Source organism: Dipodomys spectabilis, unplaced genomic scaffold, assembly GCF_019054845.1.
Source record: "Dipodomys spectabilis isolate Male_0828 unplaced genomic scaffold, ASM1905484v1 ptg000018l, whole genome shotgun sequence".
In the NCBI taxonomy this organism is placed as follows: domain Eukaryota; kingdom Metazoa; phylum Chordata; class Mammalia; order Rodentia; family Heteromyidae; genus Dipodomys; species Dipodomys spectabilis.
The window spans coordinates 15920771-16041144 of NW_024870695.1; the positions used below are offsets into that span (position 1 = coordinate 15920771).

Here is a 120374-nt window from a genome sequence, read left to right on the forward strand (position 1 = left end):
GGAGGGGGGGGGGAGGGGGCGCACTTCAATTCTTGGGGTATCTTCTCCCCCTTACAGCTTCTAAGGAGTGCTAGGACTTGACCTTTTGTATTTCTAGAAGCTTGAAAAGGCCTGGAAGGCCAGGAAGGAGAGGTGAAGATGAGGAAAGGGGTGGCTTCTTACCCTGAGGGTTTGCAGAGACCAGAGATGGTCCGGGACACACCCAGGGGGTAGTTTGGGGGGGAGCCCCTTCCAGCCTAGGAGCCCCTGCATCACCAGGAATGTAAGTAGTGAAGAGAGCTGGAGGGAGGCCTTCCCTGCCTTCTCAAGAGGCTCACCCCAGCCCTCACCCAGAATCCAGCCTGGTGCCTAGTGGCGATTTCAGCCCAGGGCCCTGGCCAAACGCTCCATAGGGACTGGGTTAAGATCTGAGGATTATTCCCGCGGAGGAGGAAGGAGACAGAGGTGGTCACAAAAGTAGTGCAGGCCAGACACTTAGAAGAACTTCCTTTAGCACAGAAGCAAGTGTTCCAGAGTGGCGTTGTGGTCGGCTCCAGCAAATTAAGTGTCTCTCTGTTCTCAGAATGGGCTGGGGGCGGGGGGATCTTTCCAAGATGCTTGGGGTTGGAGGTCGGGAAACAGAGTGCCAATGCCCACTAACGGAAAAATCCCGCGCCCGGCCGGAGGGATGGAAAAGGCGGGGCCCCCACCCCTGGCTCCCACCGCTCCTCTTCTCTGGAGAGCCAGTGTCCTGGTGCCCGGGCTGTGGGCCGGCAGGGGAGGAGTTAACTCCGGAGGTACCGGCTGGGCTCACGGTACCTGCCGCCGCCGCCGCCGCCGCCGCCAGTGGGAGGGACGAGGAAGCGGGAGCCGCCAGGGCGCCGGGAGCGCTCCAGTCTGGCGGGGCGCAGCGCGGGGAGCGGGCGTCCGCGGCTCGGCGCGGCCCGGGGCGTCCGCCAGGGGGCGCGCCGCGACGGGGCGGGAGGGGCCGTCTGGTCTGGGGAATTAGCACCGGGGACGGGCGGGCGCGCGCGCAGGTCCCCGGCACATCTGGGCGAGAGCCGAGCCGCGGGCACCGCGAGGGGCGCCGAGCGCCTGTCTGGAAGCGGCCGAGCGACCGCGCCACGGGGGCCCCGCGAGGCGCTCGGGGCGCACCTCCGGGACCGCCCGCCGGGGCCGAGCGGCGGCGCAGCTGGATTCGGGGAAGGGGGCGGCGGCTGCACAGCTGGACCGAAGGGGGCGGGGTCGGTCCTGGACGTCGGGCTGAAGGGAGGGCCGCGAGCCGCCGGGGACCGGAGCATGGGACCGCGCGCCTGAAGGCACCCTAGAAGGAAGGGGCCTGGGACCCCGAAAGGAACAGAGAGGAGGGGCGCCAGCGCCGAGGAGGAGGATGCAACTGACCCGCTGCTGCTTCGTGTTCCTAGTGCAGGGCAGCCTGTATCTGGTGAGTGGCCCGCGGGGAACGGCGGAGGGGCGGGGGCCCCGGGGATGGGGGAGAGCGCGGGAAGCGGCGGAGCCCTGAAACTTTCTCCCTCCCCCCCACCCCCACCCCCCCGGCAGCCCGGGGGTGCAGGCGAAGACCGGAGGCTGGGGGAGAGGGCGGGTCCGAGGCCGGAGACTGGACAAAAAGGGTTAATAGGGGCGGGGAGAGGATGCTTGGCTGACCCACCCACTCCGCCGCCGCTGGTGGCCAGAGGTGCCACCAGCACCGGGGAGAAGAATCGGAGCGAGGGAGCGCAGTGACCTGACCCCGGCACGGCAACCCGGGACGCGCGGAGCGGGGATGGGTAAGGCTGGGGCGGGGGGTGTGGAGCAGATGACCGGCCAGGTCAGGGGACCTAGGCTTCACCCCCTGACCCCTGGGACCCAGGAACCCCAGGCTGCGGGTGCCCCAGCGCGCGGAGCTGGTCCAGCGCAGGGCGGCCCCTGCGTCCCAGCCTCCCGCCTTCCCTCCCGCTCCCGCCCTCCTCGCCTGTTGTTTTCCTCGCCTCTCCCGGCTGCGCGCAGCCCGGGCCCCACAGGACCTGGGCAGGCGGCTCCCGCCCCGGGCGCTCACGGCAGCTCAGCTGAGCGCCCTGATCCTGCTCCCCACGGTGCTGGGTGGAGGCTTTCTAGCGGCCCAAGACCGTGGGGAACCCCACCACCGACCCCTGCGACCTAGCGTCTGCCCAGCTCCACGGCCCGCTCTCGGGCCCCAATCTTGTCCTGGAGATTGCCTCTGGTCCACACCTGGATCTACCTTTTCGCTCCAAACAAGAATCATCTTTCCGGCACCCCCATTCCACTATTGGAACAGCCCTTCCCTGCTCGGCCCCTACCTGTGGCCCTGTCCTTCTCTCTCAGATTTCAACGATGACCCTCCGGGCTTAAGTACACACAAGCTGGCAGTCTTGAGTCCAGCTCCAAGAGGCTTACTTTTTTGGGTGTTTAGTACCCTCTCCTCCCCCCAACTCCCCCAGACCTGGCAGGCAGGGTCAACCTTAACCACGGGGGACCAAGATGGCCTTGGCCAGAGCTCACAGCCACAGGCGTGGTTACAGGCCAGAAAGAGGAGCTAGAAGCCCCCAAGCCCTTTTAGGCTCCTCAGGCTTGCCCCCAGCCCCACCCCAGCAGCACTACCAGGAGCAGTTGCTGCCCATGGAGTTGGTGATCATAGGCATACAGGCGACAGAGACACAGGACTTGAGAACTCTCTGTCTAAAGCTGAGCAAACACCCAATCTTCCTGAGGGCCACTGTCCCCCCCCATCCCCCAGACCTCAGTCAGCCCTGGAACTTGTCCTCACCCTCCTCCAGGAAGCCTCCTCAAGGTGTGGCCTGTCACCTCAGCCGAACCCATATACAAGCAGAGCCAGCCCTGGCAGTGTTCTCGGACATTCTGGGTGGGGCCAGGGCTTGGATAAAAGTCTTTTAAAAAGATGTATCTGGTCGGAGACTGGGAGCGTCGGTAAAGTGGAAACGCTGACCTTAAGGGACCGCAGGCTTGTAGTGATGTAACATCTCGGACCTGGTGTCCTCATCTGTGAAAGGGGAATCTTCACAACTTTCATTTCATAGAGCAACTAGCGCCTTGACATGACATCATTATTGTCCCCTGGAGACAGTGTGTGGCTTTCCACACTCTTGGCCATCTTGGGCATAATTCATGCCTGGTTTTCCCCCCTCATCCTGGCAAAACCTCACCTGCATTTATAGTTGACAGTTTCACTGGGATCTGCGTTGCTTCACAGTTTGCAGGTTCTGCGTGCATCTAAGAGTAACCATTATCTTAGGGTAGGGATAGTGTCTCACCCATGCTCCTGGAAGTCCCAAGAGGCAACAGATCTACCCTTCCTGTCAGTGGGAGCTCCCAGGACAGGGAAGGAGCCCCCTAAGATGACCTGCTGCTCTTTGAAGACCCAGATTGTGACTCCTCATCAGACTCGGTATTCCACAGACACAGAGACCTTGTCTCTCCCATCAGATTGGGGACTTTAGCCCTCAGATGAGTGTCTCCAAGGTTTGCAGTTGAACTTCCCCCATGAGACTAAGGGCCTGCCTAGTGGGGTGGGGGCTGTGTGTCTTTTGTGCCCCAGCCCACTCGAGCCAATTCCTAACCATCCTTCCAGATTCTGAATAGTGGCCAGGAACAGGACAGTAAGGGAGAGGACATGGGGTGACTCACATGTCAGGAGGTGAGATGAGACCATGAAACAAGGCAGTGCGTACCTGACTCCAGTATAAGTAAGCAACATGCAGGAGCCCCTTAGCTTGAGTCAGAGTGGAAGGGACAGGGGCAGAGATAATGCTAGTGGCGAGGAGCTGTGGGCCAAAACTCTGGGTCCTCTGGAAACAAAGATGTTGCTCTTTTCCAATCCCTCCACAGGTCATCTGTGGTCAGGACGACGGTCCCCCTGGCTCAGAGGACCCTGAGCATGATGACCACGAGGGCCAGCCCCGGCCCCGGGTGCCTCGGAAAAGGAGTCACATCTCACCCAAGTCCCGCCCCATGGCCAATTCCACTCTCCTAGGGCTGCTTGCCCCACCTGGGGAGGGTTGGGGTATCCTTGGGCAGCCCCCCAACCGTCCAAAACACAGCTCTCCACCCTCAGCCAAAGTGAAGAAAATATTTGGCTGGGGTGACTTCTACTCCAACATCAAGACGGTGGCCCTGAACCTGCTTGTCACGGGGAAGATCGTGGATCACGGCAACGGGACCTTCAGTGTCCACTTCCGCCACAATGCCACAGGCCAGGGCAACATCTCCATCAGCCTCGTGCCCCCCAGCAAAGCTGTAGAGTTCCACCAGGAACAGCAGATCTTCATTGAAGCCAAGGCCTCCAAAATCTTCAATTGCCGCATGGAGTGGGAGAAAGTAGAACGGGGTCGCCGGACCTCGCTTTGCACCCACGACCCAGCCAAGATCTGCTCCCGAGACCACGCTCAGAGCTCGGCCACCTGGAGCTGCTCCCAGCCCTTCAAAGTCGTCTGCGTCTACATTGCCTTCTACAGCACGGACTACCGGCTGGTCCAGAAGGTGTGCCCCGATTACAACTACCACAGTGATACCCCCTATTATCCCTCTGGGTGACCCTGGGCAAGTCAGAGAGGCCAGGCCAGGGCTGGAAGGCCAGGCCTGCCTGGGCAGGAGGCTGTCTGTCTGGACACTGGGCAGGGGAGGGAGGGTGGAAAGAAGGCAAGATCAAATGAGGCCAGGACCAAATCTCAAGTGGTGGGTCCCCAGGGCTGGCCCTGACCTGAGGCTAGAACACAGGAGTGCTGGAGGAGGAGTGGGCTCTGGGCAGTGGATGCTGTGCCCTAAGTTACTGGGCAGGCAGATCAGTGTGGCACCAGATCAAGTCATAGAGAAGTCCCTAAGCGCCTGGCCTTCTCCCTGCCATCCTAAGGACAGCAACAGGCAGAGGGGACCTCATCATCTGGATCCCAAATAGGCAATTTAGGATGATGGCTAACATAGGGCTTCCAAGGGACTATAGAGGGTCATCACTGGCCTTCCTGTCCTGCACTGTGTCCAGTACAGCATGAGGTTTAAGCAGTGGCCCCTGAGGTCTTTAATGTCTTGACATCTGTCACCAGCCAGGCTACCCCTTTCCAAGATTTCTTCTCCATCCAGCACTCCTCACTCCTGCCTGCCCCTCTTGCTGATGGCACAACATCCTTAAGCTGAGACAGGATGATTGGTAGTCCTTCTAGCACCAAGGCCACAGGTGGGAGCCCACTTGTGTGCAGTGTGTCCCTCATCCACCCTTCCCCCTGCTGAGAGCAGTCCCTCTAGAGTCAGCCCTACCAGTTAGACTGGGGCTCTCCTGGATTGGGGTTGTACCCCGCTGGGCCATGGAGGCCTCCCCCCCCCCCACCCAGTGAGAGGCTGGGAAGCTGTGTGGAATCTATTCCATAGTGTTGTCTGTGGGCGGGAGGGAGGGGCGGGAAGTCTTGTGAAATCACCTGACTGTCGACTTTCTGTGTGCAGAATCTTGTTCTTGGAACAGGGAATAAAGCTTTCCCCAGGGTACTGCATTCTGAGTGGTCCAGGGGAGAGGGCCCTAGCTACCCCTTACCCTCCCCATCCAGCCACCATTTTTCAGATGCTGCAGGTACATTGTTGGAGACCAGAGCTGAAGACGCCGTCAGCTATTGGAGTGGATGCTCACTGAGGCTTCAAGGGTGTCCTCTTTAGACTCCTTTTCAGGTGATCAGATCTAAGAGCAGAAACTGGAGCAAACACCTGTGCTTAGTGCTTGTGGGGCAGAGGTGCCATCTGCAAGAACAGCTCCAAGAGAAAGAGTCAGTCCTTTGGCTGGTCCAGATTAACATGCTCCTGCTAGAATTGCCATCCGTGTCGGCTCTGTAGGTAATACCCCACTGACGAGGCCAGTGTTTAGGGTAAAGGGCTTCTAAGCTCTGCTATTCGTTTTCATTGTCACTGGCTTCTTCCAGTGTTTTCCTCTATAGCACGAGGGTCTTGCCCAGCTCTGGGGGTCCTCAAATGTGAGTGGCCATTAGGATCATCACAAGGGTTTGTGACAACACAGGTTTTAGGTCCTACTTAATTTAGTAGTTCTAGGTGGGACCTGAGGACTTGTATCATAACAAATGCCCAGGATCCACGCTGGAGAACTTCCTAAACCCCTTCAGCTCTGGGTGTAGGGGACAAGAAGATCCACACCCTGCACCCTCACCAGGGCTCTCTCCCAGCAGAAATTCTCATCTCCCTTGCATGGAGTGGGGTCCTTCCAGTGGATGATGTCACATGCTGGTGAAGAACAGACCAGGGTGGTAGGGTATGTGGAGGACAGAGTGCTGCCGTTCCCTTCCTCGGTTGATCAGAAGGCTGCCTGCGGCTCCTCACCAGAAAAGATGGTTGGATATTTTGGGACTCAGTGAGGGGAAGGCTAGAGCCCCTCAGAAGGTCATTCTAGATCTGTTGTCTTAGGAGGTTATTGGGTCCCTTCTGACAGTGTAGTTACAGTAGGGACAGTCTTTTTTTTTTTTTTTTTTTGGTCAGTTGTGGGGCTTGAACTCAGGGCCATGGTGCTGTCTCTGAGCTCTTTTGCTCAAGGCTAGAGCACTGCCACTTTGAGCCATAGTACCACTTCTGGTTTTCTGGTCGTTAATAGGAGATAAGTGTCTCATGTACTTTCCTGCCCAGGACTGACTTCAAAGCATGATCCTCAGCCTCCTGAGTAGCTAGAATTACAGACATGAGCCACCAGTGCCCAGCTGCAGGGACAGTCTATGCATGAGGGCAAGATGGTCTTGCCTGTTCCAGCCTTTGCCTTTGCCCATCAGCACTTAGGCCCAGATCCTCCTCCACATATGGCAGCCCAGAGTGAGGCAGGGCTTAGGAACAGCCCTGTTGCAGCCCCACCTTTTGCAAAGTGACCCAGAAAGGGAGAGTGGCTGGAGCTCATGTACCCATCCCAGTTTCCCCGCCCCTCCCCAAAACTATATTCTGCAGTCATCTCTTCTGAACAGATGAGATGCACCTGCTTACTCCCTCTCTCCCCCTCCCTCCCCCTGTAGACAAGTGCCTGGGGATAGAGAGGTACAGGGTTTGAGCCTGCCAGGAGAAGGTTGAAGTTGCTGGAATCTGGAAAGTTTGCCTCTCTGCGATGCCCACAGATACCACCTACAACACTGTAGGGTCTGGATGAAGAAGGCACTGTGGGGCTCCCCCCTCCCACTTCCCTGTATGGCCGGCTGAACTCTCAGCAGGACCTGGGGGCACTGTGACCCACCCCCTCCTACTTCTCTCCTCCTGCGGAGAGCCAGCTGCTGCCGACAGCTGGAGGGCCAGGCCTTCCTGGCACACAGTGCTGCCTGCACAGGGGGTGGGTTCATTTTAATAACTTCATTTCACCCTCATGCACACTCTGCTGCCTCTTTCCTCATTTTCTGCCTTCCCCAGGAACCAGGCTATTCTTCTCAGCTCAGATTTTGCTAACAGAGTTTCTTCCAAGTCTTAATTCTTGGAATAGCCCTCTGTGGTCCCTCCTATTCTTACATCCATTCTTACCCTTGGTCCACACAAAAGTAATGGGTCCATCCAACTTCCTATAGCTAAGAAGGCATCCACCTCTGCCCCCAGTGAGCAGTGTCTACAGAAATCCCTGTACAGATGGGCCCCAGGTCCTGGCCTGCAATCCTTCCCATTTCTCCTACCTGTCTCCCAGGGAGAAGGTCCAGAGCTTGCCTTTCCTCCAACCCTTTGGCTTCCCCCATCACCCTTCAGGGCAGTCCCCCTAGGACTGTTTAGGGACCCTACTGCTGGTCCTGACCTTTTCCAACCAGGATGGGGGTTTTTGTTGTTGTTTGGTTGGTTTTTGTTGGTGGTGGTGGTAGTGGTGGTGGTAGTAAGGGTGTGTGTGTGTGGGGGGGGGGGGAAGCCTGAACTCTGGGCCTGGGCGCTGTCCCTGAGCTCTTCAGCTCAAGGCTAGTGCTCTACCACTTGAGCCACAGCACCACTTCCAGCTTTTTCTGGTTATGTGGTGCTGAGGAATTGAGCCCAGGGCCTCATGCATGCAAAGTATGCAAAGCACTCTACCACTGAGCCACCTTACCAGCCCTGGTTGTTGTTTTTTGTTTGTTTGTTTTTGTTTTTGGTCATTGGGCTTGAACTCAGGGTCTGGGCACTGTCCCTGAGCTCTTTTTGCTCAAGACTAGTACTCTACCACTTTGCACCACAGCACTACTTCTGGTTTTCTGGTGGTTAATTGGAGACAAGAGTCTCACGAACTTTCCTGCCTGGGTTTGGCTTTGAACCATGATCCTCAGATCTCAGCCTCCTGAGTAGTCAGGATGACAGGTGTGAGCCACCAGCACCCAGCTCTAGGACAGACATCTTATCTCCCCTGTTATATTGGCACAAGCCTTCCAGACCTGTGTGTGTGTGTGTGTGCATGTGTTTGACATGGCTTACATCTCTCCCTCAGACTGGGGAGCACTTTGGGACCAGGGGTAGTGCCTCCCTTATTGCCAAGGGCAGGACGTGTATTGGGGCTGAAACGGAAGGCATTTTCCCTTTTCTAAGCACCCAGACACCTGGAGGTGGTCTTCAGCCTTCAGCTCTCCACAGAGGAACCCCTGGCCTCCGTTCCTAGCTAAAGGGGCAACCTCCTCAGAGCCTGCGGAGCTAGCTAGGGGTCCTTGGGTAGCGAAGCTCCATCATGCTCTTGATGACAATTAAGCAAAAGGGAACAGGTTACTGGTCCCTCCCTCCTTCACCCACCCTCTCTGCACTCTCCTTCCCTAGATGAGCAAGCGGGAACTGAGTCACCCTGTTTCCCATCCTTGGCAGGAATGCTGATGACCTTGCATGTGGCAGATTCCCATAGTGAGGACCATTGCTCAGAGACGCATGAGGTGGGTGGGTGGACTGGAAAGCTGAGGGAAGGGTATTATGGGGGTGGAGGCAGCTGAAGGGCATAGGATGACCAGGGATCTAGATCATCAAGTGGGTTTTTGGAGGGGGTTGAGGGAGACACAAGGAACCAGGTGCTCTGAGTTGGGAAATGATCCAGTGTCGTGGCTGAGAAGAGGAGAGAGAACTGTTACTTCCAAAGACTTGAAGTTCTGTGGTGTTTCCAGCCTTCTGGGATGATGGGTGGCAAGAGGTACCATCAGCCCCACAAGACAGAGGCAAGATGGGGTGGGGGTGGCACCTGCTGATGATGCTAAGGTGCTGGAGTGGCAGCTGACACCATTTCCAAGGCAGAAATTCCAGAGGGCTGCTACTTGACTACTGGGGGCTGGGCTGTGGTTCCTATAGAGGTCCTTCTTTCCCATTGGCCTGCCTAGCTCAAAGGCTAACCTGGTAATAAGTCAAGCCAAGAATGACCAGTTCAAGGCCTCCTGGTTTATCATTACCTGCTAGCTGGTCTCCAGGAACAAAGCAGCTTCAGAACCAAAGAGACTGTAAGTAAAATGACAGCACAGTTTGCAAAAATCTCTGAGTCCCTGTCCTTGTCCTGGAATTTATTAGTTGGGTGGTCTTGGATAAGGACACAATCTCCCAGAGCCTCCTTATATTAAAAACTAAGGTCTTCTTCCTAACTTGGAGTATGGCTGGGAAAATTAAATGTTATTCATCTTCGCTTTGGAGATGTGTCTCAGTTACCTTCAGCTTTGATCCTAAGAGTCCCAGGCTGGAATTAGGAGGCCTGAGTTCCTGTCCTGGTTCTGCTCCATGGTATATGTTGCAGAAACAGCTAATTGTCCCTTATCTATTTCCCCTGTCTCTGTAGTAGTGGAACACTCAGTTATTAGCTGGTCATGTGGTTGCTTGAAATACATTCTATGCTTTTTCCACCTCCCGTCACCTAGACATGGTCATATGACTGACATTTGACCAGTGACGCTTAAGCTACATGGTTACATAGCAAGTTCCACATGTGTGTGTGTTTGAACAACCAAAAGCAAACAAAGCACCTTGAACTGGGGCTTGAACTCAGCCCTGAGTTATTTTGCTCAAAGCTGGCTAGCACTTTACCACTTGAGCCACAGCTCCACTTCCAGCTTTTTGGTGATTAATTGGAGATGAGAATCTCATGCACTTTTCTTCCCCAGGGTGCCTTTAAACTATGCTCCTCAGATCTCAGCCTCCTGAGTAGCTAGGATTACAGGCATGAGCCACTGATGCCTAGAATGCTTCAGAAACCTTACTATACTTGGTGTGCTCTCTTTTCTTGTCCATCACTACTCTGCTGCCTGGAAAATGTAGGTGATCACTAGCTCTAGCTGACATCCTAGACTCTGAGGGTAAAAGCCACCCCTTACAGGTGATAGAATGGTAAGCCGGAAGAAGTCTTGGTCCTTGACAACTTTGTGGAATAAACATGACGTATCAGCGTTAGGCTGCCTACCTTTGGTAAAAGAAAAAACAAACTTGTACCTTATTTAAGCCACAGTGCTTTGGAGCTACTTCTAGCTTCAGCAGATTCCATGGGTGTGTTAGAGCCCTTTGCTCCTCTTACCTGTACAGAGATAATGTCCCCACATATTGTGCCACACAGAAGAGGCTTACTAAACACACATGAAAGCTCTGGCATCAAGGGCATGTAGCTTCCATTTTGGAACGTGGAAAAGTTGCTGCTATATTTCAATGAGGTCCTGAGGGGCTCAGGATTCTCTACTGCTGTTTGAAGGGCTTCTGGTCCCCCAAACCAGTCCCTACATGTCTGAGTCCCATCTACATTCTGACTTTGGTGACACACAATCCTCATTAAGGGCCTGTCTGATCCCAGCCAGATGGGATTCTAATTTAATTAAACCTCTTTAATTACCTGCAACAACACAACTTTGGAAGTTCAAGGCAGAGGAAGTGCATGACAGGAGAGGCCTCATAGACAAGGCGGAGGAGAGGCTGCCCTGTCAGGGAGCCCTGGACCACCTTGGTGGCTACAAAGTTCATGTGACAGCCATCATGGCCAGGCTTGTAGCCCTAGAAATGTTCAAAGTCTACAGGGGGTGGGCTGGGAAGGTGGCTTAGTGGTAGAGTGCTTGCCTAGCATGCATGAAGCCCTGGGTTCAATTCCTCAGTACCACATAAACAGAAAAAGCCAGAAGTGGCACTGTAGCTCAAGTGGTAGAGTGCTAGCCTTGAGCCAAAGAAGCTCAGGAACAGTGCCCAGGCCCTGAGTTCAAATCTCAGGACTGGCAAAAAAAAATCTACAGGGGTACAGCTGGAAGTGGAGTAAACCACGCCCTTGGGAGCAGAGCACCAAACTCAGCTGGAGGCTCAGTATTGGGTTTAAGCCGGGAATAGGACCAACACGTCCCTGTTTAAGGTCAAGCCTGACATCCTCACCCTGCCCACTTCTGTACAGGTGCAGACATCGCTCTGACTTCTTAATGGCCTAGCTTGGGAAACAGAGGGATCATTTCTCCCATCAAAGCAAAGCTGTGTCACTAGAACAGTGTTTCTTCAAGGTGTCCTCCTCCTGGGGACAGGAAATGACAGGGGCACTTAGGTAAGCTGCAGAAGGGTCATGTGGTTTCTGGAGGATGAGTAAGGCCCCTCCATGGTGCTGGGCCTCCATCCGCTTCTCCCTGTGAAGGCAGAAGGAGCCCTGGCCAGGGCAGAGCCTGCCAAGCCCTGGCAAGGACAGACTCAGAAACCCAGACTCGTGAGCTTGGCTATTTTTAGGTCCATGGACATCATCCGTTAATACCCCTTCTGTTCTCCCTTAGTACTTATTCACTCAACAAATATTGTTTAATAAAGCCTCTCAAAGTTCCAGCTGGTCTCTACAGGGTCAGAAGATCCAAGGAAGAGGTGTTTGTTCACACTGGAGCCATTGGCTTGGAGTAAATACTCAATTGGGGTCAGTGTAACATCAGGGGCCAGGACTGAAGCAGGAGACTCAAGAGGAAGGAGAAACTCCAGGGAGAGTAAGGACCGTTAGGCCCAGCCCTGACATTCTTCAGAGTCCCCTTCCTATGCTAGGACCAGAAGCTTCTGGATTTTGCTTCATGAAAGGAACCCTCCATCATGTAGGCCTTTGTGTATTCTCCTGCTTTCCTCTCCAGATATTCCCAAACCTATATCCTCTGTCACACCCATGTTCCCCCATTCTCAGCCCTCCAAAAGGCCTACTTCTACTCTGACCTGGGTGTCTGCAATGCTATGCACCTGCCAACTAGGGGACTGTCAAACAGGAAATGGAGGTGTCTTCTCCCCACCACCAGCCTGGAGGCTACTTGAGGGCAGGGTCATGTGCTTCTTGTCTGGACGGTACTTCCCCTGAGGTGTAGCCAAGGAGCTACTTGAACCCAGATGTTTTGGCGCATGGGAGGTTACACCTGCAGTGCCTCATTGTATGGCACTCGCCAGGTACCCACAGCTTTCATCTCTCCAGTAGGAAAGGAAGCAGCAGCAGGAAGACTGCTGCCATACCACACCAGTGGCACACCATGCTGAGGGCCTCAGGAAGGGTGGAGGCAAGAGAGGAGATACAGTGTCCATGTTGGTGTATGCTGCCCAACCTCCATTCGATGTGCTGCTTTTTCTACAAAGGTCTTCAGAAATCCATTGAGCTTTTGGCTGAGAACCACTTAATCACAGGGACAGTAATGGAACTCTGGATTCCCATTTGTACTGCAGATTCTCTACATATCTTGGGAAGAAGCTGCCCCCCAGCCAGCATGCATTTGGAGCTGGGTTTGAGTCTTACTTGCTGTGTGATCATGACCTAGTCCTCTGGCCTCTCTAGGCTGTGGGTGGCAATTCTTCCTTCATGTTCACCTGCTACATAGTGACCAGGAAAAATAGAATGATGCTGTTGATGGTGAGCACTGTGGCAGGGTTGTTGCCATGTAGCCCTTAGCCCTCTCCAGCTGGCCTCATGGGCATCCTTGGAAGGGGAGGGGATGAGGCTGGTTGCTTTTCTTCAGGGCAAGCTGTGTAAATGGAGTGTGGAGCCAGGATACCTGCATCCAAATCCTCACCCTGCCACTGCCTCATCATAGATCTTGTCAAGTAAAGCATCTGGAACTGTGTGTGGCCCAGCTGCTCAGCGCGCAGCCCCATACCACAGGCCTCCCCAATCCTGGCCAGGCTGTATGCCGTCAGGAAAGGATGGCTGTGTGCTCTATCACTCCTTGCTCCAGGAAGAATGTGCAGAGAAAATGAAACAAGCACTCCAGGCAAAGTCACAAATCTGTCATGTCTAAAAAGCATGACAGATCAAGAACCAACTTGGTTTTTCTAGATTCTGGATAAGGGACAGGGTCCTCTTTTGTACCTGCTGCTGCATGGGTCTGGATCCCACTATTGCCAGGGTTCCATAAGGCCCTTCCAATGGATGCAGGGATTTCATCGGTGTCAGCCTTCCAGAACTTCTATCCATGAACATGCACAGAGATTACAGCTCAGAGGATACAGGTGGCCAAAGGATCTTTATTTATAAGTCTAGAGTAAGACACTCAGAACAGTTAGCCCAGTGCTCTCTCCTCACTGCCCTAACTCATCCTGAGTCCCACTGCCCAATCCTCAGCCATATCCAGGTCCAACCCAGTTCCCTCCCTCTCCTTACCCAGTCAGCACTCCACCCACTGTCCAGTGCTTCATCAGCCTCTTTAGTCCCATAGTCCCCGGCTGGTAGCCCTTGTGAGTGGGAAAGTGAAGCCTACCTAGCCTCAGCCTGTGTTTGCCATGACAGGATCGTATCTGTTGTGCCACGTAGTGAGTCCCCTGAGGACAGTTCTTAAGAGAGCTCTTCCTCTCACATCCTGGGAAGGGCAGAGGGGATGAGGTGCACATAGCGTCTGGTCAGGGAGTCTCAAGGCTTTGTGGAAGGAACAGCATCATACTGCTAGAGGCAACTACACTCTTCCAGGCTGCTTCTCCAGGACATGAGAGCAATTCTGGTTTGGGGGATCTCAGGTAAGAGGTACCAAGGGTATACACAATGTGAAAAAGACATATAACTGCCCCATTTACCAGCTCTGGCACTCCCTGGCCTGATATGGGGGGCCGCTGCCGCTCAGTCAGGCGCTGCCATCTGCCACATCTCCACGGAGATCAGAACTGGAGGGCTTATTGGAGGCAGGATTTTTTTTTTTTAATGCAGCAGGATCAGGCTCAAGATGTTACTCTAGTGAAGGGACCGGAGATGGGAAAGAAATGTCTAGGAAAACAGGGTTGAAATAAATGGAAGCTTCCACATTCCAGAAGGAGATGGAACAGGGAGCAGAAAAAGAAGGAAAGGAGAAGCCAAAGGAGAAAGATGTTGTAGAGAAGATGGGCTTGATGTAACAGATGCAGCATCTCTCCCTGGAGGGCAGGCAGCGATGGCCCAAGAAACAACTTTCTTTTTCTTTGGTCATTGGTGGGGCTTAAACTTAGGGCCTGGGCACTGTCCCTGAGCTTTTTCACCCAAGGTTAGTGTGCTACCACTTTGAGCCACAGCTCTATTTCCAGTTTTAGGGTAGTTAATTAGAGATAAGAATTTTACAGTCTTTCCTGCCTGGGCTGGCTTTGAACTCCCATCTTGAGAGCTCAGCATCCTAAGTAGCTAGGATTATAGGTGTGAGCCACCAGCACCCAGCAAAACCACCTTTATTCTCTCCAACCTTACCTTTATAGCTACAGTTCAAGTGCTCCTTCCTCTCTGCAGCGCCTAATCTTCTGGCCTCTGGAGATTACCCCAGTGATGGCAGTGAGGCTCATAAATGAAGAATGAAAGTGATTTGGGGTGACTGAAAGATTTGGTGTAGGCTCTTTCCTGGGACTCTTTTCCTTTATTACCGATTACCATAGACACACCTGGAGCCTGCAGGACAGCAGATGAGCCCATCTCTTCAGGCTGCTTTCTCCAGAGCAAATCCTGAAAACTCCCACATGGGCTTCATCACAGATTTATGTTTCAACCCAAAAATCCTAAATAAAAGAAATTAGACTCAAAAGGCGACAAATAATTTAGAGCAGCAATAGTTTCATAGTCGCATTGGTCATCTTACACCAGGTGCCCCATCAAAGATGTGGAAGGTTTTCTTATGAACATACCCATTCTACAGATGAAAAAGTGGAATACCCAGGCCAGTCCTCTGGCAAGTGTCATGAAAGAAAGCCACACTCCTGGACTGCAGACGCTGAGCCAAACGTTCTGAATGCCACCTTTGCCACTGCCGTTAAGCAGAGACTCCGCCCCCTCTATGGTTAGATCTGATCACACTTCAGACCTCTCCCTTTCCGAGTTCTCACCATGACCTACTTAATATTGGAGAACATACGAGCTACCAGGTGCATACTCCCTCACCTTCCCACTATGGATGAGTCTGCTTGTTTCTGCAGAAAGTCAAGTCAGGCCTCCTTCCTGCCTGAGCCCACCTTCTGTACAGTCCCACAGGAGATTGGACCATACAGCTTCAATAGCTTCCTTTAATGGGTCACCTCCCTCCACCCAGCTTTAAATATGCCTACCCTCCTCTTTTTGTGCTGATCCTGGGGCTTAAACTCAGGGTCTGGGTGCTTATGCTTGAGCTTCTTTGACTCAAGGCTAGCACTGTACCACACTTGAGCTAAAGCTCCACTTCGAGCTTTTTGGCAGTTATAGATAAGAGTCTCACGGACTTTCCTGCCCAGGCTGGCTTTGAACTATGATCCTCAGATCTCAGCCTCCTATGTATCTAGGAATATAGGATGAACCACCACTGACTGGCTTCTCTCATCTCTTTTATTCTGTAGAAACCACCAAAACACATCTACTCACTTTCTTCTCCAGTATTGTCCTCAGTTGGTCCTGCCGTTCACAGCCACATCTCAAAGTCTTGCCTATACTGTCTCTGGAAATTGTCTCCCCTTCCTACCTTCCCACTCTGTACCTCGTCCCAGCTGCAGTCGTTGGTCTGATATGGCCCTGGCTAAGGTCATCAGTACCTCCATGTTGCTAATCCAAATGAGCATTTAACTTTTTTCTTGCTAGCACTTTTTGGCATTTTTTTCCCCTTGGTTCTTCTGATTTTATATTTTCTTTTCTTTTCTGTCAGTCATGGGACTTGAACTCTGGGGCCTGGGAGCTGTCCCTCAGCTCTTCAGCTCAAGGCTAATGCTCTACCACTTGAGCCACAGTGCCACTTCTGGTTTTCTGGCAGTTTATTGGAGATAAGAGTTTCATGGACTTTCCTGCCGGGCTGGCTTTGAACTGTGATCCTCAGATCTCAGCCTCCTGAGCAACTAGGATTACAGGCATGAGCCACCAGTGCCCAGCTGACCTTATATACTTTTCTTTTGGGTGAATCTGTCTTAATTTACATATCCCTCTCTCTCTCTCTCTCTCTCTCTCTCTCTCTAGATAGATAGACGGGGGGCGGGGGCTTAAAAGGATATAGACTCCCCATGAGACCCTAAGCTCCCCTGCAGGCAAACAGAAGTTAAGTTTCACTCACTCACAATTGTATACCTAGAAACTAGCCTGGTCCTTAGCAGATTGTATATCAGATGTATAAACAAACTATTAGTAAAATATAGAAACACTGTAACACACTTCATCCCTAAGTGTCAAAATCTAGGCAGACTCACTTCTTGTGGATACCAAGGACCCACTTACAACTGACCACTTTTTTTTTGGTGTAGAATACTGAGGTTTGAATTCAGGGCCTCTCCTCACTAGGAGGCGTTTGAGTACAGCTGTGCCTCCAGCCCATGCCTTTCCCTTTTGTCAAAAACTTCAGCACAGAGTTAATGGGGGCAAGCAGCACAAAATATGGAGGCCATAGCCCTGGAAACAACCAATGTTTGTCAGGTCACTGGCTGGTGTTGATAACTGTTTTTCATTCGTGTTCCAACAAACACTTCTACACTGGTGAGAGATAGACATAAAATTATGATAATTTGCCTAGAGAGATTAATATGTGTAAACATGAGTCAATGTCAACGTATCTATAGATGAACAAAAAGATAGTATTTCATCTTTCCATTAAACTATATAAGCATACCTTAAAGTGCTGTGGGACAGAAATAACTGGATGCAGAGATGCCAAAGGACAAATGCAAAACCACACCCGTGGTGTGCTAGAGTTGGTCCACAACTGCATCTCTAGAGATAAGTACTAAATTGCAGGGAATTTTGAGATGTGGCTATTAAACAGCCATTATTAAGAATTAAATTGTATTATAATAAAATCAGTGAAGGCAATACTCAAAATTAATATCTTCCTAATTATTTCACTTTACTATTAGCTCATGAGATTATTTGTGTTGATGGTATCTGTATGGTAGAGATGTTAGATGATGGTTACTGCACACCCCTCCCCAGGTCCTCATCAGTGAGTCCACTGAGGCCTGAAATCAGCCATGTGGGGAGTATTTACATCATGGGGCTGATAAAGGGTTACCAATAAAGGGTTCCATGTTTTGGAGATGAACACACATGTACCTCTAGCAGCACACCAGTGAGCAAACCACTAGCCTATGTAAACACTTCAAATATGAAAATATTTCAAAGATGAATAATGAATGAAGTATTGAAACCTCTCTTTAGGAAATCATTTTTTTTTTCTTTCTTTTGGTTGATCATGGGGCTCAAACTTAGGGCCTCGGCACTGTCCCTGAACTTTTTTGCTCAAGGCTAGCTAGTGCTCTACTACTTTGAGTCACAGCACCATTTCTGGTTTTCTGGTGCTTAATTGGAAATAAGAGTCTCATGGGCTTTCCTGCCTGGACTAGCTTTGAACCATGATCCTCAGATCTCAGCCTCCTGAGTAGCTTATAGGCATGAGCCACTAGTACCCAGCCTCCTTTCAGTTTTGTTCATCTTGTTTTGTTTTGGTAGTATTAACTCAGGGTCTTGTGCTTGCTAGACAGGTGCTCTACCACTTGAGCCACTTAAAGAGTCTTTAGGGGTTAGACCTCCCCTCATGTCACTGCATGGAATTTCACCTCCTGTTTGATCCTTGGGCTTAAACCCTAAATATTTCTTTGCCTGTTTCTTCTTGGCTCTGGGCCAAGCTGTGTAACCTTGAGAAAGTCACATCCCTACCTTTCCAAGCTAGGTACGCATCGGAGTGAATGGGAGCACAAGACAAGCCGGCAAGTGTTCAGAACACTGACATCTGTCAGCTGCAGGTACTGGTGCTACATTCCCACAGTAGAATGATGCCTATTTTATCTTCATAAGGTTTTTCCCCTAGAGTTGATTCCCTTAACACCGCCATCATTTCGGCTGCTTTTATTAAATTCCCTCAAGTCTACATTTTTTTTTTCCTTAGAGCCGTGGAAATCAACACCAAATAGTATTCCAGATGCTACTTTCGATTCTAGCATTATAGGATTTACAGAGGGGGAGCAATCATCTTGCTAATGGCATATCGGCATAAAGATCCCATCAGTCAACAACATTCAAGTTTCTGTTCTCATCTGTAGGTCAAAGCTTCTGGTTCTCCCAGCTCATTATCCCAAAGACTCATCGTCCTACATCTGCTTTCTTGCCCCAGTGTGTCCATGAAGCACCCACCTATTGGGTCAAAGGACTCACCACCGTGCAGTCACCTCCAAAAAGGAAAGCACATCTACCTTTCACATACACATACCTAAAGAGCAGCCCAGTGATACTCACCTGAATGATTAGTCAGCAAACCATCAGAAATGAATCTAAGTGATGGAGGGCAGAGTTCAGTGAAGCCATGAGACAAAGGAAACACAGGAGGCCCAGGCTGATTAAAAAGCTAATTAGTTGTGGAAAATAAGGTTGGGCTGCAACCAAGAGTTTGTTTTTGACAAAGACAAACGAAAAGATCTAATAGTCATACTGGAGAACTTGGTTATTCTTTTATAGGAGTTGAAAGGCCAGAACAAAGCAACATTCAGTTTCAAAGTGCAGCTCTACTCCCCCTCTGTTTGTTGTTCTGCTCAAAAACATACAAGCTGCTTCCTTTCATCTGCACAGGCTCACACAATATGGAGATCCCACAATAGGCCGAAGCCAGATTTTAAAAAGAATGTACAAAGCGGGGGTCTACCCAGAGATCTTCCTGGCCTAGGAAAGGATCCTCTATGTCCCTGGCTGGAATGAAATAAATGAAAAGCAGCAGCAGCATCTTTGAGAGCGAAAGGCCAGCAGCCTTACCAGGAAAAAGGAAAAAAGAGACATCTCCTCCCCAAATGGTCCAAATTTATAAAGGTGTCTAAGCTGCTTAATAATTACAACAAGAAGGTCAATCTCTGTGTAGGAAATATGATGGGAGATGTGGGGGGCTGGCCACTGGGGAGGACCAGAGATGAGGATGATGCCAAATAATCTATGTGGACCTGAAACTGCAACTCCAGAGGTTCTGTAAAACTACTGGCCTCAAATATTGTTTTGATAAATAAGCAATATCCTTGTGGAATTGCAATCTCCAACTGTTCCACTGGCACGGACATCTCTGTAGTGACAGCACATGCCCCAGATTGTGGAGTTAACTTGAATTAAATTTCAGATGTAGGGGAGCTAAGGGAAGGGGTGGTGGCAGTGGGAGGTTTATAAACAGTATGCTGAGGCTCTGATGTTGTCAGAACCAGATGGCTTCAACTGTATCATTTAAAACAAAAACAAACATGTCCAGAAATCATGCAATGACAGAAGAAGCATTTGTGTCACCTATACCTGAAATTCCAACAACAGCTGTGTTGTATCCAGAGTGAAGTCCACTTTGGAAATCCCATAAATCCCACAAGAGACCCTCATCCTGCTAGAAGCTAGTACCAGACTGCAGCCCTCCCGAGGGTACATTCCCGGCGCCCATTGTCTCCAACCTAGAGTATCCTGTGACAGAAGAGGAGAGCAAATCTGGTTGGACCTGCAGGAACCCTGGAGGTCAATGAAGGCCCCTTTCCAGAGTTTGTTCTTCCTATTCCCAGAAGACGCAAGCTTTACTTCCAATTTTGTGCCTAAGCATTCCAGAAATGGAACTTCCTGCTCCATTCATTATGTAAGCTTCAGGATCCAATATGAGAAGATCTGGTGCTTGACAGTTGTGTGTGAACTTAGGCATGTTTCTTCCCTGGGTTTCAGCTTCTCCCAGCTATAGACTGGGAAGAGGCTATCTACCCCCTATCCAACCAACCAAACTCATCAAGGGTTAGAAGTTCAAATGAGACATGAAGATGGAGGTCAGCTAAGAGCTGAGAGCTGCTAAACAAATGCAATTATCCATGAGACAATATAGGTAGAGGAGACGTGGGGTCTGTTTGGAATACTTAAGTCTGTGTGCTAACGGGGAAACTGAGAGCTGAGATAGCATAGGCCAGCAGTCAGCACGTGGAGAACTGGGCACTTCCTTCCACAGAGGAAACCAGGACAAGCAATGGATGGAATGCTTTCTAATAAAGAGATTCTGACTTTGGTTAGTAATAAGCCCATCTATCTAATCAGTGTTGGTGTGGTGAGATAAATAAAAACCAGAAATTTTGTGAAGCTAATAAATGAGGGCCCACTGAAAAGAAATAGAAGGGGAAATAGGTTGAGGTTCGACCGAAGGTCTAATACTGCGCCCCCTTCAAACGGTGACTGCCCTTTGCAGCGCTTCCCGCTGCTCCAACACTGTGAACAGGCTGACAGGCGCCCACAGCAGTCTTGGGAGCTCAGTGGGAGTTAAGACCTTAACTTTCCTAGAAACACATCAAGTCAGTAACAGGACCAATCAGCAACAGTACTTTTCCTTTATTTAATCTCCACATCCATGTTTCCTGGATCCTTTTATATTTAGTTAGGAGGAAGGGGATTGAAGATTAGGTCTTCAAACATATAGCGTGCAGAAAAGCCCATTATAATTACTTGCCTTGGCAGAGGTAGGGGCCTGGTCCCTCATCGGGATGTGGACTATCAGATACTAAAGGAAGACAAGACTGGCAGATGCTGAGAGCTCACAAAGGAAACAAGATTATGGAGAATAAATAAATCCCTACTGCTTATTAGACATTTCAAACATAATCTCCCCAAGATGAAGGATCAAACAAGGGCTTCGAAATCCCTTATGCAAGAAACTCAGACTCAAGAGACAAGCCAGGTGAGTGAAACAAAAGACCAGAGATACCACACGGTACAAAATAGTAATTATTTATATTTTCAAAAAGAAAAAACTTAACATTTGGAAGTTCTCCCCGGTAGGAAGAGGAGCTAATCAGAAGGAACAGGACTGGCTCCTATGCAGGCGGCAAGTCAGGTATGAACAGCTGAGCAATCTGGGCTAGGATTTGTTTTTCACACAGTATTAATAATAAAATTTCCTTTTCTCTTTGCTTTTTTGTGTGTTTCCTAGTTTTGTTTGTTTGTTTGTTTTTTTGCCTGTATTTTTTTTTCTTAGAAAAAAGGGAGGGGAGGGAAGAGAAATAAAATCAGAGAAAAATGCCAAAAAACATTTTCCACAATATCTAAAAACAGAGAACCATTGTTCTTATCAAGACAGTATAAATTCTGGATGAATTATTTTTTCCAGTTTTCAACACCAATAAAGATTTTTGCAAAAGCTACTACCATCAAAACACTCATCTTCCAGATCAAATGACCTCCTTTCCCCTTCTGCTTTCATTTGTCACTTTTCATAAGAGGATACAAAGATAGACTCCGTTCTTGCAAACAATAAGTGCTAACAATGAGATGTCTTCTCATACTTGTATGATAGTGAGGAATGTTCACAAACATCCAAGTTTTAGCACAACTGGAAGGACTAAAATTTGCTTCTTTTAACATAAATACTATTGGAATCCACAAACTGATTTTTGAAAAATTTTGCAAAAATTCTTCTTTCCTTTTCCCTTCTCTTAAAACTAAATGTCCTCTTTCTTTTTTCTTTTTCCTTTTTGCTCCAGGCACCTGACGATTTGTTCTGCTCAGTCAGATGCAGGTAGGTTTCTCCGAAGTACCACCGCTGGGATGTGCTTGGGGCCAGTGCCTAAACTGAATCCCAGTGTCAGACTTGGCCAGGCCAAAGGGAACACGGTGACACGGCAACAGGGTTTTCATTAGGTTGAGTAGCCCCCAGTCCTGGGCCCGTCCCTCCCCCCGTTCCCCTAAGTTATTTAGTGCTGTTTTAAAAGTCTGGGGCCATGATGCAGTCTTTTCCCACAACAGAGTAAAAGCTCCAGATTGCGCTGTCCTGTCTACCTGGTGGTCAATGGCAGCAGCAGTGGCTTCTGCTTCTGGAAAATAAACGGAGTCTCACAACTGGCAGGATTTAGGACTGCTTCAGGCGTTTGCGTGGGGGCCCCAGGAAAGGGCACTGTGCTGAAGCCAGAGAGCGGTATGCTTCAGCCACCAAGTGGGGGTGCGACACCACCATTGACTTCCACCCAGAGGTCTCCAAAACGTCCGAAGCATGACTAGGAAAAACATGGAAAGAAGGTTACCTGAGGGATGTGCAAAAGATGGATAGGACAGCACCCGGGACAGTGTGCTTCCCAGTGTCTGGTATAGAGGGCGTTAATGAAGGCTGTGCCCAGAAACCTTAATATGCACAAGAATCTGTTAAGACTGGTGATTGGACTGTGGCTGTCCTAATTCTCAAAATGGGGACATTGAGCCATTGCACCCGTGCACTTCGTGTTCACTAACGATACTAATAAGGAGAAAGAGCAAGGGTTCCTTCTTTAACTCTGAGCTACCACCTAGCTTTGTCATTTAACCAGATCATAGCTGGGGTCTATTTGTCAAAAAGGAGGGAAAAGAATCTGGTGTGGTAGTGTATACCTGTAAGATGAGCGACTCAAAGGCAGAGGCAGAAGCATCAAGAGTTTAAAGTCATTTGGACAAAATTTGGGAGACCTTATCTCAAAAATAAGAATTAAGAGCTGGGCTGGGTGGTAGAGTGGCTCAGTGGTAGAGTGCTTGCCTCACATGCATGAGGCCCTGGGTTCGATTCCTCAGCATCACATAAGCAGAAAAAAGCTAAGTGGCTCTGTGGCTCAAGTGGTAGGGAGCTAGCCTTGAGCTGAAGAGCTGAGGGACAGCACCCAAGCCCAGAGTTCAGGCTCCACGACAAAAAAAAAAAAAAAAAAAAAGAATTAAGAGGTGTGGGTGTAATTCAAGTGATAGAGCATCTGTCTAACAAAAGCATGATGCCCTGGACGAAATTCCTGGTACTATACCAAAGGTGGGGGTGGGGAAGGGGGTTGAGAACAGAGGGGATCACCATACTTCTTTCAATGGTAAAGTTCTAACAGGTTCCAAGCATGCATCAAGTACACAGTGAGCACTCAGTGGAACTTCATATTTGGTGGTCTCTTCTCCCTCTTCTGTCTCAATTGATAACTCCTTAGAAACAATCTTACAACGAGATCTAGAGAAAATAATCTCCTGGGTTTGTTTTTTTTTAACCATTTTCTATGTTAATTTATTGTTCATTTACCTATCTAGAATGTCTCAGATTTGTTTTACCCCAGAGCTTGCTTCTATATCAACTTTTAATCCACATCAGCAAGGGAAGAGAATGTGTACCAATGAGAAGATGAACTGTAGTAACAACTCATCTTGGTACCTTCAAAGGATTTCAGAATTCTTTCACTTGAAGAAACAGGAATAGTGTAATGTTTCTTTCTCAAAACAACATTTAACAATTTCAGTTACTGATTATTTCCTTTCTTTTCCCTATCCCTGCATAAACTATCAGATACACTTTACTAACTCATTAAAAAAAAAAGTACTTCTATGTCTTTTATTAAGTTAGTGAAGTAAAAATGCTGTCACTAGGGGCACACAGCCTTTTCAGGCCAGTACATTACATTACCATTTTCATCAATTCTGATCATATTTGGAAGCAAACACTTCACTCACAACTAGGATTTGATCTATGAAAGCAAAACTACTTTCCATACTGTCAAGCTGAAGAAAAAGATGAAAACTCTATCCTTACTACCAAAAGGTTAATGAAGCTACTTGCCTGCTTTACCTACAAATTCAAAGTCTTTCTCCTTTCTTTATCCAATTATTCTGAAAGAGGAACTTTGAAAATGCCAACTCACTAGTTGATGAAATCCACTGCCTGAGTTTTCAACTGATCTGCACTGTGGAGGTCAGCCAGGATGAGAATTTCTGCGGCATTCTCCACAGAGAGGTTACTGCAGAGGGCGTCCTCACACATGACCTTCAAACGCTCCAGGGCATACTGTAAAACACAAGCAATGCTGTCGTCAGAGCAGCTATCATTCTGGGCTGATCGCTACAGATTTTCTTTGGCTGTAGCACAGTATAACTGGATACCAAAACAACATTGCACAGGGCATGAAAAGCTACTATTGTAATGAGAAAACATAAACACACTCTTGAAGGTTAGTTGATTAAGCTTGAACTAAAGTCAGCTAAAGTTAAGGTCCATCTATTTGTGAAAAACGGCAATTATATAGTAGAGCTACATCCTAAAGTTTACTCTATCAACTGTCTTTCTTAAATCATCACCACCCACCTACATGAGGCATAAGTATGCTTCAGGCCAACAGGAGCATTACATTTAAACTTTCTGCTATCCTTTTATCTAGAGCCAACTTGGGTGAAGCACAGGCCTTTCTTTCTACTTAAGCATTGTCACTAGCCCAGCAAGATATCCCAAATGGCCCACCAGGCTGGAAAAGGAATCCTGTGGTGACTTTCACCAGCATCTCTACTGCTAGGTGTTTCTGAATAGGGTGAACTAAGGGCCTCCTTTTAAAGAGAAAGAGATCAATAAAGTCCTGTTTTATTGAGGTTGAAGTTAACATTCTCAAGGGTGAAATATAAAGCAGAGACCATGGATCCAATTTCAGTTTAAAAACTCCCATTTTCTAAAGAAAAGGCACATACTATCTGGAAATGGAATGTCTAGGTTAACCTGGGCCTATCTGATCTAGTTGACTGGGTCTGATGCAGCTCTACTACTTGCTCGCTCATATGACATGAGCTTACAAAGGAAATTCAAGACAGAAAAAGTAACGAAATTAAAAAAAAAAGCACACACTAAAATGTCAATTCACAGGAGAACAGTTTGCTGAGCCTGCCCACAGTTCTTAGAGGTCCCATCCTGAGGGCCTCAGAACTCAATGGCATAACATCTCTCCAGGCTGAATCATAGCAATCAAATCAGGACATCTTCTGTTGTTATGAATTTGGGGTGAGGAGGCATGTCTGCAAGCCCTGTGAGCTCCTGCAGCTAAAAGGGAGTTTTATTGGTTTTGGTGCAACTTTAATTTTTTTTTATATTTGAGTAACTGGAAAATAGATTCCCAAGAAAAACAGGAATGACACTAGACAAGCAAGAAATAAGGTTGCAGTTTTTACTTAAAAAAAAAAAAAAAACCAGAAAAAGTGAGTAACTGTTCAGTCTTTTTTCAGTACTCGCATACTATTTCTCTTATCCTAATATTCTTTTAAAAGGACTTTTACTGTGAATAGCTCTGATCCCTACTGCATAATTAGACAAAAGTAGCCACTCTTGTCCCTTAGAGGATAAAATTTTTTTTCCCTTTAATTATGCTTCTGAAAAACCTGCCTAATGGCAGTACTTACCCCGGAGATTGAAATTATGTCTCCTAGGCCTGGCGACGTGTTTTGTTTTGTTTTTGGTCTAATTACACATGTCCCCAGGAGACTGGAAAAGCTCAGAAGAAGCTGTTTTAGCCTCTTGGGTACATTTTGATGTTTAGATCCTTCCATGAAATATTTCTTATTCTGCTTTCTTTAAAATTCACGGGGAAGAGTAAAGGTAAAAAATGTTTTTAAATAGTCTTGGAGCAAAGATTAATGGGAAACTCTGAATGGAAGTCGAAAAGGAACTCATTCATAATTTTAAAGCACTGCTATGGTTCAACTGCTTAATCTTAAAAATAGACAACAAACACACTGTATTGAAAATATTATCCTTAGAATGAAAAAAATTTAGGTTAACATCTTCACACTCTGTGTATAGAATTACTGTACGGTCTTTATGGTCTCTGGCTAAAAAGCAGTAATAAAACCTTAGGGACAAGAAGTTTAACTTCAGCCCTAAAGATGTACAAATTTAGGCCTTAGTATTTCTGTCTAAAAAGTAGGCCTTAGTTGGGTACTAGTGCTCACATCTGTAATACACTAAATACTTAGGAGGCTGAGATTTGAGGATCATGGTTCAAAGCCAACACCAGACAGGAAAGCCCCTGAGACTTTTTTTTTGCCAGTCCTGGGGCTTGAACTCAGGGCCTGAGTACTGTCCCTGAGATGCTTTTGCTAGCACTCTACCACTTGAGCCACAGTGCCACTTCCGGTTTTTTCTGTTTATGTGGTACTGAGGAATCAAACCCAGGGCCTCAAGCATGCGAGGCAAACACTCTACCACTACCTTCCCAGCCCATCCCGAGACTTTTTTTTGGGGGGGGGGGGGGCTCCCAGTCGTGGGGCCTGAACTCTGGGCCTGGGCACTGTCCCTCAGCTCTTCAGCTCAAGGCTAGTGCTCTACTACTTGAGCCACAGCGCCACTTCCGGCTTTTTTCTTTTTGCTTATGTAGTGCTGAGGAATCGAACCCAGGGCAAGGCAAGCGCTCTATCACTGAGCCACCTTCCCAGCCCCTCCCTGAGACTTTTATCTCCATTAATTGGAGATAAAAAAGCTGGAAATAGAGCCATAGCTTAAATGGTAGAGAGCTAAGCCTTCAGCACAAAAGCTCAGGGACAGTGCCCAAGCACTGAATTCAAGCCCCAGGACCAGCATGAATGCATACACACACACACACACACACACACACACACACACACACACTCTCTCTCTCTCTCTCTCCCTCACACACTCTCCCCCCCCCCCCAAAAAAAAAAAAAAAAAAAAAAAGTAAGCTCAGGGACAGTGCCTAAGCACTGAATTCAAGCCCCAGGACCAGCATCAATGCATGTGTATACACACACACACACACACACACACACTCTCTCTCTCTCTCTCTCTCTCTCTCTCTCTCTCTCTCTCTCTCCAAAAAAGAAAAAAAAAAAAAAAAGGTGGGCCTTGAGGTACTACTAGTCCTTCCAAGATCTAGAAGATGAGGAACTAAATACCTGATGTAGACAAGAACAAGTGACTACTCACTGAAATCCACAGCAGTTCAGGCAGAATCACCTAAACTATGCTCTAGCTTCTATTCTCCAGAGTTTGCAGCAAATGTTTGCTTTCATTTTGGGGGGGGGGGGAGGGGAGAGTCCTGGGCTTGAACAGCACCACTTCCAGTTTTCTGTTAGTTACTTGGAGAAAGAGTCTCACGGACTTTTCTGCCTGGGCTGGCTTTGAACTTCTATACTTAGATCTCAGCCTCCTGAGTAACTAGGATTACAGGTGTGAGCCATGGGCACCCATGTCTTACTGAAACCAAGTTTCTACTGATCGGTAAGCTTAGAGTAGAAGGATACAATCATTATTCCCATCTTCATCAGCTTTACTGATAGGATCTATGTATCTCATCCTCTAGGCACATTCCAAAACGCTGATCAGTAAGGTAAAACCTCCACTGTAAATCCAGGCACCTTTCTGTGCCCACAGATGCAAAGAGAAGTGGAAGGAGACCATAACCAGTCCCACCCACCCGCCCCCTCCCACCACGAATACTCTCCTTCCAGATGATGTAGGAGCACCAAGACAAGAAAAGCTAGCATTCCAGCAGACAATCTTTTCCCATGAGGTCTACTATTGCAAGTTAAGTCCTTTTTAACATCTTCACACCCATCACTCCTGTTCTTACACAAGAAAGCTTCTCTACAGTGAGCCTCTGGGATGTTTTCATAGGCCCAAGGCCTGGACAAGCAGGTCTCTGGACTCCATCTAATTTGTCTATACAATCAAAGTCAGTTTCCCAATATGTGTTTTGGGTCCACTAATCCTCAGAAGTGATTCTTGAGAAGGAACTCAAGGTTAACTAAACTGTAGATGCTGTCCATCATATTCCCTTTTGGAAAACTCCCAGTGTACCTCATGCTTCATGTCTGAGAAATTCTGCAGTAAAATGGCAATTCTTTGACTTAGATAAATTCAGTATCTTCTTCCTTTCAAAGAGCCATTGATTGTTCTATAATTTTGAAGAGCTAGTATATCTTTCAGTAACTACTTAGCAGAGCTGAAAATGCTAACCACAATACAATGTATTCTGTTATAACAAAAATTTTTAAAAGATGGAAAATTATAAAGCACAATCCAAATGTTAGTGTTACTTGAATCTTTTCTCTTACTGTGGTTTAATTTGAATTGGGACAAGAAGAGAGGTGAACACCAACCCCATCTTTCTTTTCCATGATTAGGAGTGACCCCACAGTTTACCATTCATAGAAGAACACATTTGAGAACAAAAAGGTTACTATTAATTGTGTCGGAATGACATGTATAAATAAGTTTGTCTAGACCATACTAAGATATATGTATGCTTGTTTTACCCACAATGAAACAGATAAGTCCATTTTCAGAATTGAAGTAGTCACAATAACACCTGGACCTACAATTAATTTCCTATTCTTATCTTACCTTGTCAGCAGCTGCCAGCAAATCGTCAGCCATTTTGTCAAGGTTTGGAGCCTTTCCCGTGTAAATGAAGCACATCATTTCCTTAAAAACTTCAGGCTCCACATCGTTGATTTCAACCCGATTCTATGCCAGAAAAACTGAAAATGAGAAAACCTTCCAACAGAACAAAATCCTAACTATGTTCATGATTTTAAGCTCTGGTGAAGAGAGAAGCTTTTTATCACTTAAAATCACTTAAATGAATAGAAAATGTCTCCTTACCCTACTTGATATTATACCCTTCTCATCCTATTCAGCCTGTTTGCTTTCTCAAATATAAGAGCAAAACAACTATATCTGTAATTTTTTATTTTTCTGAACTTTCTAAGCAGAAACACGTATCTAATACCCTCACTGGCAACTGTTTAGAGGATCTCCTGGGGGATAAAGTGAGTCCACTTTCCCTGGAATACTTCCACACTGGTACCTCTTTCTCTGCTTTCAGAAGGTATCTATTCAGGGAATTGTACTCCATTTTAATAACACAGTAAGAAAAAAAATAATTAGGAAAATAAATCTGCTACCAAACTGGGAAATGATCTGATTCTAATCACCTGGCTAAAGACACGTATCCTTTCTGTTGTTACATACCTTTTTGCTCTCCTCCATTTCATGTTCAAACATGGCACTAAAAACTGGAGAACGAGCTACAAAGTGAAAGGGTAATAAACAGGTTAGATTTTCACATGTAATATCTTTGTTATCCTCTATCACCGTGAATAGATCATTTTCCTTCCTTCTCCCATCTCATTGAGGAAAGGGTTTCAAGTCACACTGGAATTACAGAATTTTCTTTCATATATACCAATGAGTAAATAATTATACAATATTTTTTCTTTTTCTGTGTGTGGGGAAGGGCAGTACTAAGGTTTGAACTCAAGCAAAACCTTGTGCTTGCTAGGGGGGGCACTAAGCCATGCCTCCAGATTCCAAACCACTTATTGCTCCCATTCCAAGCAATTTTAAATTCCAAGTAAGCCCAAGACATCAGTGGCTTATGCCTATAATCCTAGCTACTCAGGAAGCTGAGATCTAAGGTCATAGTTCAAAGCCAGCACAGGTAAGAAAGTCCATGAGACTCTTATCTCCAATTAACCACGTGGTACTGTAGCTTAAGTTGGTAGAATGCTAGCCTTGAGCAACAGAGCTCAGAGACAGCACCCAGGCCCTGAGTTCAAGCCCCATGATTGACCACCCCCACATCGCCCCCAAAAATAAATAGAGAAGGGCCCACAGCAGTATATATGTCTTAGAGGGTCACCAGGAGTACATTTTCCTTTGGTGTAGATAACCTAACACCTGCATTTTTGGCTGAAACAATGATACCAACTTTACTCTAGGAAAACCACATCCAGAGATGGCAACAGAGCAAGAAGGTCAAGAACTGAGATTGAGGGCTGGGAATGTAGCTTAGTGGTAGAGTGCTTGCCTAGCATGCATGAAGCCCTGGGTTTACTTCCTAAGTACCACATAAACAGAAAAAGCCAAAAGCGGCACTGTGGTTCAAGTGGTAGAGTGCTAACCTTGAGCAAAAGAAGCTCAGGGACAGTGTCCGGAGCCTGAAATTCAAGCCCCAAGACTAGAGAGAATAAAAACAAAACAAAAAGAACTGAAATTGACAGCACATACTAGCCAATGACAATGATTGATAGGCATTTATAGTGAATTGTCTATTCTTATAAGTTACACTTTTTTTTTTTTGTCAGTCGTGGGACTGGGCGCTGTCCCTCAGCTCTTCAGCTCAAGGCTAGTGCTCTATCACTTGAGCCACAGCACCACTTCTGGCCTTTTCTGCTTCTGTGGTGCTGAGGAATTGAACCCAGGGCCAAAGTTATACATTCTTTTTTTTTTTTTTGGGTCCGGTTGTGGAGCCTGAACTCTGGGTCTGGGCGCTGTCCCTCAGCTCTTCAGCTGAAGGCTAGCGCTCTACCACTTGAGCCACAGCGCCACTTCTGGCTTTTTTCTTTTTGCTTATGTGGTACTGAGGAATCGAACCCAGGGCCTCATGCATGCAAGGCAACCGCTCTATCACTGAGCCACCTTCCCAGCCCCTCAAAGTTATACATTCTTAATGGAGATGTTATCACTCTAGAGTTGGAAAAGGCCTTAGATAATACAATAATTTATGGCCCTTCAAAGTTCACTCTACCTGATAAAATCATCTTCCTTAGTACTTTTCTTATTAGGGAGAATTTAGTCTTTGTTCTTAGGGGTAGGAAGACTGAAATGGTTGGGAAAGTGTTCTAATCTATGCATATTCTAGTCTAATAAATACCATGAAAAAGAAGTAAACTTAATTTTAGCCATAAACAGTAATAAAATGACTAAGAACTCAAGTTTTTACATGTTGTTAATTAAATCAGAGGTCTTGGCCAAGGTTGAGACCAGCAACCATTACCAAACAGTGGAGGAACAGATGGAACATGTAGGAGGGTTTTGACCTAGCAGGCGGGAACTGGAACTTTTAGCCTATAGTTTATATCAGAAAGGATTAATTTTAGTTCTGTCATTTTATAACTTTTTTGTTCGTGGCAAATCACTTAACTGCCTAAGCCTCAATATTTTAATCTATACCAAAAGGGTTATTCTCACTGTCCTTATATCAGAAAAATTACAGACCACAGGATAACTATAAGGCACTGAAGCACTGGTGCTTTTTTATAAATAGGGAAGGGCCCACAACAGAGGGTCACCAGGCATAAACAGTAGCCGACATGATTGGAGTACACAGAATCCCCAGGGAAAATAAATATGAAAATAGAACTGAAGCAAACCTTTAGAGGGCTGACCAAAATGAATGTTCAAAGGGATGAGTGAGGAAGAGGGAGAGAGGCCACACGTTAGAGGTAGCCAATGATCCAGAAGAAAACTGGAGACAGGAGTAAAGTAATATATGAACTGAAGTCTCTCAAATTTAGAACTAGCAGGTCATGCATGTAACCTTGGCAAATTGCTTTCCTAGCATGAAGGTGAGCTGAGGATAAGTGGGAGGAAAAGAAGTAGAGAGTGAATGTGCTTACTCAAGAAATTTAGCTCTGGGAGGAAATGGAGAGAGAGAAGGAAGGGAGAGGGGAAGAAAGAGGGGGAGAGAATAACTGGTAGAGTAAGATTTCTGGGAGGACAAAATGGGATACAGAGAAGAGAAATGAAAAACAGACTGCTCTGAACATGGAGAAGATATCTACTGAGAACACAGGTAAGATGAAGGCCTTCCTACAAAAGGCCCCAATGTTCTCTTGGAGAAGTTGGCAATGATATCTTTTAGGAATTAGAGGAGACTAAAGGAGAATCTAAAATATTTCTTGTTGCTCAGCCTCCCCTGTGCTGGGATTACAAGTACGCACGACCATGCCCAGAATAGGTATGTAAGTCAGCATGATGAAGCTGAGGTCTTAGGAAGAAGTATGTTGCTTGGAGGTTCATATAATCTCTTCATAGGTTTTATGCTCTACAGAGCAGTGTGTGGCTGTCTGCTCTCCTTTCCTGTGAGGTGAAGTCAGTCCTCTGGGCAGTTCTACCTCTGGGTCAGTCTTTCTGGGCTTAAAATCCAAGGGCCTATTAGAGCAGGACCTGATCTTCCTTGTCCATGGCTACAGTCTGGTCCTCCTAATGTGTTTATACTGAAGAGAAAGCTGACTGCTTAAGGCTGGGGACCCATTCAGCTAAAGGTTATTTAGCTTGCAGGCAAGAATACTCTCAATTGCCTCCTAAGACCCTGCCTGGCAGCTGATACCCATTCTTTTTTTTTCAGATACTCATTCTTAACAAATGTTCTGACAGCTACTCCCCGGGTGCAAGAGCATTCAATACCTTTGCCCACCATCATCCACACATTGAAGACATTGGCCCAAGTCCAGTATATAAGGAAAAGCCACAGTGTGTGTGTGTGTGTGTGTGTGTGTGTGTGTGTGTGTGTGTGTGTGTGTGTGTGTGTGTGTGTGTGTGTGTGTGTGTGTGTGTGTGTGTGTGTGTGTGTGTGTGTGTGTGTGTGTGTGTGTGTGTGTGTGTGTGTGTGTGTGTGTGTGTGTGTGTGTGTGTGTGTGTGTGTGTGTGTGTGTGTGTGTGTGTGTGTGTGTGTATCCCGGGGCTTGCATTCTGGGCCTGGGTGCTGTTTCTGAGTGCTCAAGGCTAGTACTTTACTACTTGAGCCATACTCCACTTCTGGGTTTTTGGTGGTTAATGGGATTAAAGAGTCTCATGGACTTTACTGCCCAGACTGACTTCCAACTGTGATTCTGAGATCTCAGCCTCCTGAATGCCTAAAATTAGAGGCGTGAGCCACTGGCACCTAGCCACTCTACCCTTTTAATGGAGAACCCCTTTTTGGTTATGAGAACTAATGCCTTCATAACATGAAAATATATTTAGGTATAGAGTTTAAAAGGTTATTATGAATCTATCATTTTCCCTTATTTCACCAAAACTATAAAGTGAGCTGGAAGTGGTGCTGTGGCTCAATGGTAGAGCGCTAGCCTTGAGCTGAAGAGCCAAGGGACAGCTCCCAGGCCCAGAGTTCAAGCCTCACAACCGACAAAAAAACCAAAAAAACCAAAACAAAAAAACCCCAAAACTATAAAGTGACGCACAATTAAATACCAACCTGCTAAGATAGCTTTGTGAGCCTGAAATTCCTGGCCAGCAACACACAAGCAGCAGTCTGTGAACCGGGAATTCTCCCACAGCCCTCCTAACTCATCTGCCAACCGGCACTCAGGAACCTTCACCATGTTCATGGTATTCTGGCCAGAAATATTGACGGAATCTTGTACCACACTAACCTGTGAAATATAAGGAGACATCATCCAAAGCTTTTTTTTAACCAGCAAGTGGGGAGGTGACTTTTGCCTTAATGCTATAGAACAGTCACACACCAGTGTTAGTCGTATTCTCTCTTTTTCTTTTTCTTTTTTTTGGGGGGGTCCGGTTGTGGGGCCTGAACTCTGGGCCTGGGCGCTGTCCCTCAGCTCTTCAGCTCAAGTCTAGCGCTCTACCACTTGAGCCACAGTGCCACTTCCGGCTTTTTTCTTTTTCTGCTTATGTGGTGCTGAGGAATTTGAACCCTTCCCAGCCCAGTCGTATTCTCTCAAAGCCAGCTCCACAATCAAGGCTTTATCCTGAATCAAGTAATTTCCTATTAATCAGGACCACAGTTATTTTATACTACTTCAGGACAATGGTAAGAGCCCAACAGAGCAATTTCTCCAATTTCTAATAAGCTCTACCTCCCTGTACCATAAACCTGGGTAGAGCCAACAGGGGGAAACTGACAAGACAATCGTTAAACCTCACGGGCTGGGAAGGTGGCTCAGTGGTAGAATGCTTGCCTTGCATGCATGAGGCCCTGGGTTCACGATTCCTCAGCACCACATAAGCAGAAAAAGAAAAAAGCCAGAAGTGGCACTATGGCTTAAGTGGTAGAGCGCTAGCCTTGAGCTGAAGAGCTGAGGGACAGCGCCCAGGCCCAGAGTTCAGGCCCCATGACCGGACCCAAAAACAAAACAACAACAACAACAACAACAACAAAACAACCTCATGTGTTCATCTTCTCCTGCTTTAAACAAAAGGCTAAATATAAAGAATGCCTATATAAACTACCACTTGAACTCTGGAGGGTTCTCTCAAGCATAAAAGCACTTCACTTCATTTTAGTTGGGTTTGTAATATGTAAATAAAGCACAGCCAGGTAAGCGAACTGGCACTTCCTTAAAGTGTCAGCTTAATGAGCATAACATTACTGACCAGTATACAAGTAAGGGCTGAGCATGGAAGATCTTCCGGGCACGAATAACTGAGTGGATATAACACCACAATTGGTATACCTGTACTCAGTTAACTGTGACAGTGACATTTGAGATGGCTGGCTGCAGCCACACATGCACCTACAGCTTTGAAACAGAATGTCAATGGCATTTTCTTTCCACTGTGGTTCAGCAGCCTGTTTTAACCAGTAGAATAAATTGCTCTGCTTAATATAAACCAAACTAACTTCTAGATGGGTCTGTGAGACTCAGATAAATTTGTTGTTAAGGTACTAACTACAAGGATTTATAAATCACATAACTTTCTAAAATAAATGTCCATGAGCAAATGAATGCTAAGACCCCTTAGAGCAATCATCTGCCTAACTACCATTGCCATGCTCATCTCCTACAACATATTAGGTAAGAAAAGTTAAATCCATGCAGAATTCACAAGCCTTGAGAATTAACTCCCCATTCTTCCGAAGAGTCAGATGAGACATTTAGGAACATCTGTGATGACCCAGATTTCTTTTGACCTTCAAGATGCAAGTCATCTTTTAGCTGCAGTCACATGCCCAGAGGCAAAGTTGGCGCCCAATCTAGAGGAGCTATAGTTCCTTCTGTGTTACTATCAGGTCAAGAAACTTACTTATTTGTTTAAAAGTAGCTGTTATGGTCTTGAGTAGTGAAGCAGCCACGTTAATCAAGTATGAATGTGTTTAGCATTAGTAGCACATTTATCAGAGGCAGATTATAACACTTTTTAATAGCCTAGGAACAAACCACTCCACAGCAATTTTCTCTTGTCTTCTGTAAGCTTTCTAATTTGGTTCAGGCATTTTCTCATATTAATACTTCTTTGATTTAGCATTAATGTCAAAAGTATCTACTCTTAGATACAACTCTAAATTCTGATTTTTTTTAATGGAAAAGGAAAAGACTAATTAAATCCAACTTCTTCATTGGGAAAGGCAGAAATCTCTGGGGATGGCCAATGAAGGGAATGGAGAACACTTTTGGCACTGTGTTCCTAGCTTGAATTAAACCAGGTTGACAGGAGCCCAAAGTCATTAACACTTGATGGCAATTTAGTAGTCTGGGTAAAATGAATTGGCAAAAGCTAAGCTGAATTTTGCATAAACTATGGTTACTGGTGTACCTTCTGCTGGTTAGATACATATTTGGTAATGAGTGGGCACAAAGACTATGACACCTCTCACTGGGGCAATTCTTCTCTCTGGACACAGACAGGAACATAGCAGGAAAGAGAATGTTCCTTTACTGTCTGCACCAGGCTTGTTCTGTAGATATATGGATGCCTAGAGTCTCCAGAGCTCTGAATGTCTGGCACCTCTTACCAACATTAAATACGCTTAATTAAAAATAAATTTTAAATGGCATTCACAAATGAGTCTTTAGAGCCCAAACTTTTAGCTTAGAGAGGGATTGTTTTCCTCTGTAAATGATAATGCTAAAAATGAGACCATTTTGAGAAAAACTAAAGATATTTTTTTAATGCCTATAAAGTTGACTATGGAGACTCATTGAGAACTGCAGCTGTGAAGATGACGTGACTGTGACATTTATGTCGTCTTATAAATGAATGCAGGAAAATGTCTCAGGAAGACTGTATAATCCCCTAAGTTTCAAGTTGTAAAAGGGTCTCACTTTTAAAATCAATTTCTTTTCTTAAAAAAGATATTTCATAAAAGACTAAGGGTTGTGCCAATTCTGGTACATTCCATCTATAAAAAAGTCAAAGTAAAAATCCATGAAAATACACTAAAACAATAAAAAAATTAAATAGGCAGTACATACCAATTGTTTATAGTAGCAACAGTATTACTCATAGCAAAACACTAGCAACAACATAAATGTCGGTCAGCGAGAAGGAAAAAATAAATTGTACATTCACACAAAACATTATACTGCACTAAAAATGAGCTATGGTCACATGCAAAATACAAATATTAGATACATGATGTGAAAAAAGCAAATCCTAGCTGAGAACATATAGTCTGACATAGTTTTTAAAAAACTCAAAAGCAAGCAAATCTAAATAATTGATCAGACACAGAAGTAATAAACCAGGAGATGTTAACAAAATAGCCGTTTCTCATCTCTGAGTAGAGAATGGAGGAGTAGCAAATACAGGTTAGTTCTGATAATTATACTCAGGATACAGGAGGAGCGACTTAATTCCTAGTCACTGATGATCTTGGTTTGGGGGGTGGGCTGACTACATTTTCATGTTATAACCTATGATAATGTTATACATTAAATCAACATTTTTTTTTGGGGGGGGGGTCAGTTGTGGGTCTTGAACTCTGGGCCTGTGTGCTATCCCTGAGCTCTTCAGCTCAAGGCAAATACTCTACCACTTAAGCCACAGCACCATTTCCAATTTTCTGGAGATAAGAGTCTTATGAACCTTCCTGCCCAGGCTGGTTTTGAACCGTGATCCTCAGATCTCAATCTCCTGAGTAGCTAGGATTACCTAGGATTACAGACACGAGCCACCAAGCGCCCAGCTAAATCAACATTTTTATAGGACAAAACAATCAAATATTGGCACTTTCAAACAGTACAACTAATATATACAAATAATTCATTAGTGAAAACAAAACATCAATAGACTCATTTATAAAAATTGGCAAGGGCTGGGAAGGTGGCTCAGTGGTAGAGCGCTTGCCTTGCATGCATAAGGCCCTGGGTTCGATTCTTCAGCACCACATAAGCAGAAAAAAAAAGCCGGAAGTGGCACTGTGGCTCAAGTGGTAGTGTGCTAGCCTTGAGCTGAAGAGCTGAGGGACAGCGCCCAGGCCCAGAGTTCAGGCCCCACGACCAGACCCAAAAAAAAAAAAAAAAAAAAAAAAATTGGCAAAAACCATTTCAGGCTATGTAGGGACAGACTATGTTTGAGAATGGAAGGGAAGTAAACATATGTCTAGATATTTTATATTTCGTGTTTTACATGGCATTTCCTATTTCATCTTTAACTGTACCATTACAAAGAGACACAAGAATCTTTTACAGCTGTCAAAGGCATATACAATGAGGGGAAAATAAAGGTATCTTTATTGCTGTTACTTGTTAAATATAAATAACTGGAGAAAGGGTTAATAGAGTTTTCCTAAATATTTTCTGTGGTCCAAATTATTAAGAAGAAAATTAAAAGTATAATTTAAACATGTTTTCAGGTCTCTCTCTTCCATTTTTAAAGTCAATACTTTCTAAGAAAACTTGAGAGCCCTTGTTTTCTTGGGTGAATGGCATTTGGGTCCACTAAGTGTACCGCAGAAGTGTAGAGATGGGAAATGGAGGGCTGACATGGCCCTGACATTAATCTGCTGCACAATGTTAGGAAAAATTACCTGACCTCTTGAGGCACTGCTTCTCTCCCTGTAACATAAAATGAAGGAAGACAACTAACCTTGCTTACAGGATTGTGATAAGAGACAATTCAGAAGCTTTGAAAAAGCTTCCAAAAAAGTTAATTAAGCAAAATCAACATGAAAGAATTGCTACATTTCCTAATAGACAAAAATATCACTGAGAACTCAAAATGAAGCCAGAGTGGCATATTATAAAGAGCGTCCATTTGGCATTTTCAGTTTACAATCTAATTTCCTTTAACACTCAATAACAGTAATACCACTGAAATAAAGGCCAAAAGAAACACATATGTGATTCTCCATCTTTCACCTTAGGATTCCTCTTGTGGCCTCTGGGAATACCAAAAAGTCCTGGAAAATACCGTACTTAATGCATCAGGACAGCACACAAAGTGCCTAGGCCACCTACGGATGTAGGGAGAACAGTGGGACCTCATAACCTAATTTCCATGTGAACATCACTTTCATAAAGGCCTCTAAATAACAAAAACTAGCATAAATTAAAATAAGCTTGTTTATAAATATTTCATTGTAGAGGAGAAACAACAGGTCAAAAGGATGGAAGTTGCATCAAAAATGGTCTAGCTATGAAAAGTGCTAAGAACTTAGATGAGCTGTAGACAGTTCTTAAACCCACACATCCAATACACACCCCCGCGCAAACGTCTTGCAATGCTGAATGCTACTAAGTCCACAGAGAGTCTTGGAACAGAAATGAGTCTCACTAGGCACAATCCCAAGTATGAGAAGCAACACTCAGCACCTGTGCCCAACCGAGAAGTGTGAGAGGAACAGATGGCACACCTGGTTTGATGGTAAGAAACCGATGGCATCAGCAGAACCCAGCAGACGTTTCCCTGTTCAACATCTCCTCGTTTCCAACGTGTCATCTCACTTCCCTTCTAAGTCAGTAAGGCAAATCTAAACTTAACCACAGGATTTCTCCAAAGAGAATTTCGTGTGGGGAAGTGCAGATAGAGTGCTGGAACTCAGCCTCAGACTTAACCACAGGATAAAAGATTGCCAAGTGAGGGCAGGCTAACTAGTTTCCAAAATCAAGACTGTCAATACAGGGGTTGGAGCAGCTGGAGTGGACTAAGAAAGACAAGGACACACAGGAGAAAAACAGCAATCCACTATGGGCTTGGAGATGCTACAATAAAGGTTATGGCTCTGCCTAAAACACCAGATGCAATATTCAAAGAAGCTATCTTCAGAGAAGGTTGAAGATTGGCTTTTATTTCTGACAAAATTAGAACTTTCTACTATTTTAAAGTTTTGATTTGTTAAAAATGCAAGTCTCTAAGATAGATGAAGGCTAAAACTAATGCTATTTATATAACACATAACTTCACAAAAACCATTTAATTGTTCTCTTCAGTCAGCCAACTGAGTATCATCTGTGACTAGTAGAACTTTCATTCAAATGTCAAGTTCATCAGACATTAAAAAAAACTGCCACATTTTATATGTGTATATAGATAATAGTCCAGTAGTTTGTTTTTTTAGTTAGCAATTAAAATGGAGAGGGAATAGCTATTATGCAAACCATATTTATTCAGTGTATATGCCTGAATAAGTTTTCTAATAATTAGCAACTATTCTGTTAAAATACAGAAGAATGCTAGTGCTGGCCAGGTTTCTTTTGCAAAAGGACAGATTCCTCAGGGACTACCACCCCTGCTACACCAGTGGTGATATGTGTTTGGAACTGTCATTAACTCACAGTGTGAGCCTATTATTTGACAGAACAATCTGGCAGTTGGGAAACCTGCCTGCACTCTCCCCATGAAAGTGCAGTGGTAACCTCATCAAGTATGCTGCTCATGGAGTGGTTCCCTGGCCATATGGTATATAGTGTCACTAATGCCCCAGCTGACTAGGGGTTTTATTCATTTATTACAATGTGAGTTTAAGAGAATATTTCTAAATATATGGAAAACAACATGAAATGACTCAATGCTTTCCAATTGCATCTTGGTCTGGAAATTTTACTTCTAGGTTTTTCCTGTAAAGCTGGGAAGGCTCTACAGCCCTTGGTAAGAAACAGACCTTTCTACCTGACTATAGCTAACTCTCCCAGCGAACTCTGAGTTAGAAGTTTTACACAGATTTTGCCTAGAAAAAGTGTTTTCCACTCTCCTATTTCATAATACTCCAGCAAGACAAATCACAACTCAACTCCTAATGGGATTCATTGTGTTAAAGGGCAGAAAAGGAAAGTGATCTGATCCATTGTCAAACATACCTGGACTTCCACTCAAGAAGGAATAGCTGCTGGTCACTCTGCAGCTTGAAGTGACAGTCCTTCCAAATAGTATTTGAAAGGACCCAGCCAAAAATGCTAGAAACCTGATCCAAGCAACTCAGAACTGATAGATACTAAGACAACGCACAATCTTTATTTTGTGAACAATAACAAGTGGGAAGCTGACATGCCCAATAACCTTGAAATCATGAGGCAGTTCAAGAAGCCATATAAATAGTATCTGTACAGCACACTCCACTTGGGGATTTTTCTTATTCCACATCCCTAGTACAATACAATTAAGTCTACCAATACCATCACGTCTGGGAATTGTCAGTCTCAGAGTAGGGTGAAGGGACTCACCTCACAGAAGAGGGTAAGCTTGTCATCAGGGAGAAGTCCATTGGCTTCATCCAAGAGAAAATCTCTACGGATGAATTTTTTGAATCCCCAGTCTTTGCCTTGCACGAACCTATAAGCTCGCTGACTCTCTGGGATTGAAAGAAAAAAGTTATGTTTATAGTTACTAAAAAATCAGGTCAAATTCACGATTCATTAATGCATGTGTGTGAAAGTATAGTCAAACAGAAAGAACATTTACCCATAGCTTTGGTTTCTTCTCCCTTAGCATTCAGGATGGAGAATTTGAATTTTGCTCGAACTTCACTCTTTGGACAACTGACCAATAATAGGTAAAGTGACAGGTAATCTTTACTTTCTTCATCTAGCCCTTTTGGGTTTACTCGCAAACACCTGACCAAAAGGGAGAAGAAAAAAATGTAAACAAGAGTAAAGGGGAAAAGAAAAAAGAGAGTAGCCTGATAAGGCAGTGAAGTAACAGTATGAAACTGGAATATGATAATCAACAGAAGTTGTCTAAAAATCCAGGCCACATACAAGGAAATTACCCTTTACCAGAATAACTACTGGGGAATCATTCCTCTACAGCAATGTGGGTGGCCTTTTAAGTAGTAAACAAAAACAAGGGAGCAGTCTAGAATCTGACAATATATCCTTTTTCTCTCTTCCTTTTCACTTATAATCTCCCAAGTCATTCACTTTTTTCCTCTAAAATATTTTTAAATTCAGTTAGTCTTGTTTTAATCTAATCTTTGGAAAGCTTGCCCTTAATTTTGTTAGAACTATGGAGAGACTATAAAAAAAAAGTCAATGAGTCCTTTAATACTACTGTAGGAGAGAATAAGTATTCTGGAGAAATATGTACATAACATATAATCTTTTACGACATACTGGTAATCTGGCAATAATGTGTTAAGATTAAAATAACAGAAGCACTATGGAGAAGACAAAAGTAAAACCTCTGTTATACAGAACAATGTTTCAGATAGCTTCTAAATAGAGATGCCCATCTTTAACTATTGGGTGAATCAAAACAAAAATTCAGACAGAATTTAATAGGTTCAATTGAGTTTAAGTTGTAAATGTCATGAGCTGAATTGCATGTGGTTCAGATACTGCTTCTGTCACATAGAATACACAGGCCATATGTATCCATAGGCCTTGCCAGTATTACGGCACCTCTCTCAAACAGGTGGCCTAACCCAGTACCTCTCTAGGGAGTGCAGATGTCACATTTATCAACATGTAATATGCTAAAGATGTGGACCTAAAGACAATACCTAAGAATAAACACTTCTCTCCACATCTAGTGTTACACTGCTTAATGTATATAGTTGACAAATATCAAATAAATGAATAAATTCTTCAGTAAGTTATCAGAGGTTAAAACTGGTGATAAGATTTATTTGGGCTTTTGCAGTGGATCTATGGTTGTATCCTTAATTGCCTGCTCCTGTTCCTCAAGATGAATGGTTTAGACAAACTCCATTCCCAGGAAGCCTTCTCCATATTACTAGAGCTAAACCTTCAGTGTATGTATGACATATTCTTGGCTATGCAGTCAGTTCAGCAAAAGCTCAGACTCACTGGCATGTACTGGGTTATGTCCAGGCTACTGCTAGCCATCCTTTAAGCATAGGAAAGCTAGACCTGAGCTGTCCAACAGCACAGACAGTGGGCAAGGGAGAGAATCTGATCATGTCCCTGCTGGACAAAATCCATCCTACATCTAGTAAGTCCAGTTACAAAGATAAATTCCCTATATAGAAGGCAATTTAGAAGTTAAGGTTTATGTTAAAATCTAGGTTTCTTGGGCGGGGCAGGAGAGAATGACAAACAGAAAATCTGATTGTCAGACCTTTTTCACAGACTGCTTTTGGTTGGCTAAAGCTGAGTCAGTATATCTTTCCTTCTATCGATGGATCTGAGTGAGCATCAAACCAGGGCCTCACTCTTGCTAGGCAAATGCTCTGTCAGTGAGCCACAACTAGCCCTTTATCACTCCCTTTTAGATAAAAGGATACTTGTTAGTGTGCTGAGCAGATATATGGATATCATTTCTAAAACTAACCCTCTTTTCTTTTTTTTCTTTTTGGTTTGTCATGGGGCTTGAACTCAGGGCCTGGGAGCTATCCCTAAGCCTCTTTGTGCTCAAGGCTAGTGCTCTACCACTTGAATCACAGCACCACTTCTGATTTTTGAATGGTTATTTGAAGGTAAGAATCTCATGGGGACTTTTCTGCCTGGGCTAGCTTCGAACCACGGTCCTCAGATCTCAGCCTCTGGAGTAGCTAGGATTACAGGTGTGAGCTAGTGCCATCTGACTCTCTTTTTTCATTTATTCTGTAGCTTGAGTTTGCTAAACTCTTTTCATAAAAGCACTGAATTAATTCAACAAGCTTTTAGTGAGCATCTATTGTGTGCCACATGCTATTCTAGGCACTGGGGATATAGTAAGAACAAGACAAACTCTCTCACTTCAGGGAATTTACATTGTAGTCAGTGTGTCATGAAACAATTTATTCTGGGGGCCTGTGACTTATGCCTATAATCCTAGGTACTCAGGAAGCTGAGATATGAGAATCCATAGCCAAGACAGGAAAGTCTGTGAAACTCTTATCTCCAATAAACTACACCCCCTCAAAAAAAAAAAAAAAAAAAAAAAGCCAGAAGTAGAAATCTGGCTAACGTGGTAGAATGCTAGCCTAGAGCAAAAAAAGTTCAGGAACAATGGTCAAGACCTGAGCTCAAGCCCCAGGACTGGTATCAAAACAAACAATGCAAACCAGGCAACTTATAAATTTTTACAGCTAAAGGTATTCTTCCTTACCATTTCAGTTTATCATTGGCTCCTGATGAAAAAGTTGAACTTTTAATGACTTCACCCATTTCCTCGCGGCAAAAGCTAAAGTTATTGATGGTCCACATGTAGGAGAATTTCACTACTTTGATCTGTTGATAGAAAAGCAGGAAGCAATTAAATAGCAACTGGGCAAACAGAAAAAAACCAAGATGAAGATCAGCTGAGCATTTCCCCTCCCTCCCTCTCCTGTCTTCTCTAGCACTCCTGGGCCACAATAAAGACCCAGCTTTTGATTCCCTTCATCCTTCATCCACATTTTAAGAAACCTCAATCTGACCTACCTCATTTTTTTTTTTAAATGTCATTATTTGTTTTATTTTAGGGGGAAGTATTTTTCTTTTTTTCTCAGTCGTGGGGCCTGAACTCTAAGCCTGGGCACTGTCCCTCAGCTCTTAAGCTCAAGGATAGCGCTCTACTACTTGAGCCACAGCACCACTTCTGACTTTTTCTGCTTATGTGGTGCTGAGGAATCGAACCCAGGGCCTCATGCATGCAAGGTAAGCACTCTTACCACTGAGCTATCTTCCCAGCCCCTGACCTACCTCATTTTTTAAACATTTTTTTTTGGCTTCTGAGAAACACTGAATGGCAAGTAAGAAAAACATAGATGGGGGAAAAAAAACAATAATATAGACAGAATTGGGAAAGCGGACAATAAAACCATATTTAACATGAGCATGCAACTGAATTGTCTTAGGACTACAAATATCAATCGTGGCTGGGAAGGTGGCTCAGTGGTAGAGTGCTTGCCTTAAATGCATGAGGCCCTGGGTTTAATTTCTCAGCACTACATAAGCTGAAAAAGCCGGAAGCGGCGCTATGGCTCAAATGGTAGAGTGCTAGCCTTGAGCTGAAGAGCTGAGGGACAGTGCCCAGGCCCAGAGTTCGGGCCTCACGACTGGCCAAAAAAAAAAAAAAATCAATCTTGGACCCCCTAATAATAAAACCTAGAACGTTATCATGCTGTACTCAAGTGGTACAGCAACAGCCTTTAGTGGAAAAAGCTAAGCAAGAGTGTGAGGCCATAAGGTCAAGCCCTACTACAGGCACCAAAAAATACAAATAAAATAGCCAGGCACTGGTGACTTATGCCTGTAATCCTAGCTACTCAGGAGACCAAGATCTGAGAAGGAAGGAAAGTCCCTGAGACTCTTATCACTAATTAACCATGAAAAAAGCTGAGAGTGGAGCTGTAGCTCAAGTGGTAGAGCGCTAGTCTGGAACAAAAAGAGCTCAAGAACTTCACCCCAGAGTTCAAGTCCCAGGGCTAGCACAACAAACAAACAAACAAATCCCTTTTAACCACCACCGGAAAAACCGTAGCAAGCCTAGCCTTGAAGAATTAGATTTCAAGTTAAGAACTAAGGAATCGGGGCTGGGAAGGTGGCTCAGTGGTAGAGCGCTTTGCCTTGCATGCATGAGGCCCTGGGTTCGATTCCTCAGCACCACATAAGCAAAAAGAAAAAAAGCGAGAAGTAGCACTGTGGCTCAAGTGGTAGAGCGCTAGCCTTGAGCTGAAGAGCCGAGGGACAACGCCCAGGCCCAGAGGTCAGGCCCCATGACTGGACCAAAAAAAACAAAACAAAACTAAGGAATCCAAGCTGACCAAGTATCATATCTACCTGTTATTTGGCAGTTAAGTCCCACACAAAGTAGGAAACCCAAAGGAGAAAAGTAATCATGTTCTGCCCATCAAATCCTCTGAAGATGGAAGAATAGAACATGAACTTACCTGTGTGTAGCACCAGCTCTCAGCTACAGGGCCACTCGACATTTCTGCCGGAGGTGGAGGACTTGGAACCCTTGACATCGCCAGTTTGAAGGTTAAACAAGATTTTCAAAGTCAAGGGGCAAAGATTTCTATTCTTTCTTCACCCTGATTGGATCCAATAACCAGTAAGATCAGATTATTGGTTTACTATCTTATTATTTGTTTGATCCTCTAGAGAGACTGAGAACTTCGTGGTCTTTCTGAAATGCTCTATATTGATCATTCAGATGCCTCCTTATTAAAATATGATCCCTAAAGAAAACCACCTAGTCTCCTAACCATAATTGTATCATCCTGTTTTAACCTACACAACACTCAATATCTTCTTAGCAAATGAACTTACCCTAAGAGTATATATTAAGGCCCATCTATGGGCTGCCTGAGGGGTAGCCAAGATTGTTAAAACAATCTTGCCACTGATCCCCTTCCTTGGAGCACACATGCTTTGCTCCTAAAGACTTTAATATATTTCTATATATTTGCTTTATTTCCTGTACCTAACTGCAAATGCAGCCTCTATTCCTCAACCCTTTGCCAGCTGCTCTCTTAAAGGGCATATTTTCATACCTTTCCTAGAAGCAATCTTTTCTCTGCAGCACCAGAGAACTGGCCCCACTTATTCTCCCAGCCCTACTTTATTTTCTGAGTATTCTTGCTCTTGATAATTTCTCAATCTCTTCTATTGGATTCTCTTCTTCCATTGGTGTTCCCTGTGGTTTAATACTTAATCATTTTTTCAATCTACATTCTCTTTCAATCTACATTCTCTTTATGGCAATTGTATCCATATAAACAATATCCAATTTATGCCCTTATACAAACATTTCCCACATCAAACTCTCACTTATCTCATAAGCCCCAGACTTTCCACATTACTGCTATTCATCTCAATGGGGTGTTCTAGTAGCAAACCAAATCCAACTAAAAATTCTGTTAAAAAATCTGGTGAACTGGAGGGAGATTATGAGGAGATATATAGGTTAGGGGGTGCAAAGTTGCAAATATATAGGATGAATAAGTCCAGAGATCTAGTGTATATCATGGAGACTATGTATGATATTATATACTGGAAATAACTGCTGAGTAATTTTAGGGGTTGTTACCACACCTGCACTCAAATACAGGTCACTAGATCATGCAGATATGTTAATTGGTTTGAGTAATCATTTCACCGTATATACATGTATAAAGCATTCTGTATATCTTAACTATATATGTTTTAAAATTTATGAATTTAAAGCATTATAAATAAAGCCAAAATGAAAAGTGGAGAATGAGAAGTTTTCTATGCATGACAAAAGTATTTTACTAATATATACATATATATATATATATATGTATACTGTTCTTACAAAATCAGTAAGAAAATGGTCAACTACCCTATAAAAGTATCAATCATACAAAAAAGCTCTTAAATATTTTATATTTATCAGACCAACAGGAAAAAAGACTCAACCACACCACATATGGGAAAAAGGAAACTCTTCATACACTGGCCATGACAGTAAATCAGTTAAGTATATTATATACAGGAATGCAGCAATACCTAGTAAAACTAGATAGTATGTGTACTGAGACTTGGGACCTCACTTTTCACTATATGTGTAGTAGAGTTTCTCAAGTTTGGAGTGCATCAGAATCCCCTCTCAAGCAGTTCATGATTCAGAGGTTTAGGATGGGCCCCAAGGGTGTCATTTTTACAAGATCTCCAGTGATCCTGATGTACTAGTCCTGAAAATGATACAATTCAGTAGAAAAGCAGGCAGACAGGAATTGTATCCCATAGAACTTGCAGCTAGATAGCAGGGCAAGCCAAAAGATAACTGACTGAAATGGGAACAGAGGACTACCAACAAATGAGCAGGTAGGACAGCAGAAAGAGGAAATATGGACAGCACTAAATCTTTGGCATTACAAGAAACAAGGAGGAAACCCACTGGTCAGGAGGTAGTCTTCAAGGACTCCACTTCTAGGCCCAGCATGGGCAGCTCACACCTGTAATACTACTAGCTAGTTAGGAGGCTGAGATCAGAGGACCATAGATTAGAAGCAAGCCAGCCAGAAAAGTAACCAAGTCTCTTATCTCCACTCAAAAAACTGGAAATGAGTCTGGGTGCCAGTGGCTCATGCCTGTAATCCTAACTATTCAGGATACTGAGTTCTGAGGCTCACAGAAGCTAGCTTTGGCAGGAAAGTCTACGAGACTTTTATCTCCAATAAACTACTCAGACAAAAGTGGAAGTGGCGCTGTGGCTCAAGGCAGTGGCGCAGTGGCTCAAGCGGTAGAGTGCTAGCCTTGAGCACAAACAGGCATAGAGAAGGAGCCCCGAGTTCAAGCTCTACAACAAACAAATAAACAAAAAAGGACTCTCAGATTCTCTCCATCTAATGCCATGTCTTACCCTAAGGTAAAATGGCTGAGGTAAGTTTAAGAGCTGTCTTCTTGTGGCATATTTGAATGCTCTCTTCCTCTAGTCCTATTTCTTTCATGATAAATTTCCTATTACCATTACTTATGTTTGGGTCTTGCCTGAATTCCTCTTTTGCCAGATGTGAGGACTGAGGTCAACTTTGCTGTCCTAAATTTCTGGTAATGTATTTGGTGTATTGGCCTGGAACTTAGGGATTATGTTGTTTTTTTTTAACTTGGATTCATCAAAAGGTAACAGAACCACAAGGAAAACCACTTCCCTAGAGAAAGTTTGCACTTGGGTTCAAGAAGAAATACACAGGAGTTCATAACAGTAAAAACCTAGAAATAAACTAAAACTACATTAGTAGGGCACTGATGACTAACCTGGATTTTTATATAATGGAAAACTATATTTCAAGATTTAAAATTAATGAACTAGATCTGAAACACCATGGACACATCAAGCATAGTACCATTAAAAAAATAAGTTTTGGAATGACTTGCAGTATATTACTTATGCAAATTTAGGTATTATTATAGAGCAGTTGAAGAAAAAACTATTTTTTTATGATCAGAGGAGAGGAAAAATGAAAGTGGGAAAAGAATATACAACATTTCAACTTTGAATTGTTTATTGTAAAGATGGGGAAGCAGCAATAAAGGTTAATTAAAATTTTAAAAATTCTATATATCACAAATGAAGCAAGGTTCAGGAATGAAAACAGAACCAGAAAGTAAAGCTGGAAATCACAGAGAATATCAGGCTACACTCTCATCCCTTCCCTTCTTTTAGATGTTAAGTAGTAAATCCCTTGAATGGGTAGGGAGTCAGAGAATAAAAGGACACATCTGATAAATGAATTCTAGGACCAGAAAGAAACATCCTAATATTAAATCCACTGCCCCTTAGGCCTTTTGTCTCTCTGTTTTTGGGTAATAGACTATCCTAAACCTATTGTGTCTCTAGATTTGGTGTTGCTAGGTGATCACATGTTTTGGTGAGGATTCAAGTTGGAAGTTCCCAAGAACAGAGGGCACAAACACATCCACACACCTGGCACAAGGACCTCCATTTTTAACTTCTCTGCTCTCCAGATTCCTGTTATCAAGCAGGAGGTACTCTTCTTTTTTACATGTTTTTTTTTTTCCCCTACTTCATTCTGTTTTGCTAAATAAACCTTTGCCCAACTTCCACTTGTGAGTTTCTTTTTATTTTGTCAGTACTGAAGTCTGAACTCAGGGTATTGTACTATGCAAGCACTCTACTACTTGCCCCAGATCCTTTTTCACTTTAGTAATTTTTTAGCTAAGGTCTCATATTTTCTTCCTGGGGCAAGTCTTAGGCCATGATCTTTTGACCTATGTTCCTGAGTAACTCAACTGGATAACAGGTTCAAGTCACTCCATCCAGCTTTTGTGCTGAGAGGGTGTCTTGCTATTCCTAATCTCTGCTCCCAAGGAGCAGGGATTACAGGAGTGAGCCATTGCACCTGGCTGTATTTCCTTTTTTTTTTTTTTAAGCCAAAATACTTTTCATTGTAGATTTCAAGTTCCTGTGATTTAAGTGGGAAATGGGAAGCTAAGTTGAGGATTTCTCCCTGCTTCTCTCTCGTGGGAGAATCCTTCACATCTGCTTCAATTCTCTGGTAACAATATGATGCTACAAATATCTTTTGGCTAGAAATCGCAGGTGTGTGGTTTGAGATTATACTGTTCATCCTTCTGCTTGGTGTTCGTTTGTTTATTTGAAATATTATAGCAATAGTGTAAGGATGTGTTCTATTCTATCACATTTTGTCTGACTTATATCATCCATGGGAGATTTTTGTTTCCTGAACAGTTGATTTGCTTTCAGCTATGAATAGACAGTGAAAATCTTATAGCTGATAATATGCTGTCCTCTTTGCTTGGCTACTTGTAAGTTCTGAGACAAATCTGTGATTCATCTCTTAATACTATATGCTCATATGGCCTGTTCTGTACAGTATACGTTATATATGACAACATACTCATTTTGTATCAGTTTTACTATTTTCATCATCTCCTTTGCTCTAATTCTGAACTTTTTTTTTTTGTTTTGTTTTGTTTTTGTTGGTCGTGGGGCTTGAATTCTGGGCCTGGGCTGTCCCTCAGCTCTTTAGCTCAAGGCTACCACTATACCACTTGAGTCACAGTGCCACTTCTGGTTTCCTGGTGGTTTACTGGAGATAATAGTCTCATGGACTTTCCTGCCCGGGCTGGTTTTGAACTGCGATCCTCAGATCTCAGCCTCCTGAGTAGCTAGGATTACAGGCATGAGCCACTGACACCTAGTTTCTGAACCTTTTTTTTTTTTTTTTGGTTGGGGGAGAGAATAACCAAACCCAGGAACTTGTACATGCTAGACAAGCACTTGACCTCTCAGCCACAACAATAACAAAACCACTCAACATAATTCAACCCAAAAGCATTACATGACTATTTAAATAATAAGCAAGGAAGGGAAATAAGGTTTTGTCGTGCCTTAATGGAGTATAACTACTGATATAAATATTCCCATTAGTCATAAACACTGTTCTGTATGTACATTTATGATTAAAGCATCCCATGTAACAACAGACGGAGTTAACAGTCTTATTCACATAGTATGCCATCTCACTTAAGCTAACAAACTAAATACTAAAGTGGCCTTTGGGACTCACTGATTCATGCAATTCATAGTTTTATTGTAACATCAAGAAAAAAAAAACCAGTACTGTGATCTCTCCAAGGTCAGCTTCATTTGATAGAAGACATATTTTTCATACATCTGTTTATTTGTCCAATAACAAGTAAATATACCTTAGGCAGTTTTACAAATCCTAGTTAACCATTACTGGTGAAAATAAAATTCAAAGCTCCTTTGTTTAGGCAAAGTTACAAGGAAGATATGAACTTTATACATTAGCTAAGAAAACTGGCTGGATATAGAGGTATGTGTTGTAGACTCTGCTCTTCTGAGCTATCATAAGATACTAATCAGCTTATTTGAAATAAGCCTTCCAATTTATCTAGTGATTATAATTTATGAATTCTCTAAGCATAAGAAAATAAAAATTTAAAACTAGATTTTAATTCGTTAGTTATTGCTACTGAATTTGTTTCATTATTATAATCAGGACCCCATCCCCAACAAAACAAAAGCCCTCACACTTTGGTTTTAGCTATTTTTCTCCATCTTTTTCACTTGTGCCTTATTTTGTAGCTAAGTATCTTTTTATATAAATATATATCATTATCTACTGTCCAATTTTTTAAAAAATACCCACACAGCAGTTAGTAAAACCAGAAACTCAGACTCAGACTGAGGACCTCTAACCACACAACCTTCTGGGAGAGAAATTGACTGGGATAGCACTAGTCTAATTAATTTCACTCATAACAGGAACCATGGGCAAAGTGTTCATCAGCAAAGTAGCCTGGTGCTACATGAACTTCCTAGTACTTCATGCCAACTGCTGCAGGTGACTAGTAGAAAAACAATTTTAGAAAAGAAAAGCTCTATTTGAGGGTTATCATTTGAGAATGATGTAGGAGACAACTAGGGTCAAAACATACTGTACATAGCTTCAAACAAAACTGTCCCAATTATCTAATGAGAAATTTATTTCCCAAAGCTTACCAAACTTTCTAGAATGTTGACAATTCAAAGCTGAAATCACGTATCTGTTTTATACCACACTTATTTTCCTGTTCACTCTATTAAACTATGACCTCTGAGGAAAGACCTCTTCCAAGTCACATCAGCCGGGTACTTAAATGGCTCATGCCTGTAATCCTAGCTACTCAGGAGGTTGAGATCTGAGGATCTCGGTTCAAAGCCAGCCCAGGCAAGAAAGTCCGTGAGACTCTCATCTCCAATTAACCACCAGTAGTGGCTCTGTGGCTCAAGTGATAGAGCTAGCCCTGAGCTGAATAGCTGAGGGACAGTGCCAGGGCCCTGAGTTCAAGCCCCATGACCAACAAGAAAAAAAGAGTATTTCAAAATATCCTTATTAATAAAAACTATATTATTCTAATGACTTTAGAATTAATTAATGGCTAACAACTGGTAGTGATCTCTAATGGAATGCTTCACAGCAGGTATTATGACATAATGAAGTAATTAACCATTATAAGAGATTTAAATCAATCAACACAATATGATTTCTAACTAGACGGTTAAACTGGAGGCAGACAGAAAAAGTAAATATGTTAATCCTCTCATGATGCATAAATAATGCTTTGAACCTACACTTACACTTTCTTCTATATTTACAAACATGTCTGCTGCCTCCAATAAGACTTTAAAGGCATTCAAACAATTCAAACCTGTTCTTTTTTATCACTGGCTGCCTGAAATCAAAGACATTAATTCAATTAAAATATTTTGATGATAAAACACTTATCTAGTCACATTCAAATTTGTTAACTTGTCTTAGTTTTTTGTTTCACATATTCCTGAGACAGACTTTTGGACAGTGCAGAGTAGATCAGATTTACAATATAACAAGAATCATTTATTTGTTCTTTCGGATAAAACCTCAAACTTCTAGCTTGGCACTTTGAATCCCAGCTCCAATAAAAGCAAGAGTTTTTTTTTAAATTTTCATATTATGCATATCAGTTCTACAAGGGAAACAAACTGGCTATAATTTCATTATGAAAACTAAAAATCAGTTATTAATTTGGGCTAACCACTTGCATAATCATAATTTTTTCCAGATAGAAAAAGACAGAGCCCTTGAACAATAAGGGAAATGCCCAAACAGTTTATCCTATAGTTTCTGCAAAGCTGGACTAGAACATTCTCTGAAAAGTGTTACATAAGCAAGCATGTGCATTTATTATTATTTTTTGGATGTCAGTCCTGGGGCTTGAATTCAGGGCCTGTGTGCTACCCTTGAGCTTTTTTGCTCAAGACTAGTGGTCTACTACTTGAGCCACAGATCCACTTTTGGCTTTTTACTGGTTAACTGGAGATAAATGTCTCATGGACTTTCCTGCTTGGACTGAACTACAATCCTCAGATCTCAGCTTCCTGAGTAGCTAGAATTATAAGCGTGAGCCACCAATGCCTGGCTCACATGCAGTTATTTGTGTGTTGATTTTTTTTTTTTTTTGGGTCCGGTCGTGGGGCCTGAGCTCTGGGCCTGGGCGCTGTCCCTCAGCTCTTCAGCTCAAGGCTAGCGCTCTACCACTTGAGCCACAGCTTTTTTCTTTTTTGCTTATGTGGTGCTGAGGAATTGAACCCAGGGCCTCAGGCATGCAAGGCAAGTGCTCTACCACTGAGTCACCTTCCCAGCCCCTGTGTGTTGATTTTTAAAATTATATTTAAGTAGTTATACAAAGGAATGTGCAGTTATTTTTTAATTTTCATTTATTCCCCATTAGCACTCTTCTATCACCAATCTGATCAATTTATCCAGGTAATTAAAAAATAAACCAACTAACACAAATAGGCATGCATCTTATCCATGCTACCAGTATTAGCTTTATATCTACCCATTTAAAATTATATTAACATGACTGTGAAGACATTAGATTGAACTGTGAAAATGTTTTTTTGTGTGCCAAAAATAGTTGAATATTGACAATTTCATGCAGTGCAACATGCACATGCCATTCTTGCCAGAGAATGGTTTGCTAAGAACTTTGAAAAGCCTCTCTTCCTCCCTGCTTCTCTCTTTCTCTTTCCCTTTCTCCCTTTCTCCTCCCTCCCCCTCAGTTTAAAGCCTCATACAGTTTCTAAGAAAAATCTCAATGCTGAATCTATTTTAAACCTGAGAGACATTTCCATTTTCCAAAACAGAAGATGCCAAAAAGATTAATTGAAAACAACAACTATAAAAGACTTGGGGATATTCATGTTTGAGAAACTAATGTTACCTGGGCATATTCATGTTTGAGAAACTAATGTGACCTAAAAGGAGCTTTCTGTTTTGTTTGATGCAGTATACTAATCATATACAGCCCAGGAGGTGGTAATTCCTTCTTATTACTCCAAGAACAGTTATTGCAGGTCATATTGACTTTCTTTGTTTCAAGGTTTGAGTGACATTTGAATACATGTGAGAAAATTTTTTGTCTACATAATCAAATAAAAATTAAATGTATGGTGTTTTATGTTTCTCAGTTTTTAAATTTAAAGACGTTTTTGGGGGTAAGGGGTGCTACTATTGAGGGCTTGAACTCAGAGTCTGGGTGCCCCCCCCCCTTTTCTTTTTAAATTTCTTTTGGGTCCGGTCGTGGGGCCTGAACTCTGGGCCTGGGCGCTGTTCCTCAGCTCTTCAGCTCAAAGCTAGCGCTCTACCACTTGAGCCACAGCGCCACTTCCGGCTTTTTTCTTTTTCTGCTTATGTGGTGCTGAGGAATCAAACCCAGGGGCTCAGGCATGCAAGGCAAGCGCTCTACCACTGAGCCACCTTCCCAGCTCCCCCCCCCCCCCGCTTTTTTTTTTGCTTAAGGCACTCTACCACTTGAGCCACAACTTCACTTTAGGCTTTTCAGTGGTTTATTGAAGAGAAGAGTCTCATGGACTTTTTTTTGCCTGGTCTAGCTTCAAACTTCGATCCTCAGATCTCAGCCTCCTGCTAGGATTACAGGCATGAGTCACCAGCACCCAGCCAGAAACACTCTTAAAATGAAACCAAGAGCAATGAAGACAGATCTCAATCAGAAAGGAAATACTGGGGTTTATCATGTCTTTTATCAAATTCACGCTTTGTAAAATTTTGCAAGTTATAGATTGTTGTCTTATTGTTTTCATTTTAAGATTTTTAAGTGTACTCTGAGGTCAAGAAGAAAAAAAGCCAATATCTAATAGAAAAATTAGCAAAAAACAAAACAAAATAATTCCAAAAATGTTTTAACAAAAAAATGTTTTAGTGAAATGCAAATACCACTGGTGGCTACATGAGTGAAAAGATGCTCAGAATTTTAGAAGATAAATGCAAACTAGTGTGCACTATACACTGATTCACCCACTTAACTGGCAAAGATCAAAATGTTTGCTAACATTTGCTCTGTGTAAGGAGTGTTTCAGTGGCTTCCAGTGCTTTCTTTCAACAAAAGGAAATATTGTATTCCTCTTAGTGCTTTTTGAATTTTGAACCTTGTGAATATATCATCTATTCAGACAATGAATTAAAAAATTTTAAAGAGTATTATCAGCCTTACAATTTTTCTAAGTTTTATGAAAGCTTAGAAATCCTTATGAGAAACAAGACAGATATTGTTCAGTGGCTTCCACTGTATTCTAAATAAAACTAGCTTTTTTATTGTCCTGATTGCTATGGCTTTCATGTATCTCCCTGCCTCCTCTAACATGTTCCCTCTCAACCACTACGCATTAGTTCTCAGCCTTTAAGTCTGTTCCATGAACAAAGGCCTAAAAAACTCTTCCTAGGCCTGAAAAGCTCTTCTTCCTTCAGTTTTTTTCTTTTTTTTTTTTGGTCGGTGGTGGGACTTGAAATCTGGGCCTGAGTGCTGTCCCTGAGCTCTTCTGCTCAAGGTGAGATTTCAGCTTCTTGAGTAGGTAGGATTATAGGAATGAGCCACTAGCACCCGGCTCCTTCAGGTTTTCTTACAGCTGGTTCCTTCATGTCATATAGGTTCTCTATAAAGTATCTTCTCTATAAAATATCTACATAATATCTTCATAGAGGTTTTCCCTGATCACCCAATCTGAAATAGACCCCACTTTAAGCATGCTTCTCACTATATTAATCTTTCTTTCCTAATACTACCTGAAGTCTTGTTTTTACTTTCTCATTTTTATTGTTATTCCCATTGGAAATTATACTCCAGGGAAAAGAGCATATACCTGTACATCCACAGGTAGCATAGCAAACAATATCTGTTCCATGAAACTGTTGAATAACCAGACACCTCCTCTTTGGAACATATTTTTCCTAGTGAGTTCTACTTAATAAATTAAACTTTAAGAATTGTTAAGTATAAATGGGCGCTGGTGGTTCACACTTGTAATCCTAGCTACTCAGGAGGTTGAGATGTAAGGATCACAGTTTAAAGTCAACTTGGGCAGGAAAGTCGGTGAGACTCTTATCTGCAATTAATTACCAGAAAACTGGAAGTAGAGCTGTGGTTCAAATGGTAGAGCATGATCCTTGAGCAGAAAAGCTCAGGGACAGGGCCTAGGCCCTGAGTTCAAGCCCTAGAACTGACAAAAAGAAATAAAAAGCTAAATAAATGCAGCTATAGGAAATCAAGAACATTTTCATATCAGTAAGACATTTAAAAAACAATCAGTTCATCTCATTCCAATTTGTAAAGGACTTAAATAAGCACATTCCAAAATTATTTGTACTTCTCTGGTAGAGTGCTAGCCTTGAGCTGAAGAGCTGAGGGACAGCACCCAGGCCCAGAGTTCATGCCCCACGACCGGACGCCCCCCCCAAAAAAATTATTTGTACTTCTCTTTCAAAAAACAATCTATTTGGGCTGGGAAGGTGGCTCAGTGGTAGAGTGCTTGCCTCGCATGCATGAAGCCCTGGGTTCGGTTCCTCAGTACCACATAAAGAGAAGAAAAAAAAAAAGAAGTTAAAAAAAACAATCTATTTTTGGAACGGCACAAAATTTTGAAGAAAAAGGAAATGTAGGAATATGGGGGAGTTACTGAATCCCACAAGACAGTATTTTTTTTTCCAGTCCTGGGGCTCGAACTCAGGGCCTGCATACTGCCCCTGAGCTTCTTTTCCTAACTTGAGTCACAGTGCCACTCCCAGCTTTTTCTGTTTATGTGGTACTGAGGAATCGAACCCAGGGCTTCATGCATGCTAGGCCAAGCACTCTATCACTTGAACGTTCCCAGCCCCTTCAAGACAATATTAAGAAGCATATTTCCTACAGTAAGTCAATGACAGCTATAGTAAGTACCATTACAGCAGTTGTACAGAACCCAGCCTAAACTTAAGTTACCTTGTTGATTCCATAAAATAAAATTCCAAAATAGTTATCAAATTGAGGCAGATCCTTAGCATTAACTTAGATCTGAACTAACATTTTCATATCTGAAACAAGGCTTGATTTCTTTAAACTGACACGAGGAGGAAAGGCAAATAGTTTAATATTAAATTATAAATTGTATATAAATGATAATAAAATACATATATGTATACATGTATACAAGTATATATGTATACAAGTAGGCACACATGTAAAATATGTCTTGGTACTTAACTAATTTTTTTGGGGGGGGTCCGGTCATGGGGTCTGAACTCTGGGCCTGGGCGCTGTCCCTCAGCTCTTCAGCTCAAGGCTAGCGCTCTACCACTTGAGCTACAGCGCCACTTCCAGCTTTTTTTCTTTTTGCTTATGTGGTGTTGAGGAATCGAACCCAGGGCCTCATGCATGCAAGGTAAGTGCTCTACCACTGAGCCACCTTCCCAGCCCCCTTAACTAATTTTTTCCTAGGCCAGGCTAAGATTTAGAATATATTTCTAATATAATAAATATTTCTCTAAAGGTTATAGCCAGACATGGTGGTATGCACCTGTAGTTCCAGCTACTTGGAGGCTAAGGTAGGAGGCTCAGTTGAGCCCGGGAAACCTGGACAACAGGGTGTGACCTTTGTCTCAAAAAAAAAAAAAAAGTTGAATTGTTCATGCAAAGGCTGTTTATAATGAAAGGTCAAAAACAATTCTGGTATTAAGTGTGCAAGTTAGTACCTTCAACGTTCCCATCTTACAGGTATTTCATAGGCAAATAAAGGTTCTGAATTGATTGTGAGGATTAGATATACTTTTATACTTCAAAACATAGTTCTTCCTTCTCAATCTCAATTATAAGCTAGAACTTTATAGAATTGACTTGGCAGCTGGGAGCTGGTTGCTCATGCCTGTAATCCTAACTATTCTGGAGGCTGAGATCTGAGGATTATGGTTCACAGTCAGCCTGGGCAGGAAAGTCTGTGAGACTCTTATTTTCAATACACTACTCAGAAAAAGTTGGAAATGGTGCTATGGCTTAAGTGGTAGAATACTAGCCTTGAACACGAAGAGGTTCAGGGACAGTGCCCAGGCCCTAAGTTCAGGCCCCAAGACTGGCCAAAAAAAGAAAAAAGAAATGGCCTGGCTAGTAAGGTTCATGGAGACAAAATCAAGCTGAAGCTGAACAGGGAGATCCATGAAAGTTTTCCAAGTCACCAAATGCAGAGCAGCAACAGTAGAATGCTCCCATTGATTGCCCAGCCTCAGTATGTGCTGAGTTTACAGCCTCACTGCCCTTCTTACAGGTTATAAATAACCACAAACTGTCCTTGTCCCCAAGGAGATCTTAGCGGCCAGCTCAAAGGTTAAAATATGGAAGAATTCTCACTTTGGATGCAACCTTTCCAAGCTAATCAAAAACATTAAAAAACAAAAACAAAACATAGAAAAATGTATTACCAATTTAAGAGCTGCAAAGTTATTCCCTTTCCCTAAATGTATCCATTATGTAAGAGTTATTGATACAGACATAGTAGCATAATTTTCTACCCTCAATGTATCTTGAGTTTTCAAAACAATACATTTTATAGTATTGATTTTATAACCCTGGAAATCATATCTCAATAAAGTTGAAAAAAAAAAAAAGCTGAGTATTAGTGGCTCATTCCTGTAATCCTAGCTACTTAGATGGCTGAGATCTGCTGGAATATGATTTTAGGCCCGTCTGAGTGCAAACATTCACTAGACTCTGTCTCTAACATAACCAACTAAAGTAGGACTGCAGGCGTGACTCAGGTGTTGCCAGCCTAGGAAGTGCAAGGCCTTGAGTTCAAACCCCAGTACTGTTAAAAAGAAAAAGAAAAAAACCTGAAGCATATCCAGGGAGAATGCAATGCATGTCTCCTCCAAACGTAGACGCTTGTCCTGGAAAGGGGCCATTCTTACTGCCTTGCAGGACTGCAAGTCCACAGATGTTAAAAAGTAATTCTAGAGATTTTTTTTTAAAAAATTAGGCACACATGATTACTGAGCAAAACATACCCACATTAAGCAAAACAAAACCAAAAAACAACATAAGACTGGGTGCCAGTGGCTCATACCTTTAATCCTAGCTACCCAGGAGGCTGAGATCTGAGGATCACAGTTCAAAGCCAGACTGGGCAGAAAAGTCCCTGTGAGACCATTATCTCTAACTACTCAAACGCTGGAAGTGATGCTGTGGCTCAAGTGGTAGAGCACTAGAGCTTTGAGCACAAAGAGGCTCTGTGGGAGCACCCAGGCCCTGAGTTCAAGAGCCACAACTGACAAAAAGAAAAAGAAAGAAAAGAAGGCTTCAATCTCCACTTGGATGGAATATCCAGGAGACTAAACCCTGGTTGCAACAAGTACAGTTTTGCAAGGTCTTTATTAATATCATCAGGTGATACGTGCTGTTGTTAATTACAGAACCCTTGCTGGGGAAAAAAACTTCACCAGCTGCTTAAAAAAAAAAAAAAAAGCAAAGCTCAATAGAATAACCTTCATGTCACTTTTAAATCTATCACTTGGAAGATGTAAAGAAGTAACAACATAACTTCAAATCAAGAAGCAAACCTGCTTATAGAGGACTATTTCACTTCACAGTGGGTCTCAGCTCCAAAAGAAAAACATCTTTAGAAATAATTAAAGGCAAAACCAAACATTCAGCCATGACGCCATTCTCATAAATTAGAATCATGTGTTGCTTCCACAGAATGGTTTGGGCAAAAGAAGCCACAGAGTGAACTTGGGAAAGAAGATTTTTAACATAACCCACATGTCGTCAAAGATTTCTCCTTTAGGTGAAGAAAATTTAGTAATTTTAAACAAGAGCCAAAAGGAATTTAAAAAGAAAAAGGAAGAAAAAAAGGAGGTGAAGAAGGGAAACAAAGTAGGGAGCCCTATAGTTGAGATATTCTATTTATTGTATAGCAAAAATTCCCAAAGCTGTTTTGAGATTTGAGGTGTTTACGGTCTTTACCTTTCGCCTTCAACAATGACTATGAAGAACCTTATAAAAATCTAAAATATTAGCCAGGTGCCAGTAATCTTAGTGCCTATAATCTTAGCTTCTTAGGAGGCTAAGGTCTGAGAATCAAGGTTTGAAGACAGCTGGGACAGACAAATCGGAATGGCCCTTACCTACAATTAACCAGTAAAAACCTGTAAATGGAAGTGTGGCTCTAGTGGTAGAGGGCCAGTAAAGAAGCTCAGCTAGAATGAGGCTCTGAGTACAAGCCTTGTACACACACGCGCGTATGTACGTACACATACACACACAATATACAGTACATAGAGACAAGGATTAATGCTACGTAAGCATGTCTAGTTTGCAAAGAAGTTAAAAAGAAAAATGAAAAAAAAAATCAGGAGTCACTTCAAAAAATGAAAGAGGGTGTACAACTCCAAAGGATCCTTGGGTTTATAAAAGCCATATTCAAAGGTGATTCTCCTTAGCCATCTAAACTAGTTAAACCATTTAAAAATATTTCTGGCTAAGACAAATTGGCTACAAAAGGAGTCCAAGAAATGAACTTCAAAAGAGAAAGGTTAATTTTTAGTTTTGGGTTATATAATAGTAGAGGTCCTTAACTTGGAAACAGAAAAGGCTCTAAGAACTTAGCATACTACCAGGGCAACCAAGATGGTCAGCATTAACTACTACTGTCTAGTAACACAAAATACAGTTTTCCTTGAAAGGAACCAAGAATGTCATTCCAACTAGAAAAGAGACATAAGATATATATATATATATATATCTAAGAGTTGCCAAAAGGAGACTACCCCGTGGTTCAGGTAGAAAAGTGTTCATTTGAGAAAACCAAACTGTGGGCACTCTACAGTAGGGTGTAGCAACTCAAACTAATGGCAGATAGAGATCTATATAGGGAACGGTGAGAAGGAGGTGTGGCCACAGTGGATGTGGAAGTGACCTCAGAGCCTGGGTTCCTTTTGCTGACTCACAGTCATGTGACTGAAGTTACAGGTGATTACTGGTTTCAGGCAAGTGATTCCAGGTTACCTGCTGTCCTTCACGAAGAGAAAGGGGGGTGGGGGGAAAGGGACTGTCCTCCTAGGTGCACCTAACAATATATATTCCATCTGCTCCTGTTTGTCTTAACTGAAGATACCTTCTACTTTTTTGAGGTAAGGGGGCCTGGGCTGTCCCTGAGCCTTTTCCTCAAGGCTAACATTTACCACAGGGGGCACAGCTCTACTTACAGCTTTTTGGTAGCTAATTGGAGGTAAGAATCTCAGGGACTTTCCTGACTGGACTGGCTCTGAACTGCAATGCTTAGATCTCAGTCTCCTGAGTAACTAGGATTTACAGGCACAAACCACACCTGGCTCCTTCTACTGTTTTATTCCGACCAATGTGCTTTATCTAGAAATCAACTGCAGAAAATAAATGTTTCCTTCCAAATTTATTAAGAATGTTAATACTAAGGTTCTAAGTAAACTATATGGAGCAAAGGACAGATAGGAAATTCTCACTTTTAAGTGTTCATTCCAAAATTCATGACTCAAGGAAAAAGTAAAACCACAGAGTTATATGAAAGAGGGAAATGTTGGACAGGATGCCTAAACAGAATTTCCTGGCTCCTGATGGCCTCTGTCAGAATTTCAAAAAGTAAAATGCAATAACACCTACTTCACCCAGCAAAACTCTGTAAAACAAACATACAGAAGCATTTGAGATAAAAAATCTCATACCACAAAGTAAAAATTTTAAGATGGCAGACATTTTGGTAGGAAGATCTTTTGTTTTTAAGTTACCCATAAAGAGATAAGCTCTAACACACAAAGGCACAAAGGCAATACACAAAGGCAATCTGTTCAGAACCAACTCCTTTTAGAGTGAAATGAAGCCTAAGCATGGCTTTAAGGTATCTCTTTTTATAAACTGCAGTTCTAACTCCCCTGAAGATCTCTTCTTACGAGAAAAATAATCTTACTCTGAGGTCTCCACAACATTATCAACCACTGATTAAAAATTTAAATCCAGCCAGGCATGGCAGTACAAGTCTGTAATCCCAGCACTCAGGAGGCTGAGGAAGGGGATTATGAGTTTGAACCAGTCTGAGCTACACAGGCCCAGGCTGGCTTGGGTAAGACCTATAAAAAAAAAAAAAAAAAAAAGTAAAGTCAGGCACTGCTGGCTTCACATTGGAATCTATTTACTCAAGAGGCTGAGACCTGAAGATGATGGTTCAAAGCCAGCTTGGAGAATAAATTACCAAAAAGCTGGAAGTACAGTGTGGCTAAAGTAGTAGAATGTTAGCTTTGAGCCCAAAAGTTCAGGGATAGCATCCAGGTCCTGAGTTGAAGCCCCAGAATTAGCATGTGCGTGCATGCATATACACGAAGTCTTTAAATTATACCTTATGTGATGTCAACTTTACCTACCCTTTGTACTGAAACAAAATAGACTGTACTCCAGATGTACATTTTTAGTTATATATTTCTTTTTTTTTTGGGTCCGGTCGTGGGGCCTGTACTCTGGGCCTGGGCGCTGGCCCTCAACTCTTCAGATCAAGGCTAGCGCTCTATCACTTGAGCCACAGCACCACTTCCAGCTTTTTTCTTTTTGCTTATGTGGTGCTGAGGAATCGAACCCAGGGCCTCAGGCATGCAAGGCAAGCGCTCTACCACTGAGCCACCTTCCCAGCCCTAGTTATATATTTCTATGTATCTTGTTTTGCTTTTTCCCTCATGTTTAAATCATATTTAAAATAAAACGACATAAAAACTTACCAAGTCAAGTCAGCAGGAAAACTAATTTCTCTTGTCTAGCAGGATCGCTCTGTTGGAAATAGAGATGATGAATCAGACTTAACCAGATTCTTAATTTCATACAAGTCTTTCTTTGGTTTTTCTTAAAGGGAAAATTTCACACACAACACATACACACTCACAGTGAAATGTTCACAAAGAAATGATTTACTAGACAAAATTACCACTCTCATATCTCATCAACAGCTCTGAATGTTCTATTTTTCAGTCACCTAGTCACTCAGGAGGCTGAGATCTGAGTATCATAGTTCAAAGCCAGCCCAGATAGGAAAGTCTGTGAGAATCTTACTTTCAATAAACTTTCAAAAAGATGGAAGTGGAGTTGTGGTTCAAGTAATAGCGCAAAAAAGCTTAGAGACAGCACCCAAGCCCTGAGTTCAAGCCCCAGGACTGGCACGTATGTGTATGAGTGTGTGTGTGCACACGTGCGCTTGCACACACACAAATACACACATGAACAATCTAAGCTAGTTCTAATGATCACACCACCTAGTATTTACAAGAGAGAAGTGATTTTTCCCAGCTCCTTAACATAATGCTGAAAGAATGACTATTAAGTTTTAATGTAAAGTATCTTAAAAAGTTCTGTGTGGTTAAATTACACCAACACAAGGACACTTAAACAAAGCCATAGCTGCTAACACTGAGATGAGGGATAGTCCACAAAAGACTGGGTTAATACTAATTACACAGGGAGAGAGAAAGGGAGGGCCAGCTTAAGACTGTTGAGATACCTGGGCTAAGCAAAACAACCACTTTGTCTACCACATCCTACAAAGTAACTTAAAACCCAAACATACACTGATCCAAGCAGTCCCAAGGCCTAGAAGCTTAACTCAGTCAGAAATTTCTGGCACTATTTTTCCTTTTGTGGAAGATATCAATGCATAAATCACTGATGACTCTCTAAAAATAGGTATAAACACCTATTTTAGTACATCAACACAAATAAATTTCTCTCTTTTGGGTTGTGACAGATTTTGGTGGTTACTATCAGAAGTGGAATGAGCCAACTTAAAAACTATGCTAAACCACTGATGCTCAAACAGAGGGCTTCTGATCAGATACAATAAAACAATGCAGGGCTGGGAAGGTGGCTCAGTGGTAGAGTGCTTGCCTTGCATGCATGAGGCCCTGGGTTCGATTCCTCTGCACCACATAAGAAAAAAGCTGGAAGTGGCACTGTGGCTCAAGTGGTAGAGCACTAGCCTTGAGCTAAAGAGCTGAGGAACAGTGCCCAGGCCCAGAGTTCAGGTCCCACGACTGGCAAAAACAAAAACAAAAAAAAATGCAAAAAAAATCCCATGTAGTTTAGTAAAGAGTAGCAACAGTCGTCATATTCATTCAGTGATTATTAGCTGAGCACCAACTGTGCAAAGCATTTTGGGGGACAAAGTAGTAAAAGAGACAAAGTTCCAGATCTTCCAAGGGTCTGGAATGCATTTAAGACTTTATTCCTACACAGAAGATAACCAGCTCTAATAAAAACTGTTCTGTATAGCTGATACTTAAAGCTGAACTCAATACTTCTTAAGTCTTTTCCTCTAATTTTTTCCTCAGTTTAAAGTTTTCTTTTTTTTCAGTCAGTTAATTTGCCAGAATTAGGATTTTTAGGCCCAATGGACTGGCAAAACTTAAAAGAACTTGACAATATTGGTAAGGGCTAGGACAAATAAGGACATTCTCATTGTGCAGTAAGACAAATTGGTGCTATCACTTTGGAAAATCATTTTTTTTTTTTTTTGGTTGGTCATGGGGCCTGAACTCTGGGCCTGGGCACTGTCCCTCAGCTCTTCAGCTCAAGGCTAGCACCCTATCACTTGAGCCACAACACCATTTCTGGCTTTATTCTGCTTATGTGGTGCTGAGGAATCAAACCCAGGGGCCCATGCATGCAAGGCAAGCATTCTACCACTCAGCCAACTTCCCAGCCCTCCCATTTATTTAAATTTTAAAAACGTTTTAACTGAAGCATAAAAATTGTGAGGCAGATTATCAAAGTTCAATACATGTATATAATGGGCAAAGATCACCAAGGTAACAATATTTATAACTTCTTTGTGCTAGATTATTAACAATGAAGATTCAAAAGTTCTACTCACAAACATGCAGCCTAGAGAAACTCCTATGCATGTTTACCACATGTAAACAACACTCACTGCAAAGTCTTTACTAACAGCCAACTACTAGATATAATCCAAATATCCATCAACATAGACTGATACATAAATTATTCTGCTATAAGCAGTAAAACTGAACTTCAATTTTATGTAACACATTGCTAAAAAATCAGAAATATATTGTTAAGATCTCAAAGATGACACAAAAGAGCATATAGTGTATTAGTCCATCTAACCAAAGTTCAAAAACAGATAAAAGCCAGGTGCAGGTGGCTCATGCCTGTAATCCTAGATACTGAGGAGGCTGAGATCTGAGGACTGCTGTTCAAAGCCAGCTCAAGCAGGAAAAGTTTGTGAGACTCTTTATCTTCAATAAACCACTCAGAAAACCAGAAGTGGTGCTGTGGCTCAAGTGGTAGAGCGCTAGCCTTGAGCTGAAGAGCTCAGGGACAGCACCTACGCCCAGAGTTCAAGCCCCACGACCTAAAAAAAAAAACCCAACAGATAAAAATAAACTATAACTGGTTTGGAATGCAGCCTAAATGTTAAAATCATAAAGAAACATAATTATCAGTGTTAAAATAGCAGAGGTTTCTTCTGTGTTAAAATCTAGATAGGATGCATGGAATGCTTCCTCTGGATGCTAGCTATATTTCTAGGTACCTAATTAATGGTTATGAAGATATGTGCTTGTATAATTAATCCTTAAATTATACAATTATTCTTCATCTGCTTGTTTTCATGAAAAAATATTCTAAATAAATGTTATCATTTAAAATGTTATCATTTTTTGTCAGTCATGGGACTTGAACTCTAGGCCTGGGTGCTATCCCTGAGCTCTTCAGTTCAAGGCAAGCACTCTACCACTTGAGCCACAGCACCACTTCCGGTTTTCTGGTGGATCATTGGAGGTAAAGGTCTCGTGGACTTTCTTGCTTTGAACCATAATCCTCAGATTTCAGCCTCCTGAGTAGCTAGGATTAGAGGCATGAGCCACTGGCGCCCAGCTAAAATGTTATTTTTAATAAGTAAGGAATGTATTTGTATCAATGTACTCAAGTTAGTGTTTGCATTTTCAGGAGAGTCTATTTTTAAAGAGTTACCAATCTCCCACGAAAGGGAAAATAAATTGCTAGAAATTTCTGACTGGGTTTTAGGCCTAGAAACCGCTCTGAGTGTCTGAAACATTTTGTAGGATATGGTAGTCAATAAAAGTGGTTGTGTTGCTTTAGCAGGACTGTACTTGCCTTTTTCTGTCTGGATAACTCTCCCTGGTCTCTTAGAAGTTCACAGGGTACAATTCCTCACCATTGCAGCAAGTCTTTGTAAACATTTTCATAAAAAACGTTCAAAATACACATGGTTAAAACTATCTAATTCCAGATAACAGGAATCTAACCTCCAGTATCTAAGGGTGAATACAATGTCTACACAGAATATCACTTTGGTTTCTTTTTTCAAAGATAATTCAGGGTGAGAACTCTGTAATAATCACCACCCAGGAATTGATGCAAATAGATACAATACCTTCCTTAGAATTACACTGCAATCCTTAATATCTGTCTTTCAAGGAACATTTGGACGTATTTAGACTACTCACCAGGAACCATTAGCTAACAATAACATTATATAAGAAATAAAAGCTTCGAAAAAAGAAAAGCCAAGACACAAATAATTTTTTGGTTTTCAAAGTTTAATTGTGGTTTTGCTGGACTCTCCATTCCATCTCCACCCCACTCATGGTAAAAGCTATGGTCTGTCTATAAAATGGCTGAAAAGGTCTTGCATAATCTGTACTCTATAACCTCCCCCACTTCATCTCCAACCAACAGATCCCCAGGGCTATATTGTAGCAACACAGCCCTTTGTTGTGGTTCCTGTCTCAGAGCTCTGTACTTGCTGTGTTCTGTCTGGACAACTCTCCTGGTCCCCTAGAGGTTATTGGAACATACTCCCTCACCCTTGCTGAATCTTGGTCAACACCTCGGTGAAGCTTTCCCTAACACCCTCAATGTAATACTTAGCCCTACAGCTATAATGCTGTTCAAACCCCACTGTTTTTATATATATGTACTAGATGTTGTCCCCTGCACCATACTGTAGATTTTACTTACCTGTTTCCTCTAAGTGGAAAATAAATTCCACAAAGGTTGATTTGTGTGCTTTGCTGTTGCACACAGATAGTATCAGGAACACAGAAGGCCAGAAACAGCCTATTTGAATAAACTTTTTCTTTTTGATTTCCATCCTTGAAAGATTGGACAATAACTCCATACATTCAAAAGCCAAAATGCTTGCTAGGTATGGTGGTGTATCCCTGTAATCCCAGAACTTGTAAGGTTGAAGTAGAAGGGTTGCAAATTCCAAGGTAGCCTGGACTATATAGCACACATACAAAAAATGTTATGCCTCTCTGTAAATCAAGTTCACTACCAAATTTCAAGTTTATGTTCTTATAGTAAGTTATGGTTAAAACTTAGAAAAAGTATACAAACATAACTGTATTTTCTCCTAACAAATATGTAGTATGTTTTTGTTTTGTTTTTGTGCTGGTCCTAGGGCTTGACCTCAGGGCCTGGGCACTGTCTTTGAGCTCTATTGCTCAAGGCTAGCTAACACTCTGCCACTTGAGCCTCAGCTCCACTTCTGGCTTTTTGGTGATTAATTGAAGATGAGAGTCTCACAGTGTTTCCTGCTCTGGCTGGCTCTGAACTGTGATCCTCAGATCTCAGCCTTCTGAGTAGCTAGTGAAGTATGGTTTTAATAACAATGATTTGAGGGCAAAATGAGATACGAACTCGTATTGATGCAGTGTACACTAGTTGAACTATTACAGGAATTACTTGATAACACATAACATGCAACACAAAGACTAACTGCTCCCTTTATACTTCTTTGTTCTTAGGTTTTTTTGTTATTGTTATTAAAATATGTATATTCATATATTTTTGTTTTTATGGCAGTACTGGAGTTTGAACTCAAGGCTTTCTCAAGTGAGTTTGAACTCATTTGTCTGGCTGATGCTCTACCAACTGAACCACATATTTAGCCTGGCATTTTGCTGTTATTTTGGAAGGAGTTTTCTGCCCTGGCTGACTCTGAACCAGGATCCTCTGATCTCAGCTTCCTGAGTAGTTAGGCTTACAGGCTTGAGCAACAACATGTTTTACTTTTTTTTTTTTGGGTCCGGTCGTGGGCCTGAACTCTGGGCCTGGGCACTGTCCCTCAGCTCTTCAGCTCAAGGCTAGCGCGCTACACTTGAGCCACAGCGCCACTTCTGGCTTTTTTTTTCTGCTTATGTGGTGCTGAGGAATCGAACCCAGGGCCTCATGCATGCAAGGCAAGTGCTCTACCACTGAGCCACCTTCCCAGCCCCAACATGTTTTACTTTTATAGTAGGAAAACTTTAGATCAAAGTACCCTGTATGCATATGGACATGTCAAAATGAAATTCCCTTGTCAAACTGATTCTAATACAGATGTAAAAATCTAATGTAAATACAATTTTAATACAAATAAAGAGAATAGAAAGAATTGAAACAAAATATAACTTCAAGAAGAAAGTTTTTTACATTTTATTTTAACTCACACAGAAGAAATAATGGCTTCTGTTATGTATCAAGATCAAGTATCACAAGGAGATGATTATGGTTAGAAAAAATATTTTTTTTACTTAAAAATAAAGTCTTATAGTTATTTCCAGAGTAGAAAGAAAAACAAAACTCTATAGTGTTAATGGTCCATAAAGAACCAAATCTCCTAAAGACTTAAAGACAGGCGCATAAAATGGGGATTGAGCTGGGAGCCGGTGGCTCATGTCTGTAATCCCAGCTACCCAGGAGGCTGAGATCTGAGAATCACAGTTCAAAGCCAGCCCGGGCAGGAAAGTCCGTGAGACTTATCTCCGGAAAGTGGCACTGTGGCTTAAGCCACTTTTGATGAACATTTCATCCATGTTCAAATCAGAGTAAGCCTAGATACAAAGGTACCTCCAAAGGTACTTCCTACCCATATAATATTTATTTATAACCCAAGCCATATCCCCTAAGATGAGAACAACTCTGAGAGAAAATACATAGGCATCTGAAATTCTAGTTATATTTGTTATACTAGTTTCCATTTTAAGATCTTATTGCCTGTTTAAAAAAATACTCAGCACATAAAATTCCTCTCAGGTTCTTAAAGATAATCCATATATTCAGGAGACAGGTGGCTGCCCCAACTAGTTGTCAAGAAAGGAAGTTCTACTCATACACTTGCAGCAGGCAGAGTATGTTATTAGAGCAGAGTAACAGTTTTCATTTGTAACACTTCAGTGTTCCAAATGCTGGAAACTGAATAGGATCCAGGTTTAAAGGGGGGGGGGATATATAGAAGATAAAAATTTTAAATAAAATAACCTTACACTAGTGAATAAAGCACAGTAAGAGACTTCAGAGAAAAAAATTATAAATGAAAACCAATGATCATTACAACATGGTCCTTGAACAAAATATAGCTATGATCATGGTGAATTTCTGAATAACACAATGATGATGAGATCATTGCAAGAAGTTCCAATTTTAGGTGTTAAAGTATTTTAAAAGTTAGCTGGTCAAAGATAACTCACACCTGCAATCTGAGCTACTCAGGAGACTGAGATCTGAAGATCACAGTTCAAAGCCAGCCCAGGGAAGGAAAGTCCATGAGCTTTCTATGTACAATTAACCACCAAAAGGCAGAAGCAGAGCTGTGAATCAAGTGGCAGAGTGCCAGACTTGAGCAAAAAAAGCTTAGGGATAGCATCCGGGCTCTGAGTTCAAGCCCTGGGACCAGTACTAAAACAAACAAACAACAACAACAAAAAACTAAAGTAAAAAATAAGTGGTTATTCAAACTAATGAAAACAGATATTAGATGTAAGACAAAAATATAAAGTATTAAAATGTAAAGTTGCCACATCAATCAGATCCTTTTAGAAGCTGTAAGGAAAGAAAACTTCAAAGGTTCACATTAGAGTTCCAAATTATGCAAAGGTTCCTTATACCTCTTATTCCCTCAACAACTGTAAACAGTAAAGTATTACAAGAAGAAAGTTCAAATGAGAGAGCTTAGGGGGTAAAGGGGTCAGGAGAGAAAAAACTGGGAGAAAATGCAGGAGGGGGTGGCACTGTTCAAAAAGAAATGTACTCAATATCTGACTTAGGTAACTGTAACCCGTCTGTACAACACATTCACAATTTTTTTTGGTGGGGGGAAAAGGGGGTGGTTTGTAGGGCTTGAACTCTGGGCCTGGGCCCTGTCCTCAGCTCCTCAGCTCGAGGTAAGCAAGCTACCACTTGAACCACAGTGCCACTTCTGGTTTTCTGAGCAGTTTATAGGAGATAAGAGTCTCACAGACTTTCCTACCCAGGCTGGCGTTGAACCCAAGATCTTTTAGATCTCATCCTCCTGAGTAGTCAGGATTACAGGTGTGAGCCATGGTGCCCAGCCTACAATAAAAATTTTTTAAAGCATCAGATATCTAGGATAAAATTAAAGTAAGTTGTTAGTCTGAGACCAACTTAGGCTAAACAAGATGACTACTTCTAAATAAGTTCTATATAGTAATTAAGAATGCATGAATGTAAGCAAGCAAACAAATAACATTTGAGACTATTTTCGAAAGAAAACATAATTTAACTTTTTTCTCCATCAAGTACATTTTCTTCCCACTTCCCTTACTTTTTCCATCCCCAAACTGTCTTTTTGTTGTTTTTTGTATGTTTTTAATATTATTATTCCCATTTTTTTTTGCTGATTAATTGTTGCTTTCAACTGCCGTCAAGCCTAATAGAAACTATAATCTACCTTAAAATACAGCCTATGTTGTACCTAGATGCGTTCAGCTGTATATAACCCTCTCAAAAATATAACTGTATTCAATCTTACATGGGAGTTTTATGCGCAAGTTTTTTACAAATAAGGAAGCAGAAACTCAGAGCTTCTTATTTGTCCCAGACACCTATGTCTTAAAGAGTTTGAGTAAGACTGCAAGCTGGAACTCTACCACTTGAACTACACCTCTACTTCTGGCTTTTTTGTTGATGAACTGGAGAGTCTCAGGGACTGTCTTGCTCAGGCTGGCTTTGAAACTGGATCTTAGCTCCGGAGTAGCTGGAATTATAGGTGTGAACCACAAGCACCAGCTAGACTGCAAGTCTTTTAACTACTAACCTAATATTTGACTTTCTAATTTTTCTTCCTCCTCAGTCTCTATCCACAACACTCCATACCATACCCAGCCCCTGGGCCTCAAACTTGCTCAGTTTTGCTTACTGGACTGGCACTCTACCACTTGAGCTACACTTCCAGTATAGCTCTTCCTGCTTATCTTGGAGATGGAGTCTCAGATTTTTCTGCCCAGGCTGGCCTTGATTCTCCAGATTTCAGCCTCCTGAGTACCTAAATTTATAGGCATGAACTATCAGCACACAGAATCCTGATTCTTAGATAGGTTTACAGTCTTTTATTCAACATATAGAGAAGGGAGAAGATATATGAGCAAATTATATTATGTTAGCATCCAACTCTGACTTCATTTTCAAGTGCAAACTGTGTAGAAATGTTCTTTTGGTGCTAATGAATTCTGAGTATCAATTAATCAACACCTCGGCAAATCCATTGATGAGTTCATGACTACTTTCAAGACTGGACCCTGTGTACAAACTATGTCCTGGTTCTTTTAGGATAACTTTCCATGCATTAGTACACTGTCACCAAAATAAAATGTTTACTATTCTGTCACAGTAATTTTCTAGTCTGAATTACTGGAAAGAAAAACAGTATCTTTTATCTCAGAGATCCCTACCTCTTCTCTGCCCAATTTTCATAATTAATATCTATTTGAGGTGTATAACATCATTAAAAATACTAACCACCACTCTCCTCAACCCAGATGCTCAAGCCCCAAACCCCATCTTTTCATATTGAATATCTCTATGAAGAGATTATTGTTATCTCGCTTCTCAACAGATTTCCCATTGCCCATTTCTTTCCTTCTTTCTTTCTTTTCCTTTCCTTCCTTTCTCTTTTCTTTTTTTCCTATCCAAGACCTGTCCAACTTGCTATCTAATGCTTGCTTTTGCTCACTGGCTTACATTCTACACTTGAGCCACACCTCCAACTCCCCACTGCCTATTTCTACCCAGCCAGTTTTCTGACCTGAACCTTAACAGGTTCTGCATTAATTTCTTAGCTTCTTCTGTAATCCAACCTATTCTCTACCCAGTAGCCATAATAAGCTTTTAAAAAGTTTAAAAAGTTTAACATTTAAACATGTCGAATTATTCCTTTGCTTAACCACACTTAAACCTTTTTATCTGACCCTGTAGGGTTCTTACATTGGAGTTGGCTCATTATACTTAATTCTCATTACTTACTCCTCTCATGTCACTCATGTCACTCCAAACAGGTCAAGTCTCTTTCCATCTCAGGAATAGAGTTCTCTTCCTTCAGCCTGGAACCTTCTAGATCTTCAAATTGCTATTTGTTATTTAGGCCTCAGCTCAAAAGTCATCTCTTTACAAAGAGGTTTTTCTCTGATCACAATCAAAAGAAGCAGCCTCACTCTGCCTCTCCATTTTTTTTTTTTTGCTGACCAGCCATCATTTCTTTATTATATCATTGCTGATATGGCCCGTGCATGTAGACATGCACAAATCAAAACTCAATGTAGTCATATTCCAACAAACGGAGAACATATTGTAATTACCTCAGGCTTCCATTTCACCTTACCAGGCGAGGAAGCAGGAAAGTACAGTAGTTTGTGTTTCAAAATGTTAACATCTTCTTCCTGGTCCAGTAGAGAAGTTAAGATGGTGTTTTCTCTATCATTTATGTCAAATCTACATGCAGAAGACAGTCAGAAAAGATGTCTGCTAACCCAGTCAGTTCATGTCTGTAGAAGTAGTTCACGTGCACACCATCAAAGTGACCAGCAAGGATTTCTTGGGCTTCCCCATTCTTCATCTGATCATATAGATGCTTAAAACCAAAGTCATCCTACAAAGTAGGGGTCTTGGTGAAACTTTTCCCCCTCCTTTGATAGATTTATTTAATGTAAGTAATCCACTCCATAGTTTATAGACTGGAAACAGCTTTCCAGTTGTATCTAATGTGACTGTTCAAATTAAGTGAACTGTTGCTGGGCACTGGTGACTCATACCTAGAGTCTTAGCTACTTAGGAGGCTGAGATCTGAGAATCAAGGATGGAGGCCAGCCCAGACAGACTCATGTCCAATTAACCAGAAAGAGAGAGGGGGAGGGGGAGAGAAAAGAAAAGAAAGAAAAAAGCTGGAAATTAGAATATGGCACAAATAGTGGAGCGCCAGTCTTGTGTGAAAAAATGGGGATAGTACCCGGACCCTGAGTTCAAGCTCCAGTATTGGGTCATACACACACACAAAAGTCAACTATCAAGCCATCCCCCGCCCCCCAATTCTACCGCTCAATGTACTTTATTCACAACAAAATAAATTCAAAGTGATACCTCCCTAAGGATATGGGGTTACATATAGAAAATTACAAATATATTTGTTCTTAACCCCTATGAATTTTTCTCCCTTTAAATTCAACCAAACCTTTACTGATTGAAGCAGCGTAGACACAACTTGCCTCTTATGTTCAAACTGGGAAAAAGAGCTTCTTTATTTTCTAACAACTTTATTTCAAAGAAGATTCATCCTATAGGCTAATCAATTATTATCAAATTTTTACTGTGTCCATTTTAAATTAGGTCTATGATTCATTAAATTTTGCAAGAGTAGATTTTTCCCACAAGGCAGAGTCTTATTCCAAAATCTAACTACTGTTAATATTAGTAAATTCATGTCTACTGCTTGAGCCTTAGAATGTTCAGTCCCATACTGAACTACCAATCTCATCATAACCAATTTCTTGGCTTGTTATTAACAAAGAGAAAAATGTTTCTGGCCTTCAAAATAGCCGAAGCAACTTAACTTACAGTTGAAAGAACTGAGCTTATCTTCTCAACACATAAAATTTTCTTTGTGAAATTGGGCGCCTGTGGCTCACGCCTGTAATCCTAGCTACTTAGGAGGCTGAGATCTGAGGATCGTGGTTCAAAGCCAGCCCAAGCAGTAAAGTCCATGAGACTCTCTAATAAACTACTCAGAAAACTGGAAGTGGCACTGAGGCTCAAGTGGTAGAGTGCTAGTCTTGAGCTGAAGAGCTGAGGGATAAGTGCCCAGGCCCAGGGTTCAAACCCCATGACTGACAAAAAAAATTTTTTTTTCTTTGTGGACAAAGTCTAACCAATTCTTACAGACTTTGAATAACAAGACATTTAGAAATCACAAAGAAAATCCCTCCACTTATTCACCCCTGTATATCAGGTAGAACAAAAATATAATAAATTTATTTATTTATTTATCTATCTATTTATTTATTTTTGACTAGTACTGGGGCTTATTTCCTTATGTTCTTGACTTGACTTTCCTGCTCAAGGCTGACACTCTACCACTTGAACCATGGATTTACTTTCGGCTTTTTTTTCCTGGTTAATTGGAGAAAACAGTATATGATTCCAAAGGTGATCTATTTTCTAATAAAGCACATATGGGAAACAATTCTTTGAGTACTAAAAGTTTTTAAATTAAATAAGTTTATATGATGTGTGAAATAGATACCTAGAAAGTAACACATTAATTCATGGCATCTACTTTGGAAATTAACATTGTCATTTTAACAGGAAGTTATTTGTAAAGAGCTATGTAAGTACTAGACAATTCTAGAAGACACACTGTAGTATATCTGGAGAAAGGATGAGTGCTTAACTACACGCAAGTTCAGATGTTTTTTTCCTGTAAGTTGCTATCAGGAATATTTATTAAATCAATTGTAGCATGCTATTGCATTCTGGAAGAAAAATAAACAAAACAGGGCTGATAGTATTGTGATCACTAGGCCCTGGATTCAAATCTCAGTAACACACACACACACACACACACACACAGGATGCACATGCACACACATACAACATACAACTTTTCAGCAGATACTTCCCCTAATTTTATAAGACAAATAAGAAAATAGAATTTATGATAACTCAGAAAATTATTCCCAAAACATTTTTTTCCTCTGTTAACCCAAGTAAACCAACTATACCCAATATTAAATCAATTAAGAAAGATGTCCCTCATTTGTCTTATTATCAGTATACACCTCATAATGTTAGGCATGATGGCAAACATTCAGATTCAAGTCAATCTTACATATACCTACAAACAGAACCAAGCACAAGCCACAAATCTTTTCCTCAAAATGAGTCTGATCTTGTAGCCTTAGCTCTGTGTCACTACAGGGCTGAAATGCAGAACATAAGGCTTATAGCAGATAGGTCTAGGCATCCAACAGAAACCAATGGAAAAGGTGTATAATTTAGATACCAAGTCAATTAAGACCTGGCAAAAGGATATGATATGAACAATAGGATATGAACAATATCCTAACTTTTATCACTAAAATGCCCTTACCTGCAAGCATATGACTTAGGTAGACTTAGGTAGATCCTTTAAGACTAGTTGCAAGCTGAAGAAAAATTAAATCTTCTAAGTGATGGCAAATTCTCCCTAATAAGAGTTCAATATCCCATCTATGGGACTAAATTCTACAAATTAGTAAATCAAGTTTTTAGGTTGAGTTTTCAAATTAAAAGCTCCAAACCAAATAAAAACAAATATTTCAATCACAAATGAGGCAGGCCTCAAACTGATCAAGGACGAAAAAATGAACAACTACTTGAAACTATCAAAACATCAAATCCAAGGATACACTTCAGCTGTGAATTTGTACATACTTTCAATAACAAACTAAAGAAATGTTTGCTGTGTTACTATGTAGAATGCCATTCTATGACATAAGAGAAAGAACAGGCCTTGATTGGCTGTAGACTATCTGGTAAGCAAAGTACACATTTTCTGGTTATTTCCTAACTGCCAGAAAGATTTATCCAATCAGATCATGTAATGCAAATAACTTCCAAAAGTAAGATGCTTAGTTTGGGGGAAGTAGTAGGAAGTGCTGTGGATGGAACCCTTGGCATTCCTAACTCCAAAAGCAACCTTTATAATTGATGTCCAATATTTTTGAGGCTTTCATGTTATTTATAGTTAACTATCACTTCTACAGACATGTCTATAAACTTTGACTTTCACAACTGACAATTTAGCTAAAGTATCTTTATATTGTATGTTGGCAATAAAAATAATGTTGTTCTCACTGTTCTGGAGTAAATTATGGCCTTTATTTTCATTCTTACCATAGTTAAAGAAGGTAAAAAAGCTATTAAAAAAGAAATTGTTAGAATTTTTTGTTGTTGTTGTTAGTTGTGGGTCTTGAACTCTGGGTCTAGGTGCTGTCCCTCAGCTCTTCAGCTCATGGCTAGTGCTCTCACTTGAGCCATAGGGCCACTTCCAGTTTTCTGGTGGTTAATTATAGACTCTCACACACTTTCCTTCCCAGATTGGCTTTGAACTGCAATCCTCAGATCTCAGCCTCCTGAGGAGCTAGGATTACAGGTATGAGCTACAGGCACCTGGCTACAATTTTTTTTTTTTGGGGGGGGGGTCGGTCGTGAGGCTTGAACTCTGGGCCTTGGCGCTTCCCTCAGCTCTTCAGCTCAAGGTGAGTGCTCTACCTCTCACTGTGCCACTTCCTGGCTACAACTTTTATATATTCTAAAATTACTTTTTGGACATACCATTCTATGAATTATGACAAATACTTATTGTCATGTAACCACCACTACCATCAAGACACAAAACAAATCTAAATGAATTTTAATAATAATAATAACAATAATAGAGCTGGGGGCACCAGTGCTCACATGTGTAGTCCTAGCTACTAAGGAGGCTGATATCAGAGGATCATGGTTCAAAGCCAGCCTGGGCACGAAAGTCCATGACACTCTTATCTCCAATAAACCACCAGAAAACCGGAAGTGGCACTATGGCTCAAGTGACAGAGCGTTGGCCTTGAGCTGAAGAGCACTGGGACAGCGTAGAGGCCCAGAGTTCAAGCCCCACAACTGGCCTTCCCCCCCCCCAAAAGACAATAACAACTGTTAAAGCATTTAGTATAGAAAACATGTTTTCACCAGGCCATACAGACAAAACAGGATCTAAAAATTTACACAAGAGTTTACTGAAAACTTTCTCCAGTTTTAATCCTGCCTTCCAGCCAATCCAAACCATCCTATAATCTCCCGTTTCACTGATTTACAAGCTTGCCTCTCTTTGCAGTACAGTAAACCAACTTCCTGCTATTAAGCATCTCTATAGCTATCCCATAGGCATCTCAAACTCAGCAAGTTCAAAAATGAAGCCCATGTCTCTACAAAACTTAGATCATCCTCTAGTAACCTTATCATTTACTCAAATATTCAAACTAAAAACGTAGGGATCAAACCAAGCATAGTATATGTCTGCAATCTCAGCATTTACATAGCTAGGCAGAATTATCAGATTGAGGCTAACCTGAGTTATATAACAAGACCCTACCATTAGAAAGGAAAACAAAAGGGGCTGGGAAGGTGGCTCAGTGGTAGAGCGCTTGCCTTGCATGCCTGAGGCCCTGGGTTCGATTCCCCAGCACCACATAAGCAAAAAGAAAAAACCCGGAAGGGGCACTGTGACTCAAGTGGTAGAGCGCAGCCTTGAGCTGAAGAGCTGAGGGACAGTGCCCAGGCCCAGAGTTCAGGCCCCACAACCGAACCCAAAAAAGAAAAAACAAAACAAAACAAAAAAACAGAAAGGAAAACAAAAAACTAGGTGTCTCAAGACTTTAATCCTAGCTACTCAGGAGGCTTAGATCTAAGGGTCAAGGTTCAAAGTCAGCTGGACAGGAAAGTCTATGACTCTTATCTCCAGTTTACTACCAAAAAGCCAGAAGTGGAATTATAGCTCAAGTAATAGAGCAACAGCCTTGAGCACAAAACCTCAGGGACAAGCTGAGCACCAGTGGCTCACACCTATAATCCTAGCTACTCAGGAGGCTGAGATCTGAGGAATGGTTCAAAGCCAGCCTGGGTGGGAAAGCCTGTGAGACTCTTATCTCCAAGGAACCACCAGAAAACCGGAAGTGGCTCTGTGGCTCAAGTAGTAGAACTGAGGGACAAAGCCCAGGCCCAGAGTTCCAGCCCCATGACCTACCAAAAAAAAAAAAAACCCACCAACGACAACAAGCCCAAAAAATTCAGGGATAGCACTCAGGCCTTGAGTTTAAGCCCTAAGACTAGCAAAAAAAAAAAAAAAAAAGAGGAAAAGAAAATGAAAAAGAAAAAAAAAGGCTGACTTCGACTTGCCTACTTAATTTAACCATGAACCACTCCCACCTCCTGCCCCCTACTTCCACCTCCCACCTCCCAATTTAATCATCACATTTGGTCAGTCTTATCTCAGAAATATATTGCAAATGCATGTTTCTCTTGAGTCAACCAACAGCCACCCTTAGTTCAAGACATTAGCTCTCTAAGGTATGACTTCAACCAGAATACTGGTTTTTTGCTATGGTACCTTTGGATGTAATGGTTCCTATACCCATAATACCTCTCCCTCCACTTTGCAAACATCTAATCTCCCCAAATAAAATTAAATGCTTCATTTTTACTCTCAATGTATAGATCTCTGGCTGCTGTAATTATTTTTCTTTCCCATTTGACTAGGAATCCCTGGAGGCACTTTCAAGGCTACATTTACCTTAGTAAAATTTGTATCTAGGCAGTGCCTAGAAAATGCAGGTACTTAATAAATCCTTGGAAAAAGAATAAATGACCTGGATAAAATGGCCTCTTCCTAACATTTCATGATTACCAGTAACCTTTGGATTGGTACTTATAGTATGTTTGCTAGCAGTGTGACCTCAGGCAAGTTACATAAAAATCTTTCAGTGTCTCAGACTCCTCATTTGTAAATCACAGATAGTATTTTCCTCATTAGTATTACAGAATGCTTAGAGCTTGGTAAACATTATGTATTTTTTTCTGTTTATGTGATACTGAGCAGTCCAACCCAGGGCTTCATGCATGCTAAGCAAGCACTCTACCACTAAGCCACATTCCCAGCCCAATATTAGATTTTTAAAATTAATTAATTTACTTATACGTTGCTGAAAGAGAGTATTATGGCAAAGACTACTTCAAAGTACATTAACTAAATGGCATTCTGTTTATCTGTTTGCCCTTTGTGAGTAAAGTTATTTACTTTTTCTTTTTCTTTTTTCTTTTTTGGTCAGTCGTGGGGCATGAACTTTGGGCCTAGGCGCTGTCCTCAGTTCCTCAGCTCAAGGTGTGCACTCTACCTCTTGAGCCATAGTGCGACTTCTGGTTTTCTGAGGAGATAAGAGTCTCACAGACTTTCCCACCCAGGCTGGCTTTGAACCATGACCCTCAGATCTCAGCCTCCTGAGTAGCTAGGATTACTGGCATGGGCCACCAGCGCCTGTTATTTACTTTTTCCTACACAATGAACTTTGATGACTCTGAAGAAACTGAATTTATCAATAAAATGAGTAATGCAGTCTGAAATTTTTTGCAATGATAGGGATTGAAACTAGGGCCTTACCTATGTTAGGCAAGCATTCCACCACTGAGTTATATCCCAGACCCTGAAGGCTGAATCTTAAAGACTCTGTCAGCATCCTGAGAGCCTATCCAATGAGCTTAGTTGGTCACCTATGACATATTACCTTGGTTCTAACATTTGGTACTTTAGTCAAAAGTTGGGAATTATGCTAAACAGAGATACCTAAAAGTATATCCCTTATTAGCTTTCAACATGATTTATAAAGAAGTCCTTGAATTTAAGAAAATACTAATCAGTGCTCAATTCTCTTTACAAAGAAATCAAAACAATAAACAAAATCCTTAATATTTTATCTTCAAAGGTATTAATGTTTTTCCTAAAGACTTACATCCAATATTATCTCTTGTTTGAACTAATAATAATTATGAACAGCCTGAATATGCAATTAAAGATAACATGGAGCCGGAAGCTGGTGGCTCATGCCTATAATCCTAGCTATTTAGGAGGCTGAGATCTGAAGATCATGGTTCAAAACCAATCTGGGCAGGAAAGTCTATGAGACTCTTATCTCCAATTAACCACCAGAAAACCAGAAGTGGTGCTGTGGCTCAAGTGGTAGAGCACTAGCCTTGAGCTAGTGCTCAGGGACAGTGCACAGGCCCAGAGTTCAAGCCCCACAACCCACCAAAAAAAAAAGATAACATGGAGCCTGATGTAGTGATGCATACCTGTAAACCCAGTACTGGTAAGTTTAAGGCCAGAATCCAGTACATCATTGAGTTTAAGCCCAGTCTGGGCTTTATGGCAAGACTCTATCTCCAAACAAACAAAATGTGCATAAAGACATCATGAGAATGATGTCAAAATAAAATAGGAACCCAGTATGAGGTAAATTTTCATCAATTATATACATAACGATAATTACAATTTATCATGTAATAATTCCTCTTTCCTCTCAATCTTAATCATAAGATGCTTTCAAATAAAAATCTCTATGGATAGGGAATGTGGCTTAGTGGTAGAATTCTTGCTTGGCACATATGAAGCCCTGAGTTCAATTCCTTGGTACCACATAAACAGAAAAAGCCAGAAGTGGTGCTGTGGCTCCAGTGGTGGAGTGCTAGCCTTAAGCAAAGCTCGGGGACATGCTTCGGCCCTGAATTCAAGCTCCAGGACTGGCAAAAACAAAACAAAACAAAACAAACAAAAAACCCTCTCAATTAGAACAACCAAAGTTCAGCAGGTGAATCAGTCTAAGATTCTAGGCCATTTGAGAATTCATCCAGTTGAGTATTTTGCTCCCACAGATATGCATGTGTATTGTGGCTAAGGAGCTAGAAATGGGTACCCACCTGATGGAAGGTTAACTTATCTTCAAAGGTTATGTAATCACCTAGTGTCAGAAAAGGACCTCAGATATCACCTTGTCTAAACCTTTTTGTTTTATAGAAGAAACAAATCCATAAAAGTTGCTGTATATAGCTGGGCTCTGGTGGCTCACGCCTGTAATCCTAGCTACTCAGGAGGCTGAGATCTGAGGATTGCAGTTCAAAGCCAGCCTGGGCAGGAAAGTCCATGAGACTCTTATCTCCAATAAGCTACTCAGAAAACCAGAAGTGGTGCTGTGGCTCAAGTGGTAGAGCACTCTCCTTGAGCTGAAGAGCTGAGGGACAGCACTCAGGCCCACAGTTCAAGCTCAACAGACCAAAAAAAAAAAGGAAAAAAGGAAAAAAAAGTTGCTGCATATATTTCAAACTATACAGTAAAATGAGATTCATTTTGGGGACATTTATTAATAATTCATAGGTATATATGCAGATGTTTTCTGTATTTCTTGTAAAAAGTGACATTAATGAATTGTTTGCTTAAAATTAGTACATAGCTATATATCTGCTTTACAGTTCCTTACTACACAACTTAAGATGTATGTACTAAAAATGAAAGTAGTCCTCAGAGATGCAACTCCATTCTAACATACTCTCTCACTATATCACAATATAACTGCTCCTCTCCAATTAGCTGACTGCAGCCTATGTGTCGGATCATTCATACAACCTTATGCTTTCTTCAAATTGCTCACAGTACTCTGAAAGCCAGAAATGTTTTCCTGTCTCTTATCTGAACGCTGCCTTTCTAGATCCAGGTAAAGTCCTACCTTCAGAGTAAACCTTCAGTTCACCCTGAATTTGTACTATACTTATTGTCACCTCCTTGGTATTTGATGTTACTTAGGCTTCATAAATTGGAAATTAAAATAGGATACTCAGAATTGTAATTCTTCTCTACAGATGTGCCTTTCTTTATCCATAAACTCTATTGTGATAGAGCTAATGAGATCTAGGAAATAAGTACTTTAAAAATAATTTATGCTGGGCACCAGTGGCTTACCCCTGTAATTCTAGCTACACAAGAGGCTGAGATCTGAGGATCATGGTTCAAAGCCAGCCCGGGCAGGAAATTCCCTGTGAGACTCATCTCCAATTAATCATCAGAAAACCAGAAATGGTGCTATGGCTCAAGTAACAGGGTGCTTGCCTTGAGCTGAAATGCTGAGGGACAGCACCCAGGCCCAGAGTTCAAGCCCCACGACCACCACCAACAATAAAAATAATAATAATAATTTACATATGGGGAGACAAAAACTTGTTATATAAGAATAGAGTTGATTTTACATTTAAGGAATAACAGAGGACAAATGTTACACTGTACCTTTTTTTTTTAAGTACTGGGATTTTGAACTCAGAGCCTAGTACTTGCTAGGCAAGGTACTTTCTACACTTGCATAATTTTGCTTTGGTTATTTTATCAGACCAGCCTCAGACCACAACTCTCCCAATCTTGGATTTCAGAAATGTACCAACATATCTAGCCCACATTACATACTCTTTAACACAATAATTTCACTTCAGATATCAGTCTTAAGGAGCTAGGTACTAGTGGCTCATGTCTGTAATCCTACCTACCCAGGAGGCTGAGATCTGAAGGATCATGGTTTTGAAGTCAGTCAGGGCAGAAAAGTCTATGAAATTCAATCTCTAAAATAACTAGCAAAAAACAGGGCTGGAGGGCTCAAGTGGTCTAATGTCAGCGACGCAAGAAAGCCAAGTGAATAAAAGCAAGAAAGGGCTCATATCTATAATCCTAATTACACAGGAGACAGAGTTCTAAGGATCATGGTGTGAAGCCAATCCAAGCAAACAAATCCCTAAGATTCTTAACTCCAATTAATTAGCAAAAAGCCAGAAGTGGTGTCATGGCTCAAGCAGTAAAATGCCAAAGGTAAATAAAAAAGGCTCTAAGTTTAGGCCCTAGCATTGCCAGGGAGGGAGGGAAAGGGAAAGGATGAGGGAGGGAGGTGGGGGGAGAGAGAGGGGGAGAGAGAGAGCTCGCGAGAGTGAGCCAGAGAGAGAGAAAGAGAGAGGAGAGAGAGAAAAAAGAGAAAGAGAGAGAGAGAGGAGGGAGAGAGAGGGAGAAAGAGAGGAGAGAGAGAGAGCGCAAGATCAATCTGCAAATTTATTGCACCAGATATGGTAGTGGTACACACCCTAGTAATCTCAGAACTGGGAAGGTAAAGACATAAGAATCACAAGTTTTCAAGTTAATCTTGGTCTACATAGAGAGTTACTGCCTCAAAACACAAAATCAATTAAAAGAAAAAATTATGCACAAAGATGTTCATAATGTTCATAAGAAAAAACTGAAAAGAAAGTTCAGTAATAGAGGGTTGGCAAAAATAAAACACAATGTATCCAGACAACATATTTCTACATAGTTATTCTGAGACTTTCTTTCCATTGGCATTAAAAAAAAAAAATACCAGCTAGGAATGTGGCTTAGTGGTAGAGTGCTTGCCTAGCATGCATGAAGCCCTGTGTTTGATCCCCCAGCACCACAAAAACAGAAAAAGCCAGAAGTGGTGCTGTGGCTCAAGTGATAAGAGTGCTAGCCTTGAGCAAAAGAAGCAAAGGGACAGTGCCTAGGCCCTGAGCTCAAGTCCCAGGACTAGCAACCAAAATAAATATATTAAAAAACCTACATTGTAAAGGAAAAATATAAAATAATGCATAATCCAGTCTTTGTAAAGCATAAATATATTTTCATATAACTATATAAGACCTATATTTATATAAAGAAATGTCCAATAAGATGCAGAAAATGTTAACTGTTACTTCGTGTATTCTTTCCATGATTCACTTTACAACCAGAAAAAAACATGTTTTTATTTTCAGTACTAGAGTTTGAATTCAGGGCCTCATGGTTGCTAGATAGAACTCTATCACTTGAGCATATCTTCAGCCCATGAAGCAAAAATTTTTATTCTGAAAAAAATACAGTAGGAGCCAGGTGCCAGTGGCTCGTGCCTATAATCCTATCTACTCAAGAGGCTGAGATCTGAGGATTGCAGTTTGGAGCCAGCCAGGTAAGAGAGTCCATGAGACTCTTTTTCTCCACTTAACCACCAAAAAGCTAGAGGCAGATCTGTGGCTCAAGTAGTAGAGTATTAGCCTTGAACAAAAAAGCTCAAAGACAGCACCAATGCCCTGGGATTAAGCCTCAAGACCACACCTAAATAAACAAAACGAGCAGGGATTTTATTATGTGGGATGTGTGTATGTGTGAGTGTGTAGTAGGCACCTCCACTTCTTTTTGCTGGTCAACTGGAAAAAAGAGTCTTGTAGATTGTCTGCCTGGCCTGGCTTCAAACTGTGATTCTCAGATCTTGGCCTCCTGAGCAGCTAGGATTACAGTACCTGGTTTACAGTATGAATGTTTAAATTATATGCAACTGTCCAAGAATGTGTGCATAGTATGTGTAGTACTCCTATTCATTAAAAGTGACATGGCAGGGCTGGGAATGTGGCTTAGTGTTAAGAGTGCTTGCCTAGCATGCATGAAGTTCAGTACCGCATAAACAGAAAAAGACGGAAGAGGCTCTGAGGCTCAAGTGGTAGAGTGCTAGCCTTGAGCAAAAGCAGCTCAGGGACAGTGCCCGGGTCCTGAGTTCAAGCCCCAGGACTGGCAAAAAAAGGGGGGGGGGGACATAGCAGCTCATAAGGAGTAAGTCTAACAATGTGTCAAAGTTGATCTGTAACTAAATTTCTAGCTATTTTCATAGTATTTCTTCAAATCAGAAATTTCTGAAATAATTTACAGTAACTTTCACTGAAGGAAGTTTCTCACTTACGAGGATGTTTCGCTAAGTTGTAATGGGATGATGGCAATTAGTCATCATCGTCGAGTTTTACTCCAAAAGTCAACTAGCACCACGATCCTATCACTGTCCTACCATACCACTGCTTTGGCATCTCTGGTCAACATATCTGAGTGTCAGGGTACACTAAGACTAACATGGTACCTTGGTCTTTGTGCTGACAAGATTTTGAGTTCACAGGCTTCAGAGCCATTCCATTTTAAATGCCATCCTACTCACATGCTTTACTCTCGGAACTTTTCTACTTCTGAATTGTTCTTTCTGCAATCATCCACCTCTACCCCAAAGCAGAGTCAAGATGAGAAAACAAAAGCTCTCTCTGGGAGAGGACCTAGTTGGTAATACTGGAAGAACAGAGAATGGTGGTGCAGCTCAAATACAATGACCAAAGGAAAGCATCGTACCATAAAACAGGGAAGGATGGTGTCATAGATGGCTTAGCGAGTTACAATAAAGATGGTATCATCCTCAAGCCTCTCCACTCTCATGATGAAATTGATTTTTCATAAATGAAACTTTCATTTTCAAGGTACAAAAATGAACTTCTAAATTTATGTTTTGAACTTCATCTGCCCTTCCTCAAACCATCAAGATAATTTAAAAATGTGGTATACTAAAAGGAGGTGTAAGTGCTAAGACAAATACAACTTGAGAAAGGAATATGAAGGGTTGGGTTTAAATATGTACAATAGTCAGGGAAGGCCTCAAAATCACTACAAAGGTAATGCTTAAGTATGTTTACAGAAGGTGTAAAGGAGAACTAGCATAGCACTCCAGATAGAGGCAACAGCAAAGGCAAAAGCCTTGTAGTATGTTTCTATCTGGCAAGTTCAATGATCCTGCAAGGAGGCTACTATGGCTGGAGTTAAGTGAGCAAAGGAAAACGTAGTAGAAATGAAGTCAGAGAAGCTAGTACAAGTCCAGATCCTGCAGAATAGACCCTTTAGTGCGGCTAGTGAAGTCCAGATCATGCAGCTATCTGTTAGAATCACCTGGGGAGCTTTTAAAACTCCTGATGCCTGGGCTGTACTCACACCATCTAAGTAAGAATCTTTGCAGGTGGGACTGGCAGACAAGATGGAAAGAAGTGAGGGTATCTGAGAAGTATGTTAAAGAAAGATCCATTTAATTATAGATTGAATGTGGGGGTTGAGGGAGAGGAAAAGTGTCAAGAATGATTCCCAGGTTTCTGGCTCAAGCAACTGGATGGGTAGAGATGTCAATTATTGAGAGATAAAGGGGAATGGGAGAAGTAGGTATGGGATTTGAAAGATCAGAAATCAGGAGTTCAATTTTGGATATGTTAAATTTGAGGTATGAATAAGGCTAAGTATAAATATGTTAAGTATGAAGAAATATGAGGTAAGTGCCCAGTGAAATCAGAGCTTTCAGTAATGAATTTGTATGTCATCTGCTTACTGATAGCCTTTAACATGTCTAAATAACACAGGATTCCTCTGATGGAGAAAGAAGTTGAAGTATGGAAACTAGTTAGCCTTTTCTAGTAATTTGAACCAGAAATGGTGCTGGCATAAGCTAGAAGAGTACCAATGGGACTAGAACAGAAAGAATAGGTTATAGATTTGAAGAAAAACTCTGTCATGATATAAGCCTATAATCCCAGAATTTAGAAGACAGAGAAAGGAGTGTCTCAAGTTCAAGACTGGCCTGGGTTACACAGTGAGCTGTCTCAAAAAGGAAAACACTTACAATGGAGACGCCTTACTACATTAAACCCAATCTGCTTTACAATGGTAGAAAAGGTTCCATGTTCTGAATCAATATTTTCCAGTCTTATCTCCTATGAGCCTCATGCATTTTTTTGCTTAAGTCGTGCTAAACTTCACGATTTGAGGTACATACCCCAGTATGAATGGTACTTCTCTACCTTTGTATTTTTGTTCATGACATATCTTTTTCCTGAATTGCCTTCCCTCTCATATCCGCCAATCAAAATTCCAACCTTCAATATATCCACATTTCAAAATTCAGCTCAAATGTACCCTTCATGAAGTCAGTACTCTCAACTCCAGCTACCCCAATTAAATGATCTCTTCTTCCAAACTCCAAATATATTAATACTGGTTTAACTCATTCATTTTAAAACATACTACTACCTGACTTCTTCAATGCCTTGTGCTTATAGTCTATTACCTTGTCACTACCTCCTTCTCTGCTATTAAACACAATTACTTAGAGGAAATGGAATATTGTTCCTCTTTTACAAGATACTTTGATGATCAAAAGACCAACGCTGGAATAGTGGGGCTGGTACTGAAGCTTAAATTCAGGTCTTGGGCATATCCCTTAGCTTTTTTCACTCAATGCTAGCAACTTAACCACCTGAGCCACATGTCCACTTTCATTTTTTTGGTAGTTAACTGGAGATAAAGAGTTTTACAGACTTTGCTGCCCAGGCTGACTTTGAACATCAATTCTCAGATCTCAGCCTCCTGAGTAGCTAGAATTGCAGGCACAAGTCACTGGCACCTAGCCCCAAGTGCAATTTTTAAAATATATTCATTTGCCAGGCACAGTGGCACCCACCTGTAGTCTCTAGCTACTTGGAGGCTAAGGTAAAAGGATCGTTTGAGCTCAGGAGTTCAAGACCAGCTTAAACAAATCCCTCCTCAAGAAAAATAAAGCCAGACTGTAAGTATACTCAGCCTTCCTGGCAAGCTTAAGGCCATGAGTTAAACCCCAGCATTAACACCACCCAAAACAAAAACAAAAACAACCACACATGTACTTGAAAAAGATACTACTACAAGACACAAATGTCATAAGAGTTAGTTAAAATTTACCCTAAATTTCAAACACTTAAAAGAATATCTAGCTGAAAACCTGAAACCTTAAACTTTGGTGTTTAAAAACATTAATTCCTAGAGATACATTTCTGCTCAATTAGAAATTTGGAACTTTATGGTCTTTAAAAATACCCCATTTTTTACATCATTTTAAGTTAAAATGCACTAGGAACCTAGTAAAATTACACAATGAAACACTGTACCCCAAGTACAGATCTTCTTCATTTCCCAACCCACATCTTGTCCTAAGATTAGAGTTCTCAGAACATTTATGAAATCAAAATCTACTTTCACAATAATACTAAGAAATTATTTTCCTTTTATTATTGCATTGGCACTTGCTCTAATTGTACAAAACAATAATTGGTAAAATGCTTGTTCTTTAGCTTAATTAAGGTAAGGCTTCAAACTGTATTAAAAGTTATTGACTTTGACCACTATGTATAGATGATAGAAAAAAAAAGTCAACTGAACTAAGGATGTTCTTGATAAAGCAATAAAGTTTTTATAATACCTGAACCTGTGAATACAGGAACTTCTGAATATTCTATGTGGTAAAATAGAGCTATGAAAAAGGACTGCAGATTGTGACTACTTTTCTCATGAGACATGCCTTTTTCTGGGAAAAAAAAACCCCTACTTATTCATACATGAATATTTAGCAGATATTTTCTTGAAAATGCAGTCTGTCACATTAAGGAAAACAACTGACAGTATTTGTTGCCAATGATAAAAGTCTGAGCTTTTAATGAAAAAAATATATAATTATAAAAACCCTGTAGCTGCCTGACAAATTCTCAATACTGACAGTGGTTTCTTGTGAAATATTAACTAGTGTTTTGTGTTTTTTTTTTAAATATTGCATTAGGAGATTTTTAAACATTTGGAAGTGATGCTTAACTTAGTGACTCAGTATTTCCCCAATGACCAATGCCTACTATTACAAAATCATAGATGAGTAAAAGATCCATTTAGGATCTTTTTGAGGCATGGCTCAAGTGGCAGAATGGCCTGCCAGGAAGTGAAAGGCCCTGAGTTTAACCCCTGTACTGTAATCAATCAACCAATCAATCTATAAATAAGTGTAACAGATAGAGCTAAAGTTCCCAATGGGCTCCTCTTGCAGGGCACAGTGACTCATGTCTGTAATCCTAGCTACTCAGAAGGCTGAGATCAAGGTTCAAGGCAGAAAAGCCTATCTTCAAAATAATTAGTAAAAAGCAGGGCTGGAGGACTGGTTCAAGCACCAGCCAGGTAAACAAGCTAAGCAAGCTTGAGGCCCTGAATTAAAATGCTGGTAAAACAAACAAACAAACAAAAAAAGTCTGAGGATGGCATCAAGAGTTTGGGACTAGCCTGGGTAGCATAGTAAGGTCTCATATCTTTAAACCAACAAACAAACCATTTAAATGCTAGAAAGACCAATGGATTTCACTATAACAGTAACACTAATAACAAATCATTTAAGATCTACACTGAAATGTGTGTGTGTGTTGGTCATGGGGCTTGAATTCTGGGCCTAGGTGCTATCCCCCAGCTCTTCAGCTCAAGGTGAGTGCTCTTCCACTTGAGCCACAGTGCCACTTCTGGTTTCTGAGTGGTTAATTGGAGATAAGAGTCACACAGACTTTCATGCTCGGGCTGGCTTTGAACCGCAATCCTCAGATCTCAGCCTTCAGAGTAGCTAGGATTACAGGTCTGAGCCACCGTACCCAGCTACGTTGAAACTTAACATAGAAGAAATGAACATTTGTCAAGTTTTGGTATAAGAGAAAAGAGAATATGTGTGTTGTGTGCAAAGGCTACAGAACTCTTCCCCTTTACCAACTATACATTGTGTGTGCATCTGTGTGTGTGTGTGTGTGTGTGTCTGTGTCTGTGCTGGTCCTAGGGCTTGAACTCTTGAACTCAGGGCCTGAGCACTGCCTCTGAGCTTTTGCTCAAGGCTAGTACTCTGCCACTTGATCCACAGCTCCACTCCCAGCTTTTTGGGGGATAGTTTGTTGGAGATAAGTGTCTCATAGGTCTGGGAATGTGGCTTAATGGTAGAGTGCTTACCTAGCATGCATGAAGCTCTGGGTTTGATTCCTCAGTACCATATAAACAACAACAACAACAAAACCGAGTGGCTCAAGTGGTAGAGTGCTAGCCTTGGGCAAAAGAAGCTGAGGGACAGTTCTCAGGCCCTGAGTTCAAGCCCAGGACTGGCGAAAAAAAAAGTCTCACAGACTTTTGTGTCCAGGCTGGCTTTGAACTGAAATCTTCTCAGATCTCAAGCTCCTAAGTTGCTAAGATTACAAGCATGAACCACTACCACCTGGCTCCAACTATACTTTTTACATATCCCTTGAGGGATATACTTGCATCAAAAATAAACTATTATGTCAGATTAAATATAGAAGCAGATTTGAGCTAGCTATCCTCTATTAAGCTAGATATTTAAATTTGCAAAAATGTAAGAGATGTCACTCTTCGAATTTTTTGAAATTCTCCATAAGATATTTATGTTAATATGAAATGAGATAATTTGTTTCCTGATGATGACACTGGAATTTGAACTTAGGACACCTCACTTCCCAGGCAAGTCCACAGCTGAACCATGGCTCCAGCCTTCTTATATGCTGGTTACTTTTAAAATAGGGTCTTACCTCCTGCCTTGGTGATGGTGATCCACAAATTTTAGGCCTCTGCTGTCGTTTTAGTAGGCATGCACCAGGACACTCAATTCTTGGTTGAAAAGAAGTATCAAACTTTTCTACTCAGATTGGCCCAAAACAATAATTCTCTCAATCTCAGCCTCCCATGTAGCTAAGACTACAAACATAAGCCACCAGTGCCAGTCTGCAGTTTATTTTTATTTTTAAAGTAATATTTTTTTAAAAAATGCTTTCTGAGGGATGGGTTAGGAGCGATGGGTGACAATGTTGTCAGCCGCTCTGTATTCATATACTGTTTTATAGAACGGGAACTTCTTTGCACAACTACTTGAAGATAATTTTTAAAAAGGTAAAAAAAAAATACTTTGTTTCAATTGAAAATTTGCTATCAATAGATGTAGAACACACAAACAAATGTTCTTTAGGGTACTCAATAATTTTGTTGTTAATTTGTGTGTGTGTGTGTGTGCTGGTCCTGGGCTTGAACTCAGAGTGTAGGTGCTATCTATAAACTTTTTTGCTCAAGGCTAGTGCTCTACCACTTAAAGCCACAGCTCCACTTCCAACTTTTTGCTGATTAATTAGAAATAAGAGTCTCATAGACTTCCCTGCCCAGGCTGACTTCAAACCATGATCCTCAGAACTCAGACTCTCTTGAATAGCTAGGATTACAAGTGTGAGCACCTGACACCAGCTTATTCAATAATTTTTAAGAGTATAAAGAGCCCTGCCGGGCGCCGGTGGCTCACGCTTGTAATCCTAGCTACTCAGGAGGCTGAGATCTGAGAATCTCGGTTCAAAGCCAGCCCGGGCAGGAGAGACTGTGAGACTCCTATCTCCAATTAACCACTAGAAAACAGGAAGTGGCGCTGTAGCTCAAGTGGTAGAGGGCTCGCCTTGAGCTGAAGAGCTGAGGGACAGCGCCCAGGCCCAGAGTTCAAGCCCCATGACCGACAAAAAAAATAAAAAGGAGCCCTAAGACCAACATATTTTAGATCTCCTATTCAATGTCTGTCTGTCTCTAATTCCTGATACTTTTATACTAACTCTCCCTCATCCCCATCTACAACTGTAGTTAAACCTGGGCAGAAATGTAGCTCAGGGGAAATCAATCATTAGCCTGACCAAACCAGATCTCCCTCTAGAATCTGAATTAAGCCTCATGGAGACAAAGTTTATTTATAGCAGAACACTATAGTCCATTAACCATTACTGTTGAAGTCCCTGCAAGTGTTTTGGCTCCTGCCCTAAGATCAGGATGTCCAGCTTTTCTTTAGTCTACATCGGCAATTTCCTTGTAAAACTTTTTGTTGTAGTTAGTGGCTGGCTATTTTGTTGTTGTTTTGTGGAATCATGCTATGTAGCACAGGCTGGCTTCAAAGATTCAAGATCTTATTGATTCAGCCTTCTAAGTTCTGAAAAGACAGGCATGTGTCATAACAAGTTGTTAAACCTCTTTTTATATAACCTTTTAATATAAATAGATTTCATTTCCTTATGATCAAAAAAACTTTAGGGGCTGGGAAGGTGGCTCAGTGGTAGAGTGCTTGCCTTGCATGCATGAGGCCCTGGGTTCGATTCCTCAGCACCACATAAGCAGAAAAAGTGGCGCTGTGGCTCAAGTGGTAGAGCACTAGCCTTGAGCTTTAGAGCTGACAAACAGCGCCCCAGGCCCAGAGTTCAGGCTCCACAACCAGGAAGGTTGGGGGGCGGAGGACACTTTAATAAGCCAGGTGTCACTTTAACAAGGACATGTTTGAGGAGGTTAACACTGGACGATTTAGAGCTCCAGGCCAGCTGAGGTTACACAGTGAGACCCTGTCTTTAAAAAAAAAAGCCAGGGGCCAGTGGCTCATGCCTGTAATCCTAGCTACTTGGGAGGTTGAGATCTAAGGATCTTGGTTCAAAGCCAACCAAGAGAGAGAAGTTCACAAGACTTTTATCTTCAACTAATCACCAAAAACCCAGAAGTGGAACTGTGGCTCAATTGGTAGAGTGCTAGTCTTAAAAGAAAAAGAAAAAAAAAAGTTCATGAACAGTGCCCAGGCCCTGAGTTAAAGCCCAAGGACAAGTACACACAAAGTTCAAAACCTTTACCAAAATTGTTTCATTTGGTGTCCTTATTCAAAACACCAAATTACAACAAGGTTCTCACTTATTTGACAATTATATCCCTAAGTAAAAATGAAAATCATTCCAGCAAAACTTAAAATTGAATGGAAATTGTAGACTTTAGTCTGAACGTGTAATCATCTGTTAAGACAAGAAAAACCTAATGTTTTCTTTTGGAGGCCATTATATATCATGAGAATATATTTAGAGATCAAATGGCTTCATTAAGATGTACCAACCTGAGAAGGTTTTTCAGGGAGCTTAATATAAGGCCATGTAGCACCAACACAAGACAGACTAACAGATTAAAGGCACAGAATGGAGAAAATGCAGCTACAAACAAACATGGGGGTTAGGAGGGAAAAACTGAAAAAAAACAAGGGAAGAATGACACTGTTCAAAAAGAAATGTACTTATTACCTGACTTATGTAAATGTAACCCCTCTGTATATCACCTTTATAATAACAATATTAATAATAAAAAGAACACTTAAGCTGGGCACCAGTGGCTCACGTTTATAATCCTAGCTATTCAGGAGGCTGAGATCTGAGGACTGCGTTTCAAAGCCAGCCTGGGCAGGAAAGTCTATGAGCCTCATCTCCAATTAACCACAAGCAAGAAGCTGTGCTTCAAAGTATTAGAGCAAAAAGATTAGGGACAGTGCCTAGGTCCTGAGTTCAAGCCCCATGACTGACAAAATTTTTTTAAAAAATAAAATAAAACACAACATTGGGTCACGTGTTACATTTACAAAAAATGAAAAAGAAATTAAAATTGTACTTAAGGGTTACCATTTGGGAAAAAGTTTTGATTCCTACTTCACACTGGACATCAAAATAAATTTCCTATTTCAAAAGAATAGAGAGTTAAATATGAAAAGCAAAACTATAAAGCTTTTAGAGTTAGATATAGGATATAAATACTACCTCATTATAAAGGATGTTTCAGTAAAAAAAAAAAAAAAAATAGGCCAGACACACTTGTGCACACTTGTAATTACAACCCTCGGGAAGGTAAGACAAGACCAAAGTTTGAAGCCACCCTGGCTACACAGTGAGACCCTGCTGGTGGTTCATGCCTATAATCCTAGCTCCTCAAGAGGCTGAAGTCTCAAGAATTGCAATTCATGGCCAGCCTGGGCAGAAAAGTTCATTAGATTCCATCTCCAAATAGCCAACAGAGCTAGAGGGATAATGGTTCAGTGCCTACGCAGTAAATGTGAAGTTCTGAGTTAAACACTAGTACCACTCCCCCCCCCAAAAAAAGGCAAAACAAAAAACACACATTAAAAGAAAAACATAGTAAGTCTGATTACATTAAAGCTCAAACACGGCTGAGTTAAAGCTGAATTCAGCTTCAAAGATAAAGTTTTAAAAAAATAAAACCATGCCCATTAGGATGGCTACTACAAGAAAGAAAAGAAAAGAGAGAGAGAAGGGAGGGAGGGAGGGAGAGGATGGAAGGGAAAGGAAGGGAAGGGGAAGGGAAGGGAAAGGGAAAACGAAAGGGAAAGGGAAAACGAAAGGGAAAAAAAAGTGTTACGGAGGACATAGAGGTTTCAGGGCCTTTGTACATTGTTGATGGAATGTAAAACAGGAAACAGAATGAAGGTATCAAAATTTTAAAATAGAACAGCAATTCTAATTCTGAGTATAAACCCCAAAAAATCAAAAGCAGGGTCTTTTTTGCTCAGCTTTTAGCTCACAGATGGTACTCTACCTTTTAAGCCATGCCTCCTGTCTTGCTTTTTGCTGATTAATTGGAGATGGTATACTGAGGACTTTTCTGAGGCCTTCCTTCAAATCATATTCCTCCAGGTCTCACCCACCTGAGTAGCTAGGATTACAGGCTTAAATCACCATAGCAAGTGAAAGCAATATGTATAATCATGTTCATAATATTACATAGCTAAATGTTAGAAATAATCCAAGCGTTTACCAAAGATAAAAATGGGTAAACACAGGTGTGTTTGTGTGCATTCCAGCCAGTCACACTAGCTCATGTCTGTAATCTTAGCTAAAGAAGAGGCATACACTAGGAAAACTGAGGTTCAAGCATGAACAAAAAGTGAGCAAGATCCATCTCAACCAATAAAAGCTGGGCATAATGGTATATACATGTCATCCCAGCTATGTAGGAGGATTGCTGTCCAAGTCAGCCTGTGTAAAGATACAAGACCCTATTTGAAAATAATTAAAGCATAAGGGATTGGGGGTGAGACTAAAGGGATAGAATGCCTGCCTAACAAGTATGAGGCTCTGAGTTCAAACCCCAATAATGCCAATGAAAAAATATAGTTCTATCCTATCTTTCATCTGCATTAGTAAGGCACATTTTCTGAAAACACTGTATATACTGACATTTCTCCTGAGTATACAACAGAAATTCATAGGATTCAGCACTGTTCCAGAACCTGAGCTAAACAACAGGGTAACAGAGTTCATGGACTAGGTAAAAATTGTCCCTAATTAAGAACAATTTGTCTTACTGCTTTTCTTATGATGAAAACCTAGTGATAATGAAAAAAAAATGCTACCACAGCATAATCTTATATAACATTCAAACAACGTAGAGAAATGTGTATACATGAAGAAAAGGAAAGACATATTTGTGCATATACCCACAAATGAGTTCTTATACAACATTAAAACACCATCTCTCTAACAAAACTTCTAAGCATACACAATTTTTCAGTCTGTATACTTTTCATCTCAGGAAAAAAAAAAACAAAAAGACGAACAAAAACAAAAGAAAGGACTGGGATCTTGTGTTTGCAGGCAAACATGAGATTGAGTTCAATCCATAGTACCACCAAAAAAAAAAAAAAATAGGTGAAAACAGAAGAGGAAAAAAAAAAATCCCCAGTCATTCCTGTAGCTAGCCTCATGTTAAAGTTGGGGTGAACAACTCTGTCTGCTAAAGAATATTAGAATATTCAATACTGCCAGGTGCAGGTAGCTCAAGTCTATAATCCTAACTACTCGGGGGAGCTGAGATCTGAGGGTTATGGTTTAAAACCAATCCAGGCAAGCAAGTCTATGAGACTCTTATCTCCAATTAACCAGCAAAAAGCTGGAAGTGGAGATGTCTCAAGTGGTACAGCACCAGCCTTGAAACAAAAAAGTCCAATGAGAGCATGAGGCCCTGAGTTCAGGCTCCAGTACTGGAAAATGAGAGAGAAAGAGAGAGAGAGAGACAGACAGACAGACAGACAGGAGAGAGAAGAGGAGGAACAAGAGAGCTGAGAGAGGAGGGAGAGGAGAGACAGACAGACAGACAGACAAGACAGACAGGAGAGAGAAGAGACAGAGAGAAGAGGAGGAGCAAGAGAGCAGAGAGAGGAGGGAGTGGAGAGAGAGAACGTTCAATACAAAGCTGTGAGTTCTAAGATCTGGAATCTAGCAACACCAGTAAAACAGAAGTGAGTCAAACATTAGGTATGCTGAGTTAAAATAAACTTTACTTTTGGAATTTGGTTCCAGAAACTCCATAAGCGAGATAAACAATCTAATTCACTATAAGAAAATATACATGAAGGTAAAGTGAGGGGTACATGTCTGGGTCAGGAAAAACAAAGTGAGCCAGGAACTTCTTGTGCCAGAAAGCAAGGAAGCACTGGACACTGAGCTGAAAGGCCTCCCACAGGCCAAATATGGAAAATCTTGTGACTCACTATCTGTAATTATTGGTTAAACACATTAAAGTCCATGAATTCAAGATGATACTAAAAGAGAGAAAAAGAAACTATTTGCCACCATTAAAGATGACTATTTGAGGTAGGAGTATACGTGGTAGAACACTTGCATAGCATGTAGGTAGAATCCCCAGCACTGCAATCAATCACTCAGCCACTCAATAAATCAATATGACTATCTCCTTAAGAAGAAAGAAAAGGAAAAAAAGTAAGATTCTATCGCAAGCTAGGTACCAGTGGCTCACCCCTATAATCCTAGCTACTCATGAGGCTGAGACTTAGAGGATGAATGTTTGAAGCCAATCCAGACAGAAAAGTTCTTTGAGACTCCATCTCCAATTAACTAGGAAAAGAAAAAAAAAAAATCTGGGCTGGAGGTATCATTCAAGTGATACAATACCAGCTAAGCAAGTGGGAAGCTCCTGAGTTCAAGCTATGGTAAAAGATTCCATCTTATCTTCTTAGTAGACATTACAATTTATTACTGATGAGGGAGATCTTTATAGAAGACTGGAAATTAGTCAATATAAAAGATGTGACAAGCAGAAAATTAATTGACTGCAGTATCAACCAGCATCACTAAACAAAAGGCTGCTGGAGAAGTGTAATAGTATGGAACCAAGGTATCACCAAGATTACTTGCTCATTACAAAGAGGAAAATGCCATTACAACAGGAGATCTGGTATTTATCATTAAAACAAATAACCACACTCACCTAATTAGTAAAATAATTAGTAAGATGTTTTTCCTGTTGTGATAGAATGAAGAGCAGAAGGACAGCTATCAAAGGTTCTGACCAAAAATGTTTAACCAGAATTTAATCAAATCATTAAAAGGCTTCAATACCAGTTTATAGGTAACACAGGAATAAACGAACAAATTAAACTTTGAGAAAATTTCAGAAGCGATATCTGCTACAATACAATGGCCTGGACTTGTGAAAAACGTGGCTTAGTGGTAAAGTACTTACCTTGCATGCATGAAGCCCTGGGTTCCATTCCTCAGTACCACATAAACAGAAAAAGCCAGAAGTGGTGCTGTGGTTCAAGTGTTAGAGTACTAGAGTTGAGCAAAAGAAGTTCAAGGACTGTACCAAGGCCCTGAGTTCAAGCCCTACGACTGGCAAAAACCAATAATTTAATAAAAATAAAATGAGAGTAAAGAGATGTACGGAGACAAAAACACTTATAGCTAAAAAAAAGTATCATCAAGGTAACTGGGAAAATATAAACATGAACTAGATACCAGATATTAGAGAATCACTATTAATTGTCTTCATCATGACAAGTATTCTAAGAACTGAATAAAATGATGTATGCATTTCAAAGAGAGGTGTCATGTCTACAATGAAAATGTTCATAGGTTATACATCTAAACATAAATGGATTTATGTAGATAAAGCAAATATAGAAGAAACGTGAAACATCTACTAAATGTAAAGGATGGGTATAAAGGTAGTAACTATGTCATTCTTTCACTTTTTCTGTATGCTTAAATTTTTTCACTTAAAAAAAAAAAGCATCCAGGCACCAGTGTCTCACACTCAGCAGGCTAAAATCTGAGATAGTAGTTAAAAGCCAATCAAACCAGAAAAGTCTGAGACTCTCCAATTAACCAGCAAAAAAAGCTGAAGTGGAGCTGTGGCTCAAGTGGTATAGCAAAATACCCAAGTGGAAATGGAGTGGCTCAGGTAGAAGAATGCCTACCTAGCAAGCTCCCCCAAAATAAAAAGTTCAAAATACACGTCCTTCCAGCAAGGCCTTCCAAATAAATTTCCTTCCAGTCAGGCACTGGTGGCTCATGCCTTTAATCCTAGCTACTCAGGAGGCTGAGATCAGAGGATCGCAGTTCTAAGCTAGCCCAGGCAAGAGAGTCTATGAGACTCTTATCTCCAATTAACCACCAGAAAACCAGAAGTGGCCCTGTGGCTCAAGTGGTAGAGCGCTAGCCTTGAGCTGAAGAGCTGAGGGACAGCGCCCAGGCCCAGAGTTCAAGACCAATGACCGAACAAATAAATAAATAAATAAATAAATTCCCTTCCGATCCTTGATCATTTCTTTGCAACCCTTCTTAGTATAAGGAACACCAATACATTATGTTCACATTCTAGTTTCTAACTGCTCTCTTATTTCATATATTCAGTAGATTTAATTTTCTAATAAACTTGCAAGCTCCTTTAGGCACAGACATCTTTCATTTTTTTCTTTCATAGCTCATAGTGAAATATTCTGCAAACAGCAGACTTAAAAAGTGCTAATACAAGCATTCAAGACAGAAGGCACTCAGTAAAGCTCCTTACTAACTGGGTTAGCTTTTCAACTCAACACAAAGGCCATTCACTTGTATAAACAATCTCAAGTCATAGTGAGATCAGAAGGTTATCTGCAGCTGGCTGAGGGTGTGGCTCAGTGGTAGAGCACTTACCTAGTATTCATAAGGAACTGGGTTTGACATAGATAGATAAATAGACAGACAGACAGATAGATAATCACAACATATCACTTATTAGCTTACAGTTTCACATAGAGAAAGCATCATCTGAGAGAAAAGAAGTTGGAATACTGCTCTTATATGCCTCCCTAGCACTGCCTTTGGATTTGCTGTGCTATCTAGGCATATGACTTTACTCTCATGACAATATTCTTCATGACAGTATTCTTCAATCAAACAATATACTCCTCCAAGCCTGATCTGATAAATACTAACAGTATTTGTCCACAACACCTTAGTGTAATGACTCAGTGTAGCTTAACAAGCTACATAATGAATGAGCTTTAAAATCTTAAATAACCAGGAGCCAATGGTTCATACCTGTAATCCTACTCAGGAAGCTGAGATCCAGTTCAAAGCCAGCCAGGATGAATAGTTCACAAGAATTTATCTCCTGTTAGCCAACAAAAAAGCCAGGCTGGAGCAAACAAGCCCAGCAAATGGGAGGACCTGAATTGAAAACCTAATACTAGTTTTGTTTTTTGTTGTTTTTTTTTTCTTTTTTTTTGGTCGTCATGGGACTTGAACTCTGAGCCTAGGTACTATCCCTCAGTTCTTCAGCTCAAGGCTAGTGCTCACCACTTGAGCTACAGTGCCACTTTCGGTTTTTTGGTGGTTTATTGGAGATAAGAGTTTCACGGACTTTCCTGCCCAAGCTGGCTTTGACCCGAGATCCTCAGATCTCAGCCTCCTGAGTAGCTAGGATTACAGGCGAGAGCCACTGGTACCCAGCTTAATACTAGTTTTTGACAAGAAAAATATCTGAAAAAAGGCTGCAAAAAAGATTTTAAAATTTAATAGCAGTGTTGACAAAAAAAAAATAGGCAGATTCAGGAGCTGGAAAGTTGGCTCAGTGGTAGAGCGCTTGCCTTGCATGCCTGAGGCCCTGGGTTCGATTCCTCAGCACCACATAAGCAAAAAGAAAAAAGCCGGAAGTGGCGCTGTGGCTCAAGTGGTAGAGCACTATCCTTGAGCTGAAGAGCTGAGGGACAGTGCCCAGGCCCAGAGTTCAGGCCCCACAACCGGACCAAAAAAAAAAAAAAAATAGGCAGATTCACATTGCTGACACAAATACAAGTTCGTAAACCTCTATGAAAATACAGCAATATTTACTGTTATAAACACACAAAAAACAAAAGAACATATAAGGCATGTATGTATATAAATGCACAAACATTCCAGAAGGACAAACAAGAAGCTACCTTTGGGAAGGTCACTTGATAGAGGGAAAAGGATAGACTTTCCACTCTCTCACTACCTTTTGAACTTTGTTTCATTCATTGTTTTGGGGTTTTTTGTTGGTGTTTTATTTTGTTTTGGTCAGTCATGGGATTTGAACTCTGGGCTTAGGCACTGTCCCTCAGCTCTCAGCTCTCAGCTCAAGGCTAGCGCTCTACCACTTCAGTCAAAGCACCACTTCCAGTTTTCTGGTGGTTTATTGAAATTAAGAGTCTCACGGAAAGCTGGGTGCTGGTGGCTTATGCCTATAATCCTAGCTACTCAGGAGCCTGAGATCTGAGGATCCTGGTTCAAAGCCAGACTGGGCAGGAAAGTCCAGGAGACTCTTATCTCCAATTAACCACCAGAAAGCCGGAAGTAGTGTGAGTGGTAGAGTGCTTGCCTTGAGCTGAAGTGCTCAGGGACAGCACCCAGGCCCAGAGTTCAAGCCCCACAACCAACAACAGCAACAACAAAGAGTCTCATGGGCTTTGCTGCCCGGCTGGCTTTGAACCGTGATCTTCAGATCTCAGCCTTCTGAGTAGCTAGGATTATAGGTGTGAGCCACCGGCACTTTGCTTCATTCATTGTATTTGTGATTTTTTAGCAATACGCTCCCTATTGGACAGCAAATCTAGCTAGGGTAGAGAGACTGGGGGTTATGGCTCAAGTGGTAGGACATCTGTCTACTAATCAAAAAGGCCCAGAGTTCAAAACTCCAGTGCCACTAATAAAGAAAAGAAGGTTTACTCACTTGATCTTGAAGTGTGATTTTAAAACAAAACAAGGGGGGCTGAGAAGGTGGCTCAGTGGTAGAGCGCTTGCCTTGCATGCATGAGGCCCTGGATTTGATTCCTCAGCACCACATAAGAAAAAAGAAAAAAGCTAGAAGTGGCGCTGTGGCTCAAGTGGTAGAGCGCCTTGAGCTGAAGAGCTGAGAGACAGCGCCCAGGCCCAGAGTTCAGGCCCCATGACCGGACCAAAAAAAAAAAAAAAAAACCAAGGGTCTATACTAATATAAATTATTTAATACTTGTCTTAATAATTGTAAAAGCATTTTATGTTTCTGAACCACCAAAATTTTAAATGAGTTCACTGAATTCAGAGATGCAATATTTGCAGATAAGAACGATGTATCCTAGATGACAGAAGCCTACTGAGATAGACATTTTTTACTTCAACAGTTTCACTTCTAGAATTTACCAGAACCTGATCCAAGTCTGGATCCAGGAAACATGAAATATTTCTACCTACCAAAGTAGCCACTATAAAGACTGCTTGAAAGGGAGAAATCATCAAAGTACCAAATAAACACCATCTACTCTGATCCTAAGTGTGGTATTGTCACAACAATTTATACTTCTCAGTGTCATACAAGGGAAAATATGAGTGTCCAGCTCTTTCTTGGCCTACAGGATAATATATGCAACCCAAATCCCTGTGTTTCCTGTGTCATCTCTTGGTTCCAACTGCAACATGGCAACAGGAAATGACACAAAAGACAGCTAACCACATAAAGGCCAGGCTTAAATAAGGAAGTGAAATATACGTATACACCTATCTACATATATAATGTACATGTATATATGTTCATATTATACACATACACATGTATAGACACATTTTAAGACTTAAGAACTAAGACCATAGAGTTAAGTCAAGAATAGCAGCCAATGGGGGCTGGGAATGTGGCTTAGTGGTAGAGTACTTGCCTACTGCCTAGCAGGCATGAAGCCCTGGGTTTGATTCCTCAGCACCACGTTAACAGAAAAAGCAGGAAGTGGTGCTGTGGCTCAAGTGGTGCTAGCCTTGAGCAAAAGAAACTCAGGGACAGTACTCAGGCCCTGAGTTCAAGCCCCAGGACTAGCAAAAAAAGAAAAGAAAAAAAAATGGCAGCCCAAACTAAGCCTGTGAAAATACTAAAGAAAGAACACAAATAAGAACACAAAAGGAAATAGACAATAAGGTTTCCTGGCTGGCATGGTGGTATATGCCTATAATCCTAGCTCCCTGAGAGGAAGAGCAGGAGGTTTAGCCCTGGGCAAAAAAGTTATTAGCAAGACCTCTATCTCAACAAACAAGCCAGGCATAGTGACTCACATATACAACCCCAGCCACTTGGAAGGCAAAGGCAGGAAGATCCTGGTCTGGGTACTCCTGGGAGGGAGAGTGGGGGAACTTGAGTTCTTACCTTAAAAAAAAAAAATCACTAGATTTTTAGCAACAGGCAATTGGACAGCAAATCTAGTTAGGGTAGAGAGACTGGTGGTTATAGCTCAACTGGTATTAATTAAAAGGCCCTGAGTTCAAAACTCCAGTACTTTTCTTCTTTTACTTCTTCAACTGGGAATTTCCCATTCCCAGTTGTCCTGTTAAGAGACAGAGTTGGCCAGTATAACTAAAAAACACAAAATATGTTCCACCCTTCTCCTGCATATCCCCAAATAAAAATTTATTCAACAAACCTTTTGCCTATGCTTATCTGTTTATCTGTTCTGGTGGAACAGAAAGGATGCAGCAGTTCCCCAAAGTGACTACACAGCTGCAAATTAAAAGAAATTAAAAGACCAAGCACAATCTGCCAACCAAAACCTCAGCCTGGTTCACTGAAATATGACTGCGCTTTACAGTCATTTTTGTTATGTGCTCACGTGAAAGAAACAAGACTCACATAATTTAAAATTAAAAGCTCCACTGGGAGAATTTATTGCCCATCAGTTGAGACAGCCTTTTCTTTATTTGTATATATGATGGTTACACAATATTAATAATGTGCAGCTTAAACATAAGTGCTAAAAATATTTGACTAAAAACATGAAAAAAGTGGCAAACAGGACACACAAAGTTGACGTAGTACAAGAGAATTCTGACGTCTTGATTTACAGTTTATGGCCCCTAATCCTTAAACTATACGTGCTTCCTTATCTAGTTCTGTGGAGGTAATTTAGAATTTTAGCTCTCTCAACTTAGTTTCTTTTTCATTAAACTTAGAAAGGCTATCAAAATCCCCTACCAGAATAAATGAGTTGAGGCACTTACTCTTAAATTTAAGGGAAGTTCTGAACTAAAAGTACATGATGATGGGAGTGGAGGAAAGGAAAGTAATCCTAGAGCTGCAAGTTGCAATGACAGTTTCAAAAGAAGGGTCAGCGTGGGACACGTTGGCTCCGGGAGGCGTTGGTAGCCTGGGAGTCTCTAGGGCAACATCAGATGCAAACAGTGCTTTGTCCTTAAGTCCCTCACATAATTTAAATTCCCCCTCTCGGACAGGAGCAACAGGCTCACTATTGGACAGCAAATCTAGTCTACTGCCAGGGAAGGAGGCGGGCGCGTGGTCGAGGAGCTCTTTATCCCGCAGGTCCCCGCAACACTGAGCTGCGCATGCGCCTGGAGGCAGCGACCAGGCACCGGGTGCTCTCTCTCTCCCTTTCGCGCCTGCGCAGTCACCCATCTCGCCGCAGGCGACAGCTCACTATTTGGCAAGGGGGATGGGGCTGGGAAATGATTGGGGGGGGGGAGCTAAAGCAGGAGGCGCGTTTGTGTTTCTTGAATGCTTGGGATAGGAAGAAGGGACGCTTGACTACGCTCTGGCTTTCGCAGGCTACTAAACCCAGGGAAATGGGGCAGAGAATGTATGTGTGTGTTGTGGGTGGGGGAAACATTCGGGGTCAGTCACCTCATAAGGGAGGCCCCCCGACCCCGACGGGAACCCCCACCTCCCTCGACTTTCTTCCCCTCCCCCACTCACCTGAGAGCGGCGGCGACAGCTGCTGGTCCCCGTCCCCTTGAGCTAGCTTCATACTGTCCGCAACATCCGGGACCTGCGGGACCGCCGATACACAAATACACACACTCGGAGCGCGCACACTCACACACACATACACACACACACTCACACACATACACACCGACACACACCGGCCGGGGCGTCCTGGCGTCAGCACGTAGACGCAGCGAGCGTGTACCCGCCGGGCCCCACCCCGCGCGGCCTCCTCCCCTGTTTCTTTCCCTTCCCCTTCCCGGGCTCTTCTGCCCCGCCTCTTTCTTTAAGACTCCGCCTACTTGTCCTAGTGCGCATGCGTCCTTCCCGGGGCCTTTCCAGAGCCCCAGGATTTGAGCGGAGGGTGGGGCTTGGGTAGAAAGAGGCGGGAACTGGAAAGGGGTCGCGTGCGCGGCGAAGGAGGCAATGCGGAGGTGCGAGGCCTGAACAGATGCCAGAGCCGCCCAGGGTCCGAGTGGACAGCGGCAAAATAAAGGTATTTCACAACAGAAACTTTCCAAGCTGTTTAATGATTACCAACGGCCTTCGGATGAATCTGCTCTCTTTTTCTAAGCCAACCCTCTGTATTGTTGAACTTTTATGGCCATGTCAGAAACTTTTTAATGAACCTTTCAAAATCTACCATTTGGGAAACGAGAACAAACAGGACCATTCTTCCTAAGGAAATCGGGGTGTCTAGATGTCCTTAACTGAAAGGAAGCCGATTCAAGGACAATTTGTCGTCCTGGATACCCGAGTCCTCAGCTGGCCTCACATCTTAGCTCCCATGGGCCAGAAGTGGTTCCCAAGCTGAGAAAAGGAAAATCTCCGAGCATCTTGGCCCTGGGAGAAATTAAAAAAAAAAAAAAAAGTACCTGCATTGAACAATAATGTCAGCATTGGATATTTGTTATTGCTACCGTTCTTTTCTTTAACGTGAACTCTATGAAAATAATTAATTCCTACTGAATCAAGCCCGATAGTCTCAAACAGGCAATGTCTCTCTTCCATACTAAGATAATATCACTTCAATAATATACAAACGGGCATAGCATTGAACAAGCATAATGTCATGGAGTGATCTACTGTGGGCCCTGCCTTGGGAACAGCTTCCGGAAGCCTTGCTGCTCTAGGCCTGTGGGATTGTCTCCAGGAGACAGGGCTTGCTGCCTCTTGCCACATGCAGCCAGGTGGCTGGTGAGCCTGTTCAGCAGGGAAGGCTGGCAGCCCACGAACAAAGCCACAGGGGTTTAGAGAAAAACTTGACTGCCAGGTGTCTCCCACTTTCAGCTACAAAAGTAAATCTATAATCCCACAGTTGAAATTTCCCTAGGAATCCTGGTCAAGACATTCCAAAACTACGAAAGTATACACAACCTGTGTTTCAGACAAAGTGACTTTTATTGTAAATGAAGAACCTAAATGCTCCTATGATGTGTTTACTGTGTGTACTCCACTTTAAGGCAAAAAGTGTTTTTGTCACCTATTAGGCAGACACCTGAAACTTTCTCATTAGAATTCACCTATCATCTTTATCAACAGACATTCATTCCTTTAGCCAGAAAGATTTTTGGGAAAATTCAGAATGCCCCACAATGACCCAGAAACCTGTTACTATGAACTGGTTCCTGTTGTCACTGAGGTTGTTTAACTACACATTTTTTGGCTTTAGATTTCCTAGGAAGACAGAAGAAAAAAAAAAAAGATTTAAAAGGCAGAAGAAAGAAAAAGATAACCCTGGAAGGAAGAAAAGTGGAAGTGGGGTCACAGGGGTACAGAAAGAGCTGGAGACAGAGAGTCCTGCTTTAGTTTCCTCATAGTTGAGGCAGACTTTGCTCAGAATCTGGGAGGGAACACCTCTGGGCAAGGACTCTGTGCCAGCAGCTTGCATAGACTGGACTTGAATCCCCAGTGACCTGGAAGGACTTGAGAGGTCCTAGGCTCATCTGTAACCCTGTGTGAAGTGTCTCCCATTTTACTTTGGGGGCTATATCACTCACCTGAGAAATGATCCCACCAACCTCTGTACAAAGGGCTTTGATTTGCCATGCAGCTGATTAAACGATTGTAGATGTCCTTGGAAGCACTATGTGGAAGAATTTTAAACAGCTTCTCCTTTTTAATATGCACTTCCTCTTTGGTTTTAATTATTTTGTTCCTACATTTTCCCTTTCAATTTACTAAAAATCTAGAAATGTAATTAGAGCAGAGGCCGGGCTCAGAGAAAGCTGCCAGGATTTCTACAGCATGATTAAATATACCAGACATCCCTTTAGTGAAGGACTAAAAAATAAGATTCTCATTATTATCTTTCCCTTATCCAGGAAAGAATCGGCATCACGTACAGATACGGATTTATTGAAAATGCAGCACTAATTAAAAACTTACCCAGCCTCTTGACGAGGGGGGGGGGGCACAGTTATTTCATTATTTCCTCCATTTAATGTTTTGTTGTTATAACCACTACAAGCCAGAAGCCCTCCTCACTCCTCTTTCCTCAAAATAAAATTCTTCTTTCCTCATGAGGGACTTAATGAGGCTTTTATCTATGCAACAACAATCAAGCTTACAATGGCACAGATTCAATTCACTGTTCCTGGTGTTGGTGGGAAGCATGAAGAACTCATTTTCTTAATCCAAAACACAAATGACAAAGTGTTCATTGGCCATCATGTGCCAGGTCTGAACAAGGGATCTGTACCCAAAGACCCCAGGATATCTGGTATTTATTCTGCCAACCAGGATCTTTGGCTCTGTTTTACAGTCCAGTAAGAAAAAAAAAAAATATGGTTTTCCCTTGAAGCTAAGGGGAATGTGGAGGCAGCAGGCCTGAAAAGTACAAATGCCTATTTTGATTACCAATACTTTAGAAAGATAAGTCTTTGTTCTCTGTACAGCTCTTTTGTTGAGCAGTCAGTAGCTGACAGAATTGGCCCTGGCACAATGGTTGCTGTGGTAGAGCCCTTTGTGGACACTGGAGATGGATATACAAGATGAAAGACCCTCTTGAAGGTCTGTACTCTACACATGTCCAATCTACAAGAAAAAAAAGAGGCAAGCTGGGCACTATTGGCTCATATTTGTAATCCTAGATACTGAGGAGGCTGAGATCTGAGGATGGAGGTTTGAAGCCAGCCCAAGAAGAAAAGTTTATGAGACTTCTATCTCCAATTAACCACAAAAAAAAACTAGAAATGGAGGTGTGGCTCAAGAGGTAGAGCACCAGCCTTGAGCAAAAAAGCCAAGTAAGAGCACAAGTCCCTGAGTTCAAGATGCAGTACTTGCAAAAGAGAGAGAGAGAAAGAAAAGAGAGAGAGAGAGAAAGAAAGGAAGGAAGGAAGGAAGGGAGGGAGGGAGGGAGGAAAAGAGAGAGAAGAAAGGAGAGAGGGAAAGAGAGAGAAAGAGAGATGATATGGTGATATGTCCAGGGGCATAGGTATAAGACCATATACAAAGAAACAATAAGAACCTAATGAGGAAGGCAAGCTGGGCCATGATGAGTTAATAGAAAATTGGCAGTGAACAAATTTCTATTGATTGATCATATTTTGTGAAGAAGCTGTGGTTTGCCTGGAAACTCAAGTTCAAACCAAGCTACTAACACTATAATATAAGCAAGGATAGCTTATATATTCTATTATATCGATGGTTCATGTCTGTAATCCTAGCTACTCAGGAGTCTGAGATCTGAGGATCACAATTCAAAGCCGGCCCAAGACAGGAAAGTCCAAGAGACTCTGATCTCCAACTAACCACCAAAAGGCCAGACATGGAACTGTAGCTGCAGTGGAGTAATAAACTCAGGGACAGCTCTCAGATCCTGAGTTCAAGCCCAAATAAATAAAGCAAAAACAAACAGGAAAAAAAAAAAGAAATACAATTTTCCTCCCTCCTCACCTATCTCTCCAATCACAGAACAAGGGAGAAGATAATCCCCACCTTATCATATATGACGTGAGGCTAAACTGAAATTATGTTTGAACATAGCACCTAACATAAATAGGCCTACTTATTTATGGGCGTGCCTTTGAATGTGGATTTGGGTCTTTAGTCCCTACTCTCATATGAACCATGCTTATTTCTCTCTGAGCCATTTATTTATTTAACTAGTACTGAGGCTTGAACTCAGGGCCTGGGCACGGTCCTTTGGGGTTTTTGCTCAAGGCTAGCACTCTACCACTTGAGCCACAGCTCTATTTCCAAACTTTTAGTAGTTAATTGGCAATAAGAGTCACACCTACTTTTCTGCCCAGGCTGGCTTCCAAACAGGATTCTCAGATCTCTGCCTCTTGAATAGCTAGGATTACGGGCATGAGATAGGATTACAGGCCCCTCTTGAGCCTTCTTTAGAATTCTCCAGGAGGCATGGAGTCAACACAGACTTCTCAGCTAGAGCACTGTTGCCCCTTGGACAAGCTGTTTGCTCTTGGACCCAGTTTCCTGACATATTAGCCAGAGTTCCTGGTTCCAAGAACCACAACACCTCAGGTTACATGAACCAGAACTGGAACTTACTATAGAAATATTGTATTGCTGATTTCCAGAACTGACAGGAACCAAAGAACCAGATTTGGAAATTCAACTGGAAGCCAAGGGCTGGTGGGGGAAGAACAACAAGCTCCTTTAGTGGGACAGTCTGGTGAGGAAGTCTAAATGTTTGTCGTGCCCACAAAATGCCACAAGACACAGCTCCACTGGTAGGTCACACTGCAAACTCCAAACCCCAGGAGGCAGAATCCTATTGGCTAATCCTAGGCCACATCCTTTGTCCTGACTACCAATGGGAGCTATGAGGACCAGCCTCACTGTGGTGGTGTATGAGGGCAAGGTCCATCCAGGCCTCTTGTGCATTCAGTTTTCTTCAGCTGGGACTCAGCCCCCAAACAGGAAGTAGATCAGAAACAGGACCAACCAATTTCCCTATCTTATCAGTGAACTGGGCCTTTCATCACAGGGAAATAAAACAGCACTGATTGACATATTTGTTCAGAAGTGCTTGGCATATAAAAGGCAGTCTGTCATTTTACTTCCTCTTTAATAAAACAAGAGGTTCAGAATAATGTTCTTACCTGGGTATTTGATTTCAATATGCTTTTAGATATTGAAGTTTTGAGTTTTTAACCTAAGAAAATGACTGAGAATCAGGGTATCTGAAGGGCAGGGTGCCAGGAAAAGAAAAAGCAGTAAGAGAGCAAAGGAAATGGTCTAATTAAATTTTACTATTTGATTATTATCTCCATCTCTAGTCTTATTTATCTTTAAGATGAGTCTAAAATTTACCTGATGTCATTACTTCAAAATAATATTAACTGGAAAAGCTTAATGTTTGCTGGGCTTGGTGACATGGGACTGTAATCCCATCACTCTGGGAAAAAGGCAAGAGGACTTTACTTTGAGGCCAGCCTGGGCTGCCTAGTGAGATTATATCTCAAAGGAAAAAAAGTAAGAAAAGAAAGGAAGGAGCTAGATGCAGTTGTTTATGCCTGGTAGAGATCAGGAGGTCAAGGTTCAAGACAATTCAGGCAGAAAAGTCTTTGAAAAACTTACCTCAACCAATAAAGCTGGGTGTGGTGATACACACGTGTCATCTCAAATAGTGGGAAGTATAAATAAAAGGCGAGAAGTCCAGGCCAGGCTCTAGTTATTAGAAAAAAAATAACTAAAAGCAAAAAGGGCTCTACATTTGGCTTGAGTGATAGAGTGCCTGCCTAGCATGTGCTCTGAATTCAAAGGCACTGGTGTCTCATACCTATAATCCTAGGTACTCCAGAGGCTGAAGATTAAAGTTTGAAGCCAGCCCAGGCAGAAAAGTCTAGGAGACTTCAATCAACCAGCAAAGAGCCTGAAGTGGAGGTATAGCTTAAACAGTAGAGTTCCAGTCTTGAGCAAAATAAGCCAAGCAAGAGGGCAAGGCCCTGAACCCAAGCTCCAGTATCAGTCGTAGCACAAAAGGAAAAAAGGAGAGAAAGAACAGTCCTGCCAAAAAGGAGAAAGGTTCATGTTTGTTTTAAACAACATATCTTACCAAAAAGTGATTACATTCATTATTCTAAATTATTTTCAGGGTAGTTTTGGCTGTTTGGGTTTTTTGGGGTCCTATTCTGAATGGGATTGATTCACCACCTGTTGCCATCCCCCCAAAAAAAATTTTACCAAAATACAGATAATTAGTTTAACAAAAATGAAAATTCTTTCTGTCTCCACTCAAGTAGGAATTACTTTGGATTTTATAATTTTTAGATTATCTTTGCCGTGGCTCTACTTGATCAAGGTGAATTGATTTCAATTGAAAGTTTACTCTGCCTTACAATCCTATCTTAAAAAAGGAATTTAATCTAAAATTCAATTACAGCAGATCTGTGCCAAAGTGAAAAGTCAACTAGCACTTACTGAAGGCTCCCTGGCTACAGAGCTCTGCCAGGATACTACAGGATGAGTCAAAAGAAATCAAAAGATTGGCCCTATTCACAGACTTCTCCGTTCAGAATAAAAGAATTTATAACTTGAAGGGACCTTAGAGATTCTCTAACCCAGTGGCTTTCAAATGATACTTGCTGCTGAGGCTCTAAGCTGCTATAGATTTGCCCAAGGGCTCCAAGAAAATAGGAGTACCCATGGTGATGAAGTGGGTCTAGCCAAGACAACCTAGTACTCCATTCATTCAGGTCAGAAATTAGGTGTCATCCTTGACTTCCCTATTCTTCTGCTACTGTAATCACACAGAGTGCCTCTGGAATGCCTGTAAATCCTTCTTTCATTGTGTCTCTTGATCCATCCTCTACTCTCCATCCTGTCCCATTCAGGTTCAAGCTACCACCCTCTTTTGTCTGGACCACAAAGACAAAACACTCTACCCATTCTTCACTTAGCAGTGGAGGCAACCAAACAAAAACTGAAGTTATTGTAACTCCACATAAAACCTTTGAATGGCCTGGAATGGTAGCTCATGCCTGTAATTCTACCTACGCAGGAGGAAGCTGAACTCTGAAGACTGTCATTAGAAGGCAGCCTGGACAGGAAAATCTTTGAGACTGTCATCTCCTATTGTCCCCAAAAAGCCAGAAGTAGAGCTGTGGCTCAAGCGATAAAGCACTAGCCTTGAGTAAAAAAGCTTGGGAATAGCTTAAGTGTTTGAAAAAAAACCGTAATTGAAGCCCCAGTACAAACACAAAAACAAAAATAACTATTTTGAATGGCCATTTTACCAATAAGACCAAACATAGACTTTGAACCACCAACTACAGAAACAGCCTGTGTTCATTCATATCAGATTGCTTTGTTTTCCATCCTCTGTCCCGCCACACTGGCCATCTATCCATTCTTGGAACCCATCAAGTTCTGTGCCTGCACAGAACTCCCTGGAGCACTTCTCCCCTCGCTGATAACATGGCTGGTTCTGTGTCATCTTTCAGGTCACAGCTTCAATGTAATTTCACAGAATCTTGTCTGATTTCCAAAATAAAGACTTTGTTATTTTCTGTCATTGTACTCTGTTTACTTCCTCTGCAACGCTGAGAGCAATTGTTTTGCATATTCACTTATTCATAATTAGTCTCCCCTACTAGATTGGCAGTTCCATGAGGACAGGGACCTCCTTTCTTTTCTCTCCATTAAGTCCTGGTATCCAGAGCCATGCTGACTATGGACAGAAGGAACATACTTACTAAATGGATAAAAAATGACTTGGGCAAAGGGTGCAGGCAGAAAGGGTAGGCAGAAAGGGTACAGAAAGCACATGGTGAAAAAAAAAATAGTACAGACAAACAATGATCCTCAGGCCAGAGAGGGGATAGCATTTTTGAGAAGCTCCTTGTACTGAGTCTGGGGTACAGAGACAAGCAGAAGGCTGTGGAAGATGGATGACAAGGCTTAGGTAGAGACAAGCAACATCTGTCCTCTGAGAGCCAACCTACAGGACTGGGAATAGGAGGTACTGAATTTCCCAAAAGGAATTTCCCAAAGGTGCTTTTTGTGAGAGAGGGGAGAAACCAAGGCTGGAAGCCAGCTGTAGAAGGCCACTATTCTTGGTTTTCCTCCCAGTTCTTTGGCTGTTCCTTCTGAGTCTCCTTTATGTGCTCTTTCCTTAACCATATATATATATATATATATATATTTTTTTTTTTTTTTTTTTTTTTTTTTTTTTTGGTCCAGTCATGGAGCCTGAACTCTGGGCCTGGGCGCTGTCCCTCAGCTCTTCAGCTCAAGGCTAGCGCTCTACCACTTGAGCCACAGCGCCACTTCTGGCTTTTTTCTTTTTGCTTATGTGGTGCTGAGGAATCGAACCCGGGCCTCATGCATGCAAGGCAAGCACTCTACCACTGAGCCACCTTCCCAGCCCAACCATATATTTTTTTTAAACTCAGGATCCCATGCTTGCACAGTTTGTTTTTCGAACTACTTGAGCTATGCCTCCAGCCTCAGATTTTGCTGTTTATTTTTGCTGGAGATGGAGCCTTAAACCTTTATCCTCTAAATCTAAGTAGATCCTAAGTAGCTAGATTACAGCTGTGAGCCATCAGAGCCCCACTCCTTAGTCACCTTTTGAATGCTGACTTTCCTGGGATCCATTTCCTTCCTCTCCTTTTCATGCTTCTCCTCATCTGTCTAGAGATGACTTCCGCTCTGGCTGCACTGCCAGCCACTGCTCAAGAATAGTCCCAGTCTGCCTTGAGGCATCTTTTGCTCTCAAGCCCCAGATTTACGCACCCAGTTACCCACACAGTGTCCCATACACACCTAATAGTCAGCAATTCTAAAACCTGCTTCTCCAGGCTTGTCTGTGTCTCATCCTGTAGCTCAAGCCTGAGAAGCTTCCCTGACCACTCTAGCTACATCCAATGCATCATCACCAAGTTCTGACCATTCATCCTTTACTCATCTCCCACTTCTGCCCACTTCCTTCCATCTCTACTGACACTTCCCCAAGTTCTTCCCTGAATCAAGCAGCTTCCCAGCCTCTGGGCTTTTTCCTTTCCAATTTGTTCTCCCTTCTACAGCCAGAGTGAATTTTTTTTTTAATGCCAATTTGTCTGGACACTGGTAGCTGATGCCTGTGATACTAACTACTCAGGAGGCTGAGCTCTGAGGATTCCAGTTTAAAGCCAGCCTAGCAGGAAAAAGATCAGGAGACTCTAATCTCCAGTTAACCATCAAAAAGCCAGAAGTGGAGGCATAGTAGAGGACAGCTTTGAGCAGAAAAGCCAAGTGAGAGCAAGAGACCCCGAATTCAAGCTCCAGAACTGGTACAAAATAAAAAATAAAATGTCAATTTAATCAAGCCACTATTTTGCATACAAACCTTCAATCACGCCCATGGCCTTCAGAAAATAAAGTCCAGATTCCTTAATAAAACCAGTGGTCTCTGCTTTTGGCTTTAGACTGATTTTTCTCCCTTCCTGCAGGCTTAGCTATGGGTTTCTAGTCATATAAGATCTATTTTCAATTCCCTGAGTAGACCAAGTTCTCTTTTTGGTGTATGTTGTTCCCTATCCCTGAAAATAGTCTTTTTTCTTTCTTTTTTTTTTTTTTTTGTCACTTGTGGGGCTTGAACTTTGGACCTGGGTGCTGTCCCTGAGCTTTTCAGCTCAAGGTGAGCACTCTACCACTTGAGCCACAGCGCCACTTCTGGTTTTCTAGTGGTTAATTGGAGATAAGAGTCTCATGGACTTTCCTGCCCCAGATGGCTTTGAACTGCGATCCTCATATCTCTGCCTCCTGAGTAGCTAGGATTACAGGCGTGAGCCTCTGGCCCAAGGCTGAAAATAGTCTTCTTTACACTTGCTTTTCCCTGCCTTCACCCCCACCTCACCCTTGTTAATTCTCTACTGATTTTTTTTTCCTGTAATGGGGCTAGAACTCAGGAACTTGGCTCTCTCCCCAAGCTTTTGTGTTCAAGGCTAGCAGTCTACCTCTTAAGTCATAGCTCCACTTCTGGTTTCTTGGTGGTTAATTGGCGATAAGAGTCTCACAGACTTTTCTGCTTCATCTGGCTTTGAATTACCATCCTCAGATCTCAGCCTCTTGGGTAGCTATGATTAGTTGATAAGCCACCCAACCTGGCTCTCTGCTGAGTCTTTAAGCTTCAACTTGTCTAGCTGTTCCTCTAGGAAGCTGTCAAATATCCCCATCAGTGGGAGCTCTTCCCACTTTTTAACCTCCGTCTCGCTGTAGTTGCCTGCCTGATTCCCTCTCCATGTTCCTTGTGAAACTCAGTTCATCAGGGAGGGGATTTTCATTTCCTTTTTCTCTCTCACAATTCCAGTGCCAAGCAGCATTCTTAGCATATCATAGATCTAAGTGGGTGTGGAATGAGTACATGAATGAATGAATGAAATAAACATTCCCTCAAGTAGTTGGTTCTTGCTGCTTGGGGGTGTGGAAGCTTCCATTAGCTTCCTCTTCCTGCATCCATTGTTTGGCCACAGACTGGTCAGCAGCCATGTGAACCCAGAACACTCATCCCAAAGGTTCTTTGACTCAGATCTTCTGCTGGGAGCTAGTCTTCCCTTAAAAGGCCACCTTATCGGAAAGTGCCTCTGATGGCATTTATGAGCTCTATTTTTATCTGTATTGGAGAGCCTCAAAGTGAATTCCCAAGCCAAAGACATTAAACTCAGGAACGTGGATGAGCAAGGAAACATCTTGATGATGGCTTTGAGTCACAGCTTTGTTCTCTGTGGCAAGGACCTCCATCTTCCCCATTGCTGACCCTTGTTTTTAAGGACTGACTGACTCAAAAGCTTTCCATCCCACATTTATTAAAACTAGATCCTGAAGCACTTAATGGTGGGTGTGATAGTGTTATAGTATATAATATCCTCTGTCCTCGGCTGGGGTCTTTAGAGCAGAGATGGCTAAACAACTCAATGTATATTCAAACTACCTTCCTCCACACACACCCCCAAATGGAAATTAGTCATGGATGATGGAAGGAAATGGCTAAGGTGGCAGAGAAGAGGGGAGGGCTTCCAACCTGCCTGGCTAGAAGGCTAATTGGAAGAAGCTGTAGACAGAGAGGTACCCAGTAGGACTGGCAAGTAGTTGAGGGCCTGTACCAAGGAAAGGATGCCTCTTCGTAACCCCAGACATGCCGAGTGAGTGATGGGAGAGAAAAAAAAGGAGCATGGAGAGAGGGAAAAGACGATGATGAATGACCACAGGAAGGGAGTATGGTGGAGGGAGCACAGTGGAGGGCAGCAGGGATGGAGAAGAAGAAGGAGAAAGAGGGAGGATGAATATTTCTCCTTAAGAGTCCAAGTGGATGGGCTGGGAATGTGGCTCAGTGGTAGAGTGCTTGCCTAGCATGCATGAAGCCCCGGGATAGATTCCTTAGTACCATATAAACAGAAAAGGCCAGAAGTGGCACTGTAGTTCAAGTGGTAGAGAGCTAGCTTTGAGAACAGAGAGGCTCAGGGTCAGAGCCCAGGCCTGAGTTCAAGCCACAGGACCAGAAAAAAAAAATCCAAGTGGAATAAGCAGGCTTGAGTCAAGTGGTAACCCCAGAGGGATTTTTTTGCAGTGACTAGAAAACCATGCGGATTAGATGTATGGATTTAAAATGAGAGGCTGGTTTCTTTCTTGTTTGTTCTGTTTGCTCATTATGTCTTTGGGAGTATAAGGGAGGCCACAGAAATGGAGGGACAAAAGGTAGACAAATGCAACAGTGATACTCACTGGACACTATGTTGAGAATGAACAATACAAAGTGGTAGGCCAGGAAGGTATTAAGAAATTTTCTCACTTCTGGATTCTAGACCTTGATTTAACCTTTGAGAGTGGCGCCATATCTCTGTAATCCCAGCATATGAGAGGCTGAGGCAGGCTGATCATGAGTTTAAAGCCAGCCTGGGTTACATTGTGAGACCCTATGTCAAAAAGAGATGTAAAAAAAAAAAAATAGGTCAGGTGCAAGTCGCTCAAGCCTGTGATTCTAGCTATTTGGGAAGCAGAGATCTGAAGGATTGAGATTTGAGGCCAGCTTAGGCAAAAAGTTCACAAGATTCCATCTCAACCAATAACTGCATTTGTAGTATGTGCCTGTCATTGCAACTAGAGAAGTGAGTACAAATAGGATTGCAGTCCAAGCTGGTTTAGTGGTAGAGTATAAGTCAAGACCCTATCTTGAAAATAACCAACACAAAAAGGGCTGGCAGGAGAGAGAGGGGGTGGGGAATAAAATAGACCTTGAATTTGCCACCATCCTTGCTCTAAGGAAAGACAGATTTTGTCAAAGGCATTGGAACTCAAGCACTGAAGCCACTTCGCTTCTCTCTGCCTTTTCCTGTAACCAAGCCAGCTCAGTTGAGGATACTTCCTCATTGTCTCTGCCCTCCCTTCCCCTATTCTCCCTCCCCAGGACCACACACACACACACACACACACACATACAGCCCAGGCAGGACTACAGCCTTTGGCACCCCTGCCTGCTTGGCCACTTGGGGTCAGAGAACTGACAAAGAGCTTGGCATCTGGGTGAGTCAGCCAGCACTGCCTGGGGGAGAGAGCATTTCCTGGAAAGTCTAGCTTCAAAGCTTCCGGCAGGCCACACACTGCATTGTGCCAGGTCTGGAGCCCCATGCCCTGTGAAGGCTGGGGGGGGGGGGGTAGTTTTTTGGCTTTCAAGCTACCTCTCATCAGAGAGAGAGAGAGAGAGAGAGAGACACACACACACACACACAGAGTAGCGTGTAACAGAAATTTCCACAAGCCAGCCTAGAGAGTGGACTCCAACTTACTGAAGCTGCCAGCTCTGCAATGTCCCACTCAGAAAAAAAAAATGCATTTTCCTAGACTCCCTAGAGATTCAGGCCTAAGATGGAAGATCTGATTCCTAAATCATCTAGTTGCTTCTCAGATGAAATTTACTTTCAAAGCATCAGATGCCTCCTTTTCAAGGATCTGCCCTTATTCACTGGGGCAGTGAGAATTCATGCCAGCTGCTCTTCGTAGGTGTGCAGCAAGTAACCTCTCTGGATGAGAAGACGACGTAGCCAACTGGGAAAGCAGCCAGCTACCCTGGGGTCAGGTTCCTTCTCTGCTCCTGGGGGTTACCACAAGGAGTGGAAAACACCCCCACTCTTTCTTTCATTTGGGAGTTTTGATGACTCCTAAGCCCCCTTAGCCATTGCAGGGGTAAAGATCATTATGATGATCTCAGTTTGGACAAGTGAGAAGAGAAAGCTTTTTATCTCTGACCCACACCACCTCTTGCTATGCAATGGGCACTCTGGTGGGCAGGCAGTGGGTGGCAGCAGCTGCCAGACACCTTCCCCTGAGGATGTATCAGTTGGTGCCAAAAGCCTATATAAGCTCTTTCTGATCTCGGTGCCAGTGGCTGCAGGTTCTGGAAGGAAGCCAAGAAGTCCACCATGAGCCCTGTATTCCCCTTCCTGTCATCATCCAAGAATGGGGAGGGCCAGCTCATTGAGTGGCTACTGAGAAAGGACCTGATGATTCTTGGACACATTTTCCAGCTGTCATACCTGTTAATATGGGAACTCACACTTGTATGCGAACACACACACACACACACACACACACACACACACACACACACAGAGTCAGCAATAAATCTAGCGTCAGGCTTTCTTGTTCCATCTGTCCTGTGCTCAGAGCAATGGCAATAAGAACTTTAATCATTAAACTGTTGTTTCTAATTTGTCTCCTCCCTCCCCATCTCTAGGGGATATAGTGAGGATTGAACTCAGGGCTTCACACTTACTTGTTAATCAGGTGCTCTACCACTTGAGTCACACCTCCACACCTCTAGCTCCTTGTTGCATTGGCTATTTTCAAGATAGGGTCTTGCTTTATGCCCACCTGGCCTGGTCTGCAGTCCTCCTACTTGCACATGCTACCTCACCCAGTCATCATCAAGATGGAGTCTCGGGAGTGTGTGTGTGTGTGTGTGTGTGTGTGTGTGTGTGTGTGTGTGTGTACTCGGGCTTGAACGCAAGGTCTAGGCACTGCCCCCCCTAGCTTTTTCACTCAAGGCTGGTGTACTATCACTTGAGCCAAGCTCCACTTCTGGATTTTTAGTTGTTTATTGGAGATAAAAAGTCTCAAAGACTTTCCTGTCTGGGCTGGCTCTGAATTGTGATCCTAAGATCTCAGCCTCCTGAGTTACTAGGATTACAGTCGTGAGCTACCAGTGCCTGGCTGAGTCTCTGGAACTTTTATGCTCCAGCTGCTCCAACCATGATCCCCTTGATCTTTATCTCCCAAATGTAAGTTTGAGCTACTGCTCCTAGTTTCCTTTCCTTTCTCTTGCAGACCTGTGTTAGAGAACTACCATAGCCCATTGCTATATTAGGTTCTAAAAATACAAAGATATAGGAACTCGAAATATGGATCAAGTGATAGAGCACCAGCCTTGAAAGAAAAAGCCAAGCAAGAACACAAGGCCCTGAGTTCAAGCCCAGAACAGGATGAACACACACACACACACAGACACACACACACACACACACACACACACACACACACATTCCAGTCCATCTTAATCCCCCTTACCCCCCTTTTTTCTCTGGGGTTTGATCTTAGGGTCTTACAGACTTGCTAAGCAGGTGCTCTTCCACTGAGACATACTTCCAGCTCCATTTTTCTTTGAAACAACAAATTTGGTGCAAGTAGGGGAAGTAAAAAGTCATTGTTCTCTGTAGTTAGCATATGGAACTCTTGTTTGTCACGTCATATTCCATCCTATTAGCCTGCTCCTCTATTGATTTAAACTTACTGCTTAATTCACGTATGTTCCTCTGCAATGATTGGGCAGCTGTTAGGACTTAAGAACCTTAACGTGAAAGCCATCCGAGGAGGGAACAGTCAGCTCTATTTGAGGTAGATCAGTTAACCCCTGCACTATGTCCAAGTGTTTTGTTTACTGTCTCCTTTCCTACCACCCCTAATGTGAATCATAAGAAAGGTCCACCATAGTGGAAATGTGGCTCAAGTGGTAGAGCATTGAGTGAAAAGGTGAAGCAAGAGCACAAGGCCATGAGTTCAAACCCAATCCCAACACACGCTCACATGTACTAATTGTAGAATAAAGAGAAGAAAAAAAAAAGAGGAGAAAGGAAAGACACTGGTGTGCTACTTTACACTATCCAGCACACAGCATAGTGTTCAGCACATGGTCCATCACGATGCCTACTGGTGCAATGTGTTGAATGAATAGAGTTGCTAGAAGCACTAAATGGAAAAGGGAATTCCAAGCCAGAGGAACTCTGGGCACAAAGGCCTGAGAGTAAATAGCATCCAAGGAAACTGCAAATAGTTCCTCATGAGTAGGGGAGCTGGGAGTGTGAGGTGGGTGGAATAGAAGCAGGCTGGAAGTAGCAGGAGCTGAGACAGGAAAACACACTCTAGTGGGATCCTGAAGGGCTTTTCATGCTGCATTGAAAAGGTAACTGTGGAACTGGACGTGATTTGGGAGTGGAGTGACAGGATCACGTTCTTTATTCACAGAAATAGCTCTGGCAGGGTGGTAGGGTAAGGAGAATGTTCCAGAGGAAAGACAGAAGCAGCAAATAGAATCTTCCAATTCAACACCCGCTTTTCCCCTTCCTGAAGCCCCTGGAACCCGCCTGGGATCTATTTTAGGAGAATGGTGCCCCCTGACGACCAGGTCTGAAACTGCATCTTTCCTGAGCCATCAAAGGAAATTAGAAAAACTTTGGCTCCAAACAAAAGCACCTGGAAGCCTAATGTCCTTTTGCAAGTTGTGATGAATGTGAGTGCGCCTTCCTAGGCAGAGAGGGGCCCAGGAGAAAATTTGTTCTCATGAATCCAGAGACATACCCAAAATTTATGTGTCGTTTATCTGATATTCAGATTTAGCCTAGGATTCTGTGTTATTTGTTCAATTTGGGCAGACATAAGAGAATGACTACAGATCCAGGAGGAAAATGAAACAGGATGGGTTATTGACCTTGGGTATCTCTGTGTCCTCAACCTCCGGCCTCCACCACCCACAGCTGCCTAGGACAACTCTAATTGCAATTGAATCCAATTATCCCACACTATTTGGGAAATCATGTTTAATTAAATGAGACTGTGTGGTGGACCACCTGGTGACACTGAAGAGAGTTGGGGACCTTTTTCATAGGAAAACAAATCTCCCAGCTTGATATGTCACAACACATACACTTTTGTAGGACATTTTTTTTTTTTTTTTTTGCTTATGTGGTGCTGAGGAATCGAACCCAGGGCCTCAGGCATGCAAGGCAAGCGCTCTACCTCTGAGCCACCTTCATTTTAAGGAGTTTCCAGTCTTCATGGATAAGGGAGTCATTTCTGCTAGTCATTTCTGGCCTGAATAAGGCACTTTAAGAATCTGAGTGAAAGGAAACCACATCTGGCCAGAATTTAAAACATGGTGCTTCCATTAGCATTGCACACCAAAACAGAGAAAATCAGAAGCGGCAAGAAGCTAGTGCCCCTCCCTTTTGGTTAGTACCTGAACCACATTCCTCTTTTTCCTTTTCCCAAAATCACAAAGAGGCAGGCCTATTCAGACAGAAACGGCTCGTCCTGTGGGCTTGTGACTCAGTGAGTTGAAGGTTCTGAGTCCCACTCAGGCCCCCTTCCTGTCTTTCCTGCCATAGCCCGCTGGCTTCAGGCCTAGGACTGTGCCTGGCAGAAGTGCGTTTTTCACCAGGGAGTGGCTGTCCTCCAGATTACATTCTGGACACTGGGGGTGGGGGCGGACAGGGGCTGGGTGATCAATGCCACAGTATGAAGTCACTAGGGGTAGATCTTGGGCAGAGCTCCTGGTAGTTTCTTGCAGTCTCTTGGAAACCTCCACAGTTTGCTTTCCTCCTGATCCCACTGAGGTGCTGAGGTCAGCCAATGGTATTTTGGGCTCTCAGAATGTCCTAAATTATAGACCCTTTCATTTCTTCCTTCCATTTTTGTCTGCATGCTTATTTCACACGGGGGCTCCACTGGGCTGCACTGTGGAATGTGGGCTCTACACTGCAAGGTGTTGTCTTTTGCTTTGGTTGGTTTTGTTGTTTTGTGTTTCTGTAACTATGGGTTGAACCCATGTATACCAGGCACATGGTTCAATCTTTTTTTTTTTGGTCAGTCTTGGGGCTTGAACCCTTGGCTTGGGCGCTGTCTGTGCACTCTTCAGCTCAAGGCTAGCGTTCTACCATTTGAGCCACAGCGCCATTTCTGGTTTTCTGGTGGTTAATTGGAGATAAGAGTCTCCTGGGGACTTTCCTGCTCAGGCTGGCTTTGAACCATATCCTGAGTAGCTAGGATTACAAGTGTGAGCCATTGGCACCTGGCTGTGGTTCAATCTTTGAACTATATCCTCAACCATTTTTATTTTTTGAGACAGGTTCTCAATAATTTGCCCAAGCTTGTCTCCAATTTGGATCCTCCTGTCTTAGCCTCCTGAGAAGCAGGAGCCAAATGCCACTGCACTGGCTCACACCACAAGTTGTATCAAGAAATCAGTAATGTGTGAACAGAAAATATCAATGTTTGCTGAACACCTTCTGCAACTGAAAAACTGATTTATCATCAATATAACTGAATGATTGCCAATTACAACTTCTTTGGAAGAAGAGAGCTTTTCCTTGAAACACAAAATCCTTTGCTAAACTATAATGGTGATTTTTTTTTCTTTGTAGGTCATGGGGCTTGAACTTGGGGCCTGGGCACTGTTCCTGAGCTCTTTTCCTCAAAGCTAGCACTCTATTTGAGCCACAGTTCCACTTTCAGTTTTCTGGTGGCAAATTGGAGATAAGAATCTCA

At 42.3% G+C, this 120374-nt stretch overlaps 2 protein-coding genes across 2 annotated transcripts; one reads left to right on the forward strand and one right to left on the reverse strand.

Moving 5' to 3' along the window:
* Nucleotides 1–1014: 1014 nt before the first annotated feature.
* Nucleotides 1015–5354, forward strand: Nxph3 (neurexophilin 3). Its single transcript, XM_042673904.1, has 2 exons — nucleotides 1015–1423; nucleotides 3844–5354. Exons 1-2 carry the CDS (start codon nucleotides 1370–1372, stop codon nucleotides 4546–4548), a joined length of 759 nt encoding a protein of 252 aa, XP_042529838.1. The 5' UTR covers nucleotides 1015–1369; the 3' UTR covers nucleotides 4549–5354.
* Nucleotides 5355–20997: 15643 nt separating this feature from the next.
* Nucleotides 20998–102838, reverse strand: LOC122103281 (speckle type BTB/POZ protein). Its single transcript, XM_042673814.1, has 11 exons — nucleotides 102600–102838; nucleotides 61939–61987; nucleotides 44767–44910; nucleotides 43002–43123; nucleotides 40413–40564; nucleotides 40175–40302; nucleotides 33028–33205; nucleotides 29019–29074; nucleotides 28389–28511; nucleotides 23914–24056; nucleotides 20998–22275 (listed from the first exon to the last, which is right to left on the reverse strand). The coding sequence occupies exons 3-11, from the start codon at nucleotides 44842–44844 to the stop codon at nucleotides 22131–22133; spliced, it is 1125 nt and encodes a 374-aa protein (XP_042529748.1). The 5' UTR covers nucleotides 44845–44910; nucleotides 61939–61987; nucleotides 102600–102838; the 3' UTR covers nucleotides 20998–22130.
* Nucleotides 102839–120374: the final 17536 nt, after the last annotated feature.

Excerpts from the sequence above, each read along its gene's own strand:
- Nxph3 (XM_042673904.1), top strand. The coding sequence starts at position 1,370 with ATGCAACTGACCCGCTGCTGCTTCGTGTTCCTAGTGCAGGGCAGCCTG. Across the intron at positions 1,424-3,843 it reads TGCAGGGCAGCCTGTATCTG|GTCATCTGTGGTCAGGACGA; the intron begins GTGAGTGGCCCG and ends ATCCCTCCACAG.
- LOC122103281 (XM_042673814.1), bottom strand. The coding sequence starts at position 44,844 with ATGTCAAGGGTTCCAAGTCCTCCACCTCCGGCAGAAATGTCGAGTGGC. Across the intron at positions 40,565-43,001 it reads GCCAATGATAAACTGAAATG|GTGTTTGCGAGTAAACCCAA; the intron begins GTAAGGAAGAAT and ends CCTTTTGGTCAG. Across the intron at positions 24,057-28,388 it reads TGCTGGCAGCTGCTGACAAG|TATGCCCTGGAGCGTTTGAA; the intron begins GTAAGATAAGAA and ends TGTGTTTTACAG.